At 39.7% G+C, this 144,179-nt stretch overlaps 3 protein-coding genes across 5 annotated transcripts in view; all 3 read left to right on the forward strand.

Annotated features, from left to right (window-relative positions):
- Positions 1-623: 623 nt before the first annotated feature.
- RETREG1 (reticulophagy regulator 1) lies at positions 624-66,128 on the forward strand. 2 transcript variants are annotated; one of them, XM_060774675.2, is made up of 9 exons: positions 624-873; positions 14,048-14,154; positions 14,549-14,579; positions 46,677-46,803; positions 47,399-47,483; positions 58,856-58,993; positions 59,320-59,384; positions 61,406-61,532; positions 62,950-66,128. In XM_060774675.2, exons 1-9 carry the CDS (start codon positions 653-655, stop codon positions 63,447-63,449), a joined length of 1,401 nt encoding a protein of 466 aa, XP_060630658.2. In that variant the 5' UTR covers positions 624-652; the 3' UTR covers positions 63,450-66,128. The 2 variants fall into 2 exon arrangements, with proteins under 2 accessions (XP_060630658.2, XP_060630660.2); XM_060774677.2 differs by lacking the exons at positions 624-873; positions 14,048-14,154; positions 14,549-14,579 and adding an exon at positions 33,503-34,040.
- Positions 66,129-74,360: 8,232 nt separating this feature from the next.
- Positions 74,361-89,423, forward strand: ZNF622 (zinc finger protein 622). The gene is made up of 7 exons (XM_060774674.2): positions 74,361-74,480; positions 77,676-78,293; positions 80,816-81,073; positions 82,510-82,672; positions 85,371-85,483; positions 87,420-87,563; positions 89,071-89,423. Exons 2-7 carry the CDS (start codon positions 77,678-77,680, stop codon positions 89,196-89,198), a joined length of 1,422 nt encoding a protein of 473 aa, XP_060630657.1. The 5' UTR covers positions 74,361-74,480; positions 77,676-77,677; the 3' UTR covers positions 89,199-89,423.
- Positions 89,424-129,704: 40,281 nt separating this feature from the next.
- Positions 129,705-144,179, forward strand: part of MARCHF11 (membrane associated ring-CH-type finger 11) — a 20,229-nt gene continuing 5,754 nt past the window's right edge. For both annotated transcript variants that reach the window (XM_060774671.2, XM_060774673.2), the window contains exons 1-2: positions 129,705-130,326; positions 137,994-138,149. In XM_060774671.2, the coding sequence (XP_060630654.2) occupies positions 130,117-130,326; positions 137,994-138,149 (366 nt within the window). In that variant the 5' untranslated portion in view covers positions 129,705-130,116. The remainder of the gene's footprint in view (positions 130,327-137,993; positions 138,150-144,179) is intronic.

The raw sequence follows: 144,179 nt of genomic DNA on the forward strand, positions 1-144,179 counted from the left end.
TGCTTTGTTCTGTTAGAAATGTAATATAATTGACTGGCTGCCCTGACACGAGAAATAAAATGTCTCCTCTCATCCTTGACTTCTGCAGGCTAAACATTCCAGCTCTTTAAGCCGCTCCTCATAGGGCTTGTTCTGCAGACACTTGATAATTTTAGTCGCCTTCCTCTGGACACATTCCAGCTTGTCAATATCTCCCTTCAGTTATGAAACTCTCTGTCCCTTCTGTCAGTGTACATGTTAAACATGGATGGAGCAAGCACCAGAAGCGACTTGCCATCCCAATTGATTGCCACACAGGGCGAGCTTTCCCGCCCTTTCTACATTGTTGACGTCAGCGCGTTCTAAACCCACTCTTCTTCATGCCATCCCTTTAAATACGTTTCCTCCCCTCACAGGTTGATTCTATCCCGCCGACACAAAATCCGGGCGAAAGCGATTCGCGCGCACATTCCCCCGCCCCGCCCAGTTTCCCCTCTATTAACCCTTCCTGCGCTCAGCCCCGCGCGCTCGTGTAGCCTGGGATCTCCGAGTTGACCAATCAGAGGCGCCGCGCAGACCCACACGGGGCTGTGATTGGTTCTTGCCCGAAGAGAAGGCGGCGCGCGCACAAGTAGCGGGGGGGGGGGAGTGAGAGACAGATGCGCGTCCCCGGATGTTGACAAGCCTGTCAGACGACGGAGCGGAGATGGATGGCGAGGAGGCGGCTGCAGCAGCGCGGAGGGGCTCTCCCTCAGGGCGCCTGGGGAGCCAAACGGAGGCCGAGGGGAAGGAGCTGGAACCCACCGGGACTTGGCGCTGGTTGGTGGCGGCGCTGACTGGGAAGAGGCCCCTCAGCGTCCTGGCCGCCTTCCTCTGCGCCAACCTGCTCTTCTGGTGAGAGGCGCCGCTGAGGGAGAGCCTCGCAGATTGCACTGCAGCCTCCCTCTCCTTCTCTCTCTCTCTATCTCTCTCCCTCCGCCCTTTCCCTGTATTTGCCCCCTTCTTCCTAGTTTATCTCTGGCTTCAAAGGCATGCAGGAGGAGTGTGGAGAAAGGGCACCTCTGAGCATGCACAGAGTACATCTGCAGCAGAGAGGCAGCCTCAGGGCCCTTCCACATAGCCATGTAACCCAGCATATCGAGGCAGGTAGTAATATATATATAAATAAAAATTTGTGGGATTAACAGAACTCAAAAACCACTGGACGAACTGACATCAAATTGGGACAGCATACACCTAACAACCCAATGTATGTCCTTCACTCAAAAAATTGATTTTGTCATTTGGGAGTTGTAGTTGCTGGGATTTATAGTTCACCTACAATCAAAGAGCATTCTGAACGCCACGAATGATGAATTTGGGCCAAACTTAGCACAAAGGACTCCAATCACCAACAGAAAACACCAGAAGGTTTGGGTAGTATTGACCTTGAGTTTGGGAGTTGTAGTTCACCTACATCCAGAGGGCACTGGGGACTCAAACAATGATGGATTTGGACCAAACTCTACACGAATACTCAATGCCGAAATATGAACACTGGTGGAGTTTGGGGAAAATAGAATCTTGACATTTGGAAGTTGTAGTTGCTGGGATTTTTAGTTCAACTACAATCACAGAGCATTCTGAACCCCACCAACGATAGAATTGGGCCAAACCTCCCACACAGACCCCCCATGACCACCAGAGTGAGCTACAGCAAGTCGTGGCAGGGGACGACTAGTAATAATAATAATTCAGACAGACAGTTTTTGAGCACAATACTAGAGTTTTGGAGCACAATACTCCTGACTGCACAATCGTGGAAAAAAACAAAGTATGGGTTGTCGATGTTGCAATCCCAGGTGACAGCAGGATTGAAGAGAATCAACTGGAAAAGCTGACACGATATGAGGATTTAAAGATCGAACTGCAAAGACTCCGGCACAAGCTAGTAAAGGTGATCCCAGTGGTGATTGGCACACTGGGTGCAGTGCCTAAAGACCTTGGCCTGCACTTAAACACAATTGGCATTGACAAGATTATCATCTGCCAGCTGCAGAAGACCACCTTACTGGGATCTGCATGCATTATTCACCGATACATCACACAGTCCTAGACACTTGGGAAGTGTCCAATGTGTGATCCAATACAACAGCCAGCAGAGTGATCTTATCTGCTGTGGACCCATCTTGTTGTGTTTCAAATAGTAATAATAATAATAATGATAATAATAATAATAAATGTTATTTATACCTCACCATCATCTCCCTGAGGGGGACTCGCGGCCAAGCCCAAAGATACAATACAGCAAAATAAAATAGAAAATATAGACAACAAAAATTACATCAGAATAAAATACATAAAGTAGTAAAATAAAATAAACCAAGCAAATTGACAAAACGTAAAATCAAACACAATAATTGTCAAAGGCGTTCATGGCCGGAATTCTACAACAACCCAAACACAATTAGCAGGCCAAATGGACAAGGTAAAATAATAAAACCCTGGATGAGGTAGGAATAAAAAAGTGTAACTATTATTAAGAGGAGAACAATTATTAGATAACTTTGTGAATGAATGGCAACCAATTATTCAACATCCTAATGTAAAATTCAACTAAAAATGTATATAGAGGATCCTATAAGATTGTAGACAAGGAGGAAGCGGATGTAAAGTAAGAATATATGATAGTTTTATATGTATTATTTAGATAGTAGATTGTGACCCCTTAAAGGAAATATATTATCAGATAAATGATTATGGAACATTAATAGATAGAAAGTATAGCACTGTATGCAACAAACACTTGCAAATTTATGTCTACTTAAATACAATTTTTTTTAAAAAAAAAGTAATTGAGAGGAGCCCAAAAAGGATGAACAGTGGGGTTATGCTTTCAATTTAGAACAGGGGAAAGTGCATCATAGGGGCAACACTGTAGATGGAACAGACAAAAAATGGGACATGGTCACTCCCAAAGGCACATCGAGAGAGCCAAGTTTTCAGATTTTTCTTAAAGGCTGCTGAGGTGGGGGCCTGCCTAATCTCACCACAATATCTGTTTTGAACTGAGTTATCTGAGTCCACACTGCCATAGCATTCAATTCAATGTGGATTTTATACAGCTGTGTGAAAGAGGCCTCAGAATATCAAGGCAGATACAGTAGAGTCGTGTTTAACCGACCTTCGATAATCTGACGTTCTGTGTTATCCGACTCGGAAGGGTTTGCTGCGTCTTGCTATGCAGTGTTTATGCTTTGTGCGAGTATGGAGGCAAAAAAAAAGAACGTGGTTGTATCAATTGAACAGAAACTTGAGGCAATCAAGAGACTGGACAAAGGAGAGATTGTGCAGAAGGTAGCCGAGGACCATGGCATTGGAAGGGTAATAGCAGGGGACTGGAAAAGGAACCGATTGGAGATAGAAAAATTGTGTTCCTCCAGAGTTGAGCAGTAAAAAAGAGGAAAAGATTAGAAAGTGTAACTATGAAAAAGTTAGCAAAGCTTTGTACAGTTCAGAGACAAAGGTGTGCCTTTTTAGGGCCTATTTTACAGCAAAAGGCATTGCATTTGCGAAAGGAATTTAATGAAGGACACCCAGATTTTACAGCAAGCATTAGCTGGCTTGACAGGTGGAAGGAATATTATGAAATCTGTCTGATAAATGTTTGTGGTGAGAAACTGTCATCTAATTTTCAAAAAATGGAGGAATTCAAGAAAAAAAATCAAGACTTTGTTGAAACTGAAAGCCCAACGGGCGATCAGATATTTAATTGTGATGAGTCTGGCCTCAATTATAAAATGTTAACCAGTAAGAGTCTTGCAGCCAGATCTGAAGCATCAGCCCCTGAATATAATCGTAGTAAAGAAAGGCTGACAATTTTAGCATGCAGCAATGCAACAGCAAACCACAAAATAGGCCTCAGAATGATTGGGAAGTCCAAAAATCCAAGAGCTTTTAAAACAATTTCAAAAAATGCTCTTCCTGTAGAACACCCCACACAGTGGGTTAAACCCCTGTGCCGGCAGGACTGAAGACCGACAGGTTGCAGGTTCGAATCCTGAGAGAGCATGGGTGAGCTCCTTGTAACATGTCCAGCTCCCCACGCAGGGACATGAGAGAAGCCTCCCACAAGGATGATAAAACATCCAGGCATCTCCTGTGTAACGTCCTTGCCAATTCTCTCATACCAGAAGTGACTTGCAGTTTCTCAAGTCGTTTCTGACACAACAAAAAAAAAATAATCAAAAAAGTGCGTTGATGACCAGTGAAATTTCAAAGACTGTTTTTTAAAGGAATTTCTTCCCTCCATGGAGAAATTTTTGAAAGAAAATTACCTCCCCAGATAAGCAGTTTTGTTGCTAGACAACTCACAGATGCACCCTGATGCAGAGGAGCTTCAAGATGGGGACATTAAGGGTGTGTTTCTGCCATCTAATGTAACCGCCATATGCCAACCGATATATCAGACCATGTTGGAAACATTAAAAAGGAACTATCGCAGGAAGCCACTGTCGACAATGATAGAAGAAATTGAAGAAGGGCACGACATGATTGAAAAATTGAAACGCATCAATGTAAATGAAGTCGCTTATTGGGTTGCAAGGGTCTGAGCTGACGTTAAGGCTCAAGCCATTTCCAGATCATGGAAGAAGTTGTTAGGCAAAGATGAAGATGACATTATGGAAAGGGAAAACATAGATGAAACTGAAGAAAGCATTCTACCCTTAGTATAGGGTATCCCTGGGTGTGAGGATGCATCTTTGCAAGAAGTTAAAAGTTGGATGAACAAAGACAATCAGTATGAATTAACTGAAGAACAAATTGCCACTCTTATCAATAGCAATGGCGACGAAATTGATGATCAAGCATCAACTGTTGAGCCTCTCAGAATCTCACACAACAATGGGGTTAGGGCTCTGGAAACAGGACTGTAAGATCATTTTATGCAATTCTATATTTATTTGTAGTCAATTTTAACATTAACTTCAATACAACTTTAATACGTTTTCGATACATTGCAATGTTTTGGTACTAAATTTGTGTATTTACATATTTACATATATTGAACTGCATTTTCTGTCAGTTTGTTTTAAAACATGTTTAGGTGCTTAATTTGTAAAATTATAACGTAATTTGACGTTTAATTGGCTTTACTTAATCCCTCCGTATTATCCGACATTTCCGTTTGTCCGATGGTCTGCTTGCTCATTTATGTTGGATAAGCAAGACTCTACTGTAATGCACAATATCTGATTTGAACTAGGTTAGCTGAGTCCACACTGCCATATATTCTAGTTCAAAGCAGATAATGTGGAATTTTATACAGCTGTGTGGAAGGATCCTCAGACTGCATCACAGGCTGTGCAAGCAATTATTCCTCTGTTGTTGTTGTTGTTATTATTGTATTTATACCCCACTTTATCTCTTCCGCAGGAGACAACATCAAAACAGCAGCATACAATTTCAAAGATACAAATACCATTAAACATTAGTATTCAAAACAGTTCAGATCCAAACCATAAAAACATAGGACTACTAATGTTCTCTAGTACTATTTTAAAATTAATGTTTCACATATAGATATACAGTAGACTCTCCTTTAACTGGCACCCATGGGGGTTGCTTAGACACCGGATGAACACTTTAAGGTTGCATGAGAGTTACTATTAAACATAGGCCTAACTAGTAGTCTACCCCATATTATGCCAAGCTATAATCTCTGTATTGACTTGATATAAATATTGAAAAACAACAATTAAAAGTTAATTAAGACACTGGTTGTGTCTTGCAGTATTATAAAACAGTTTTGTATTTAAAGTATATTGTTTCTTCGGGTTTCTTTTAGCTGCTTGCTGGAGAGTTCTGGTTGCTAGAGTTGCAATTACCTTCCACACAGCCATATAACCCAGAATATCAAGGCAGAAAATCCCACAATTCCTGCTTTGAACTAGGTTGTCCACACTACCATATATTCCAGCTCAAAGCAGAAAATGTGGGGTTTTATTCAGCTGAGGATCTGCTGTACATAGATTTATGCTCACTATAATAATATATTTAATAATAATAAAAAAATATTTCTTCCCTGCCTCACCTCATGGCTCGAGGCAGGTTCCGACATTGCTAAAACACATAATCAAGATACACAATAATTTAAAAATATTTGGTGGAATACACATTAATATTAAAACATATTTCCACAGAATGCACATAAAAATAAACAAAAATTAGACATAAAGTGGAAGTTTAATATTCATCATTAAAACTGTCTGGGTATATGTGTGTATATATTTGTGTCCTGTCAATTTAGAGCAACTCTAAGGTTTTAGTAGGATTTTCTTGAAAGAATACTCCAAGGTGTTTTTGCCGATCCCTTCCTCAGAACTACAACTTACAGGGTACCTGGCATCCATTGGTGGTCTCCCAAGTACTAACCAGAGCTGACCCTGCTTGGCTTCCAAGATCAGACAGGATCTGACATCTTTAGAGTATTTAGAGAGGTTACTCTATATATAGTCTGCTGTATGTTTAGCACGATCCCTGTATCCACAGTGGATAAGTTCTTGGACTTCAAGTGGATATATAGAACCATGGATAGTAGCAAACCTTGGCTTCTGACCCAGGAATGCCATAGGGTCATTCTGGAGAAAATATAAATACTCTAGAGAAGATGTATTTGGTTGAGTGTGGATAAATGAAACTACAGATATGGGGTTTTCACCGTATATAATCTCTCTCTCTCTCTCTCTCTCTCTCTCTCTATATATATATATATATATATACACACACACACACATTTATCTAGTGTGCCTGTTTTCTATGAATTAGTATAATCCTTAAAAGCTGGTGATCTTAACCTTATGTGATGCCAATAAAATTCATAATTATACAATTATAATTATAGAATTGTCAAAGATTCCCCCCCCCCCCCCACTTGCTTTCCTTGTTTCTAGCAACAACAATCTATAGGATAGGAAATTTTCTGGCCAGGTAGACTCCAGTCCTTTGTACCTAAACATTAAGCTCTTCCCACCTTGTTATTTTTGCTTAACAGCTGCTGAGTGTGTTCACAATGCATTTTTACAATGCGTCCCATGTTAGATCTTCCCTCCCTTCTTGTGCCTTCTTTTTTTAACATGGTAGTGTTGCAATATTTTTTTCCAATATATATTCTGAAAGGAAATAAATAGAAGCCTGGTTATAAATGGATGATAAGGCGACTGACTGCTGAACGCCACAGCAGAGTAAAAAACAGCATCCATGAAATGGGCTTTGCAAGCTTCATATTACAGAACTGTGATTGGAGGATGGGCTTATAGGGAAGGAACTGGCAAAAAGGATGCAGAAAGATGATACAATATTGAGATAATAATTACAGGCAGTGCAGATAATATGGAACATGGTTGCTTTGGGTATATTAGGCAGATAGCAGAGTGGCAGTATCTTGAGTTATATGATCCACTTTTAGTGGCCTGGTACTTTAATCCTATTAATTAATCTGCTTTTATTTTAAAATTACAAAGCATCCAGCAGTCTGCAGTACATGGCTGCTGAGTTGCTTTGTTTTTTTGAGTTACAGATATTGTAGGTGTGCTATAAAGTCTGTAAAATCTATATCTTGTATGTTGAACTGGGCCTGTGCTACACTGTCCATATTTTTCTAGATTAGAATGAGCTTTTTGTTTCATAGTTTCTATCCTGAATTCTTTGGTGTCTCAGCTTAAGGAAGTCTACTACTTTTCATTGTGAATTGGATTTGTTTGAGTCCACTTGTGTGAATTGTTTTGCTGTGACATTTCTTTATCTGCTATATAGTGAGTGGGAGTGGGATTGTAAACACCACATCCTTTACAATAAGGGATCATCTGCTTTTAGTAAGGCACCAAAGCTGTAAATGACATCATCACCAACAATGTAATGTTTTTGCTATACTGATTGTGAGAAACATATGTCCTCATTTTCATTGAAAAATATTAAAGTAATCAAGATTTATCAAATACAGGAATCTTTTGTTTTTTTGCAGCAGTCACAAATTTCAAATTTGATTTGCAACTTTCTTTAAACATTTTACTTTCAACTCAGCTGAAAATATTTTCTAAAACAGTTGGAAAACTTGTGCTTTTGCATAGTACTGGAATGGAGCTCCCATGGTTTCTCATCAGTAACTTTGGAGTCTGTGACATCTGGGAGCTGCTGTTCAGCTACATTTGGAAGGTATAATTTACCAAATAACATGTTGATTTTTCAAGTAAAAATTCCAAGCTCAGAGTCACTATATTGTGTAAAACATTAATAGAATTTTACCTTGAGTTTGAAATTCCCTGGTATTTTAATGGCAGTTGGAGTAAATATAATTTAGGCTTTGTTTAATCTCTTGCATTTTGTAATAGGACTAGACTTTGGAGTTGTAGAAAATCAGTACTTCGGGTGTTTACAAGGATACCCTTTTTTATCTATGTACGGCAACAAGGTATGCAGATAAATCCACACAGTTTTGTAACAATAACAGCAACAACTTTATTTATTAGTAGCCTGTTCATGCATATAAGTTGTACACACATTGGGATCCTTCCAGGATGCTGTTGCTGATGAAATTAAGGTGTAACTGAACAGGGAGAGCCATTTGTCCTAATCTCCCATATATGGAATGTTCTTCCATGGCAAGTCAAAAATATTTCTTAGTTTTTAAAATTCTCTCTAGATTTTATTATTTGATGTTTTAGAAACAATTTTGTGTTCTTTTGAATATGAATGTTTCTTGCATTCTTAATGATGATGGAGTCTTACATTTATTATAAAATGATGGATGATGGATTTCATTATCAGGAAAATATATAAAATTATGAAACAAAAATAGAAACATTAAGACATATTCATCATCCTTTGTGATACACTGCCTAGGTTTGGACTGTCATATCATGACTTATTAGATTGCAGTATGTATGAGTCCTTTGCTTCCTTTTTGGGGGCAGCTGTAATCCAGCATTTCACCTTTTGTTCAAACTAAAAAAACTGTGGTTACTAGCTTCAGAAAACATTCATTTCTTGAATCAGTTTTGGATTATGAGTTAAAACCCTGATTTCTTCCATATCTGCTAGCTGCAGTTTGCCAGTTCAAATGAAATACAAAGTATAATTAAGAGAAATCCTGGTTCAGTCATGAATCATACATGGATGCTGTGCGTGTATCATATTTCTACACATCTTAGCTTAATAAATGGGGGTATCTTACTCTGAACCAGTCTGCTGAGGGCCTTAGTTGGATGGAAAAGAACAATTATTAACTTACAAAAACTTCCCTGTCTGGTTGCATGAAGATAATTACTATTTGCCATGGGTGTTCCAAGCCTTTTTTCAACTACTACATAGCAATTTTCACCCCTTTAATACCTGCGTGCCTCCTCAGTGACACATACTTAGATGGTTTTCAGTAAATGTTTGTGATTTGCCTAGTGTTGTAAAACTTCCAGAAAGTTTGAAGTCATGGAAAAAAACAATTTTCTTGCATTTTTCTCAGTTCTTCTAGTTTGAGGAGTATGGAAACAATCAAAATAAAAACATAACCGCACATAAATATTACTAAAATAGAGGGGAAAATGCACTCATTTATAGAAGGAGAAAAAAGGAAACAAGACCAAAAAATACAGTTTTTTGGCACTGCACATAGTCTTACATAAAAACCTTCCTCTTGCATGGTTTTTAGAAATAATTTTGGAGTAGTAGATACATGATAAAACATTTTTTCAGCATTATAGAGAAGACTCAGCTATAGTAAGTTTTGTCATTTTTTAAAAAAAACAACCTGTTGTTATTTATCATTTTGTCATTTGTTTTAATCTGTCCCGTATATATACATTTAGGCCCCTTCAACACAGCTGTATAAAATCCACATTGAACTGGATTAATAGGCAGTTTGGACACAGATAATCCAGTTCAAAACAGATATTGTCGATTATCTCCCTTGATATTCTGGGTGATATGGCTGTGTGGAAGGGCCCTAAAACCACAAAAATCTACATTTTAAAAAGCATTTTTTCATTGGTGATACTTATCAGAGTTTGCCCAGTTTCTTATCTCCTCTTTTTTGTAGGGGAGGGGAAGAAGTGTGTGGAGTTAATTTTGAGTTGTCTGGCCTTGATACTGAGTATCAGAAAGCAAATTTTGACCCATTTAATACTTTCTAAATGCCTTTTCTGTAACTACTGTACTAGTTACAAGCCTACAAAAATGTTGACTGCCTTGCTTGTCTAAAATTACCCATGTTAGTCATTTGTGGAATTGTAAGGGAAGGGCGAAACCCACACTTTTTGCTGAATTGTCAAGAAACAACTTTTAATTGTCTGAAGCAAGGAGCCATTTGCAAACATGTTCTTGTGAGCTTCTACACGAAGAGTAGTAATTATGTGGTCTTCCAGATGTGGTTGACTAGCTGCTCCCAACATTCCTCATTACTTACTGTGCTTACTGGGATTTGTAGTTCAACATCATTTGGACATCAAAATCATCCAGGCGTCCCCTGGGCAACGTCCTTACAGACGGCCAATTCTCTCACCAGGAGTCACTCCTGACATGACAAAAAAAATGGAGGCTGACATGATTTTCATCTGTGTTCAGAGAAGAATTTCTGCATGGACGAGAGCAAGGAGGCAAGAATGAGATCCATATGTTCTCCTTTTATATGAAACCAAAAGTTAACTATAAAAGAGTGTCACAGTCAATATTTGTGTGAGACATAGACCTGCAATCTTTCTGTGTGTAAGGATTTTGTGAGTCATGGGCCTACAGGAGGTTTGATTGTCTGCATGTTTCTGATAGCTTATGTACACTCACGTTTTTATTTTTGACTGGGAAAAAATACATAGCTACTTTTCACAGCTGAATGAATTAACCACACATTAAATTTAAAGGCATGTGACTATGCCCCTTTGCCATTTCCCATAATATCAATCAGCTTTGAAAACCGATGGGAGCTCAGAATCAGGAAACTAAAAAAATGTGGAACTGTTTATTAGGTATCATTTTGCTATCCCATTATTTGAACTCTTGCTTTAGGGGTTTTAGAACTGTGCCTTCGAGAATATTGGAGAAACAAATCACCTTTCAAAGCTGTTTTCCTCTGATGAGGATAGGATTGGTTTCATTGATTGTAATTTATGAATACTAAAAAGGAGTATTTTAGCATCCATGGGAAACTACTTTGTTAGAATCTAAATGTCCCTTTTTCATTTTGTTATCTGTTTTCTTCAGTTCATAGGTCCCTAGAAAGAAATGAGTTTTGGTTACTTTGATACAGGAGATACTATGTTTTATATCAGCTGAGCAACTGCTTATGTGACACTGTTGTATCATTCTGGTCTCCAGCAATAAGTATATTAGATTAGGCACAAAGCTATTGTAGCTTAAGATGCTAACTTTAGAACATGAGCCAAAGGATTTGCATGTACCTTTAATTCAATAAACATTTCAGATTGCATTTCTTTAAAATCTGACTATAAGATATATATACTGGCTTTGTTTATTTGTGTTTAGTGGCACACATCTTTATGCATTCTGTTATAATTTGTTCTGAATATTTGACAAGCTTTGACAAAGACTGTACACAGACTGTATAAATCTAATTCACAACAAATGGGATTTAAGCAGCCTAACTCTGAGCATGATTGCAACCGTCTATCTTCAGTGGCAAAACACACACGATTACACTGTAAATCAAGGCTGAACAAGTTATTGCTCTCCAGATGATGTTGGGCAAACTCCCATGGGCAATAGCCAGTGTGGAGCAATATGGGATTTGCAATACAACTACATCTGAACAGCTACAAGTTATTCAGTCTAAAACCCATTCTCGGCCTGGTAAACAGTCATTAGAAAAGATGTACTAGATGAGTCTGGTCCATGTAAAGGAGCATCCTGCCTCCCAGTAGTAGCCAGCTAGATACTTAATAGTCTACCTGGAAGAAAGACTCTATTCTGGTTGGCTATTTTTCCCTATTAGCTGGTATTGCATGAAATTATACCTCTAAAACTGGATAATAGCCACAAATTTGCCCAATCTAAAAAAGGTTTCTAAATTTCTGAATTAATTGCAAATAATATGAAAATGTTCATTCTTTTTGTTGCTCTTTTGTTGTCAGTGATCTTGAATTGTAACCTTATGACAGAGGTAGACAAACCTATTCTGTTCCGCTTTCCATTATTTTATATATTACTATTATGTCCACCCCTGTTCTCTTATCACTTATTAAGAGTGCAGAACCCAGGGCATGTTGGTTGACTTTTTGTACTCACTTTATTGTAGAAAATTTAATTGTGTATACTTTTAGGTCTGCAATCCTCTTGCTTACCTGAGAGCAAGCTCCATTAAACAGAATGGTTCTTTTTGGACTGAACATATATTTGGGACAGTTTTTTCTAAGATGCCTTGAAAGATCTTCAGAATTGCATTGTAGATGAATATTTTATTGAATTGCTCTACATATCTCATAAATATGTCAGATAATGTATTTTATTTATTTGTTGTTCTTAAGCGTAGGTCTGATTAAAAAGCATTGCATGTACAGTGTGTGTTTGTGTGTGTGTGTGTGTGTGTGTGTGTATGCTTTCCACTCCTCTGCTGCTTGTTCCCACAGCTTCAAAGGTTTCTGGAAAAATTTACATTTCTAGATTCTTTAGCCTCAAAGTTACCTTTGTCCTGCCTTAACTAATAGCTAATCTTCTGCTTGTTGGTTAAGATGAGCTGTATAAAAATAACAATGGAAAAAACCATCCAAAGATGTTGTCTTCTTCCATCTTGGAAAGAGCTGCTCTTTCCACTGTTTATTGTACTGTTTCTCCTGGAAACAGGGGAAAGAGGAGGAGGCTACTTCTGTTGACTCCCCCCTCCCCCCAGGTATAACCTCTGTCAGAAGTTAAGAAAATGTCCTTACTTTTCAAGAAGTAGGCACTTTCCCTCACTTTTGCATTCAATCAGCACATTTTGTTGGGCTATAGCTACCAGAACATACCAGCTGGCAGAAGGAAGCATCAGGTTGGGGAAATCTGGTAGAGCATGTCACATTTCTGTCTTAGGGCCCATCAGGCCAAATGAGGCAGAGTGTGTGAAAATGGATTTTGTGGCATCCACATGACACACAAGGTTGATTCACCCTACATACTCAATGAGGTATGGGCATGCATAAACAGCTGGGCAATTTAATTTAGAAATATCTCTACTGTTTTTATGGCCATCGTATTTTGCCCAGGCTCAAGAGCCCTGGAATCGAGGATGACATTATCATCATTATGTCCTTGATACAGTGGAAAAGGGAGGAGCTTTTCTTCCCTTCTCCAATTGTTCTGGAGTTTTGGCCAAAGTCAGCACTTGCAACACGTGACAGTCACCAGCTGCTCCCCTCTCTCGTGTTTGCCACTCTGCAAAAGACACCATGGTGATACTAGGTGACTATCTAACAACCCAAAACAGTGTTGAGCATCACTGGGCCGTGTGGACTCCTTCTATCCATAGAACCAGATTGGAGGCTGGTTGTGCAGATTCCCATGGGCTCATTGGAGTACCCAGCTCTGGATCCACTTTGGCATATGTGGCATGTGCAGATGCGCCCTTTGTAGCAAGCTTATTAATGTTGAAGGTAGTGTTGCTATTTTGGCATGAATAATATGTTTTATGGCTGACAGAATGTGACTTTGCTTAAGGTTACCCAGTGGGTTTCATGAACAAGTAGAGATTTGAACTTGCGTCTCCAGAATCACAGTCCAACAGTCAAATCTCTGGCTCTCACAGGATAGAGTACTGAGTCTTAAAAACACACACAGCAGAAACAGCAGTTGCTCAAATTGAGCAGAACAGACTGAATCATAGTTGAAAGCATATCCCATGACAAAATCACTAGACAGGTTTTAAAAATCTTTACCTGGCACTAGAAGTACTAGAAATACCAGGTAAAGTTCCCTAGAAAGTGCATTTCATATACCAGATTCCACAGAACAAATTACACCTTGGGTTATTCACATTACGCTTCTTCTTTCATATTGCAAAGCAAGTTTTTATATATTTGCATACTGAAAAGCTTATTCTCCCTCTTTCTCTTAGGTTCCTTGCACTCACTCCTTGGAGATTATATCATCTGGTTTCACTGATGTTCCTTGGAGTTATCATGATGCAGATGATGCAGGAGTTGGTTTTGTCTCGACCAAGAGGTAAGCTTCAGTATTGTGCAAAACTTTTTTTATCAGTAACATCTGGAAACCTATGAGTATCTCTTTAGCTTCTTAATTACAGCAGTAAAAGTTCTAAAATAAGTTCCTTTGAGTAGGAAGTGTGATTACCTAATAGACAATGTATTGCTTGCTAAGGAAAGTGTCTCATATTGAGTTAATTTGGGTGAAACATTATCTTCCTTAATAAATTATATGTGCTTGAGGGGCTTATACACTAGCACTGTGTTCAGATTTCTCTCCCATAAATAGCAAAAGCCTACTTTGAACATTATAGCTTACCTTTCACAAGAAGATGTATTACTGCACTGTAAATATTGGATCAGATGGGGGAAAATGTCTTCTGTTTTGAATGATATTCATATCTTGTTTTCAGGTGCACAATTATGGAGGAGCCTCACTGACCGGTAAGTGTTAAAAACTGTTACATGAAAATAATTTATTGTACTAGTGATTTGGGAATATTAGAACCTGCTCGTTATATCAAAAAGAAAAAAGAAAAAGAAAAAAGGAGGGGCATAGATGCTTGCTGTATGTGTTAGAATTTTTCTACTAATTAATTTGTTGAGGAACATGCGCATGTCTTACCATTAGAAATACAAAACTCTGCCAATCTGCCCACAAAAGTTCTTATTCCTGAACTAAGAATATGGCATTCTTAGTTCCACAAACTAAGTGCACATTTGATTCACTTAGTAGTAGTTCCACAAACTTAGTGCACATTTGATGCATCTTTGGATTTGAAGTAGAGAAAGGGGATGGTGCACAAGCCAGTTTATAGAGTTATCTTGTTATCTTGTATAATTCCTAGTCTCCTTTTCTGACAAATTCCCAATATGGTAAGAAAAGATCTAGATCAAAATTTTCATTTCTTAATTATATAAACCATCTTATCTAATTGGGATTGTGGTGCAGCTGGCTGAGTGTCAGCTGCATTAAGATCACTCTGACCAAAAGGTCATGAGTTCGAAGCCAGCCCGGGTTGGAGTTGATTTCCAACCAATTGTGTAGCCCGTTGTCAACCTTTGCAACCCGAAAGACAGTTGCATCTGTCAAGTAGGAAAATAAGGTACCACCTTAAATTGTGTGGAGGCTAAATTAACTAATTTATGAGGCCATAAAGACTTCAGCAAAATCATGCGGGAATGCGGAAGTACTTCATCAGTGTGGCAGATGGACAATGAAAGCGACAGCTCCCCCTCGGCCAGAAAAAGTTAAATAGCCTCTGTCTATGTCTGTATATGTTGTATGTCAAAATTGGCATTGAATGTTTGCCATATATGTGTACACTGTAATCCGCCCTGAGTCCTCTGTGGGGTGAGAAGGGCGGAATATAAAAGCTGTAAGTAAGTAAGTAAGTAAGTAAGTAAATAAATAAATAAATAATCTATTTTTGGGGGAAAAATATATGTTTGGTTAGCCTACATTTCAGTTGTATGCCATAGTTGTTTATTTTCTTTTATAACTAAAGCATCAAATGAGAACATTTGTATCTCATCCTGAGTTTTTATCATTTTACCTTGTACATGTGGCCTGCTCACTTTGATTGTGATTTATCTATTACTGTATTTTGCATTATTTTATTGTATTTTTATGCTTTATTTATTTTACTGCAATGTTTATTTTGTGTTTTGGTTTTATTTTGTTGTAATGCATTTCTGGGCTTGGCCTCATGTAAGCTGCCCTAGTCCCCTTTGGGGACATGGTGGCGGGGTATAAATGAAGTTTATTATTATTTATTATTATTATAATATATAGAGGTTGTTACTGGCCAAAGGTTGCCCAGTGAACTGCATTGTAGAATAGAGTGTACCATTCTTAGTCAGATGCTCAACAGCTACTACACTGAATCCTTAATAAATTACATGAAATGATGGGTGCATGATAGCCTCTTACCTGGGTAGCAGTAGTACTATGTTTTGGTTCTGCATGCTGCTAGCATACAGTCAAAATCAGTAAGAGCAAAATTGCAATATATGAATCAATCACAGGAGCTATAACGTGTGTAACTCCAAATGTACATTTGAAATAGAATAAGTGTCAAACAGAAACTGTCCTCAAATGGGTTTCATACAATATATGATGCAAACTATATGCAGAATATGAAATTTGAGATCGTAAACATGTAAGAATAACAAAATTCGAGTAAACGGTGCTTCCCATACATATTTCAGATTTCACAAATTGTTGTTGATGCAAACAAAACAAATAGAAAAACAATGTGTAAAAAAATCATCCCTGAAAGTTAGGGTGAACAAAGGCATATAGGCAGTATTACCAACCACAGGTAGATGTGATCTTCAAGGTTATAGAACAACAGAGAATATTCACTTGCCCCCATTATGAAAACACTGACTTCATAATATTCTAAAAGCCAAATAGCAAGTTCTTATCTTCACATTATAAAAGAGCTCAAATCAGGAATACAAACAGTTACAGAACTGGGTAAACCTGCTCTTATCTTATTCCTGGGGCAAAATAGATGGGAGTAACCACTCCTCTGTCGTTATAAATATGTAATAACTAGCCTAAATATAAACAGCTGGATACTTTTTTATACTATTGAACCCAGTATTTAATAGTGCTATTAAAGAGAGAGACTTCAAGTCCAAACTTGGATTAGTCCAATGAGCCCTAACAAAATTCAGTTTGAATTCAGCTTTCTTTTGCAGTACACTATTATGATAATGTAACTAGTTATGTTTGTGAGGATGAATCCAATTATCTGGATCCATTTCAATCTGGTTTCAGGCCTGGCTATGGGACAGAGATGGCATTGGTCACCTGAAGAGAGCTAGACAAGGGGAGTGTCCCTGCTAGTTCTCCTGGAACTCTCAGAAGCTATTGATACCACTGACCATGGCATCCTTTTGGGCCATCTGTCCAGGATGGGATTGGGAGACACTGTTCCCGGAGGATCGTACCCAGATGGTGGTGCTGGGGGATACCTGTTCGACTCCCTGGCTGGTTGCCTATGATGTCCCTCAGGGTTCAATTCTATCCCACATGCTGTTTAACATTTACATGAAACCTCTGGGAGAGATCATCTGGAGTTTTGCAGTTTGGTGTTAAATTTATGCCAACGGCACTCTATTACTCCTTTAAACTGAAAGCCAAGGATGCCGTCCTGCCCCTAAACCAGTGCCTGTCATCAGTAATGGACTGAATGAGGGCTTACAAGTTCAAGGTAAATCCAGACAAAGCAGAGATACTCCTGGTTAGTCAAAAGGTTGATCAGGATGTGGGGTTATAGCCTATGTTGGATGCGGTCACACTCCCCCTGAAGACACAGTTTTGCAGTCTGGAGGTGATCCTGGATTCATCGCTGAGCCTGGAACCCCAGGTGTCAGTGCTGACCAGGAGCACCTTTACACAATTAAAATTTGTGCACCTGCTCTGCCCATTCCTTGAGATGTCAGACCTGGCCATAGTTGTCCATGTTTATTTATATCCCCTCTGGACTACTGCCGTGTTCTCTACATAGGGCTGCCTTTGAAGATAGTTTGGAAGCTGCAATTGCTTCAGAGATTGGCAGCCAGGTTACTAACTGGAGCACGATACAGAGAGAGAACTACTTCCATGTTACGGCAGCTCCACTGGCTTCTGGTCTGCTTCCGGCCTAAATACAAAGTGCTGGTTATTTCCTATAAACGGTTTGGGCCCAGACTATTTGAAAAACCGCATCTCTGAATACAAACCAGCACGAGTGCTGTGGTCTGCAAAGAAGGCCCTGCTCTCATTCCCACCCCCGTCTCAAGCGCGATTGGTGGGAACGAAAGAGAGGACCTTCTCTGTGATTGCCCCCCAGCCTCTGGAATACCCTGCCTAAAGAACTAAAAATGCCCCCCCCCCTCCTTTAAAAAGCTCTTTAAAACCTACTTATGCACCTTAGCTTATGGAGAGGAGGAGGACTAGTACATCTTTATATATATATATATCCTTGCCTAGATATTGGACACCTGCCTCAACCTGTTGGATACCATAAACCATTTTTTTTTGTTTTTAATGCCTTCTTATTTTAACTTGTAAGTTTTTATCATGGGACAAATGTGTGATGTTTTATTTTATGTTTATTTAAGTTTATTTTTTTAGTTCTTGGATAGTTTTATAACTTCATATTGAGATTGTTTTATCCATTGTTTATTTGATTTGTTCTTTGTTTTGGCATTGAAAGTTTGCCACTTTGCCATTTTGTTGGAAATCGCCCTGCATCCCCTCGGGGGGAGATAGAGCAGGTTACAAATAAAGTATTATTATTATTATTATTATTATTATTATTATTATTTCAACATGCTTAAATTAATTAGACTGCACATGTTTTATTTAATTATTTAAAGTTATGAGGTAGTTACTGTAATTGTTATAGATGTTTTATTCTGGGGGTTATTCATTTATTTTGTATTGTTTTATGGCATTGAATGTTTGCCATCCTTTGCTGGAAACCACCTAGTCCCCTTAGGGAGATAAGGGCAGGTTACAAATAAAGTTTTTGTTATATTAAATCAATATATGACTGTGAACAGTTGACAGTTGTGACTTACTAAACGAGCATCAAATGTTCTATTTTCAGTTTCAGAATAATGTTAAAAATGCATATTCCACTTGAATGAAAAGTTTTAACCACCTACAGATATCAACATATTCTGTGACTTTACAAACTTGTATATTCTGTTTGTTTCCTGTGATGTATTTTATGAAACCACATAGTTTTGGTTTCTGTTTGTTTGATATTTATACTGTCCTCAATGTATGTTTTGGGTTGCATGCTTCTTTGCTCTTGTGAGTGCGTATGTAGCCTACATATGCAAACTGTAGTCATTTGTTCTTTTCATAGTTAGGTGCTTTTATTGGAGGCTGAAGGAGAATTGATGTTCTATTACACAGGCTAGCACACATTTTGGTGCCTCAAATGTTTGCTCTGTATCTGGGTATAATTGACCTGCTAATTCCAAAAATGGCACCAGTTTTCCCCTATCGGCTCTAGTTTTTGATTGGTAGTATATGCCATCCTGCTTGCTCATAGAAAATCATGATAACCATATCTGAGAAACTGAGTTATCACGAGAAACTGAGTAATTTTAAGAGTTTTTAAAATCCTGGTAACTAGATTTTGTTCATTTTCATGGTTTCCTCCTTTCTGTTGAAATTGTCCACATGCTTGTGGATTTCAATGGCTTTTCTGTGTAGTCTGACATGGTGGTTGTTAGAGTGGCCCAGCATTTTTGTGTTCTCAAATAATATGCTGTATCCAGGTTGGTTCATCAGGTGCTCTGCTATGGCTGATTTCTCTGGTTGAAGTAGTCTGCAGTGCCTTTCATGTTCCTTGATTCATGTTTGGGCCTTGCTGCGTTTGGTGGTCCCTATGTTGACTTGTCCACAGCTGCATGGTATATGGTAGACTCCTGCAGAGGTGAGAGGATCCCTCTTGTCCTTTGCTGAACGTAGCATTTGTTGGATTTTCTTGGTGGGTCTGTAGATAGTTTGTATGTTGTATTTCCTCATCAGCTTCCCTATGCGGTCAGTGGTTCCCTTGATGTATGGCAAGAACACTTTTCCTCTGGGTGGATCTTCGTCTTTATTTACAGTTTCTGTGAAAATCCTATAGAGGGCAGCAGAGTAATTTAGTGTAATTCCAGTAATGTGTACTCTATAGGGTAATATGAGGAGCTTGCCCCAGTTGTGTCCCCGCCCCCCCTCCCAAAATGGATTTACTGTATTTCTTTGATTCTAAGACACACATTTTCTTCTTTATAAACATCAAAGAATCAAAGAAATACATTATTTATCTAGAATTCACCTTTGGTCACAGACCTTCCTGGAATTGAGTATGATCCAAGACAGAATTGGTAGTTGAAAAGTCAAACATTTCTGGACTCACCATATCTTTTTAGAACCAAACATATACTGATTGCTTACATCTTGACATATGGTCACAAAATTGAGGATAACTGGCGAAGAGCTAGTTTGGAAATTTGATTTTCAAAGTATGACTTACCCAAGATCACGCACTGGGTTTCCATGACCCAATGAGGATTTGAAAACTTGTTTGTGAAGGTTCAGTCCAACACTCAAGCCACACTGGCTCTTCTGAAGGGGATAAAAGTGAATCTGTGTTTGAGAGTTGGCATTCTTATTAGGGTCTGATATCATAAAAGCTGTGGCTTCTTACTTAAACTTTTAAATCAGAAATCTTTTAAATCTTTTCTCATACATAGTGGGCAGCATTGGCCCTTCACATGTTTTTGGCTTACAACTCCCATGAACCATCATAGTCTGTGGTGTGCATTTAGGGGAACTTGCCCACTCATTCCTTACAGACATGGAAATCCTATTCTCAGCTTGATATGATGTCTGGATGATGGGATACTGGGAATTGTTATCTGAGAGTGAGTGACATATAGGAAAGAATACCAATGCCTAAATTGGATTGCATATGGGGTATATTTTTAGAGTGTTTTGATTATTGGCAAGGGTATACCCTCGCTCAACAAATTCCTCCCCCCCCCCCTTGAAAAAAAGATCCGAGATAGGTTCATCTTAGGATCATCATAAGTCAGAAATGACCCAAAGGCACACAACAACAACTGCCCCAAAACTAGAAACTCTGTTAATCTGTTTGCCGAGCAGAAAAACACACACGTATCTCCATCTCTTGCTCCTTTCTCTCTCTAATTTCCATTTTATTGTGCTTACCATATTACTTAATCCAGGACACTGGGTTTCTGCATAATTCATCAAAGGCCCAAAACTGTAGTCTGGGCTACCCTTTAGTGAAAGTAACTCTCTTTTCTACCATTCTTGGTTGTACCACTTGAGAATCCAGTAGCATTTTTTTTTACCGTGGGTTACAATTCCTGTTTTTCATTTCTCGGTGTTTTGAAAAAGAGAAAATAAAAAATCTTGAACTGTGCATAAGAAAAATAAATCTGAAAGGCTTCTTGCTTTTTGTTTGCCATGTTGTTTTGTACTGTTGAGAAATGTGGTGTCTACAGATAACAAAGAGCTAGCCTTTTGACCTTTACTTGCATCCTGGTTTGCTAAACACACGCATTGGATTACAAAACACTCTCTAGGAATTATTGACAGAAGACCCAAGAACCCGGAGTAGCAGCCACTGTGCGTTGTGTGCAAACATCCGGGTTATGACGACACTGGAGGGTGTGTTTGTCATCGACACATCTGATTAGTCAGTCACTAACTTGGGTAGGAATGTCCTGGCATAAGCTTGTCGTAGCATGTGAACACATCAGCAGAATAACATGTTTATTTCCTTTCAAAAATTTCACCAGACACTCTGGCAATATGCAGCTTTGTGTTGCAGGGAAATAAAATATTGCAACATAGTTTCTCTGAAATTATCTCCTCAGTAGAGACTTAGTGTGCTCTTATACTGAAAATCAGTTGGAACTTTAGACGATAAGGTTCCCCCTCCCCTTCCCTGGCACGTTCTGTACTAAAATCCTCTGTGACACAGAAGCTTCTGTCCTTGTTTAAGCTCTTAGCAGCATTCTGTTGAGGTACTTCTACCTAATCTCATGGTCAGCTGAGTTTCCTGAAAGTATTTGGGGCTGGACAAAATGAATACAGTGCAAGAACGACTGTTTAGAAAATAGCTTGCATGGTTTGTGCTGTAGACCACTGCATGATATGATGTTTGTATTGCTCAGAGATTTATAATAGCTGTAAGGATTATATGTATTTCAGTTTTTTCTTTAAATGACTATTTCTTCTTCACTGAATTGTGATATATAGACTACACATAATAATCTTGAATGATGCGAAGAGAGACTATTTGAATATCAATTAGTGGTTCATATTTATATTCTTCTGGAGTGTTTTGAAATATATATAAACCAATCTGTGAACTGACATTTCTAAAAAGTTACGTATTTGGGGAAAAAACATTGCTCTAGCAAAGCAAGCTTCATTAATTTACTAAGGCATTTTGGGGAGGGGGAAACTTGTTCTTTTCATATAAATCTTATAAAAAATATAAACAATAAACAATCACACCTCAATTTGTCACTATAAAATGGAACAAGTCTGCCATATAGTCTGATAAATACAAAAAAAGTTCTGTTTTCCATTAAATCTTTGACAAAACTAAGACAATTCTAACAAGATGGTTTTCAATAGTGCATATAAGTGTTTTCCAGACTTGCCTGCTTATGAATGAGGAAGCCTTACCTTCAATAGAGTGTCACTTTCAACTGATGCATGAGACTACTGCAGAAAAAAAAGTGAATTAAATCAAATCTCCTCTCTATCTCTGTCAGTCGGAGCAGTGCTTAGGAGGAATTCCATTTGTGGCATCTGACATTGGTATTTTTTACTGATTAAACTATTGAATAAAAGATTGTTAAGAGAAGATCTCAGTAATCACCAGTTTAGTTAGACAGGTTTATTTTGACAGTGTTGAGGAGAGAGATGACATTCAGATAAACTCACATTATGTTGACACTCTTATTTTAGAATGCTTGATTCCATTTAAAGAACAAAAAAACATATACACACAGCAACTACACCCAAGAAGATGAAAGTCCTGACCTCCTCAGACACAAGCATTTTGCAGAAGTTTTCTTGGAATTCAGGAATCCAGCATGCCATACATCAGGAGTGAATCCTGTGAGTACATTGGAGAAACAGTTTATTCACTGTATCCATAGACTCCATGAATTCACTATTCAAGGTTTGAAGACAATTGAAGATTTAATTTTTTTAAATGACTATCCCAGTTCTTCTTTGATGGTTTTAAATATAAGTCCTAATTAGGTCCGTCCTTCTGTAGCTTCCAAAATGTCTCATGTCCGCATTAAATATGTCTCTGAGGACAGTGGAATAGACAAAGGAACACTTTCTGAATACATTAAGACTCAACTAGACTAGCATGGATCTTCAGATAACATGTATCTAAGTTGTCTTGAAACAAATTGATAACCAGTGAAGTTGTTGCAGCAAAGGAGATACATAGTCCTTTTTACTGCCTTTGGCTGATATAGTCTGACTGCAGCATTCTTGGCCAGCTTTTAATGTAATTATGCTAGAAGATTACATGACTTCAAATTTATACAGACTTGTATTTTGGAGTGTGAATCAATAGATTCATAGGTTTTCAGGTTGTTTGAAAATGCCAGGTCAGTGGTGTTCTAGGCTATGCTGCTCAAAGGTGGTAGGAATACCTACAGCCTTGTATGTCAAGTTTACCAAGCACAAGACATTCTACCCATCATTGTATTGTTGTGACTATTAAGAAAAGTCAATTTGTTCAATGAAAGACATTTATTCAGTCAATCTTTCTCATGTTAATTGCAAGAAAAAGCATACATTCCTCTTTTGTGATTTTCAGTCCATATTATTTATCTTCTAGCATGGCTACCCAGAAGGGATTCAAATATAAATTTCATATCTCTTGAGTATGAATATTAACCCCCCCCCCAAAAAAAAACCAGCAGCCCAGTGTGACCCTTAAAAAGATTCAGCTTTAGACGATTACATTTTCCAAGCGTTTCAGAGGTCATGACTAATAATATCTGGATTAATGGTTAAATCCAACTGTGTAACAAATAGATGATTCTTTTCTTTCCTTCTTGGACATAAATAGAGTCTAGTTTTGGAAGATGGTGTTTTGATAGCATATCAACTGTGATACTAGTATAAGAATATTTGTATTTTAATACTTCCATATGGGATATGATGATCATTTTGTGGTTGCTACGATTGTTCTGAATTGTTATCAGCATTTGGTATTTAGTTGTGACACACTATTTTCTGACTAGTTTGTAAAGCATAAGCTCTTTATCTTTGTACTGAGACAATATAGTCACTTTTAAAAAACATGGCACAGATTCCATTAAGGATCTATTAAGCAAAGAACAAAATATAATGGCCCCTGATAAGCTTCTTCAGATTCGTTGCAAGCAAGATGAGTGTGCTTCATTCTGAAGGCAGTCAGCTTGGGATGTTCACACGCCAAACCAAACCAAAATTCTAAAGTGTAGATCTTTTACAGATAGAAGTGACTTGCAAATTTTGATCTCTTTGTTTAAGGAAATGCTTCTTTCAGCAGCTTGTGGTAAGTAGATCAGAGCATACAGTAACACATTTTAGAATATTTAGATACTTAGATGTAACTTATTTGCTAATACAATGCTCATAAAATGATTGACTGATTTTTAAGTTAGCATAGTTGAAAGGATCTACAATGATTCCAGTTGGTAGTGTTTGTAGAATGTTCCTTTGACAGATTCAGTTTGATCATGCATCTAAAAACTACAGCAATCTTCTATCTTATAGTTGTTCAACAGGTCCCTGTAGTCAAAAGTCACAAAGAACTTGTGGTGATCATCTTTCAGTGGTAAGGAGCTTGGACTATGTCTAGTACTTCTCGTGTTGGAAAAGAAATAAGGCATGATTTGTGCATGAAACCTTTAACTTAGTTTCAGGGTTTGCGATAGTGGCATATGAACATCTCAAGCTGCCTTGTGTAGCACAGTGTAGCCCAGTATTTTCTGTGCTGGGTAGTAGCAACTGCTTAGAAGCTCCATAACAAAAAGTATTTCCTAAAACCGATCATTGCTATCCTTTTAACTGGATATGTTGCTGAATGAACCTAAAACCTGCATGAAAAGCATGTTCTGTGTCACTGGTCTACTGTATTTTTACAGGCTTATCATCACCACTTTCATGTGAAAATGTCATTGATAACAATGGGTTGCATTCACTTCAATATTACATCATGAATGTATGAATATATGTCATTGGATTACACTGAAAACATTAACTGTACACAGGAATACAACACCAGCATTCTTGGTTTACCAATCTCTAGTGTTTCCTTCCTTCCTCTTCAGAATTTGGCACAAATCATTTTATTAGTCCTGACAATTTTTAGTGGGAGAATTAAGAATCTGTCCTATTCTCAGCATTGTGCCTAGTGTGTTCATTTTCCATGTTTTGCTCTGAAGTTTTAATAGTAACACACATAACATGTTGGAATTTTGCTTTCTAAAATCAATCAGTAACATAATATATAAAGAAACAGTGTCATTTAAATTCCTTCCTTGTGGAAGAAACAGGCAAATTAATCCAGAACAGAGTGGATTGGAACATGAGCCGGCTCATTCACTGCATGGTTGGGTGAATGAGTTGTATGCAGCTCCATCATGCATATGAACTCTCAACTTTGTAGTGAAGAAGCAAGCATATGGCCAAGTGTTTAGTATGTACATTAGCCCACTGAGGAACCATGAGAGGGAGAACAGGGAGCCACTGTGTCCTTTATTTGCAGAGGAGATGCTTGCTAAAATAGTTGTAGAATAATGATGAACAAGAACCATACAATATTGAAAATGAAGAACAATTTTAACCAACATAAACTTAACTGTATTTCAGTGGAAGACCCCAGGGGCCATCCAGATCAACCACCTTCTGCCATGCAGAGAAAGCACAGTCAGAATACCCCCAATAAATGGCCATCCAGCCATAATAATAATAATAATAATAATAATAATAATAATAATAATAGCAAGCCAAGGTCCACCCAGTCCAACCTGTTTCTGCCATTCAGTAAAAGCACAAATTAAATCACCCCTAACAGATGACTACACAGTCTTTGAAATAATAATAATAATAATAATAATAATAATAATAATAGCAAGCCAGGGGCCACCCAGTCCAACCTGCTTCTGTCTTTCAGTAAAATATCATTTGAAGCAGCAGTGCGGAGGCCTTGCAAGCTGCACCGGCCATGTGCTTTCTAGGTGAGGACCGCGGGGGAGGGGCGCAGAGCCTCCACAGGGCCCCCAACTGTCCTTCAAGGATCCCTAGGGGCTCTGAAAAGCATCATTTGAGTAATACTGACATAGCAAATTCATTGAATAAAGTGGCAGTCTTTCAATTGAAGCAATATGAATAATTTTGCCTGTGAAGTAGGGGACGGTTAGATGAAGATGATCCAGGTCATGGCAGTTTCTTTCGATGGCAATTTTTTTCCTACTACAATTTTCATAAAATTTATTATACTCCCTCTGCTCAGGTTGCACTTAATAGCCATTAATCTCTTTAAGCCAGTAGTACAGAGCTTTTCATATTGGTGATACATCTTTTCAGACATGTATCATTTTGTGACTTAGTAATCCAGTTTTATTGACAAACTTACAAGGCTGAAAAAAAACCCTTGAAAGAGATATGGACCAATACATAAATTGTAATAACAAAATATATGGGGACACAACATAAAAACTTTGCATTCATTTTTAAAAATATATATATCATTTATTGCTTATTTCACTTAGACTCAGAGATTTCTCATTACATTCATGCATCACACTTTCACACTGCAGCCGATACACTAATATGTCATGATACACACCTTGTAAAGCTCTGCAGTAAGAACCTAATAATGAGGGAATAAAAAAATGAAATATACTTACTCATATGATTTAAAAGAAAATTAGTTCAAAATGATGTACCAATGGTACATCACCCCAAGTAAATTGGCTAAATGTAATAAAAACTTAAGCGCTAAATGCTGGAAATGTGAAAAAGAAATTGGCACATTCTTCCACATGTAGTGGAGCTATAAATTGGCAAAGAAGTTTTGGAGAGAAATACATAAAACCATCCAGAAGATCCTACAAATAAAAATGCAAATGAAACCTGAATATTTCTTAAGAAGGATCATTAATATAGCCCTAGAGAGAAATAAAGATATCCTATTCAATTACCTAACAACGGCGGCCAGAATTGTTTATGCAAGACATTGAAGAACAAAAGAAACCCCAACATAGAAGGAATGGCTAATTAAATGATTGAATTAATGAGTATGGATAGATTGACTCAACAACTAGTAAAGATCAAAACAAAACTAGGAAGCTGACAGACTGGATGTTACTGATGGAATATATAGTATGAAACAAGAAGAATTGAAGATAATAATTTAAAATAGAAGGAATAACAAAACAACACACCCTGAGGATTATAAACAGTTTGAGGAGTAGAAGAACAAGAAATAAAGGAAAACTATAATAAACAAAACACAATTAAGAGGATTGGAAGTCAACACAACCTTTTCCCTCCCCTTTTCCCCCTATTAATCCTTCCCTTTCCATTTCCTCCATTCCTCAAAACCCTTAGCGCCTGAACCTTGCACACTGTCCCTCCCGCCTTTTTATTTTTTATTTTTATTTTTTATATGTTTCTGAAAAACTTAATAAAATTATTAAACAAAAAATAACGAGGGAATAGGATACATTATAGCTGTTGCACTGATGGTTTAAATTCATCAGAAATACTTTAGCAAGATTTGTGAAGGAAAACATCTCCAGTGATCTGTAATGTAATAGGCAGCCAACTGAAACAACCCCTACTCTATGCTCTTGGAAGGTAACAATGCAGTTACTATAAGCTACCATTCCTGGAATACTGAAAGGGCCACATGTTTCCCTCCTGTTGTTTTTATTTGCTAACATTTATTACTGACACATTTCATCTGCTTTCAATGAGATCTTACCATGTTTTGGTATGATTTTTCAACTGTGTAAGCCAGGGGTCCTCAAACTAAGGCCCGGGTGCCAGATGCGGCCCTCCAAGGTCATTTACCCGGCCCTCGCTCAGGGTCAACCTAAGTCTGAAATGACTTGAAAGTACACAACAATAACAACAATCCAATCTCATCAGCCAAAAGTAGGCCCACACTTCCCATTGATATACTAATAATTTTATATTTGTTGAAATTGTCCTTCATTTTAATTATTGTATTGCTTTTAAGTGTTTTTTTCAGTACAAATAAGATATGTGCAGTGTGCATAGAAATTCATTCATTTTTTTTCCAAATTATAATCCGGCCCTCCAACAGTTCGAGGGACTGTGACCTGGCCCTTTGTTTAAAAAGTTTGTGGATCCCTGGTGTAAGTAATTCCTTTTTAAAAATTTAAAGGAAGCATATTAAAGTTCCCAAATAAATAACATCGTCTTTGTGGTTTATCTTGATGCCGTATCACAATGAACTGATTTCAGGGCAGTGCAAAATGTTATACCCACTATACGTACACAATTGTTGCTCAGGGCAAAAACTACAGCTTTCAAGGAGGCAGGCTTTGAAAACACAGCAATAACCGACAGTACACAAACACTTCGTTGGTCTGACATTCTCATTGACATCTGACACAGAACTGCTTCAGTGATTTCAACATAGTTGAGAGCATGTATGGAAATATACAACAATATAGAAAGGCTTCAGTTTTACCACCAATGTTTGGAACTGTCTTTGACTAATATTTTTTATAATGACATTCATTTCAAGAAAGGCAGAAGCTACGAAGGAGAAAATATGGTGACTTGTGACTCCCTCCTTCAGGGCCAAGGGTTCTAACTCCCCCCAAAGGGTTCCAACCCCCCCCCCCCACACACACACACACATTCTTATTTGAAAACAAGTTGCATGTATCATGTATTTTCCCCCTTGTGAAAAAAACTTGCAACTTGATAGAAGGCATGGCTGGGCAAATAGATCTCAGAACAATTTCCTATAGCTTGGGAAGGGATTTTAACTTACAGCAGTTTGTATAGCAGTGAAAACGACTCTCTTCCACACTTCACCTAGGTTGCTGATAAAATATCTCTCAAAGGACACATGAAAGTACTTGAAAGCTGGCTCTATTAGAACAAAACTCCTCTGCTGAGCCCGTATATCCACTGGTCTCTAAAATGAATTATTTCAATATCTGGCTTCCAAGGAAAACAAAGTAGATGCCACAAATCTAAGTTCGACTGCTTTTGCTGTAAGAAATGTACATTTTCCCTTTTCCACAAAACTATGAAAAAAGTCATGTTTTCTCTATTTTTAATGATTCCTTAATTATTTCTCTTGCTGTATCTAAGTCTTGTTTAGGGACACTAAGCCCCTATTCATCAGGAAGCAAGACAAAATGGGAGCAGTTAAGGAAGTAGAGTCAGTTAAGAAAATTCAGTTATGATTCAGTGCCAATACAATCTTAGGGAGAATCATAGTAGCGCAAGAGAAACTAGAACAGATGATCAGGGTCAATATTGTTATAGGATAAAATAACCCTTGACTAGCTTGGTAGATAGACAAGCCTGTGCCTTCTTTTCTACCTGCTGGAGGGCACAGACCAAAGAGCAGGAAATTAAATAGTCTCAGATGAGTTTTTGATTTGAGGCAGAACAAGATTGAGAATGAAACAATTTCCGACAATGTTATTGTTTCATGAAATGATCTTTATCGTGCAGCGTACTTTGAAACTAGGCCACTTGCATGACCAATCAGCCTTAGTATATACAAATGTGGAAGTGAGGCTGCTATGCAAACACTATACTTGTTTCTGTCCTGCTTGGAGAGCACAGCTGTTTGTGAAGACATGTGCAGAGATAGAGGAGAACATGTGCCCCACTCACTGGCCATTCAACATATAGGCACAGGAAGAGAGCTTCTCTCATGTCCCCACATGGGGAGCTGGAGCTGACAGAGGGAGCTCAACCTGCTCTCCCTGTATTTGAACCACTGACCTGTCAGTCAGCAGTCCTGCCAGCACAAGGGTTTAACCCATTGCACCACCAGGGGCTCTCAGGAAGAGAGATGTAGGAAATAGACATATGACCAAAGGTCTACATGATTAAACTGCCGATACTTGGAGGTGAAATTCTTTTCAGATAAGATGCATAATAAAAGATTTTTCATTCTGATGCCATCAAAGTGGGTTTGTAAAGCCAAAATGTATTAAAGCAATAGATTATGATTTAACTGAATATACTCAAAGCAACTATAAGCATGCATGTCCCAATCCATTGTGGAGGACATGTATGAGTTGTTTCTGTTCTGTAATTGCTTTTGCTAGGTATGCAAAGAGCTCCTATTGTCATAACAGGACTGGCAAACCTAATGGTGTTTAATAAGCATATAATGATCTATAATCCTGATCTATTACTGTAGAAGAACCTTTAACAGATGGTTTAGTTTAGATTTAAAAGGAAACTACCGGTCCTTGGATTGTGAAATGGAATTTGTATAGTGTTAGAGTCATGTGCTCCTATCCTGCTTCCTTTTCATGGGAAGAGATTAACATTAATGCTTTCACTTTTTTAAAAACTGTAGTTTTCCATAACATCTGAACTTGGAGAACTGTGATTTACTTAAATTATGGTTCAGGAACGAACTAGAATTTTCCCCTGATTTGTTTAATTCTCCATCTACAGAAACTATGACTAAAATCCATTTGGGTTTGTGGTTAAGATTTTTTTCCCAAGAAAGTAATAAAAATAAAATACCTGTGAGAATGGTATTATACTTAATGATATTTTTTAGTACAAAACACTTCCATCAAGTATTGTATGTTTATCATTTAAGTACTATATATTTTTGCCATGTTGTTGATCACTGAAGTGAGTATCCAACTGTAGAAAGCACAGATTGCAATAATAGTTTGTGGGATGCAATTGTCCACACCATTTTTTAAAACATAAGAACGGTGTTATGTCATTCTACAAGTTCTATAGTTAGATAATGATAGTAGTATAACAATTTTGTGTTGCCAGTTCCTTCTAATAATATTGGTTTTTATAGAACTTGTACCATAGACTTGGCCAATATTTTTATTTAATTTGTTTATGCTCAGTTGTAGCATTTCAGAAGTGCATGACTAGGAGAGACAACTACATAAAGCGTATTGCATGACATTTCAAATATTTTCATGGTTTTAGAGTTTCTATAACATGGATTTGTTTGTGAATTATTTTTTAATAAAAGTTTCTCCCCCAAAGTATTGAAGTAAATATTATTTTGTTGTTGACATAGGATTAAAAAGGTTTGCTTGTTTCACACAATATAAATGCTACATATTTATAGTGTAGTATAAATATGAGATGAGCTCAAGAGAGATGTGAGTTCCGTATTTCCTACACTGTAAACATATTTCACAAGAGCCACTCAGACGTGAGGAGCTACAGAGTCAACTGTGTTGCAAAATACATTTTTAAGAATGAGTGTTTGCTATTATTCTTCCTAGCTTCGGTAAAAAAATTAATCAAATCTCAAAAGTAATAGCTATAATGCAGTCTTTTGAATCGTCAGAAGATTTACTAAAGTGTATTGAAAGTAGTTAGGTGTCAGAATGGAAGGAGTATAGTTCTTAGGAGTAGCTAAAGGAGTTCTAATCCTTTAGATACAGAGTAAAAGACAGAATTTAAAGTCTAAATTGATATGAGGAAGTGCAGATGTGTTAGGAAATGGCAAGAACAAAGGAATCAGCTTTTAAGAAACTTGAAAATTTCCTTAAACCATTTTATAGACCACATTTTCTTACCTGGAAACTTCATTTGGTTTAGCTAGACTAATCCATTCAGTAAAACCAAAGGTTTGCATCCCAGGTGTGTCAGATCTGGTTTTGAAATGTGGGTCCTCAACACCTAGAGCAGTGTTTCTCAAACTCTTTTCCTCCAGGTATTTTGAACTTCAGCTCCCAGAAATCCCAGGCAGTTTACCAGCTGTTAGGAATTGTTAGGAACCACTGATCTGAAGCATGTCCTAATCTCTTGTCAGTACCATACAACATATATGTTTCCTCCCATCTAATACGAGTAAATATGCTTAGCTCCTTCTTTAATCTGAATTTGTTGGGGCTGACAACATCTGCAGCTATGGGGGATTAGTTAAGATGACCTGTCCCAGGAGGTTGATAGATCTGGATGGTTTCCTGGAGACTCTTTGGAAATTTCCTGTCAAAGCTCTGGTTTGCTTCTGGAATGAAGTAATGGTGGACACAATAAAACCTGTGTTGCATTTCTGTCACTGTTACTTCTGCAACCCTTTCCCAGTGGAGCTGGTTCAAGTAGTAAGTTGTCTTGTATGAACTGGTCCACAGAAGAACAAAACCGATTATTCAGCAGCCTACTGTGAACAATTCACCTGGTTCATTGCATATACAATTATTCAAATCTACTTTTACTTGGCCGCTATAAATAATATAGATCTAATGAATGTACCTTTTGCCCTAGCTTGTTCAGTGGCAATTAATATGTTAGTACAGCCAGGGGATGTGGACCAGATTCTTAGAGAGAAGGTCTCCATGTGTAGGAGACCTTTGTCCTTTCTGGTTTATTAAGAAAACATGTGTGATCAGTGGGCTGCTAAAACAAGGCAGAATTTCATCATGCTTAAAAGGGATAGGTCTTAAGACAGTTGCTTAAAAAGCCCTTTCTGGGTCCCACTGAACAGTTTGCAACATGCTTTATCTAAGCTAGGTACTGGAGTGTCTGGTGTTGTCCCAGCTGAGGGGAGAGGATATCTCAAACCCTGGGCTTTGATGTCATTTCATTCCATCTTAATCCAAGAAAGCTGTTTCACTTTTAGACCAGTACTTGTCATCAGTAAAGCACTAGATGAGGGCATTTTTTTTTAAAGACTAAGGTGTTTCTGATAAACTTAGGTTCCTTCTACACTGCCATATAAAATCCAAATTTTGAACTGGATTATATGGAAGTGTGGACTTATATAATTAACTTCAAAGCAGATAATGTAGGTTATCTGGATTATATGACAGTCTAAAAGGGGTCTTAGAAGTATATGGCTATGGAGACACATGCTTTAGCCTTAGCTAAGTTATCAGGATGTACAACTGAAAATACCCACCCCTGTAGCCCCACCCTTTATGAAAATGCAAATGAAATAAATAAAGGCATAAAAGACAGTAAAAGCACAATTGACTTTTTGTCCCTCAAGCGAAGGCATCTATCAAAATGTTATAGGATGCTTCTGCTAAATATAAGCAAATGCAGTTAAAATTAATGACCACCCACAGGTGACATTAATACAAACAATTTTAACATTTTACGAAAATTCAGTTCTTATAATTTCATCATTTAAGTCCCATCTCATTGCTCCCCCCCCCCATTTCCCCTTCTAACCTAGAGTAATCTCACTGTATTTCAATAATTTTCCCTAAAATAATATCTTAATATATTTTCCCCTTCATATTAAATGTTCTTATTTCTTCCATCTACCCAATTGAATGAGTATTTCAAACTTGCCAAGTAGCCAGTTGTTTCTGAAGTTTCCTTACAACTGTTGCATCTGTTTTCTGTGGAGAGAGGTATTTGTCTTGCTACAATGGGATCATTTGTCAGATACTTGCTGAAAAAACCACCATGTTAGGGAAATTCAGTAGAAACACTCACGTGTTACTGTTGCAAGAAGGAAACTGTTTTTACTTGGAAAAAAATTAGAACCTCCCATTCATTTTTCCTAGTGTACTACGCCTCTCTTGCGACCACACCGGATTATAAGAGACCAGCTGAAAGAGAAAACAGCTGTTAGCCAATAGTGTGACTTAGAGAGACAGCCAGCAAAATCTAAGTTAACTATAAACATATTTGGAGTTGCATCATGCGCTGCACAAAAAAGATGATAAATATAAATTGCTACTTGTTCCCTTATAGGGATAATGAGCTGGAAGGCAAAGCTGACAGAAGAGAAGGCTCCAAGCTAGTCAAGCAAATAAAGGTTAATAGCTGGGTGGTGTTTCCTTCTCATGTGACCATAGAAATGTTGGCTTCTGGACTGTGTCTGCTGCCTAACAGCCCGTCACAGTGTTTGGAATAAGGTGTGACCTGTTTATTTGTAGAATTAGCCAATCAAAACAGTACTCTGTGAGCTTCATTCAAGGCAAGCAGGCACTTGGTATGTATGTAAATATACCCTGTACCAGAAAGGCTTAGCAGGATCCTACAAAGGAGAGTCATAGACTGGATTTCTTTAAACTCAAGAAGATTGACAAAGCTCTCTTGGGCACTGGATTAATGATTTCAAAAAACTCTTTAGGAATGTCAGAAGGTGAAGACCTTGGACGGATTGAAAGGTACCATAACTTTCTGGATTCTTTTTTGGGCTTCTTTTCATTTTTATTACGAGAATATTAATTAAGCTTTAGATGTGATTCTCTGATAGATAAACTGTTTACTTGGTTCCATACCTGTGGGAATCAACCTGAAGTTCTTTGGTGACAATTGCAGTGCAAAGATTCATGTTTTTTTTTGTTTTTAATAAAGATGACCTTGGAAACTAGGAACACTTATGATAATGACATTACATTCTGTGACTTCTAAAAAGCCAATGCCTATCCTTGTCCTGCATTGAAGATGTCAACATAAGAGACGTGAAATGTCAGAGACACAAATAACTCCAGTGTACTCTGTTATTGGCAGGTGCATAAATTATTACTAGTAGAAAGGGTACAATGTTCCTGTGAAATATGCTTATGGAATGCTTTTTTCCAAGTTTTTCCAAGTTTCAGATTATGAAGTGAAGTTTTCAAGGATGATCCAAAATATGGGAAAACAGCTTTTAATTAATTTTCAGGAATATTCAGAAGTAAAAAGTCTTTTATGATACTGTATTTGTTTAGAACTGTTAGCTATTTACACATAGCAGAAATCTGAAAAATGCTCCTACCATGACCACATTCATAAGCATGGTTACAGAAAAAAATGACAAATTACTGGTGATATTAGAAAGGGTAGAACTTTTTATTTATTTATTTATTTTTGGAAGGTGAGACCAACTAAAGAAAATACGGGTGATAAAAAGGCCTGCATTTCATTGTATATAGTTCAGGAACATAACAATTAATCTGACTTACATCAAACAGATTTCAACTAGTTCAACAAATTTCAACTATTGCCCATTTGAACAGAAAAGGGAGATAAATGTTTTGGAGGATTTTTTAAATCACATTTTTTTTTCGTGGAATCAGTAAATACTGTCAGAACAAATACTTTCCCAGAATTGTATTTTAATGAAGAGTCTATCAAGAATAAGCAGAGAAAAGAAGATTCATTATATTTCCCTTTTAACTTGAAACTGGAGCCCTGCTTTATATATAAATATGACAAGTGAGGACTAGACTAGGGATGGCAGTCATCTAGCTGTTGGGCTGCATGTGTTCTCCAAGGTTGGTTTCCTGGCCTCTGGAGTCTTTTTAAACCCTATTTACTTTTGCTTAAAACAAGAATAGCTGTTCCTGGAAATCTCCAGGAGTAATATTTCTCCTCCAGTGCAAGGTATGGGAACTTGTGGCACTTTTTTCTAGCATCCAGTGTTTTAAAACCATCCATCCCCAGTTGGAAGTACCATATATACTCGAGTATAAGCCAAGTTTTTCAGCCCCCTTTTAGCCTGAGAAAGCCCCCCCCCCCCACTATTATTTTACTTTAATATTATTATTACATTTATTATTTTACTCTATTGTTATTACATTTATTATTTTATTCTATTTAATATTATGGTCATTATTACATTTATTATTTTACTGTATTTATTATTTTTACTAGCTTTCCCCTGCCATGTGTTGCTGGGACCCGGTGTGTGTATATGTGTTTTGTGTGTGTCTGTGTATATATATATATATTTGTGCATATGTGTATATATGTGGTTTTGCACATGCATTGTAATGTATTTTTTATTTTTTTGGCTTTTAAGTCACTTCTGTTTTGTTTTTCAGTGTTTTTATGAGTGATGGTCACGTGTTGGCCTGATAGGTATATTGTGTCCCAATTTGGTGTCAATTCATCCAGTGGTTTTTGAGTTATGTTAATCCCACAAATGAACATTACATTTTTATTTATATAGATTATTACATTTATTATTTTATTCTATTATTACTGTTATTACATTTCCATCATTTTACTCTCTTTATTATTATTAGATGGATATGTAAGCACATATTGAAGAAGGTTAGAATAATAGTTTAATCAGAGTTAGACAGTCTTATCTTAAATTACAGTTTTATGTAAATATTCAAAAACATTTAACCTACTGATGCTTCAATTTTTAATTTTACTGGTATCTATTTTTATTTTGAAATTTATCAGTAACTGCTGCATTTCTCACCCTTGACTTATACTCGAGTCAATACATTTTCCCAGTTTTGGTAGTAAAATTGGGTGCCTCGGCTTATATTTGGGTTGGCTTATACTCGAGTATATATGGTATTTTTCTGTTCACTTCCTGGTTCATATGGAAAGACTGTAAACCAGAACTGGGCTTTTCATTGCAAAGATTCAAGGTATCAGGTTTCTGAGATCAATGGATCAATAGTTTCATTTCATATAAGGCAATTTCCATGTTCCTGACATAAACCTTCTAACATAATGAAACTGAAATCCTATAATAGACAAGCTACTCTTTCAAGGCATCTGTGGTTTCTCTGAGACTCAGTATTCAGTTGTTCAGATCCTAATGGAGTGATCCCCATGAATAATGAATTTGGTCATTCCTGATGTTGTAAATGGGAGAATAATAGTAACAGAACAGCCCTGTCATCCATCCCCCATTTAATGCAGCTTTATCTGGCATTTTCAAGCTTTCATCCAACTTTGTTTTATTCTGTTTCATTGGTTTTATTTTATTTTATCACTTGTTTGGAGAGATTATGTATAAAAATTGTAAATGACTGTAAAATTGTAAATGATTGTAAATGACATTATGGGCCACATCCAGACCTAATCATATTTAAGGCCTTTAAACTAATGGTGCTTAAATACTAATTCAACTTTAAATGATTATTTTGCTATTTTTAAGATATTGCATAGTAGTGCTATGTGAGGGCAAACATAATACATGTATGTGTTAAATTCATGTTTAATTAAAGTCCTGTGAGCATTTATATAGGTCAATGTGAAAGTTGTACAATATTTAGAGATTAATTGCTGCTCTTTAGATTAACATCACAAAATGCCAGTGCCCATCTACAAAATAATGTTGTGACACACTTTTAAATTGTTTGTCTGTGGGTAGAGGTAAGAGGACCTATTATTGTCATTAGTCATATATAAATGGCAAAATACCAAGTAAAAATGGAATAGTTAACCCAGCTGACTCTTTTTAGTGAATGTACTACCTGTCATCTCAATTTATCTGTATGGAAATGAAATTAAATGGCACAGCCACAGATTAAGCATCTTGGCCAGTAGGTAGCAATTACAATTTTTGATGACTCATTTCTAGGCCTAGGGATATGCTAACACCCCTCACTCTTGTTGTGTCTGTTTCATCACTCCCAGCTGAATGGAAATTATTATTATCTAGAATTTAAAATGTTTCTGCACTCTCTACTTGAGGAATCTTGATTATTTGGATTAATACCTTGGGAAGTCTGACTTGGCCACTGTAGTCCATGCTCTGGTTACATCCTGTATAGACTACTGCAATGCACTCTATGTGGGGCTGCCTTTGAAAACTGTCTGGAAGCTTCAAATGGTCCAACGGACAGCAGCCAGATTGTTAACAGGAGCTCAGGGAGCATACAACTCCTCTGCTGCGCCAGCTCCAATGGCTGCCAATCTGCTACTGGGCACAATTCAAAGTCCTGGCTTTACCCTACAAAGTCCTAATTGGTTCTGGCACAATCTATCTGTCCGAACGTATCTCCCCTTATGAACCATCTAGGACCTTAAGATCGTCTGGGGAGGCCTTGCTCTCGATCCCACCTCCATCACAAGTATGGTTGGTGGAGACGAGAGATAGGACTTTCTCAGTGGTGGCCCCTCGGCTATGGAACGCCCTCCCTAGGGAGATCAGATCGGCTCCCTCCCTCTTAATATTTTGAAGAAAAGTTAAAACATGGTTGTTTGAGCAAGCGTTTACAAATGCAGAATAACTGGCTTAGGAAATTGAATGACTAGACGATGGAATTGGACGATGTTTTTATAATAAGGAGACGCTTAAGATGTTTTTATTGCTTCTGTTGTATTTTATATTGCTTTAATGTTTTTAACCTGTATTATGATACTGATTTATTGTAAACTGCCTTGAGTCGCCGAGAGGCTGAGAAAGGCGGTATACAAATACAGTAAATAAATAAATCTATATCAGGGTGTCACTCATTTTCATCGAGGGCTACATCAGCCTTATGGTTGCCTACAAAGAGCCGTTGAATCCATGGGTGGAGAATCCATGGATACAGAGGGCTAACTGTAACTCTTAAACACAATGGTCAGTGCTCTTTAGTTTTTATCTGATTTGAGTCTTCAGATGTTACTGAACAACTACTTCCATCACTTTGAATTATCCACCATGCAAATTGGTGCGGCCCAACAGCACTTGTGGTTCTGAGGTTGGGAAAATGTTAAAGGACATTTAAAGTCAGACATCATATGCACAAACCTTGTGTTTAAATTCAAGCCCCACTCTACTAACTATACAGAAAAGACTCCATTCCTCCAGATGTTTCTGTATCACAACATCCATCAGAGCCAATCATGATGTTTAAGGAATACAGGAGTTATTGTCCAGCATCTGTGGGGCCATATAAAATGACATGGTGAGCCGGATTCAGCTTGTAAGCCTTGAGTTTGACACATATAATCTATATTGGATGGTTCCTGATCTTGGTATATATGATCTTCTGTCCCTCCCCTGTCTCTTCAGTGTCTAGTAAAGTTCATTCATAGATTTGCGAGGGATTTAAACATCTTTCTAGTCACAAGCAGTGGGATGGGGATAATTGTGGTGATGGTGACGATTTCTTATTTTCCTCTCCCCGTGTATTGAGGACGGGATGCTGGTAACATGCCAGCCAAAGTCCACTGTTTAATTCTCAGATAATCCAACTACAGGTTGAGCATTCCTTACCTGGAATTCCGAAATCCAAAATACTCCAAGATCTGCAATTGTCCACAAAGGCAACTGAGATATATTTGCTTTGTGATAGTTCAGAGCACACAAACTTTGTGTTATGCACAAATTATTTAAAATATTGTGTATAATTCCATTCAGATTATATGTATCAAGTGCATGGGAAACATGAATGAATTTTACAAATAGACTTGGGCCTGTTTCCAGGGTATCTCATTATGCATTGGCAGCAACAAGTGTTCCAAAATCCAGGGGAAAAATCCAAAATCCAGGACACTTCTGGTCCCAAGCTTTTCAGATAAGGAATATTCAACCTGTATTATTATTCTAATTATGAAAAACCAAAAAATGTCAAAAAAGTAAGCAAAGGACAAACAGTACATGACTAGCAGGAAAGTGGTTGATTTGTTTTTTAAATAGAGTACCGATTGACAATAGTAATGCATAGGCAGTAATGCAAAGGAATGTCTTGATTGTAATTGATTGTGAACAATGAACATGGTTTGCATTCTAGTTCATGAAAGGGTAGTGTGATATGTAGGCTACCATTTACCATTTTAGAATAGTACTGGTAATTAACCGAGCCCATATCTACCATTATTCAAATTTTGGTAACTTACATGTGCAGATACCGAGTTCATTTTTTCAAGCAACTAGTTTCAGGTCCTTCAAAAATATGAGCATGTTGGAAGTTGTTACTAGCATGGTCTCAAAAGCATGAAAGGAGAAACACATAATTTAACATAATGTAGGGGCTTTGGTCTGTCCTATTCCTGCGGGAACTTTGAGATTTAAAGATTCTGGAAAGAAAGGAAGGTAGATTCCAGAGTTGTCAGAAAGTATGGCACTGACTGAGAAATGACTGATAATCCGTGGATTTAATTTAACATAAGCTAAATATTCAAAGAATAGCATAACAAACAAACAAGTATTAATGTATCGAGAAGCCAGTCAAATTGAATGAAGATTCTATTTCTTTGGTTATGTGGCACATGGAAGTAAATGAAGAAATATTAGTTGAATGTACAGGTAAATGTTCAGCTACCATAAAAGAGATTTGAAGAGGGACAGAGCCATGCAAGCAAACTACATGGCTTTGCCATAATTTCTTATTTTTTGTCATTATATAAAATAATCCTTTAAAAGTATTTGACCCATAGTTCATCAGTCAGTCAATCAGACTACCATTGCATGAAACAGGGCACTTTGAACTCAGAAAGTGTTTAGTGAAAGTGCTCAGTTAACGTCCTATGACTGTATTTATTTCCTGTATGGAAAGTTGTGTGTTGTTAATGTCATTAATATAATTACCTGCCTCTCCTTACACCTCAATTTTGTACATGAAACAAAATTTGAATTCATTAAATGATGAGAAAGCAATAATATGTCTATATCAGCGACTCATGTGGGAAATTTTGTAGTGTTTTAGATTTCAGAATCCTGAATAAGAGAAGCTCAGCATGTAATACCAGAGCCCTTTACATTCCCCATTGGCTTCATCTGTGCTTCCCTTGAGCTATCGAGTAAGCTTAAATCTTTTTAGTTTCCCTTTCCATAGAATTACTATTTGATATTTATTTATTTATCTGCCATATTTATACCCTGCCCTTCTCACCCTGAAGGGGACTCTAAGCGGTCTTACAGTAGGCAACAATTTGATGTTGCACAAATACATACAAATAAAATAAACAAATACATTAAAATCCAAAAAGTTAAAAACCTCAAACATGATATATCTTTGTTTTCTCATCCATCAGGATTGCTAGCTTAATTAGTCAGGGATATTAAAAACTCTACCTTCAGTCTCCTTTTTTCAGTGCATGGCACTAAGCACAGTTGATATTTTTTAAAATGAAATTATTAGGCTCTGTTTTTGCTTGTTTAAATACATTTTATAGTTTCTAATTTTTAACAGTAAATTCTAGGTAATGGTTTTTCTGACAACTATGCGTTATTTGCACCACATAACTTTATCACTGTGAAACTGTTTACATGTGCTGTTGTTTTGTACCTTTGTTTCCTATTTATGGCAACCCGATGGTGAACTTATCATAGGGTTTTCCTGGTAGGATTTGTGCAGAGCGGGTTTGCTAGCTTTTTCTTAGCACCACCTATTAATATGACGTTGCAACTCCTGCGGAGGACTGTCAGGGGATACCTGATTATGTGAATGAGAAGTCTGGAGCAGAGGGAAAAGTCAGTTGGCGGATGACTCTAGGGTCACTAGTACAAGGAAAGCCTATCACTACTTCTGTCACATGAATTTCTGTGTTAGTTTTCTGGCGTCGCGTGAAGCAGACATTGCTTAGGGGCTATTACATTTATTCCTTAGAACTAGTAGAAATAGTCCGCTTTTATTATGCTGCAGATTCAGGTTTTGATTCTATAATCACCTTGGGTTTGTTTGCTTGTTTTAATCCAGTTGTCAGTTCATGGAAGGAAATGGCTTTTTCTTAATGTTTAAAGACTGTTCTCCAGCAAATAAAGGCTTTGGAAATAGAACATTTGGAGCTTGTAAGTGCAACAATTCATCACTTTTAGAACAAGCATCATTAAAAGGTCCAGTAAGTCGTGATTGCTCATCATCCAGTCCCAAAGCTATTACATTGAGGTGCTGGGAATCCCAGATGCTGTGTAATTACTTGCATTGTATGTATGCTGTTATAATCCCTTATTTGCCACCTCATGCCATTGCTTCATTCTCGTAATTGGGACCAAAGCTAATATGTCAGTGTACACCCAAACCTGTTCACATGACTAGAAGATTCCAGCAAGACTTAGGAAGGCGTTCTGGATTTTTTTTTTAAGTTGGTAATATGAGATGTTACTGACCTTTCTAAGAAAATCCCAGTGGCGTATTTTCCCCATAACACATGCCTGGTTACAAACCAACAACATGAAGCCATTCGTCATTTTCAGAGAACCTGATGGAACTGAATCTCCTGGCTAGCGTTTGGGGACTGTGATGGGCTGCGACATCTGTTTGTCCTAACTGCTAGGAGACAGCTTGAGCGAGTGCTTGCTCATCTCTATCTTAGGCAGCTCTTTCACCAGAGAATAAAGCCCAAAGCTTCAAATCAAGCATTCTTGTTGGCTCCACTTGCTAAATAGTTCTGTGACTATGGGCAAGAATATCATGTGAAACTGGGACAAGATTATCTCAAAGGAAGCATGTTAAGAATGTGAAGGGCAAAATGGATATAGATAATATGATATAGGGCAGCAGGACTGTGTAACAGACATAGAGCCTGGGAGAGATATTTTTTAAAGATAACTCCTAGAACACCCCCCCCCCCCCCCCGCTAACATGGCTAATGGCTGTTCTGGTTAGGGTGCTCTTGGAACTAGAGTCCAAAAAAGTAAGTATCCAGAGCTGGTACCTGTGCCTTTAGACTGGGATCCAATGGGCCGCTCATGATGTACTGAGTCCTTTTCACCTTCATTTCACTGTCTTCTGCCTCCCACAAAGAGAAATCCGCACTTTTTTGTGTGAGTTTTGGCCTTCCTGATCTCAGAAGTGAAAACATGTCAGTACAGTGGTGTACAGTTTCGCCTTCTTCAATACTAAAGATTAAAGCTCCAGAATCCTCAGGCATCCATACCTAAGTTTTGTAGCATGGGTGCAAAAGGACCTGGGTTCAGTGGATCCAAAGTGATCTTGTATTTGTTCACTGTGTGGATTACCCTGTTAGGTATTGAATGCAAGGAGATGATGGATCATCTTTACATTCCATTTGAATGGTGTAATGTGGAGGGTGGGCAAAGTGCTCCCCTCAGGGAGTCAACAAAAAGTATTTACCCCCCCCCCCCCAAATGTATGCAAGGGACACGAGTAATTTTCACTATTGTTGTTGTTTTGGGGTGTGGGGGCAGGGGGAGTAGGAGTTTTTAAAATCTTGGTCAATTGAGTTCTTGTTGTTAAAATAGGCTTCTCCTTGTCTTTAAATGGTCTAGATGCCCCCCAAAATATAGTGAAAACATCCCTCACATCATTCCCACAGGGTGTTTAAGGGCATTTATTTTCAAGATGTGGCGGTGAGGGTATGGTCCCTCCTGTAGAGCTAATGTGGTTCCTAGATTCCAAAATTGCATATCCTGAAGCAGTGCTTGCAGGGTTTCAGAGCACAATGTTTTATTTTGTTGGGATGGTGGTGTTATCCTTTATGGCCTTTATTCCCTTGTTCCCTCTCGTTATAGGGTGGTGAGTTTTCTTAGTAGCTAATAGAGGAATCCACAGTTTTGTGAAATAGTTTGAGATAGCATTGTTTTCAATGAGCAAGTAACCGTTTGTTTTGCTGAAGGTCTTTTAGTGGTAACAAAACTACAAAAGTTGTTGTAGGTTTTTTTGGGCTATATGGCCATGGTCTGGAGGCATTATCTCCTGACATTTCGCAAGCATCTGTAGCATACATCCAAAAGACCTCACAACTTCTGAGGATGCCTGCCATAGATGCAGGTGAAATGTCAGGAGAGAATGCCTCCAGAACATGGCCATATAGCCCGAAAAAACCTACAACAACCCAATGATTCCGGCTATGAAAGCCTTTAACAATGCATTAAAACTACAAAAACTGGATTGTTGACAGGGAACAATTCACTTTCCTATGTCCTTGGTTTGTCTTTGAAAGTGCGGCTGTTCCGATGTGTCCTTCAACATTTAGGCCTACTCCATTACATCTAGCAATCTTTACATATTTTATTCCTGTGTTGGAGGGTGGGTTGCTGTGGCCTTTTTTTGCATTTGATTACCACTGAAAATTTTATTACAAGTTATGCAGGTGTTTGCTAGTGCCTTTGTCTTGCTCAAGAAAGCTGCTGTGAGGATCCACCTGTCTTTTTAAAAAGACTAGAAATCTTTGCCTACCAAAAATGTGAATCAGAGAAGCAGAGGGAAAATCTATTTGTTGTCTTGGTAGACCCAGCAGTAGTGAAAGTATTCACTTTTTGTCAGTCTGTTTTGTTCACTGAGTGCTTCACAGACTTTTCTGCATCACACATAAGAGAAGCTTATAAATCTGGGTGACTAAATGCTTGGGGTACTGAAAATTTGCTTTGAATTTGAGAGGAAGAAAAAGTCTTGAGCAGAAATGCTATGCATACTTTAAAAAATGCAATGTGTGTAAAGAGACTGGAGACTGGGGTGCTGGCAAAGAGTGGCAGATGTGTATTTATTTCATTTTGGCTAGAATACTGTTAGTGACATATGCTGGCATACACCCACATTATCCCTGTGTGTATATTTTGTTGAGATGGCATTCCCTCTCGCCTTTCAAAACAATCAAAGTCCTGTTCCATCCCCTGGTTGCTCTCAACTTATAATTGCAAGGATGTGGTCCCTCTCCTATGGCCATTTTTTGGCAGGTAAAGAGTGGAAATAAAGTATCTGACTATGGTGTTAAAGCCAGATGCAAAACAATGATAATACCCTCTGAGACTGGTGGAAGACTCCAGTGGATCTGGGTGGAAGATGTTCTCATTCTGCCTTAAACCCACCTCACTCTTGACCAGCAACAGAATGATTTCAGGAGAGCTATGCAGCAGCACAGTGCTCAATCCAGAGCGTGAAATTAGAGGACTCGTAACTCTTACGCTATGCTTGATAATGTAAGATTTCAGCCACCATGTCTATGCAAGGTAGCGATTAGCAAAAGGAAAGGCAATGACAAACCAAGTGGTGAATTAAATGATAGAAGACAACAGACAAGACTCCCTTCAAACTCCCACTGCTTTATTCTGTTTTTTATTTGGAGACAGGATTAGCTGATGGATGTTGATACTTGAGGGAGAGACTCTGCCGGTATGTGTCTGCATGAACATTTAGATTAGGAGAGTGTCTCCTTTGTGTCCCACCAGTGAAGTGAACACATTTTATGAAGGTGTTGGAGAGAGCATTCTCAGCTGTGTCACTCCAATTTTGTAATGGTCTTCCCTTAGAATTTCTTGGACTAGCACTGGCTTTGTTTAAGCACCAAGTAAAACCATGACTATGTACTAACCCTTTTAAGACACAGTGATGTACCGCCATTGTTATATACTGGGTTTTTTTACCCATTTTGATATTTTAAACCTGTTTTTACTTGATAATAACTTTAATATGTTTTAGCATATTTAAATCATTTACATTATTTTAACTAGTAGATTTTACCTGCACACCGCCCTAAGATCTTTTACTATTAAATGACATTTTCTCAGCTTAATTAAGAACTGTAATTGAAACTAGGTACAATGAGTAGGCATAGCACAGTGTTTTCCAGACTAAACAGTGCTCTACAGGCCAGCCTAGAGTTATAAATACCTGTAAAATCTCATACCATTTCTGCAGCTGTTTGTTTTCTATTTTAGCATGCTAGTCCCTGGAACTAAAACAACAACAACAATGTGTTGAAAAAACAATCTGGTATTTCCCACTCTCACCTATAATTTTCCTTCTGATTAGTCTATGACTTCTCAGCAGTGATAGACAACAGTTTGCTGCATGTGATAAGAGAAAAGTACAGACAGTCCCCGAGCTACAAACAGCAACTAGTTAAGAATGGGGGTGAAACAACAGGAAGGGAGAGAAATCTATCCCTCGGAAGAGAAATTCACTCATGAAAGAGTTATCATGAGGAAAAGGTGACAGAAAGTAAAGTGAAATCTTCTGAATAGGGGCACAGAGAGCAAAACAAACTCCACAGGGGTGTTAATTCTTCCCAATGCTATCCAAACTTGTGTACATAGATCAGGTATGGGCAAACCCAGGCTCAGGAGCCAGATGTGGCCCTTGGGCTCTTTACTCAGGCCTTCCTCTCTCACACCATCCTATCCTTCCTCCTTCAATCCCTCCCTTCCCTCCCTTTCTCCCTTCTTTCCCTCTCTCGCTCTTTTTCCCTCCCTCCATTCCCTTCTACCCTTCCTTCCATCATTATCTTCCTCCCTTTCTTCCTTCTCATTTTCCTTCCTCCTTTCCTCCTGGGGGATGTTTAGCTGGAAGAAGAGAAGTTAGAGAGGGAACGTGAGAACCATGCTTCAAGATTTACAAGGTGTCCCATTGAGAAGGATGGGGGAAACTGATTTTCAGCTGCTCTAGAGCAATGGGTTCAAATGGCAGGGAAAGGGATTTGACTGAAAAGATTAAAAAAAACTTCCTAGAGAGTGGCATAGGATGCCTCGGAGTGTAGTCGAATCTCCTTCTCTGGGGGCTTTTCCACAGAGGCTGTCTGTCAGGAGTGCCTTGATTGTGTTTTCCTGCATGGCAGGGGATTGGACTGGATGGCCCTTGGGGGTCTCTTCCAGCTCTAGGATTGTAGATCAGAAGTAGGCAATACAGGGTCTAATGAATACGCCTTTTCTCTCCCTTCCAACATATACTAACCAAGGCCAACTCTTTTGGGATCCAAACATTTCCCATCTTTCCTTCACTTTCTGCCTTCAAAAGAGAACAGGAAGGAGATGAAAGGGTAAGGAGGGGCCTTGGGAGGAACCCCCTCCCTCCTGGCCCATCCACCCCGCTCCGGCCCACCATGCGACCCCCAAGTTAGAAAGTTTGCCCATGCCTGGCATAGATAGATAAATAGATAGATAGATAGATAGATAGATAGAGATAGATAGAGAGTTGCACTTTAAAATGTATCTGTTCCAACTTACATACAAGTTGAACTTAAGAACAAACTTCCAGAACCTATCTTTTTTGTAATTTGGGGACTTCCTGTATAGGATTAATCCTATACTATTAACTTTGAGATATGAGGATGTCTGGTACTTTTTAGTGGCAACAGTTAAGAACTCCTGTTGAGCAAAAATTAACTGGACATAGAGAAGACAGGTAGACACAAGAATAATTTGGGTAAATCTGTATTTCAAATTCATGTCTCCTTTACAGCTGGGAAGTCATTGATTCCAAATCTGAATACAGGCTCTGGCTGAATCAGTGTTTAGAAGAAGCAATGATGAGTTTTGCCATCTTTCTCCAAGAAATGTCTCACTTCAAAGAGCAGAACCCTGGCAAGGTAAAAGAAAGGCCTATGATATATCTCATTTGAAAGAAGTCACATGTTAGTGAAGATATAACAATATCCAACCAATAAAGCCATTAACAATACAATCCAGTACATGTTTACTCATTGATTTCAACAGGCCTTATCTCCCGGTACATGTGCATAGATTTGCAATCTAAGGAAATGACTGGACAATTTAGGGTAGGAGTAAGATTAGCAAATGTGTCCAGTGTGAATGATAGGCGAATTTCCAAAGAATCTGGGAATGCGACCATTACTGTATTATGAAAAGCTGACTCAATACCATAAAATCATCCAAATTGTTGCTTGGATCAGAGGTGTTCTCCAAGCATCCCTTCCTAATGCGCACAAATTTAATTTTTGTAGGGCAAAGGAAAAGAATTTACAAAGAGAACTATTGTCTATGGTATTGATAGTACCGCTTACTATAACAAGCATTACTACTGTTCTTTTAATGTCTATAAATAATAGTGTGGATCTTTGGTGATCTCTGCTGATCTCAAAGCAACATGCTTAGCATAGGTACTGGATGTGGCAGGCATGATCCTATTGTACTACTTTTCATTGTTTTGTTTTTCTTGAACAGTTTTGCCTCCTGGTCTGCAGCGTATGCACATTCTTCACAGTCCTGGGAAGTTATGTTCCTGGAATTGTCCTCTCCTATCTTATAGGTAAGTTCTTCCCAGTTCTTATGGGATGCAGCAGGGAATCATTTTGAAGTCCCAAGATTTCTATAGTACCATGCACAATTGCATTCCACACTACTTTTATAACTGCAATTGACATCCTCAACAAGGAGACATATTTTAACCTTCTATTGGCAACAAACTGTGACTTAGCTGCTGGATTCATAGGTTTCTGAGCAAAATGAGAAATTTTCCTCAAGGACAGACATTTGATACTCCAGCCCAAAATAAACAATAACCCATTATTTATTTTATCAAAAACAGTGCAACCATACTTTTTAGAGATCCATGCTGCAATTTCATGGACGCAATTCCATGGTCACTAGTCATAGAATTGAATCCCACTCACTGTGGTGTATTTAATTTTACAGAATGGAGACATCCAGTTTTACTGTCAGAATATAATAATAATTGTGAAAGGACCTCCGCCAATGGTAATGAAGCTGCCACCAAATTGTAAAGAGACGCTACCAATTAGTGAGGAAGCGCCTAGGTTTAGGAGAGAGGAGCCACTGATTTGTAAAAGGCTCTGGTATTAAAGGCTCTGTTTGTGTTGTGAGGTAATTTTGGTAGAGTGGGTGCACCGAACGTAGAATTAATGGAGATGAGGCAGTTTTAAAAACCAAAGAGAACAAGTTTATTTTTAAACAAAGCGTATGGTTGCAGTATGAAGATGTTAAGCTTGGCAAATACTTGATGGTTACATGTAACTTGGTTGCGATACAATTCAGACTTTCGATGTTACAACTTATGAACTCTTGCTGTGGTGAAGCACTTTATTAACCAGTGTTCCCTGCAGTGAATAGTCTCTCTGTTTGATCTATTCTAGATCAAACAACAGATCCCTAGTCTTTTTCCGACTAACGATCTTATCAAGCCTCTGTTAGTTCTTTCTAACTAAAGCAACTAACCAGGTTTTCCCCTTCAGCTTCCTAGCTGAAGAAATCTCTACTATTCACGAACACTAAACCCTGACTCTTCACTTCTTTACTCCTCAGAGTCTAAAACCTGACTCTGCTGCTCTCTCAGAGTCTCCCGCCTGACTCTGCTGCTCTCTCAGAGTCTCCCGCCTGACTGACTCTAACTGTCACTTTTCAAAACCTTCACTCTCTAAGCTCCTCCCACCTCCTCTTCTGCCTCGTTTCCATGGTAACGCATCTCTCACATCTAGGCCGCTCCAGCCTTAGGGCAACCGATGCAAACATAAATACAGTTATAAGCATATTATTATAAACACTTCTGTACACCTTCCCCCCCAGAAAAATTATTTTTGGACCATTCTCAATCCCGGAATGGCAAAAATAATTCTACATATTATCCAACAATATATAAATACACAACATTTCTGAAAGGCAAACATATTATGGTTAAATACATTCAATTTATACCTCATACAAACCTTTAACCTTACAAAATTCTACATAAGGCGTCTGCAACTATGTTCCGTTTACCTGAAACATGTTTAATTTCAAATGTAAAATCCTGTAAACATAAACTCCATCTCAACAATTTGTTATTTGTACCTTTCACATTATCTAGCCATCTTAATGGAGCATGGTCCGTTTGTAAGGTAAACTTTCTCCCCCACAAATATGGTTTTAGTTTTTTAACTGACCAGATGATGGCATAGCATTCTTTTTCAATAGTTGACATACTATATTCATTAGAATGCCATTTTTTACTCAAAAACAAAATAGGTCTGTCCTCACCCTCTACATCTAACTGGCTTAGGACAGCTCCTAGCCCAGTATCTGATGCATCACATGTTAGAATAAAAGGTTTATCAAAATCTGGCGCCATCAGGACAGAATCCGATGTAATGGATTTCTTCAATTGATCCATGGCAGTTTGACAATTTGGAGTCCAAATTACCTGGTTCGGGTTCTTCTTTTTGGTAAGATCCGAAAGAGGGGCTGCCAAATTACTAAAAGATGGAATAAATTTGCGATAGTATCCAGCCAATCCAAGGAATGCCCTAACCTGTTTGTTTTTTTTTTGGGCACTGGCCACTGGTGAATAACTGCCACTTTAGTAGGGTCAGGTCGAATATGACCTCTTCCCACTAAATGTCCTAAATACTTGGTAATATTGTATCCTATCTTACATTTAGAAGCTTTAATAGTTAACCCTGCTTCTCTCAACCTGCTTAACACCAGATCCAAATGTTCAAGGTGAGCTTCCCATGAATTGCTGAAAATCCCTATATCATCGATATAAGCCACGCAGAAAGACCCCAGCCCACTTAAAACTCTGTCTACTAATCTCTGAAATGTGGCTGGACTATTTTTTAGTCCAAAGGGAAGGACGGAAAATTCAAATAACCGACTTTGGGTCCGGAAGGCGGTTTTGTGTTGATCCTGTGATGCCATAGGCACTTGCCAAAATCCTTTAGTCAGATCTATACTACTAATAAAGTTGGCCTTCCCCATCCTTTCTAGCAGATCATCTAAACGTGGCATAGGATAAGTATCTGTCTGGGTTACTTTATTTAACCGCCTATAATCCACGCAAAATCTAATTGTCTTGTCTGGCTTCTGTACTAACACTATGGGTGAAGCCCAAGAGCTAATTGATGGAACAATGATACCTAGGTCCAACATTTCTTTAATCTCCTTTTCAATACACTCATTAATTCTCCCCGTGACCCTGTAGGGTGGAGATACTATAGGACTTGCATCACCGGTGTTTATTTGATGCTGGACTCCCTGGACCTTTCCTGGCAAATCTGAAAATATGTCTTTATATTTACTCAAAACTTCCACAACCTCTCTTCGCTGTGGTTGGGACAATTCTATGTTTATTTCTACTCGATCCAAATTTTTGTATTGTTCACGATCACCCTCCCAAAAAGAAAAGGGACCGGATTCTTCTTCCGAAACAACAAAATATACATTAGCAGACCTTCCAACATAAGGCTTTAACATGTTTACATGGACTCTTCTTTCTACATTTAAATGTTCATCATATATATCATAGTTTATTTGGTTGTGCTTCCTGGTGATCTTCCAGGGTCCCGACCAATCCAATTGAAGTTTGTTGGTTTTGTTGGGAGATAAAAATAAAACTTCATCTCCGATGTTGAAGATCTTTGGCTTAGCAGTAGAATCATAATAGTCTTTTTGTCTCTGCTGAGCCGCAAGCAAATGTTCTTGTGCAATGTCTCTAGCCAGTTGCATTGTTGATTGAAGATCCTTTAAATACTCCGCCACTGGAACTGGATCTGTTGCCGGATTTTCCTCCCAATATTCCTTTATCAGGTCTAATGGACCACGAGCTTTCCTTCCGTATAGCAATTCAAATGGACTGTAGCCAGTACTGTCATGAGGGACGGTCCTGTAGGCGATAACAGTTGTTGCAATTTGACGTCCCAGTCGTATGGCTTCTTTTGACTGTAAGACTTTATCATTTTGACTAAAGTCTTGTTCAGATTTTCAACTAGTCCATTTGTCTGTGGGTGATAAGCTGTTGAAGTCAGGTGTCTGACTCCACATAACTCAAGCAATTTCGACATAAGTCTGGAAGTAAATTGAGTTCCCAAATCCGAAACCAATTCTCTAGGATAACCAGTTCTTCCCCAAATGGATAACAGTGCATTTGCAATCGTTGTTGTCTCGATGTTAGTTAGAGCTACAGCCTCTGGATATCTTGTGGCGTAGTCAATCATGGTTAAAATGTATCTGTAACCACGTCTGCTTGGCTTACAAAGAGGACCCACTATGTCAATGCCCACTCTGTAAAATGGTTCTCCAATTATCGGCATAGGGATCATAGGAGCTTTAATTTTATCCCTTCCAGTACTCAATCTTTGGCAGATATCACAAGACTGGCAAAACTCTTTGATCTTCTGGAACATGCCAGGCCAATAAAAGTTCTTAGTGATTCTCTTTGTGGTTTTCCTCACACCCAAATGTCCACCTTGAGGGTTCTCGTGTGCCACCCTCATCAGCTGTTCTCTAAAACTTTGAGGCACTACAATTTGATTACATGTCACTGATCCTTCTGCTGACTTCACATTTCTGGTTTCTCTATATAAGACACCATTCTTTAACACAAACTCGGAGGGCCGTCCTTTTGCCGATACTGTGGGGGTTTGAGCCAAAGCGAACAGAGGTTTTAGAGATTCATCGGCTCCTTGTTCCTGCCGAATTTCTCCAACTCCTCCCGTCTTCTTAACAAGCTCAGCAACCGTAGCGCTGGATTCCGGACTCTCATCCCCATCTTGTTGCAAGGCAAAACACATGGCTTTTTGATCAGGGCCCCTGTTGCCATATTCTTCCTCCTCACACGTCATCCTCCAGTTTTCAATCTTCTTAGCCAGATCATTTCCAATTAAACATCTGTATGGTATGTCAGGACTAACTGCAAAATCCCACATACCCTTCCATCCTCCATATTCTATTGGCAAAGTCACCACTGCTGTTGGTATCGCAGGTCCCAAACCTTTTAATCTTATTTCAGAGGTAGGCCGCTGAAATTTCTGAGGTATTATTTCTGGATGTACTATACATACTTCGGAGCCTGTATCTCGAAGTCCTTTCACGTCCTTGTTGTCAATGGAAATGGATTCTAAGTAATCTTTAGATGGGGTGTTTGACAAGATGAACAAACACTGTTTCTCTTGAGGCTCTGATTCTGAACTTCCCTTTGACAAAGTATCTGGTTCTGCTTTTTGTGTTTCTTTTACTTTATTCACAAAGAGGGTTGTTTTCTCTTTTCTTAAAAGGGGACATTGATACTTTATATGGTCCCACTTTCCACACTGAAAGCACCTTCTTTTTCCCTCAGGAGCAGTTTGACTTGTTACACCCTGCCTCCTCCAGGTGGTGTTTTCTATGTCAGAACCTTTTTCTTGCTGTGGGCGCGTTTGTTGTTGGTAAAATGGCTGCCTGTTTGTTCTTTTATCACTTGGCAGATCTTCCCTTTTGAATCCTTCTTTTAGGGTTATTATTTGATCTACCATAACCGCTGCCTCTACTATAGTGGATGGTTTGCGATCCTGAATCACCCAGCGAATATCATAAGGCACTAATTGAAAAAATTGTTCCAACTTTAAAAGTTCTCTCAGCTGTTGGTAATCTTCCACCTCAGACGTCCTTAGCCAACTATCGAACAGTTGAGACAATTTAGAGGCCACCTGAGCAAAACTTTGGGTTTTATCTCTCTTTAGGGTCCTGAACTTAAATCTGTAGAATTCAGGAGTTAATCGAAACTCTTGTAGAATTTGTTTCTTAAATAAATCATAATCTCCATAAGACCCCTCAGGCAAATCTCCATAAATCTGTAAAAGTCTTCCAGTTATCTGTGGCCTTAGATATATCATCCATTTTTCCTTAGCAACCCCAAAATCTTTACAACATCTCTCGAAAGAGATCAAAAATTTCTCTACATCGTCATCTTTGGTAAATTTAGGGAATCTCTTTATCAAATCTGGGGTATCTACTCCAGAACTCCCTTCCATCTTAATGGAGCATGGTCCGTTTGTAAGGTAAACTTTCTCCCCCACAAATATGGTTTTAGTTTTTTAACTGACCAGATGATGGCATAGCATTCTTTTTCAATAGTTGACATACTATATTCATTAGAATGCCATTTTTTACTCAAAAACAAAATAGGTCTGTCCTCACCCTCTACATCTAACTGGCTTAGGACAGCTCCTAGCCCAGTATCTGATGCATCACATGTTAGAATAAAAGGTTTATCAAAATCTGGCGCCATCAGGACAGAATCCGATGTAATGGATTTCTTCAATTGATCCATGGCAGTTTGACAATTTGGAGTCCAAATTACCTGGTTCGGGTTCTTCTTTTTGGTAAGATCCGAAAGAGGGGCTGCCAAATTACTAAAAGATGGAATAAATTTGCGATAGTATCCAGCCAATCCAAGGAATGCCCTAACCTGTTTGTTTTTTTTTTGGGCACTGGCCACTGGTGAATAACTGCCACTTTAGTAGGGTCAGGTCGAATATGACCTCTTCCCACTAAATGTCCTAAATACTTGGTAATATTGTATCCTATCTTACATTTAGAAGCTTTAATAGTTAACCCTGCTTCTCTCAACCTGCTTAACACCAGATCCAAATGTTCAAGGTGAGCTTCCCATGAATTGCTGAAAATCCCTATATCATCGATATAAGCCACGCAGAAAGACCCCAGCCCACTTAAAACTCTGTCTACTAATCTCTGAAATGTGGCTGGACTATTTTTTAGTCCAAAGGGAAGGACGGAAAATTCAAATAACCGACTTTGGGTCCGGAAGGCGGTTTTGTGTTGATCCTGTGATGCCATAGGCACTTGCCAAAATCCTTTAGTCAGATCTATACTACTAATAAAGTTGGCCTTCCCCATCCTTTCTAGCAGATCATCTAAACGTGGCATAGGATAAGTATCTGTCTGGGTTACTTTATTTAACCGCCTATAATCCACGCAAAATCTAATTGTCTTGTCTGGCTTCTGTACTAACACTATGGGTGAAGCCCAAGAGCTAATTGATGGAACAATGATACCTAGGTCCAACATTTCTTTAATCTCCTTTTCAATACACTCATTAATTCTCCCCGTGACCCTGTAGGGTGGAGATACTATAGGACTTGCATCACCGGTGTTTATTTGATGCTGGACTCCCTGGACCTTTCCTGGCAAATCTGAAAATATGTCTTTATATTTACTCAAAACTTCCACAACCTCTCTTCGCTGTGGTTGGGACAATTCTATGTTTATTTCTACTCGATCCAAATTTTTGTATTGTTCACGATCACCCTCCCAAAAAGAAAAGGGACCGGATTCTTCTTCCGAAACAACAAAATATACATTAGCAGACCTTCCAACATAAGGCTTTAACATGTTTACATGGACTCTTCTTTCTACATTTAAATGTTCATCATATATATCATAGTTTATTTGGTTGTGCTTCCTGGTGATCTTCCAGGGTCCCGACCAATCCAATTGAAGTTTGTTGGTTTTGTTGGGAGATAAAAATAAAACTTCATCTCCGATGTTGAAGATCTTTGGCTTAGCAGTAGAATCATAATAGTCTTTTTGTCTCTGCTGAGCCGCAAGCAAATGTTCTTGTGCAATGTCTCTAGCCAGTTGCATTGTTGATTGAAGATCCTTTAAATACTCCGCCACTGGAACTGGATCTGTTGCCGGATTTTCCTCCCAATATTCCTTTATCAGGTCTAATGGACCACGAGCTTTCCTTCCGTATAGCAATTCAAATGGACTGTAGCCAGTACTGTCATGAGGGACGGTCCTGTAGGCGATAACAGTTGTTGCAATTTGACGTCCCAGTCGTATGGCTTCTTTTGACTGTAAGACTTTATCATTTTGACTAAAGTCTTGTTCAGATTTTCAACTAGTCCATTTGTCTGTGGGTGATAAGCTGTTGAAGTCAGGTGTCTGACTCCACATAACTCAAGCAATTTCGACATAAGTCTGGAAGTAAATTGAGTTCCCAAATCCGAAACCAATTCTCTAGGATAACCAGTTCTTCCCCAAATGGATAACAGTGCATTTGCAATCGTTGTTGTCTCGATGTTAGTTAGAGCTACAGCCTCTGGATATCTTGTGGCGTAGTCAATCATGGTTAAAATGTATCTGTAACCACGTCTGCTTGGCTTACAAAGAGGACCCACTATGTCAATGCCCACTCTGTAAAATGGTTCTCCAATTATCGGCATAGGGATCATAGGAGCTTTAATTTTATCCCTTCCAGTACTCAATCTTTGGCAGATATCACAAGACTGGCAAAACTCTTTGATCTTCTGGAACATGCCAGGCCAATAAAAGTTCTTAGTGATTCTCTTTGTGGTTTTCCTCACACCCAAATGTCCACCTTGAGGGTTCTCGTGTGCCACCCTCATCAGCTGTTCTCTAAAACTTTGAGGCACTACAATTTGATTACATGTCACTGATCCTTCTGCTGACTTCACATTTCTGGTTTCTCTATATAAGACACCATTCTTTAACACAAACTCGGAGGGCCGTCCTTTTGCCGATACTGTGGGGGTTTGAGCCAAAGCGAACAGAGGTTTTAGAGATTCATCGGCTCCTTGTTCCTGCCGAATTTCTCCAACTCCTCCCGTCTTCTTAACAAGCTCAGCAACCGTAGCGCTGGATTCCGGACTCTCATCCCCATCTTGTTGCAAGGCAAAACACATGGCTTTTTGATCAGGGCCCCTGTTGCCATATTCTTCCTCCTCACACGTCATCCTCCAGTTTTCAATCTTCTTAGCCAGATCATTTCCAATTAAACATCTGTATGGTATGTCAGGACTAACTGCAAAATCCCACATACCCTTCCATCCTCCATATTCTATTGGCAAAGTCACCACTGCTGTTGGTATCGCAGGTCCCAAACCTTTTAATCTTATTTCAGAGGTAGGCCGCTGAAATTTCTGAGGTATTATTTCTGGATGTACTATACATACTTCGGAGCCTGTATCTCGAAGTCCTTTCACGTCCTTGTTGTCAATGGAAATGGATTCTAAGTAATCTTTAGATGGGGTGTTTGACAAGATGAACAAACACTGTTTCTCTTGAGGCTCTGATTCTGAACTTCCCTTTGACAAAGTATCTGGTTCTGCTTTTTGTGTTTCTTTTACTTTATTCACAAAGAGGGTTGTTTTCTCTTTTCTTAAAAGGGGACATTGATACTTTATATGGTCCCACTTTCCACACTGAAAGCACCTTCTTTTTCCCTCAGGAGCAGTTTGACTTGTTACACCCTGCCTCCTCCAGGTGGTGTTTTCTATGTCAGAACCTTTTTCTTGCTGTGGGCGCGTTTGTTGTTGGTAAAATGGCTGCCTGTTTGTTCTTTTATCACTTGGCAGATCTTCCCTTTTGAATCCTTCTTTTAGGGTTATTATTTGATCTACCATAACCGCTGCCTCTACTATAGTGGATGGTTTGCGATCCTGAATCACCCAGCGAATATCATAAGGCACTAATTGAAAAAATTGTTCCAACTTTAAAAGTTCTCTCAGCTGTTGGTAATCTTCCACCTCAGACGTCCTTAGCCAACTATCGAACAGTTGAGACAATTTAGAGGCCACCTGAGCAAAACTTTGGGTTTTATCTCTCTTTAGGGTCCTGAACTTAAATCTGTAGAATTCAGGAGTTAATCGAAACTCTTGTAGAATTTGTTTCTTAAATAAATCATAATCTCCATAAGACCCCTCAGGCAAATCTCCATAAATCTGTAAAAGTCTTCCAGTTATCTGTGGCCTTAGATATATCATCCATTTTTCCTTAGCAACCCCAAAATCTTTACAACATCTCTCGAAAGAGATCAAAAATTTCTCTACATCGTCATCTTTGGTAAATTTAGGGAATCTCTTTATCAAATCTGGGGTATCTACTCCAGAACTCCCTTCCTGGATGTCACTGGATGTTTGAGACAAAGCCAATCTTTGCTTCTGCAGCTCAAATTCCATTCTCTTCAATTCTATCTCCTGTTCTCTCTCTTTCTGTCTTTCTTCAAACTCTCTTTCCCTTTGTTTTGCCTCCATCTCCAGTTCTCTCTCTCTTTGTCTTTCTTTTGCCTCTATTTCTAATCGTTTTATCTCTAGTTTGTACTTATAAGCCATTTCTGACACAGGCACTGGCTCTGTTTCTGCTTCAGAGCCCGAACTTTCTTCTTGGTCTCCCTCTGTTTCCTCAACAACCTTTTTTTGTCGCCTGGTAGCCATATTCCAATAACTTTTACCTCACAACTTATTCTTAAAATAATCTTAAGGCACTTGATCAGTTGTTAAACATATCCCGTCGTCTGCCACCAATTTGTGAAAGGACCTCCGCCAATGGTAATGAAGCTGCCACCAAATTGTAAAGAGACGCTACCAATTAGTGAGGAAGCGCCTAGGTTTAGGAGAGAGGAGCCACTGATTTGTAAAAGGCTCTGGTATTAAAGGCTCTGTTTGTGTTGTGAGGTAATTTTGGTAGAGTGGGTGCACCGAACGTAGAATTAATGGAGATGAGGCAGTTTTAAAAACCAAAGAGAACAAGTTTATTTTTAAACAAAGCGTATGGTTGCAGTATGAAGATGTTAAGCTTGGCAAATACTTGATGGTTACATGTAACTTGGTTGCGATACAATTCAGACTTTCGATGTTACAACTTATGAACTCTTGCTGTGGTGAAGCACTTTATTAACCAGTGTTCCCTGCAGTGAATAGTCTCTCTGTTTGATCTATTCTAGATCAAACAACAGATCCCGAGTCTTTTTCCGACTAACGATCTTATCAAGCCTCTGTTAGTTCTTTCTAACTAAAGCAACTAACCAGGTTTTCCCCTTCAGCTTCCTAGCTGAAGAAATCTCTACTATTCACGAACACTAAACCCTGACTCTTCACTTCTTCACTCCTCAGAGTCTAAAACCTGACTCTGCTGCTCTCTCAGAGTCTCCCGCCTGACTCTGCTGCTCTCTCAGAGTCTCCCGCCTGACTCTAACTGTCACTTTTCAAAACCTTCACTCTCTAAGCTCCTCCCACCTCCTCTTCTGCCTCGTTTCCATGGTAACGCATCTCTCACATCTAGGCCGCTCCAGCCTTAGGGCAACCGATGCAAACATAAATACAGTTATAAGCATATTATTATAAACACTTCTGTACAATAATAATAATAATAATAATAATAATAACAACAACAACAACAACAACAACAAACTTTATTTATATTCCGCCCTTCTCCTCTAGGGGACTCAGAGCGGATTATGGCATTTACATACATGGGCAAACATTCAATGCCTTTACAATCATATACAATGAGGCACATAAACAAAGGCAGAAGCTACTCCTTACATTTTTGGCTTCTGGAGGCGGTGCTCATCTTTAGCTCTGGGAAGGTGCTTTTCTCCATTTTCAAGCTGAGGAGCCTGCATTGTCACCTCCTGATTGTCTGGCTGGCAAAGCCATACCTATTTATCTACTCACATTTGCATGTTTTCAAACTGCCAGGTTGGTAGGAACTGGAACTGACAGACAGGATTCAAACTGCTGACCTTCAAGTCAGCAGTTCAGCAGCACAAGAATTTAACCCGTTGCGCCACCACGGCCCAGATGCTTTCTGTAATGATGCCAGTGAGTTTTGCAAAATTCAGTAATACCAGTAGTAATATTCTCATCTTGCAAGTAGAAGATTGCAACAAAAAATCTCTATTTCACAATATATTTTTTTTCCTGGGCGAATCCTAGGTCAGCTTCTGTGGGAAGTTGTGGAGAGCTGATTTATACATCTTTTTTATATGGAAATAGTTTTACGTATTTTAAGGAGGATCTGAAATGCTTGTTACCAGATGATGTGGTTCAAACATATACCTGTTGTAAAATGTTGTGTAACTTCCTGCCTCAATTTTTTTTGCAGTACTGTGTGCCTTTTTATGTCCATTCTTTGCACGCAATGAATTTGGACAGAAGGTATATAGCAGTATTAAGCCACTACTGCTGAAACTGGACTTTGGTGTTGGGGACTACATCCAGCAAAAACTGAAAGAGAAAGCCGGTAAGCAGGGAATTGGAAGATTTTCCCTCTGCCTATTCTTTGTAGTTTTCATGACCATAATTTTCAATATCAGAAAAAAGTAAAGATGTACTAATTCTGAAGTTGTTAATTTTGGCCATTTACATTAAACAAAAAATGCACAACCATCTTAGGATTTCTATGTGGGGAGGAATAACATTTAAGTAACTATGTAATGTCAGGCATTGAAATAGGTACCATTTTAATTAAGTTATTACTGAGAGGCATCCAGTGAATTTTAATAAAAAGTATTTATTTTGTAGCAAAATATTTTGACAAAACTAATTTAACATGACCTTGTTTTCCAGAATTGATAAAAATAAAGCTGACAGAAGATGACACTGAACTGGACATATCAGCCCTATGTCCCAAGGTTAGTTGAATCTTTAGAAAATAAAGAAGCATCTTGTCTTGTCTCTTGTCTCCCCCCCCCCCCAAAAAAAAAGCACTTCTCTGGAATTCTTAGACATTCTTGCAGCCTCTGCCTTTTCATCATAAATTTGAAGTAAATCTAAGATCAGAGTTTAAGTTTCTCAGTTGGTTTGCATCCTGGAATATCTGGTGCTGAAAATGGAGATCAAGGTTTCATTGTCACCAAGCATTAGAATCAGGGCTCTCATTTATTCTGTTATCTTGCATGCATCTAAAGTATGATCATCTTATTCCCCCAGGAAAGGTACTGTAATACTAACATGCATACCCTTTTCTATGTTTTGGGTGACCAGATATGATAGAGGCACGCAACATGTGGCCCTCTAGATCAATTAGTGTGCCCCACAAGCCTTTGGTAGCATCTCAGAACCCAAGGTGTGACAGTATTGTCTGTTGCAACTTAGTGAATGTAAAACACAATTTGCTACAGCCACAGAAAGACTCCTGCCTTTTCTATCTCCCTCTGTCTTGTGTTCTCTACCTGAAATGGAGCCTCCAGTTCTTTCAAAGTTTTGCAGCCTTCTGGGTTTTATAGTATCTTTTAAATTATTAGGGGTTTTATTTCTGTTTTTAGTAAATTGGGCTAATCTTATTGTTGTTAATTTGTATTTTTTGAATATTGTTGTATTTATATATTGTTGCATTATTGAGTGCTTTCTATGAGCCGCCCCGAGTCTCTTTGTGGAGATGGTGGCAGGATACAAATAAAGCTTTATTATTACTATTATTTTTATTATTGACACAAAAGCACAGTATGTCACAGCAAATGAGATCTATATGCTGGATTTCGTATCACAAAATCACAAGTCGAACACTTCCCAAGCGTCTAGGACTGTGTGATATATTTTCGAATGATGTGCACAGATCCAAGTAAGGTGGTCTTTTGCAGTTGACAGATCATGATTTTGTCGATGTTTATTGTTTCCAAATGCCAGCTGAGATCTTTTGGCATGGCACCCAGTGTGCCGATGACCACTGGGACCACCTGTACTGGTTTATGCCAGAGCCTTTGCAGTTCGATTTTGAGGTCTTGATAGCAGCTGAGTTTTTCCTGTTGTTTTTCCTCAATGGTATGGTGACATCAATAATCCAGACTATTATTATTATTATTATTATTATTATTATTATTATTATTCCAGAACCTAGAATGTAGTTCCCACTTGCCCCACACAGCTCTCTATCCAGGATATAGTAATAAAAAATCCTGCTTTTGTGAAGCACACGAAGGCAAGGAATGAGGATCACAGCAGACTATTTCCATTCCCTCCATGGCTTGCTGCTATCACCCTCTTTATGCATCCTCCTTTACTTTTGGATAGCAGTCAGAGCAGATAATCTTTGTGAAAACTGCAGTTTTGTGTAGTACAAATGACACAAATCAGACATATTGCATAGGTCTGCAATTGCGATTCTTCCTTCAAAGCAACTCTGACTTAATGGCAAACATTAAACTTAACATCACTGCTTAATTTAGTATTGCTTGGATATAAGTGTAGTAAATACACTTATTCATCTTTCATTATTAGAGTAAGAAAGTGAATTGAAGACACAGCAAAGTTGGTGAGGTGTAGGTCCACCACCACATTTTGTTTCTCTAGTTTTTCCATTACAGTGTAGGGCAAAGTACAACTGTGGAATGGTTTCTTTTGTCATTCTACATTTTCTAGGAAATGATTAGAATTCAACTACATCTTCATCTTCTACAAAATAAGGAAAAACTGTTTTTTTATACTCTTGCAAGTAAGATACTAATATATTGCTAGGAAATGATACATTTAACGTATGTTGAAATGACATTCAAAAGTTATTTTTGTAATGTTCAGAGAATGTGTCTTGATTTTGCTTATCTAGGTAGTCAGAGGATTACTGAGTATATGCAGAGATATTTTTACAACATAGATAATTAATCTAGCTGAGAATCTAAGAGTGCTGAGTTTTGCCATTTTGGTTTTTCAAATACAGGTTAGTCCGACCGTTGCAGCCAAAGAACTGTCTGTATCCGATACAGATGTTTCAGAGGCTTCTTGGACTGACAATGGAACTTTCAATTTATCAGAAGGAAACACTCCACAGACAGACATATCTGATGGTAGGTACTATGACTTTGTCACCTTCTGTTTTTTAACAAAGGAAAGATGCTTGACAAATAAACACAGAAGTTTACGTTCTGTCATTTAGTGCTATGTGTATGGTACGTCTTGGCACCAGTGTTTCAACTTTTAAATTTAGAAGAAAAAAGTTTCCTTTTTTGTGAGACGTTTCAGTGTTGATGCTATAATTTCAGAATGAACAACCTGACCTCCCCCTTCCAATCCTATAAGTGTAGAGTGTAATTAAAAAAACTCATTTGACATTTTTCTAGTAATCCCAAATCATTCAGGAGTGTTTGCTTTACAAGTTTTCAAACATCATGAGCAGGTACTTTTGATTCTTCATGTCACTAGAGATTGCACCCAGATCTGTATGTGAATACAGCCAGTCCCCAAGTTATGAACAAGACAGGTTATTAAGTTAAATTTTATGTAAGTTAGAACAGGTACATTTTAAAGTGTAACTCTATCTATCAATGGAAAGCATAGAGAAGGGTCAACACCTCTGTGCTGTTTGTTTTGCTGTCTCTGTCTCTGTTCAGAAGATTTCACCTCACTTTCCCTGTGAGAATTGGATTTTGAAAAAACTGGATTGTTGTGAAAACAAGGATTGGTGAGAAAGCTTCAGTGGAGACACCTTTTTCCCTATGATTACTCTTCCAGGAGTGAATTTCCCTTTGTAGGGGTAGATTTCTCTCACTTCCTGTTGTATTACTCCCATTCTTAACTAAGAGTTGTTTATAAGTTGGATGTTTGTAACTCAAGGACTGCCAGAATACTGGATATTTAAGAGGCACCTGATGCCTAGACAAATGCCAGACTATTAGTAGTAGTAGTCATAGTAGTAGCAGTATTGCTACTACTACCTCTACTACTACCAACATTTCCCAGAAAATAAGACCTAACTGGAAAATAAGCCCTACCATGATATTTCAGGATGGTTGTAAGATAAGCCCTATCCCAAAAATAAGCCACAGTTAAGATCATCTGCTAGACACATTTACCAGTAGTACATCTATTGCAACACACAAGAGACATGTTGAATTATAAAATAATATTAATATATAACTAAATGTAAATAAATAATATTATTGACATTAGTACTTTAAAAAAATGATAATATAAATTGTAATTAAGTATTTCTAAATATCCAAGCAGGTGCCTTTGGATAAATAAACACCGATGTAAACACTAGATAAACTCAAGACTTATTGCCAAATGACCAGAGTACAGACAAAATGCACAAATAAGATGTGCACTTGATACATGAAAAAATGAGACATCTCCTGAAAATAAACCATAATGCATCTTTGGAGCAAAACTTAACCCGGTTTTATTTTCAGGGAAATACATTGGATCACAGATACCAAAGAGACAGTGGATTTCTCCTCTCTTAACACTTTTTCTGTTTAATAGATTTTGATCGTCCCAGTGACCATGAGGAGGTCTTCACCAGAGATCTTGCAGAATTTCCATCTGTGGAAAATGGCACGGCTACAAACGATGAGGATGATTCCAGCATTGGCCTGCCTGCCCACCAAGGGAAGAAGAAGGATCGTCTCTCCGCAGCCCCCTTGGACCGGGGCACCCAGCCGAGGCGGGAAGGGCACTCTGCAGCAGGCCTCTCCCTGCCTTTGATCGACAACCAGGCCGCCAATATGGCAAGAGCCATTGCTAGTGAGGTTGTCACGTCCGTGGTGTCGGCAGCTGTCAGAGACCAGTTGCAGTTCCTGCAAGCAGAACCCAATTTAAGTGAAGAGACAGACACAGAGGAAGGCGATGATTTTGAACTACTTGACCAGTCGGAGCTTGAGCAGATGGAGAGTGAACTGGAACTTACCAAAGGCCAGAAGGCAGAGCTAGAGGGAAACAAGAAGTCCTCAGGCTTCCTCTCAAACTTGCTTGGGGGTCATTAATATGCAGATTGGAGCTGCTTCATAGTATATAGCCAAAACAAAATACAGACGTAAAAGGCAAAAAAAAAAAAAAAGATAAAAAAGAAAATGATGAGCTGCAAGCTCCATCTATTTTAGATGTGCTGTAACGTCCTTCATACAGAGTGAACTTGTTATAGAGCAGTTGACGCTGGTAGTTTTGTTTCCAATAGCGATGCCATAGAAATGGGGAGAAACACATATCCCATTATTTTGTCTCAAAGGAATATAAGAGGCAAGTATATATATGGGGCAAGTATACTTGCTAAATGTAGCTCCCTTTTGGCTGTAACCAAATCCTCTTCACCTCCAGCCTGTTTACTCTTATTTTTCGAACATATTGGCAGCAGTGCTTCAGGGAGAGAAAATACCAACAGGGAACAAGAAGCCATCATGTCCTAGTTGCCTCCTGTGTAGCAGAATATCAATACCTCCAGAATGGAGAAGGGTCGGAATACACTTGCAAATATCATCTAATTTATGAAATCAGGGTGCCATCATCAAAATTGATTGCCATTTTATGTATTATTTGCTTAAATTCCCCAATATCCTTATTGTCCAAGACAGGATGATGCATTTTCTAATTATGGCAAAACATTGAGGCTTTAGAGCCTTATAAAATACATTAACATTATGCTTCCTCCACGTCCCATCTGAAACCTTGCATTAGGCCCTAGAAAATGAAGCAAAAATGCTGTGTTTAAGACTATATGTCAATTCTGTGTGGGATGTGTACCCAGCGTGAAGCTGACTCTGGGATGCAAGGACGGGGAAATGGAGAAGATCATTGCTGAAGTTGGATTGGCAGTCTCTTTATCTCCAGCTCCATCCACTGAGTGGTCTTTTTCTTCCAAAACATCACTGTAGGATTGTATTTAAAACTATAGAGACCTTTGATACTGAGTTCTCCCACAAAAGAAATACAGAATATATCTGGCCTATAAGATTTTGCCATAAAACACTCCTAATATTAACACTTATCTTATTCTGTGGCAGATTTTGGGTCATCTTAAAAACAGAACATACTCTTCTATACTTTTTGGTTTACCTTTTGAAATTGATGGAAACAGGCAGTGCCTTATTAAGGTAAACCAAAGTTGAACGGAAGAAATGCACCTAGTTGTAGTAGCATGGTGTAAAAAGCCAGCAGATTGAGGGACCATATCATCTCTTTTGACTTTATGTCAGACTCTTACAGAGTTTTGCTGACATTCTAACATGAAAATTGTTACCTTGTGACCCTTCACCCCTCAGCTGAGTGGGTGATTTTCTGTCATAGCAATAATAATGAAGTTAATATTGCTGAAGAATATACCGGTGTATTAAAAAATATGCTGGAAGCTATTTTTTTTCTTTTCACTCCTGTCCTATCCAAAATGTTTAATAAGACCCCAGGCAAACAAGATCAAACAACCCTGGTATCAATTCTCACTCTGAAGTAGCTTGATCAAGGTATCTCAGTACCCTTTAGTACTACTTGATACTACTAACCATTCATGATGTGCAGAAGTATGTGGAAGTGGTTGCCTGTGATCACCCAGATTTGCGCATTTGGATGATAGTACAGACCCAGAGGGGCAAGTGCTTCTTATGGATTATACTTGTGTCTGTGGAATGGGTACCACCTCTTCTTTCTGTTGGTCAAGCTGGTGCCTTCATTCTTTAGCCCGGCACTATACAGGAAGCAGGATTTATTCCCTGCCAAAGATGAGAGGCATCAGCATTATCCTAAGCATATTTACTCTATAGCAAGTCCCATTCTCTTAAGTAGGAGCTATCCATAGTAAGTGTGTTTAGGATTGCAGTCGGCATTAGTAAAATCACTCCTTAATGCAATATTTTGGTTGTTGCTACCAATCATATACCCCTCAAGTAATATACACACGTTCTCGGGTTTTTATGTAGTTTTAGCTTTGATTTTATTGGGATCATCTCTCAAGTTTTTAGCAAACACGTGAAGGAGCTTCTTACAGATACTACAAATCATATTTCTGAAAAAGATGTATGCTAAAGCAAAACTGATAGTAATCTCTACCTCCTTTTCAACATGTGCTTCCTGTTCATGATGGAGATAGAGATTATTATTTATTTGATTTATATGCCATTGTTCCCCCTAAATTGGGACTGAAAGTGGCTCACAATGCGACCAACACATAAAATGTTGAATTAAACACATTTTAGAAACACATTAATGAAGGAAGTAGAACTCCCACCCATTTAAGAAACAATAGGAGAGAATGAAACCTTACCCGTTGTATGGATAAGGCTGCAATTTTAATCGCTCTTACTTTGGAGTAAATAACTTAAGTCAGTGGGATTTACTTCTAAGTAAACATGCACTAGGCTGCACTGTGGAAGAAATAGAGTCTATTTGACAAGGCAGTAGGAAAAGGTTTGATGAAGACTTATACGTGAACTGGTAGAGCATCATCCCAGTTGTGTTGTATATTGTAACTGTGTGCACTTTATTGTTTTGTTTCAAGAAATGTTTCAGGGATTTCCAAATATCAGATATAATGGTACTTTTCTAAGAAATAAAGTTCCATCTATCGGTTAAAGCAGGAGGGCCTGCTTGAGACTTGTAAATAATTATCTTTCTGGTATCAGGACTAAAAAATACAGTCCTTATGCGACAAAATAAAGACCCAGTCATGAAAACAATTGTGTAGCTGCACTAATTCACCATCTCCCATACTTTACCCAGAAGAATCTTGTTTACAGTCTGAGAAAATGAATTTACAGCACACCCAACAGTGTAGCATAATGACTGGGATGGATGGATGTGTGGACACAATTTTAGCCATTTACTGAACTGTTTTCATTTCAGAAGAGGATTACAAGGATGCCATTAGAGAAATACAAAAATCCTACTAGCTGAATGGTTTGTGTGGCTCTTTGCAGACTGCCAGCATTTACTGACCTGGAGTATGAAATAAAAGCACTGATTCCTCCTGGTTTAGTATAATTATCTCCACCGCATTCAGTAACCATACCAATGGCTATACTTCAGTCTTTTAGCTTTCATCCATTCCCTAGCACTGTGTCTCTGTGGGTGCCTTCAAGTCATTTGTTGACTTACGACGACTCAAAGATTTCATGAGTTTTCTTAGGAAAGGAATGCACAGAGGTGGTTGCCACTGCCTATCTATGAAACAGTCCATTCCAGCAAGACATTGAACACACCAACTTTCCATGGGGCCATAACCACTCAGTTGATAAGTTACACAGAGCTATATATATGGAATGTGACAAGAAATCACAAAACCGATATGGAATCCAACTCCTTTCACTTGTTATACACACATGTCTCTGGAAAGCTGGCATTCCTAGTAATGTTTAAGAGGGCAGTTTGGGCCAACTGAGTATAAGAAGGTGGTTGTTATGAAATTTTTGTGGCTTACGGCATCTCGACCTGTTGCACCTGGTGAACTTTGTGGGCATGGCTGATTAAAAAGTTGGTTAATTTAGATTCTATTTTCTGGGATCTATATTTCTGCTAGGATGGGTTCCTGTGGAATTGTATTTTTCATCTAGTCTCATGCAACTGGTAAATTGGGTGGGCATCGCCTATCTAGACGTTGGTTTTCCACACCATTTTATTCTGTTCTACTTGTTTTGGGGACATTAAGTAGCATAATATATGAATATTTCAGTACTAAAACATTCTCAAGGAGACTCAACATATCCAAATGCTTTTGGTAATAATCTCTCAAAAATAAACCTGTTCTAGTGTGTTCACTTCAGCTTTTAATCAGAGAACACAAAGTGCCCTCTACAAATTCAAACCTGAAATGTATTTCTGAACATCTAATAGAAGTACCTAATATTGTTACGTCATGTCATCACAAACCTTGGAAGCCATAAAACCCTAAATACTACCGTAGTTTTCACCTTTCTTCATTTCATTCCTCTCTTTTCACCCAATGCTATCTTTGCTTTCTGTGAAATCTTTGGAAAGAATTCTGTATAATAGTTCAACTGGATTTTTCTGAAGATTTGTAAAATTTACCCAGGAAATTACAACTAATGTTATCTTTATTGTAACTGCTATGTTAGGTATGAACTTTCATGCATTGGTTAAATACACTCAAAGGCAGAGCAGGCTTGTTTCTTGCAAAGTAATAGATGGTACACTTTATCCCATTAATCCAATCCTAAAAGAGCTACAGCCTTGATTCTTAAGAAATGATCACTGGGAAGCCCAGCCACATTGATGGTCCAAACAGATTTAAATCAGATTAAGTCCCAGCAAACTGGAGGTTTCACAAACAAGATCATTTGCATCATTGTTACTGTTTAGTTTTTCTCTTAAAACTCAAGTTTGAAAAGTTTCCATTGGGCACAACAGGATCATGCAGTTCAAAACACTACCACTCACAGAAAAATTGACAATGTTCAAAGGTGCTTCCAGACACCTTTATCCTAGTGGATATTTCTGAACAAAAGAATAGTGAGTTATTTCATTCTGGCACTTGAATTCCCTGGTTCATGTGTCTAATTTTATGTGCTTCTCTTTGGCTCTAGGCTTCTACTTACTAGTCTTCAGCACTGAGTCCTGAAACATTAAATCAGGGGTCCTCAAACTTTTTAAACAGAGGGCCAAGTCACAGTCCCTGAAACTGTTGGAGGGCTGGATTATAATTTGAAAAAAAAAATGAATGAATTCCTATGCACACTGCACATATCTTATTTGTAGTGCAAAAACACTTTAAAACAATGCAATAATTAAAATGAAGAACAATTTCAACAAATATAAACTTATCAGTATTTCATTGGGAAGTGTGGGCCTGCTTTTGGCTGATGAGATAGGATTGTTGTGTGCTTTCAAGTCGTTTCAGACTTAGGTTGATGCCGAGTGAGGGCCGGATAAATGACCTTGGAGGGCCGTATCTGGCCCACGGGCCGTAGTTTGAGGACCCCTGCATTAAATCATCCCTTACCTGCAATTCAGAAGTCTGGAATATTGCAAAATTGTCAACATGGGTGGCTGAGATAATGACACCCTTGTTTTCTGATGATTTAATGTTTTGGTACTTAATTTGTAAAATCATAAGGTAATTTGATGTTTAATAGGCTTTTCTTTAATCCCTCATTATCCAACATTTTCACTTATCCAACGTTCTGCTGACCCATTTATGTTGGATAAGTAACATAAATGGGTCGGCAGTAGGCCTGGGTAACAATGGAAAAATTTGTTTCTAAACTCGCTTCATTTTTAGTGGTCCATCACGTTTCTTTTTTTTAAGAATTCCGAAATTTTGCTTTTAAAATTTTTGAAATTTACGAAATTTCGTAAAATTACGAATCAATTTGTTAATGGTGGACACGATTGCACAATATGCTAAAAAAAACCTCCAAATGGGACAGGAGGAACTTCTGAAGCTTCCCTCTCCCTCTGTTGTTGACTGTTGGTGTGATAAAACAAACAACAACTATAAAACTTGCACCAGACATGCGAAAATAATTACGAAATAATTACGAAATAAATTGAAAAAATTGTTTCGAATCTAATTTACTCCTCACACTATTCCTGCATGGCTCAATATTGGATCGTAAACTAATTTAAATACGAATTAATAACGAATTACGAAATTAACGAACGAAACCGCCCAAGCCTAGTAGGCAAAACATTGGATAAGTGAGATTCTACTGTATATACAAATACAAGTATTCCAAAAAAATTTAAAACAATAACAACAACACCTAAATACTTCCTGTTCCAAGCATGTCAGGTAAGGATGCCTGCAATCAAAATTTTGTGGTCGGTTACAGATTAGCAGGCAGCCATCTAGTGGCAATTTATGAGAATGTTTGTTCTGTTTAAAATATAAAAATCAGTGGTAAGAAACTATGGTATCAGATGATAAACTTGTGCCACTTTAATTTTTTAATTTATTTTTAATTGAATACATATGTTCCTTCATATGTACACACTATAAAATAAAATATACAAATGGAGCTTTACAACTTGGCATGATTCTAAAAAAAGGATAATGGAATAGTTGCTTAGAAAATTAATACCATAGCAACTTAGCAACTACATCTTTCTTGGGCACTCTTGTAGCAATCCTTGGGTTTTGAGTAAGATCTCCAGAAAAATTCCAGTACGCTTTTGACAGGACATGTTTACAAAGACAGCCCTAAAACTTAACCTTGGATCCAGTCACTGCAAGAGTTTGCAGGTTTCATTTCCTCCATGGTACACTCAATTTAGATTTGAAGGAAAGTGAAACAATATATGAAAATATTTTTTGGAGATACAGAATAAATTATGCAATTTATATGTACAATCTTATTTTTCAGATTTTATATAAGGATAAAAGAGTGTAGTGGTTTGAGAGTTGGGCAGGAGATCAGAGTTCCACCACATGCCTCAGACCTTCCCTCCCTCCCTTCAGAAGACAACAAGGGCTACCTCTATGCCTGGGCATAGATGCCTTTGGTTGAACATAGATGTCTATGGGTCAAATAGATGCCTATGCCTGAGCATATATGCCTGTGGATTAAATAGATGCCTCAGGGCCAAATAAATAAACCTACAGCTGGGCATAGATACCCATGTGAAGAATAATATCCATAGGAGCCTATGGGTGGAATATGGCTGGGCATAGGTGCCTATAGGTCGAATAGATGCTTATGGATTGAATAAATGCCTACAGCTGAGCACAGATAACTATGGAGATATAGGGCCTGTCTGGATATGCCCCGAGTCCCCACTGCCACATAATCCAGTTCAATGTGGATTTTATACAACTGTGTGGAGGAGGCCTGGAAGACTTCATGAACTAAGGCATGCCTCTACTTAATAATAATAATAATAATAATAATAATAATAATAATAATAATAATAATAGGCTCTTCCTGACAGGCCCTATATCCCAGGATCTGATCTCAGGTTTTTGTGCTTTAAACTGAATTATATGAGTCCACGCTGCCAGATAATCTGGGATAAACTGAAAATCTGGTACCAGATCCTGGGAGATAGGGCCTGTCTGGAAGGGTCAAATAATAATAATGATGATAATAATTATGATGGAACTTGTCCCACAAATACCACCTGCCTGGGACAAAAAACTGGTGGGATCACAAGCCTGATAAAGTTACACAAAATGAATACATCAAACTACTCTAGGACTTCTGAATTCAGACTGACAAGAGTTTTGGAGCACAATACTCCTGACCTCTCGATTGTGTTAAAAAGCAAAGTATGGATTATCAATGTTGCAATCCCAGGCAACGGCAGAATTGATGAGAAGCAACTGGAAAAGCTTACACGATAAGAGGATTTAAAGATCGAACTGCAAAAACTCTGGCAAAAGCCAGTCAAGGTGGTTGCAGTGGTGAATCGGCATACTGGGTGCAGTACCTAAAGACCTTGGCCTGCACTTAAACACAATCGGCCCTGACAAGATTACCATCTGCCAGCTGCAGAAGGCCACCTTACTGGGATCTGCACACATTATTCGCCAATACATCACACAGTCCCAGACACTTGGGAAGTGCCCGATGTGTGATCCAATAAAACAGCCACCAGAGTGATCTTGTCTGCTGTGGACTCATCTTGTTGTGTCTCAAATAATAATAAATAATGTAATAATATTATATATATGTATATAAATAATATTATAGATATATGTATATAAATAATATTATCTTGTTGTATATATATAATTATTATTATTTGAAACACAACAAAATGAGTCCACAGCAGACAAGATCACTCTGCTGGCTGTTGAATTGGATCACATGTTGGACACTTTCCAAGTGTCTAAGACTCCGTGATGTATTGGTGAATAATGCGTGCAGATTCCAGTAAGGTGGCCTTCTGCAACTGGCAGATGGTAAATTTGCACCGCCGATTGTGTTTAAGTCCAGACCGTACCTTGGGAAGTCTGATTTGGCCACAGTGGTCCACGTTCTTGTTACATGCCGAATAGACTACTGCAATGCACTCTACTCTACTGTTCGGAAACTGCAACTGGTCCAGCGAGTGGCAGCCAGATCATACAGGGAGCACACCACCCCCCTGCTGTGTCAGCTCCACTGGCTTCCGGTTCAGTTCCGAGCACAATTCAAGGTGCTGGTTTTGACCTACAAAACCCTGTACGGTTCCAGTCCAGTATATCTGTCCGAATGTATCTCCCTTTACGTCCCACCCTGGAGTCTAAGATCATCTGGGGAGGCCCTGCTCTCGACCCCACCGCTATCACAAGTGAGGTTGGTGGGGACGAGGAGCAGGGCCTTCTCGGTGGTGGCCCCTCACCTGTGGAACTCACTCCCGGGATAAATTAGGGCATCAACATCCCTCCTCTCCTTCAGGAGGAAAGCAAAGACGTGGTTGTGGGACCAGGCCTTTGGGCAATCTGAGAACTAGATAAGGACAATCAAACGACTAGGACTGACAGGACTGACAAATGTGGAATTGGAATTTGGACTATGAGATAGCGAATGCTGACCGTCAATGAAGAGAAATTAGGTTTGTATTGTTTTATTGGTTTTACTGGTTTTAGGGTTGTAATGCAGGAATTGTTGTTTAACTGTTCAACCGTTTAACTGATGTTATTTTGTTTAACTACTGTTATGCGATGCTGGCATTGAATTGTGCCTTTGTAAGCCGCCCTGAGTCCCCTTCGGGGTGAGAAGGGCGGGGTAGAACAAACCGAAATAAATAAATAAAAAGGTCTTTAGGCACTGCACCCAGTGTGCCGATCACCACTGGGACCACTTTGACTGGCTTGTGCAGGTCGATCTTTAAATCCTCATATCGTGTCAGCTTTCCCAGTTGTTTTTCTTCAATCCTGCTGTCACCTGGGATTGCAACATTGACAATCCATACTTTGTTTTTTAACATGATTGTGAGGTCAGGAGTATTGTGCTCCAAAACTCTGTCTGAATCCAAAAGTCCTAGAGTAATGTGCAACTTTTTCAGGCTTGTGATCCTAGCAGTTCTGCATTGCAGGCAGATGGTATTTGTGGCACAAGTTCCAATGAATCATCTGAGCAACGGTGTTGTGCCTCTGCTTGTAGTCTGTCTGGGTGATCTTCTTGCAGCAGCTGAGGATGTGATCTATTGTTATTATTATTATTATTATTATTATTATTATTTGAAACACAAGAAGATAAGTCCACAGCAGACAAGATCACTCTGCTGACTATTTATTATTATTATTATTATTATTATTATTTGAAACACAACAAGATGAATCCACATTATTATTATTATTATTATTATTATTATTTGAAACACAACAAGATAAGTCCACAGCAGACAAGATCACTCTGCTGACTATTTTATTATTATTATTATTATTATTATTATTATTATTATTTGAAACACAACAAGATGAATCCACATTATTATTATTATTATTATTATTATTATTATTATTATTTGAAACACAACAAGATAAGTCCACAGCAGACAAGATCACTCTGCTGACTATTTATTATTATTATTATTATTATTTGAAACACAACAAGATGAATCCACATTATTATTATTATTATTATTATTATTATTATTATTATTGAAACACAACAAGATAAGTCCACAGCAGACAAGATCACTCTGCTGACTATTTATTATTATTATTATTATTATTATTATTATTATTATTATTGAAACACAACAAGATGAATCCACATTATTATTATTATTATTATTATTATTATTTGAAACACAACAAGATAAGTCCACAGCAGACAAGATCACTCTGCTGACTATTTATTATTATTATTATTATTATTATTATTTGAAACACAACAAGATGAATCCACATTATTATTATTATTATTATTATTATTATTATTTGAAACACAACAAGATAAGTCCACAGCAGACAAGATCACTCTGCTGACTATTTATTATTATTATTATTATTATTTGAAACACAACAAGATGAATCCACATTATTATTATTATTATTATTATTATTATTATTTGAAACACAAGAAGATAAGTCCACAGCAGACAAGATCACTCTGCTGACTATTTATTATTATTATTATTATTATTATTATTATTATTATTTGAAACACAAGAAGATAAGTCCACAGCAGACAAGATCACTCTGCTGACTTATTATTATTATTATTATTATTATTATTTGAAACACAAGAAGATAAGTCCACAGCAGACAAGATCACTCTGCTGACTTATTATTATTATTATTATTATTATTATTATTATTTGAAACACAACAAGATAAGTCCACAGCAGACAAGATCACTCTGCTGACTATTTATTATTATTATTATTATTATTATTATTATTTGAAACACAACAAGATAAGTCCACAGCAGACAAGATCACTCTGCTGACTATTTATTATTATTATTATTATTATTATTATTATTTGAAACACAAGAAGATGAATCCACATTATTATTATTATTATTATTATTATTATTATTATTATTATTATTTGAAACACAACAAGATAAGTCCACAGCAGACAAGATCACTCTGCTGACTATTTATTATTATTATTATTATTATTATTATTATTATATTTGAAACACAAGAAGATAAGTCCACAGCAGACAAGATCACTCTGCTGACTATTTATTATTATTATTATTATTATTATTATTATTATTTGAAACACAACAAGATGAATCCACATTATTATTATTATTATTATTATTATTATTATTATTATTCCCAATAAGGATGCTTGCTCTGCTTGCTCTCCATGGTGTCCCCTTCAATCAGGAGTTGCCTATGAAGAGCTTTGACAGATGAGACCAGCTGAGGTTAAGCATCTCTAAACCTCGCGAGATGAGGCTCCGCGGGATTTGGGAACTCCCCAAGCGTCCAAAGCTCTTGCTTGAGCCGCTCATCTCGCGAGATCTCTGGAACTCCTGAGACGCCGCCGAAGCTTAGTGAAGGTCTCGCGAGACGAGGAGCTTCCTGGAGGAAGAGCGGAAGCCACGTTGGTTTCAGTTGTCGCAGAACGCCTCTCTCTCCGGATTGGGAAGCCGTGCTTAAGGAAGAGGAGATTGATTTTACTGGTGAGTAAGAGTTGAGGCCTGCGAGCGCCTTGGCTAGCATTTCACCCTGTTATTTACTATTCCTTTAGCTCTTTTTTGGGCAGCATTTGTACTCTCCCTCCATTTGAGAAAAGAAGAAATCCATAGAAGCAGAGAGTTGGAAGAGACCGCATGGGCCATCCAGTCCAACCCACTGCCATGCAGGAAAAGCACAGTCAAAGCACCCCCGACAGATGGCCATCCAGCCTCTGTTTAAAAGCCTCCAAGGAAGGAGCTTCTACAACTCTCCAAGGCAGAGAGTCCCACTGCTGAACAGATCTTACAACCAGGAAGTTCTTCCTCATCTCCTTTTTTGTCATTTGGACCCATTGCAATCTGGATTCTTGTCTTTTGGAATAACATTGTGATATAATTGGAATAGCTGGTGATAATTGCTTTTAATGTGGTTGACTTTGAAGCAATCTCAGCATCTGACCCCAGGTTTTCTGTTTATCCCGGATTATCTGGCAGTGTGGACTCATATAATTCAGTTTAAAGAAGAAAACCTGGGATCAGATCTCGGGATATATTTATTTACTTATTTATTTACAGCTTTTATATTCTGCCCTTCTCACCCCGCAGGGGACTCAAGGCTGATTACAGTGCACACATATATGGCAAACATTCAATGCAAATTTTTGACATACAAACATATACAGACATACACAGAGGCTATTTAACTTTTTCTGGCCGCCAGGGGAGCTGTTGCTTTCATCGTCCATCCGCGACGCTGATGAAGCACTTCCTCATTCCCCGCATGCTTCCCTGCTGGAATGCTTTGCTGGAGTCTTCTTTATGGCCTCATAAATCAGTTAATTTAGCCTCCCCACACTTTAAGGTGGTACCTAATTTTCCTACTTGACAGATGCAACTGTTTTTTGGGTTGCAAAGGTCGACAACAGGCTACACACAATTGGTTGGAAACCCACTCCAACCCGGGCTGGCTTCAAACTCATGACCTTTTGGTCAGAGTGATCTTAATGCAGCTGACACTCAGCCAGCTGCGCCACAATCCCGGTGCAAAATATATCTGGAAGGGCCCAGAGTCCACACTGCCACATAATAATAATAATAATAATAATAATAATAATAATACTTTATTTGTACCCCGCTACCATCTCCCCAATGGGGACTTGGTGCGGCTTACATGAGGCCATACATCCAGTTCAATGTGGATTTTATACAACTGCTTTAAAGTGGTTTATACAGGGTGAGGCATCATATCTTCCTTTTTTCAAAACTTAATAAACCCATTGTATGAATCAGAATTTTAAAATATTTTTTTATAATGTAGGCGCATACTTAAAGTTTTGTTTTACGTAGTTTTGAAGATCAAATTAGGTAGGTGACGTCCCCCATTCTCCTTACACTAAACCAATTTCTGGCGTTTGTCATGACTCTTGCCAGCATAGCAGGCGTTATGTTGGCAATTTCTTCCTGGATGTTGGTCTTCAAATCTTGTAGAGTCCTTGGACAGTTCACATAAACACGGGATTAAAAAAAATCCTATAGAAAAAAAGCACAAGGGGCCAAATCTGGAGAGCGGGCCGGCCACTCCAAATCCACTCAACAAGTAGGCCTCAACGGCAAAAACACTCTCCTCACTGTTCCAACGCATAATGGCGACTGAACTGTGTCAGGACAAAACTGTATACTCCCGCCACTCGAATGAGACCACTAGTGCTCCGCTACATCTTCAACCGACTGAATGGTGCGCATTTTAAAAAAGGAAGTTATGCTGCCTCACCCTGTATAATCCAGTTTAAAGAAGAAAACCTGGGATCAGATCCCGGGATATAAGGCCTATCTGGAGGGGCTCTGAGTCCACACTGCCACATAATCCAGTTCAATGTGAATTTTTTTACAACTGCTTTAAAGTGGATTATAGGAGTCTGTGCTGCCAGGTAATCTGGGATAAATAGAAAACTGGGATCAAATCGTGGGATATAGGGCCTGTCTGGAAAGTCCCATAGCGAACAGTTCATTTTACAATAACTCCTTCAGGGACACTGATGCAGGTGGACTATTCCTCGTCCAAAAATGCATAGGACCAGAAGTGTTTTTGATTTCAGATACCTGTGTTTGCATATAAGCACAAAGTGAGAGATCCAACACAACTTGCAATATTTTTAATACTTACGTTAATGAAACAAGTACATTGAACCATCCAAAAGCAAAGGTGTCACTCTCTCAGCCACCCATGTGGGCACTTTAGGATTTCAGACCTTTTATTTTTTATTTTTAAAAAATACACTTTTAAATTTCATTTTCGGCTATTTTACCATAAGAGTGGAGGGAAAGGCCAAGGGAAGTATAATAAGTTGATTGTGGAGTTTTATTAGTAAGTTAAGTCAATCCATAAGTCTAATGTACATCCAAAAATGAGGAAGGGGATGGCATTGTTATACATATTTCTAATATTTTTAAGCAGTTCCATGTCTTTTGCTTAGGAAAAGCAACAATAATTGTTTTTTTTTCTTTTTTAATTCCATTTGTTTGTCTCACTGATCTTCTTATATTGTCCAATCTTTTTTTTATCTTCCCCTCTGTGCCTGTACTATTAGTATTTCTTCTAATTATTTTGTCACTTTACATATACATTCGATTTTCTGTTTTCCCCTACTTTTAATAATAACCTTTTATTTCTATTTCTTCGAGACGATTTCATTTCAGACTTTTTAATGTACACATTTGGTGTTTCTGTATCTTAAAAGTTCCTAGATGGCTCCTGCAGTATCCTGTTCTCTTTTCAACTTATTTTTTTACAACTAAGGGAAATATAGGTACCCTTAGAATAGAAATATATTTGATGAAAAATTAAGCAACATATGAAATGATGTATAACGTTTACATCACTGGTTCTCAACCTTTGGTCTTCCAGGTGTTTTGAACTTCAGCTCCTACATTTCATTACAGCCGGTAAACTGGCTGGGATTTCTGGGAGTTGAAGTCCAAAACACCTGGAGGGCCGAAGTTTGTGTATGGCCTGCTCTAAAGAGTGGATTGACTGTTACAGAGTTTCGGTTTCATCATGTTAGGAAATTTATGTCATAAACATTAAGTGAAACCATTGGTCCATTAATCTCAAAACCCGATGTCTTGAACCTTAACACTGTAGATCCAGTCAGAGTTATCCCTTTTTGATTATTTCTGTTTTCCTGCATCTTCATTTCCCAGTCATGGCATCCTATACCTGTATCACTTGCCGCGTGGCTTTCAAGGATGCCTCGGCCCAGCGTACGCATTACCAGACCGACTGGCACAGGTACAACCTGAAGCGGAGAATGGCTGAGATGCCTCCTGTCACGGCTGAGAACTTCCAGGAGCGGGTTCTGGCCCAGCGAGCATCTTTGGAGGAGCAGAACAAGGCCACAGCGACTTACTGCACGGCTTGCAGCAAGAGATTTTCCAACTTCAACGCTTACGAGAACCACCTAAAATCCAAGAAGCATTTGGATCTGGAAAAGAAAGCCGTCCAAGCTGTCAGCAAGAAGGTGGAACTCATGAATGAGAAGAACTTGGAAAAAGGCCTGGCCCAAGAGAGTGTTGACAAAGATGCCTTGAACACAGCTATTCAGCAAGCCATCAGACCTCAGCCGTCCTCGTCGCCAAAGAAGGTCTCTTTGTTGCCCAGTGCCATCCCCGAGACTTCCATTGCTGTGGAAAGTAGCAGTTCAGTCCGAAGAAGAGAACGCATGGAAAGATCTCCCCGGCTTCAGTGGTTTGAAGAACAGGCTAAGAAATTGGCGGAAGAACTGTCTTCTGATGAAGAGGATGATGACGATCTGGAGGAAGGTAATGGAGTGAGGGCTGTTTAAACTAGTAGCATGGGTCTGAGGTACGCGGATAACTTCTAACCGGCAATGGGGAGAGCAGGCCATGTGCAACAACAGCCAAGTTGGTGTCATTGAAAGCTGTTTTGGTTGCCATAGGATATTGGCTTAGAGCCCTTCCACACAGCCATATAACCCAGAATATCAAGGCAGAATAACCCAAAATATCTGCCTTGAACTGGGTTATCTGAGCGCCCTTCCACACAACCCTATATCCCAGAAAATCAAGGTAGAAAATCGCACACTAATTGAACGTGGACTCAGATAACCCAGTTCAAAGCAGATATTGTGGGATTTTCTGCCTTGATATTCTGGGATATAGTGCTTTGTGGGAGGGCCCTTGGTCCATGTTGCCATATATCCCAGTTCAAAGCGGAAAATGTGGGATTTTATTCAGCTGTGTGGAAGGGGCCTTAGCTGACCTCCTAAACCAGTGGTTCTCAACCTATGGGTCCCCAGGTGTTTTGGCCTACAACTCCCAGAAATCCCAGCCAGTTAAGCTGTTAGGGTTTATGGGAGTTGAAGGCCAAAAACATCTGGGGAACCACTGTCCTAAACAGATGGATTGAAGAATAACCTCCTAGGTCAATATATATTTGTAAGGTCATACTATACAGGAATTACTGGTTTGTGTAAAACATTTATGCTCCTTATGTCTGTTGTAAACACTCTCACAAATCTGCATGTCAATCAAAGATAGTGCCTGTCTGTAGGCTTGCAAGTCTAAGAAGACATAATATTTCAGGTAAATGGAGAAGGCAAGGTAAAAAAGTTCTTAATTGTGGCACAGTGGGTTAAACCCCTGTGCCGGCAGGACTGAAGACTGACAGGTCGCAGTTTCGAATCCAGGGAGAGTGCAGATGAGCTCCCTCTATCAGCTCCAGCTCCCCATGCAGGGACATGAGAGAAGCCACCCACAAGGATGGTAAAACATCCAGGCATCCCCTGGGCAACTTCCTTGCAGACGGCCAATTCTCTCACACCAGAAGCAACTTGCAGTTTCTCAAGTCACTCCTGACACAAAAAATGGTATAAAAAGTCATGCAATGGCCTCATAAGCATGTTATGACAAGTTTAAGGCTGTTAACAAAAGATTACTTATCCTGATATTTTGAATTTACTAAAAGATGCCACCACTTAATGAATAAAAGTATTAGAGTAAATTGCTTATGGCTGCCACAATATTAAAGAGATCTTGTTTTATTTGTGTGCTTATTGCCCATTTTAAAAAGAGTACCACTTCTCATGTGCTGTCTTGTATACCAAAGAGGATATTCTAAATGTACCATGTATTGTCGAGTATAAGCAACCTGAATAGAAGCTGAGGAACCTAATTTTACCACAAAAAAACTGGGAAAACGTATTGACTCGAGTATAAGCCGAGGGTGGGAAAAGCAGCGGCTAGTGGTAACTTTCAAAATAAAAATAGATACCAATACAGTTGTATTAATTGAGGCATCAGGAGGTTAAATGTTTTTGAATATTTACATAAAACTGTAATTTAAGAGAAGACTGTCCAACTGATTAAACCATTATTCTAACCTTCTTCAATGTAAATGTGCTTACGTATCCTTCAAATAATAATAGAGTAAAATAATACATGTAATAAAAATAGTAAAGTGAAGTAATAGAAAAGTAATAACAGTAATAATATAGTAAAATAATAAATATAGTAATAATAATAAATAGAGTAAAATAATAAATATAGTAATAATAATAGAGTAAAATAATGGAAATATAGTAATAACAATAATAATAGAGTAAAATAATAAATGTAATAATAATAAATAGAGTAAAATAATAAATATAGTAATAATTATAGAGTAAAATAATGGAACAGTAATAATAATAATTATAGAGTAAAATAATGGAACAGTAATAATAATAATTATAGAGTAAAATAATAAATGTAATAAACAATAATGACAACAGAGTAAAATAATAAAACTTTGACTCAAGTATAAGTAAAGCGGGACTTTTTCAGCCTAAAAAAGGGCTGAACATTTTGACTTATATTTTAATATATATGGTATATTTGTTGCTACATAACATTTATGTGTTGCTTTCATTCATAGATTAATTCACCAAGTGGCTTAAATATTTCTAGTTATGTGAGAGCTCCCACTGAGTGCAGGTTTGGTCATTCTCACATTGTAAACATCTCAGGTGATGAAATGAGAACAATGCACATACTGGACAGTTCTGTGTGGTTACAGGCATACTCTAAAACAGTCCCAGGTGTCAGCTGCTGTTTATCCATTGGTTCCAGTCAATTCTATATAGAGCAGGAGTTCTCAAACCCTGAGTTTTTGGGGAGTTGAAGACTACAGACCACAGTCTTAGAGAACCATAATTCTTCTCCACTTGAGGATTTTGGGAGGCAAGGGTGACGAATGGCAGGACAAGTGAAGGAAGTAAAAAGAAGTTTTTTAGTGTCCATATCAGTTACTGATTTTTGATGTTTGTTTTCATTTTGTTGGAAAGGCTGGGAAGATGTAGATTCAGATGAAGAATTAGAGTGTGAAGAAGAGGAGACAGAAAGAATCCCAGATGAAGCAGGAGCAGGAGCATCTGGGTCGAACCACCTCACTGCCGATGCAATCCCAGTAACTGATTGTTTATTCTGTTCCCACCACTCAAGCACCCTCATGAAGAATGTCAGCCACATGACAAAAGCCCATAGTTTTTTTATCCCAGATATAGAATACCTCGTGGACCTCAGAGGGCTCATAAAGTATTTAGGTAAGTTTGAACTCTTCCTCACTCTTGACTAGATAAAACTATGTTGTTGATTTTTAGAAACCATAACTTCGATATTATGTTCTGTTATATATTAAACGTTGAGGTGAGCAACTTGACCCCACATGTTGTAGTGCAGCTGCCATCATCTCTAGTCATTAATGAGAGGTGATGGAAGTTGCACTCATGATAACATCTAGCTTAGGTATCCAGCGATGCTTGATTTAGGTCTTTTATAAGGATAAGTGTTAGACGGAATCATTGTTTGATTTTGGATTTTATGAATGGATCCATCATAAAACGCATAATTATGTGGGTAAACGACAATGTCATCATCGTGTGCCATTGCCCTCAAACTGCACCAGTAGTTAAAGCTGGTCTTGATGGATGTGTGTGTCAAGTTTGGTCCAGATCCATCATTGGTTGGGTTCAGGGTGCTTTTTTATTGTGGGTGAGTTACAGCTCCCATCATCCTGGGTCAGTATTGCCAATATTTTCTGTTGACCATGGTGTGCATAGGGAGCCCCCTGTGGTGCAGTGGGTTAAACTGCTGAGTTGATGAACTTGCTGACTGAAAGGCTGGCGGTTTGAATCCGGGGAGCAGGGTGAGCTCCTGCTCTTAGCCCCAGCATCTGCCAACTTAGTATGAAAACATGCAGATATGAGTAGATCAATAGGTACTGCTCCAGTGGGAAGGTAATGGCACTCCAGGCAGTCATGCTGGCCACATGAACTTGAAGGAGTCTACTAACAATGTCAGATCTTCGGTAATGGTGTATATCTGCCAAACCCGATCTGCCATTGGTGAAAGCACACAACAACAACAACAATCTTATCAGCCAAAAGCAGGCCCACACTTCCCATTGAAATATTAATAAGTTTATATTTGTTAAAATTGTTCTTTATTTTAATTGTTATATTGTTTTTAAGTGTGTTTTTTTTTTGCACTACAAATAAGACATGTGCAGGGTGCATAGGAATTCATTAATATTTTTTTTTAATTATAATCCGGCCCTCCAACAGTTTGAGGGACTGTGACCTGGCCCTCTGTTTAAAAAGTTTGAGGACCCCTGGTTTAACCCATTGTACCAAGCCCCCAGTGGTGCAGTGAGTTAAACCCTTACGCTGGCAGGACTGCTGATCAAAAACTTTGGCGGTTCGAATCTAGGGAGCAGGGTGAACTCCTGTCTGTGTATTCCAGGTTTCTCATGCGGGGACATGAGAGAAGCCTCCCATCAGATGGTAAAACATCCAGGCGTCCCCCTGGGCAGCATCCTTATAGATGACCAATTCTCTCACACCAGAAGCGACTTGCCGTTTCTCAAGTTGCTCCTGACACAAAAAAAATACATTTAGAATAAAATGTATTTTATAAAGTGGCATGAAAAAACTTATAATATTTAATGCAGTGCAACTTTCTTTCCCTTTTCAATGTATAGGGGAGAAGGTTGGAGTTGGGAAGGTCTGCCTATGGTGCAACGAGAAGGGGAAGTCCTTTTACACAACAGAGGCTGTGCAAGCGCATATGAATGATAAAAGTCACTGCAAGCTCTTCACAGACGGAGATGCTGCCCTGGAATTTGCAGACTTCTACGATTTCAGGTGGGAAATCACAGTTGCCGACCAGTCAGTTTCAGTGTTATCCAGTCGTATTTTGTAAACATGGGAGTCAGTACTGGAAGCAGGGGGTGAGAGAAGAGAGGAAGGGAACAATTTTAAAATCTTTTGAGGTCCTTGTTTCTGTGGTGCATAAACACATTTATGATCACTGTGGAATGCTTAGGGGAGGGAAGAAGGCTGTTGTAAAAATAGACTTCAGATAACTGTGACCTTTGAGAATAGTGATAGCATACTTACGGTGTCGCAGTGGGTTAAACCGCTGAGCTGCTGAGCTTGTTGACCGAAAGGCCCAGGTTTGAATCCGGGGAGCGGCATGAGCTTCCGCTGTCAGCCCCAGCTTCTGGCAACCTAGCAGTTCGAAAACATGCAAATGCTCCAGCGGGAAGGTAACAGCGCTCCATGCAGTCATGCTGGCCACATGACCTTGGAGGTGTTTACGGACAATGCCGGCTCTTTGGCTTAGAAATGGAGATGAACACCAACCCCCAGAGTCGGACACAACTGGACTTAATGTCAGGGGAAAACCTTTACCTTTACCTACCTACTTTTGTTACCAGTTAACCAGAGTTACTCCCACTCTTTAATAATAATAATAATAATAATAATTTTATTTATACCCTGCCACCATCTCCCCGCGGCTAATATGAGGCCAAGCCCAAATAATTACAATAAAGCAAGATAAAATACATACAGAACAGACAACAACATCAAATAAAAACACTTAACAGTAACATAGTAATGGAATAAAATAATGACAATAACATAATAAAACAAATAATAAAATGCTAAAAGAAATTTAACAAAGGCGAGCTGGGCCAAATACAAAGGGTAAACATTGTAAAACTCGTGGGCGAGATAGATAGATAGATAGATAGATAGATAGATAGATAGATAGATAGAGTGCTGTGTCTGGTGGGAGGTTCAGATGGGATAAACAATGAGGTAGTCTGCTAAGGCATGAGATGAAGCGAATCAAAAAGAAAATTAGTATAACCCACTGTTTAAAGCTTGGGAAGTAGTGTGGTATGTTGTTTTGAGAATTGGACTAGGAGTCTGACAGATCAGAGTTCAGATTTCCACTCAGTCATGAAAAACCGCAAGATGACATTGGGCAAAGCAGGTTCTCTAACTCTGAGAGGATGGCAGTAGAAAACCACCTCTGAACAAGTTTTACCAAGAAAACCCTAGATTAGGGTCACCTAGATTGTATCCCCTGGTGGCACAGCGGGTTAAACCGCTGAGCTGATGAACTTGCTGACTGAAAGGTTGGCAGTTCAAACCTCGGAAGTGGGGTGGTCTCCTGCTGTTCGTCCCAGCTTCTTCCAACCTAGCAGTTTGAAAATATACACTTGTGAGTAGATCAATAAGTACTGCTTCTATGTGAAAGGTAACAGCGCTCAATGCAGTCATGCTGGCCACATGTCCTTGGAGGTGTCTTTGGCTTGGAAATGGAGATGAGCACCACCCCCCAGAATCAGACATGACTAGACTTAATGTCAGAGGAAATTACCTCAAATTAGATCAGAGTTGCCTTGAAGGCATAAGGGAATAGTAACAGATCTCTACCTTTCCACTAATACTTGTGGTTGTTTTCATCTGTTTTGGAACACTGCATATAAATCACATGATGCAGCCCTTCTGGGTTTGTGCCATTCTAGATTTTGTTTGTTTGTTTGTTTACTATATTTGTATACAGCCCTTCTCAACCCTCAGGCGACTCAGGGCGGTTTACAGAGGCAACAATTCAATGCCCATAAAACATTTTAAAACATTACTATATAATATAAAACCATCACAAAAGCAATAAAAACATAAATCATTTGTGTCTCCTAATTAAAACATTGTCCAATCTCATCATCCAGTCGTTCCATATTCCTATGTCTATTATATTGTATTTTCAAATGCTTGCTCGAGCAGCCAAGCCTTGACTCTTTTCCGGAATGTTAAGAGGGAGAGGGCCGATCCAATGTCCCCAGGAAGGGCATTCCATAGCCTAGGGGCCACCACTAAGAAGGCCCTGTCTCTTGTCCCCACCAAGCGTATTTGTGATGCAGGCAGGATCAAGAGCAGGGACTCCCTGGACTATCTTAAAGAGGAACTTCACATTGGACTGGGGAGGCAATTGTTAAGTCCTATCATGTAGGTAATTATAGCAGTGGGATGAGATCTAAACTGGAACATTTTGCTGCAGTATAAATACAGTGTTCAGACATGCAAGGCCTTTAGCTGGGGTGTTATGCTCATACAAGGCTGGACAGCAGAGGTAGGATTCAGTTTTACACCTGCAGTAGGCCATAGCATCCTATATTATGTTAAAGGGTACAACGAGAAGTCACTTTTGGTAATGATTTTTGTGTGTTTGGAGTTTTCTGCAGGTGGGTGGGTTGAGGGAACCCATTGCCCTCGTGAGATTGCAGGATTGTAATTGAGTTTTTTGGGGTATTGTATTTTTACTCCCCCACTTCCTGGGCATACAAAAGCTTTGGAGATTTGGTTCTGCAAATAAAAGAGTTTGAGGCTGCGTGTGGTCCACAGGTTGCACTCAACCCACCACTGTCCTAATTGTAGCAGATTGTGAAAATCACAAAGATCAAGTTGTAAAAAGTGTGGGACCATTCTTAAGGAAAAACATAACGTATCCATTTATGTAGCATAAAATCTTTCTCCTGCTGGTTTGTAGAAGCTCATACCCTGACTATCAGGAAGATGACGATGTGGAGATGTCTGATGAAGTACCGTCAGGCAAGAACTTGGAGTATAATGAGGAAACTATGCAATTGATTTTACCTTCTGGTAAGTATACAGTTTTAAAAAAAATATGGGCAACATCCTTCAAGACTTGCAGGGTTAGGAAGGCTATTCACTTTGGTGTAGTAGAAATATGGCTGGGGAGGGGATGGCACTTCCTGGCGGCACAGAACCAGTGGGGGAAGCCCTTGCTCTTTGCTAGGCAGTGGGCCCCAGGATCAGAGGAGGAGGAAGCGAAGGTGGCAGCCCAAGCCTTCTCTTTACCATATTATGTGATGTGGTGCATACCCCAATTTTAGCATGGCCATTTAGCCAAAAGGAAAAAGGTGTTCCCAGAAGAGGAAGACTGGATGATGAAAATCCAAGACCTAAGAAATGTGGATGAACTCACATCCCTGATCTCCAAAAATAAGGGCAATTCCAGGAAAGAAACCAATTGAAACCAAGTTATGGAATACTTAAAACGAAACAAAAAGAAAATACTTATATGAGGAAGAAAAGGTAAGGTAAGATCGGCTCCGCCCCTCCTGTAATTTAGGAAGAAATTGAAGTCATGGTTCTGAGACCAGGCTTTTGGACAACAGATATAGATAGCATTTTGGACATGGAATTGGATATGGAATTAACTGGGATGGTGTTACGGCTGTTAATACTGTTTTAATGAATGCTTTACTTAATGTTTTAATAGTTATTATATTGCTTTGTTATATGTAGTGGCACTGAACTGCTGCCAAATGTAAGCCATCCTGAGTCCCCCTTCGGGGGTTGAGAAGGAACAGGATAGAAATACCAGAAATAAATAAATAGAATAGAATAGAACAGAATAGGAATGAGATAGAAATACGAGAAATAAATAAATAAATAGAATATATGCCAGGACAAAAAAAAGAAAGAAAAGAAGGGAGGGAGGGAGGGAGGGAGTGAGAAGGAATAAAGAATAAGAGGGGATGAAACCTCAAAGAAGATACCTGGGAGTCAAGAAATATATGTTTATTTTTTTCTATTCTTTCCTTCTTCTTTCTTTCCTCTATTTTCTCTCTCTTCCCTCTTCTTTTTTCATTTTATCTCTCTTCTATTTCTATCATATATATATATACACACTTAGTTTTGTTTTTGGCTTTGAATGATTTTAATGAAAACTTTCAATAAAGATTATTTTTTAAAAGTGTGCCCTTGGAGTCGTGTAAATACAGTAGATAGGCAGTTGGGTGAATTAGCAGGGAAAAGCCCCTTTTACTTCCATTGGTATCTTTGTCTTTACCTGTCTCTCTGTTCTTTCCTTCTGTCTGCCTATTTGTTAGATTGATACTTGTCAGGGACGTGCCTCTTTTTTATTCAAAGTTCCTTGCCTGATGGCAAGCCTCTTGAATTCTCAGTTTTCTCCTCCTCCTGTGAGCATGGAGAGAAACATCTCCAGAAAGAGAGACAGATAGCTAGGCTCTTACTTTCCTATATAGCAGTGGTTCCCAGCCACTGGTGGACTGCGATACTTAAATTAAGGTCCGGTTATTAAATATGGTTTTCTGTGGGTGAACAGATGGCAAATACTGGGTGTCATATGTTCTGTATCAGAAACTAGAGCTGATGTGGTCTATCCAATGCAGTTTTCTGAATCAGCACCCCAAATAACCAAACCAAATCTAAAGTTGCCCAAGAACGGATTCATAACCCTTTTGGTACTAATGTTGGAGAGTGGTTCCTAGTCAAATGGTCCCTGATCAAAGCAGTTCCTGGTCAAAAAAAGCTTGGAAACCACTGCTATGTAGAAATGTAGTTCTTTCAGTAAAGTCTTGTGTAGCCTTTAAAGTTTGACTCTGCTCCTGTAATTGCTGACACTCATTCTCTTTTCTGCTGTGCTCAAGAAGCTTCCCATTTGCGAAACTGCTCTTGTTGTTATTGAGGCTTCACCTTTTAAAATGCTTTTTGAAATTACCCTGTAATATGCACTTTGTTTTTCTTTCTTTCTTTCTCTCAAACAAAGGTGTTAGCATTGGTCACCGTTCCCTGATGAGATACTACAAGCAGCGGTTTGGTTCCTCGAGAGCTGTTGCAGTCTCAAAAAATAAACATGCCATAGGAAGAGTATTGAAGCAGTATCGAGCCCTTGGCTGGACAAGCAGCATTGGTAAACAAACCAAATTAATATGTGGTACAAAGCTTCTTCTCGACAGCATGTCTAGAGAGGGGACTTGTATGAACTGTTTTCATCAGTTTACACAAAATTGGTAAATTCAACCCAAACTGGGCTTGGCAGTATTGCCTTTAAAATACACACACAAACAAATCAAACTTGTCTCTTGATTTTTTTATTATTTTTTTTTGTGTCCAGTGCTGCCAGATCCGAAAGGGCATCAACCAAGCATCTCCTTTTACCACCTTTATTTTATTTATTTTGTGTCAAAAGCATTACATTTTGGAGAGTAGCCATATTATCATACACAGTTGCTCCCCCTCAACGGTTTTTGTCCCCAGAGTATATTTCCCCTCCTGTATGAAGGTCTGTATTTTTGACCCCGTTCCTTTACGAATTTCTCCCCCACAAACAATCTGCTCCATCCCTATCTCATCCTGATTTTAGTATTTTTAGTATCTTAGTTTTTATCTTGAACATGCGGCCCGCTCATTGTCATGTTATTTTATTTTACTGTGTATGGTTTTGCTTTATCGTCCTTGTACTCATATGTTGTATGTATTTTACTGTGTTGTTATTGGGTTTTGGTTTTAGTTTATTGTAATACGCTGTTGGGCTTGGCCTCATGTAAGCCGCCCCGAGTCCCCATTGGGGAGATGGTGGCGGGGTATTAAATAAATTATTATTATTATTATTATTGCATACACGTATAAAACTGATAAAAATAGAGGGAGGACAAGCAGCTAAATAATTTTAGACCAAAAATGGGTAACAGCAACCACATTCTTCCTCTGTACATGAGGCAGGGCATTGTGGGCAAGCATACAGATGTGGAGTAATTTGTTCTGCTCTACAGTTGCACAAGGTGAAGGATTCTTCCAGGCTATCTTTTGACCTGCCCACTCCACTTCTGAGTCTCTTCAGGAACTTCCAAGGTGCCCATTCTTGGTTTGCCCCTGAAGTAAGACTTGTGTGGGGGCATCCAATTGGGATTTCCTGGTTTAGCTGCCCAGAGGGATGTTCTTGGTATTGCTTGGAGAACATTAAGCAGAGTGTTGGTTCTCATGAAGCTTTTCCTTGATTTGAGTCTACTGGGAGGTGGCTGATAGCCATGCAGTGGGTGGCTTTCACAGTGTTCAACCTTATTTGTCTCACAATTAGCAGCAACTTCATGTCATACATTGAGGGGGAGAGGGCAATGCCAACTAGCTTGTAGAGACTTTCAACTGGTGTAGGTTTGAGACATCCTCTGATTATTTTGCATGTTTCGTTCAGTGCTATGTTCACCTGCTTCACATGATTAGTACACAGCAAACCTACTCGGCAGTTGAGTAAGACAAGACCAGGGCTGATGTTCTTTTTCATTTTGGGTCTGCTCCCCAAAATGAAAATCTAATTTTAGGGGGATCATCCGCATGCACTGCCAGTAAGTTTCCGCAGGTTGTTATGTTTGACCACCTGAATAAATATTGAATGTTGGCTCTTTTCTCTGTTTCTGTAGGATCAGTAATGGCCTGTGAGCGTGACATGCAATATGTCCAGAGGATGAAAGCAAAGTGGATGCTGAAGACCGGCATGCAGAATAATGCCACCAAGCAAATGCACTTCCGCAACCAAGTCCGGTTCTGAGAGAACCAATGGGAATGCTTCAAAGTTTGAGTTTGGCTTTTTCTGTTGACAAGAGAATGGAGAATCCAGTAATTGAGAACTGTGGTAATGAAGGGGGCAGTCATGCCTTACTAGTGACTGCGCATATGCTGCTATCACAAAATCTTCTTCAGGGGAATCATCTAGCTCATTCAAACACTGCTTGTCACACTTCAAATTAATAAAAAGTATTGACATCAAAAACTATATATTGCTTGGACTGTTGTAGTACAGACTCCCAAATATGCACCTGAGTTCAGCTGAGTAGCATATAATTTATTGCATAAGGCAGGGATAGTAATTGTGTTTTCCAGATATTTTTGGGCTGCAGCTCTAAAGAGTCTTGGCTAGTATAGTCAAAGGTGAGGAATGTTGAAGTTGCAGTCAAGCCACATCTGAAGGGCTGCCCTAGTTTCACTCCTACATGTTTAGCAATTGCGCAGAGTTGCAAACACTTTCAGTTCCTTCAAATATACTAAATCTTTCAACAACATTATTGGGTTCGTAGGTTAGGGGAAGCTGCTGCAGATGTAGGAATTTGCCTAGAAATTTACCAGGCAGGTCTTGAATCTGCAAGACTATTCAGTGCTAATCAAGGTGATCAGTTGCAACATTCATATCTGCCTCAAGCAGACTCTTTCTCCCACACTGGAGATCATTCCACAGATATAGAAACCTCACTTGCCTAGTTTCCAACAGACCTCTCAACCTCGGAGGATGCCTGCCATAGATGTGGGTGAAACGTCAGGAGAGAATGCTTCTGGAACATGGCCATATAGCCTGGAAAACTCACAGCAACCTAATTTACCTAGATTTTTGAACCATGGAGATTTCTAACATGGCCACAAGAATACAATACTAAATTTCTTGTTATTAGTGAACAGCATGCTAAATGGCGCTCTTTAACCGATTAATTGACAAATGAGCTATGCTATATATTCCTTTGGGGAATTAGGCTGGATAGTGTTTGCAGATGTCTCAAACTCCCAAGACCAGTTGCTCAGACAGAGTGCCTAGGGCTAGGCACACTGGAACAAACCGTAATGAGCAAGAAAGCCTTGACTTATCAGATAAATGTCACCTTATGCTTTCTCTCCCACCATACTTACACAAATCACTGCTGTTGGTCTCATCTGTTTGCCTCAGTCCTGTGGACTGAACTCTGGGTGCTGAGGCTGAGAAGTGTAACTCACCGAAGGTCACCCAATAGGTCCCCATGGCCAAGTAGGTACTCAAACCCTGGTATCCAAATTCACAGTCCAACATTCAGGCCACCACACTACACTGGATTATGTAAGGTAAAGGTTTTCCCCTGACATTAAGTCCAGTCATGTCCGACTCTGGGGGTGGTGCTCCTCTCCATTTCTAAGCCGAAGAGCAGGCATTGTCCGTAGACACCTCCAAGGTCATGTGGTCAGCATGACTTCATGGAGTGCCATTACCTACCTATTGATCCACTCACATTTGCATGTTTTTGAACTGCTAGGTTAGCAGAAGCTGGGGCTAACAGCGGGAGCTCACGCCACTCCCCGGTGGCGTAGTGGGTTAAAGTGCTGGATTATGTACACTATGATAAAAAGATAACCAGAAAAGGTAATATCTTCAGAATGATATAATTAAGTATAATTAAGATGTACATAATACTATGTAACAAAATTTGAAACAATTTCTGTTTCTGATTTGAAAGTGCAATTTCCTGTTTAATTGTGCGCTCCTGTGCTCGCTTCGACGGCACATATACTAAAATTGAAACAATACAGAGAAGATTAATTGTGCGGTCCTTACTTGGAAAGTAGTTGTTTTGCTCCAGAAACTTTGTTTTTGTGGCTGCCACAAACTGACATATAAAATTGGTTGAGATATTCATTGGAAAATTGCAAGCATCATGAGGCCCAGTTCTGCACTGCTCCAGGGTCTCCACATTTTTAAAGATTCAGACATGAAATACATCACTAACAAAAGCAATAACCAGGTACTTTAATGTCCAAAAGTTTTTCAAAATCTGTTTTCTAGCTTTGTTAGTGCAGTTTTATAAAGAAAGCTTTATAATGTCGGAACTCTGGAAAAGGAGTTAATACGAGGCATGTTTTAAAAACAAGCCACTAGATGGCATGGCAATGCTTCTGAATTCTACCACCCCTCTAAGCTGATGCATGGCTTGCTTCCACGTGGAGATACTAGAGACTGTTTCCATGATAAATATTGATTCAGGTTGCTCTGGAGTCATCAGCACATTCGCAAGGGCATGGGGTTCCGTAGTCTTGCTTACTATTCTGTATCAGACTTGGGTTATAATACGCCGCTAGTGAGTCATCAGGACCATACTATTGTAAAACTACTTAGCCATTTAGGAAGCAAAGGCACCTTGTGAGTCATTGTTCAAAAGCTCACATCGCAGTTTTCACCAGTCTTGGGTCTAGTTATTTGGGGCTTTCCCCCACAAAGTGACATCCCTGATAATCTTGGGCTGTTTCTGGTGATATGGCAGTGGAGATAACCATCTAAACCAGGGGTCCTCAAACTTTTTAAACAGAGGGCCAGTCACAGTCCCTCAAACTGTTGGAGGGCCGGATTATAATTTGAAAAAAAAAAACATGAATTAATTCCTATGCACACTGCACATATCTTATTTGTAGTTCAAAAAACACTGAAAAGCAATACAATAATTAAAATGAAGAACAATTTTAACAAATATAAACTTATTAGTATTTCAATGGGAAGAGTGGGTCTGCTTTTGGCTGATGAGATAGGATTGTTGTTGTGTGCTTTCAAGTAGTTTCAGACTTAGGTTGACCCTGAGCGAGGGCCAGGTAAATGACCTTGGAGGGCCGTGTCCAGCTCCTGGGCCATAGTTTGAGGACCCCTGATCTAAACCAGTGTTTCTCAACCTTCCTAATGCCATGACCCCTTAATACAGTTCCTCATGTTGTGGTGACCCCCAACCATAAATTTTTTGTTGTTACTTCATAACTGTAATTTTGCTACTATTATGAATTGCAATGTAAATATCTGAAATGAAGGATATATTTTCATTCACTGGACACAAATAGCCAATATGCCCAAATTTGAAAACTGGTGAGGTTGGGGGAAGAAATTGATTTTGTCATTTGGGGGTTGTAGTTGCTGGGATTTTTAGTTCACCTACAATCAAAGAACATTCTGAATTCCACCAATGATGGAATTGAACTAAATGTGGCACACAGGACTCCCATGACCAACAGAAACACTAGAAGGGTTTGATGGGCATTGACATTGAGTTTGGGAGTTGTAGTTCACCTACATCCAGAGAGCGCTGTGAACACAAACAATGATGGATCTGTACCAAACTTGGCACGAATATTCCATATGACCAAATATGAACACAGATGGAGCTTGTGGGAACTAGACATTGACATTTGGGAGTTTGAGGGAAATAGACCTTGACATTTGGGAGTTGTAGTTACTGGGATTTATAGTTCACCTACAATCAAAGAGAATTCTGAACCCCACCAACGACAGAATAGGGCCAAACTTCGCACACAGAACCCCTATGACCAACAGAAAATTCTTAAGGCCATCCGGTCCAACTTCCTTCATCAGGGCAAGAAAACAGAATCAAAGCCCTCCTGACAAAGAGCCTTCCAGCTATAGATATAGATAGATATATATGATTCACAGAGAGAGAGATATAAAGAAGGACAATAACATGTTGCATGTTCTAGAATAGGCAAACCAGACAATCTCCACATCAACACTGACAAAGAAACAGCAAGAAATACTGTTTACCCACAAGCATAAAGAAATCACATATATTAAAAACCAACACTTTCTCATTACTTTATATTCCAGATCACCAGACTGGGCCGCAGCAACACGTGACAGGGGATGGCTAGTCAGAAATATATGTTTCCTGATGGTCTTTGGAGACTCCTCTGAAGCCCCTTCATGATTTCACCCTGAAATTATTCCTCTAATCCAGGAATAATTTCTAGGCTGTGTCAAGTGGAAGTTTTACTATACTGTGAATGGCACTCATTTCAGTATTTTGTTGATTTATGTTGATTCGACAAAATATTGGGGAATTGTTCTTAATATGTCATAACAAGTAAGCATATTAAATGCTCTCTGTTGGAAACACTTGGGGAAGAAATAATAAGCTTTCTACTTGCCTTAAAATGGGAATGGCGACTTCCTTAAAGATTCTCCATCTCTTCTGCAAGCTGCATCTTCTTTTATCCTCAGTCCTCAAGACATTTCCTAATTTGAATTCATCCCTATCCCACCCTTGTAAGCCCAACACACATGTCAGCAAAGGTTCTTAAACTTCGATTTAACCATGTTTTATCTGAGGTGAGCTAGAAATCTTAATCATTCAGAACTTTGAAGTGCAAATGGGGGAAAGACATTCACAATGACAGCAATTTAGGTAGACCTTTCTTCTTCTGTCACTGGCTTGTAACAGGACTTGCAGGGGAATTGGATACTACTCTGCACACAGTGTGGATTAAAAATTGTCTCTCTATGACTATTAACGTAGATCACCTACATCTCTGGATGTAGGTGAACTACAACTCCAAACTCAAGGTCAGTGCCCACCAATCCGTTGGTCATGGGAGTTTTGTGTGCCGAGTTTGGTTCAATTCCATCGTTGGTGAAGTTCAGAATTCTCTTTGATTGTAGGTGAAGTATCAGTCCCAGCAACTACAATTCCCAAATGACAACATCAATCTCCCCTCAACCCCACCTGTCGGAACCCTGATGCCTTAAACAGCCAGACACAGGAGTATGTCCGAAACAATAGTTTATTAGACCAAAGTAAACAGAACTCAGAGACACTTTCTTCAGTGCCTCTGGTCAATGATTGTAGCAATTTCTAGCTTGTAAAACTAGCTAGGCCATGTCAATAATCCGCCAATAATCCGGATTAAACTGGCAAAAACCTGGATTGAACAAGAGTTCTTCCAAAGCACACCAAAATCACACAATTCAATGAAAACAAACAAACAAAGAGTCGTGAAGAGAAACCATCGTCCAAATGCAGTCCAAAGTCGAAGAAATCCCAGTTGAAGGTTCCAAAGTCCACTTAGGCAGCGTTGTCGTCAAAAACAGTCCAAAGTCAAGGAGAGGGGAAATCCGCACTTACGAGAATCCAAGCTGGTCGGTACACGAAGCAAAACAGCAACCTGCAGATCCAGGACACAAGCCCAACAGGAAAGCGGCAGCGACAAGACCCAAGGCACGAAACCAACACTTTGCCTACTGCAAAGTTCTATCGTTCCAGTGCCTACATTTATCTTACAGCTCATCATCCGATGATGAGCTTCCCTCCACCCCATCATCATCACTCTCAGCTGGCTTAGCTTCCACAGCTGAACGCCAACGCCCATCCCTCCAGCTCTTCCACCTCTTGTCAAGACTTAAGTCTCCCCATGATTCCACAGTATCACCTGATTGCCAATCCCTGCCACCAGAAAACCCCGCAAATGTGTCACTAGACGTTGGTTGAGTGCACACATTCTGAACCTCCTGTACCTTGGTCCAATCTAGTGGCCCCTCTTCATCCCCATCACTCCCAGATCCATAATTCCCAGAAAAACCCATGAAATCCTCTTCCTCCATGGGAGCATTAAGTATGTCTTGGATCTTCTTTCTCTGATGCTCCTTGTCTGATTTCTTCTCTTGAGCAATCCTCTTAATCCCTCTATTCCCATCTGTATCTCCTTCCTCCTCCTCACTCATTTCACTCTCAGAGAAACCCTCGAAGGACTCATCAGTGGGTGACGTAAGTATCTCCCGGACCCTCTTCCTTTGCTGTTCCTCGTCTAACACCTGGGTGCCTCTTTTCCCTCCTCCACCACTCCTACTATCAGTTGCAGCATTGCCAACAGACTCTACTACTACAACACCACCAGTATTCAAATTTAGGCATATCAGGTATTTGTGCCAAATTTGGTCCAGTTAATGAAAACACGTCCTTCATTTCAAATATTTACATTACAATTCATTACAGTAGCAAAATTACAGTTATGAAGTAACAACTAAAATAATGTTATGGTTGGGGGTCACCACAACATGAGGACACTGTATTAAGGGGTTGCGGCATTTGAAAAGTTGATAAACACTGTTTTAGATGATTAGTTGATGTATGGAAACCTACCTGACTCACATTTTGAAATACGACAGATACACTGGTTCGCTCACTAGAAGCTCCCGAACAATGCTCCTTCATAATGCTGTTGAAAAGAAGCAGGCATCTTAGTTGGGGAACATTTTTCAAGTGATAACGAATCTTTATAACAAGTGACCTTTCTCACTGTCATATCGCTGTGCATACAATTAACATTTATCACATTCAAAATGGTGCCTCTCAAGAGGATGAAAACAAGGAGAATGCAAAAGAATAACAGATGAAGCTGTCTGACCTCTGAACACCACACCTGGCTCATCATCTTACCATGTGTGTCTTAATGTTTGGATTCACTTGCATTAAAAATGCCTTCTGATCTCTCTGCTCTGCTTAGGTCCATGTTTTAAGGTGTTGTGGATTGGATTTTTTAGTTTTGTTTTTGCTTGTTTACAATGTAAATTCTTTTTTTTAAAAAAAACTATAATACTAACAGATTGTTAACTCAGGGCTGCCCATTCTAACTTGTCTCCAGATTTAGGATAATGGATGTGAAAAGGACTTGAGAAGACCCATTGGGATCATGGGTGGATGAGACTGCCCCCATATTAATACTTAACTATCCCATTCTGAAGATATAACATTTTACCAGTTATCATTTTATCATAATGTACATAAACCATTGTGGTATAGTGGTTTGAATCTGGAGTATGAATTTGGATGACAGAGTTTGAGTAGCCACTTGGTCATGGGAACCCATTGGGTTACCTTATTTATTATTTATTATTTACTAGCTGTCCCCTGCCACGCGTTGCTGTGACCCAGTCTGTATATGTGTGTGTATTTGTGTATGTATGTGTGTTTGTGTATATGGGTCTCCTGGGTTCATGGCTGTTAGGCCTGGTCCAGTGGGATTGTTCCCCTTTTTAACCAACTTGCTACTAATTCATTATCTAAAATCATTATTTAAAGTTTAACATCAACTTGGAGCTGGCTAACCCTGAGACTTCACAACCTCTGAGGATGCTTGTCATAGATGCAGGTGAAACGTCAGGAGAGAATGCTTCTAGAGCATGGCCATATAGCCCAAAAACCTACAACAACCTACATTCCAGTTTGTCAATATCTCTCTTCAATTGTGGTGCTCAGAATGTGATCACAGCCCCAGTCCCTTTGCAACAGCAACACACAACTCAATATTTAATATTTCAAATATGCATAAAATGGTGAATTTAACCACAAAGCCATTTGGGTATTTCATAACAAAGAATTACGTCCTGTCAGAAATGCCAGTTCAAGTAGTACATCACTCATATTGCCTTAGTAACCTATTTCACATGGAATTATTTTCTGCAGAACTAGTGCCTCTGCCTACTACTACTTCAGTATTCATAATGGAAGGAATATTGTATCCCCCACTTCACCCTGTTAATGGATGGAATAACATTTAAGTGCCATTCATTTCATGATCATAAAATCTGACTTCTTGTCTACAGGGAAATTAGTTGCGTATTTTCCTTTGTTTGTAGCTTTTCATCCCCCATAAATGACAGCACACAACCAGCGGCCTTTACAATATTATCAGTGAGTCAGCAGCTCATATATCTACTTGCTAATATCCACTTGCCCTTATCCTCCTCTAACAGCACTTAAATTTTTAGGAACTCATGGGTCATTCGTTACTGAGAACCCCAAAACCTCCATAGAAGTACCTCTGAAAAAAGTGTCAGTGTCCTCCCAACCCTGCTATACGTCTGCAAGACATGGACTATCTACAGACATCACATGCAACTCTTAGAATGATTCCATCAGCGCTGCCTCTGAAAAATCCTGCAAATCTCTTGGGAAGACAAGCGGACAAATGTCAGAGTGTTGGAAGAAGCAAAGACCACCAGCATTGAAGCAATGGTCCACCGCCATCAACTCTGTTGTTCGGATGCCTCCCAAAGCAGTTGCTCTACTCCGAACTCAAGAATGGAAAATGGAATGTTGGTGGGCAGGAAAAGAGATTTAAAGACGGGTTCAAAGCCAACCTTAAAAACTCTGGCATAGACACTGAGAACTGGGAAGCCCTGGCCCTTGAGCGCTCCAGCTGTAGAATTTGAAGAGGCACAAATGGAGGGTGATAGAGAGAAACATGCCAAGAGGAAGGTGTGTCAAGCCAACCCCGACCAGGACCACCTTCCACCTGGAAACCGATGCTTTCACTGTGGGAGAACATGCAGGTCAAGAATAGGGCTCCACAATCACCTACGGACCCACCGCCAGTACACCGATCTTGGAAGACAATCTTACTCGGACAATGAGGGATCGCTTAAGTAAGTAATACTTGTGTATAAGTAAAACAAAAATTGGTTTAAAAATGGACTTCCAAGCTCTGAGCTGACTTGTACATGGATCTTTTCAAATGCCTGTCAAAAATGGGGCAGTAGCAGAGCTGTGTTGAAGTTTGCCATTGGACAGTGAAATCTTGGAAGAAGCAACTCTGCCCTTGCTCCTGCCCTCATCTTGTTTACTACCAAGTATATCCATCTATGAAAGTAGATCACACAAACTGCTAAGAGATATTTTCAATGTTAATGAAGTACAATAAAAGCATCAAATTAAAGGTAGCGTTTCCTACAACATGAAAGAGAGTGAGATCAATCTCCACAAGACTACAGCTCCCTCCTCTATCCCCATATCTGACTGACCGGGGGGGGGGGGGGGGAAATCACATTTCAAGATGGGAAAGAACATTTTAATCCTTCCATTGCTATTCACAACCTCTCCCAAGTTCCGCTTTTCCATCTATCCACCAATATATTAATTTATAGAAAATATGGAAGATGTTCATTTGGTATTTGAAAGATCTCAGCTATAGTCTTCCCAGGAAATTCACTGAGCAACCTTGGGCCAACTACAGCTTTTCTCAACTCGATTTTGGGATTGTGATTTTATTGCCTTTGGGACAAACGATCAAATGGCCAAAGGGCTGTCTCCCAACTTTGAAAAAAAGAGAGGTCCATCATTGGAGAAGAAAGCCAACCACAAATACCATTTTCTGGGTAGCTTAGAAAGAAGACAAAGAAAGTATGGCAATGAAAGTTGTTCAGATCTGGAACTCTTTATCCTTGATATGTAATTGCAATGCTAGAGAGTTGGGGAGCGATGAAAAGTTCATTTGGGAGAAGAATTCTTATTGGTGGGCAATGCCCTCATTTTGCCCTGTGGGTCAACGTCCCTGATCATCCTCCATGTCACCACAGAAACATTTTGGCTTTGTTTTCCTTCAACGTCAGAACAGAGGAAGAAGCCTCTCTTTGAAGGAGATGGAGAAAGCATTGGATAGCAAGGATTTCCACCTGCCCTGGCACTTCTACATATGTACTTTCCAAAGATCTACAGAAGCCGTGGAACTAATGAGAAGTCATTTCATCCTATTACTTTCAATGACAGGAAATTGGTTAATGGGGGGAAAGGAAAAGGAAGGAACAGACACAAACTGCTGAGTCTCCCTCACTTTTGCCCAGGGGTCATGAGCTTCTGGATAACTCAGCAGCTCCATCATCAAATGTGGCAGAGATCAAGGTTAGAATTGCCCTGTTTGTCTATCAGCCAAAAACTGAACTCTGAGAAAAAGATGCAAACTGCATATTGACAAAATATTGACAAAAAAGATGCAAACTGCATATTGAACATGTCTTCCCCTATGAACCATCGTGGAGATTAAGATCCTCCAGGGAGGCCAAGCTCTCTGTCCTGCCATTGTCACAGGCGCGATTGGTGGGGACAAGAGACCCTTCTCAGTAATCGCCCCCTGGCCTTTGATGCAATTCTCGAGGATTGTTGTCAGTCCAGTAGCGCATATTTTGTTTGTTGATGGATCCACACAAATGAAAATGGGCTTCATCACTAAACAAAACAATAGCATCCTCAGGAATGACTTCGAGAAGAACCTCAAACGCGTTCCTCTGAGAATTGAAGTCATGTTCAGAAAGTTCCTGCACAATCGCCATCTTGTAAGGATGGAAATGAAGATCATCATGAAGAATTCTCCTCACAGAACAATCAGAAAGTCCAAGGGCAGACGCATGTTTGCGCGCAGAACACCGTGTTGATCGCAACGTTGAAGCTCTCACTGCCTCAATGTTCTCAGGTGATCTAATGGGCCGAGGGACTCCAGTTCTTCGTCTTGTTGCACTTGCAGTTTGTCTGAATGTAGTGACCCATGTCACAATTGATTTCCGGTCTGGGACAGGGGCCAATGGGGCTAAATAAAAGTGATTCTGAAAGGCGTGCTGGGTTGCGATAACAGAACATCCGCTCAAAAAGTAGGCCTCAACAGCAAGAACATGCTCCTCACTGTTCCAATGCATCATGGCGACTGAACTGTGTCAGGACAAAACTTTATACTCCCGCCTCTCGAACGAGACCACTAGTGCTCCGCTACATCTTCAACCGACTGAATGGTGTGCATTTTAAAAAGTTATGCTGCCGTACCCTGTATAAGGAAAGTGGATTTGCATATCCTGTTTGTATATTTATATATATATTGCAATGGTGAAGATTAAAGTCTCTTGATATTTTGGATGAAATCTGAATTCGTGTGCTTACTAAACAGTGTGTAGATAAGGTCAGATGCTGGCACTTGGATTCTGCTGATAGATGGGTTGAAACATGCTTTTGCTGTGAAAGGACTCTGCTGTGCATTTTTGCTTGCTTCTGAGACATTTCCTACCCAGCTTGCAGAGGTTCAGGGAGGTTGTGATTTGGAAACTATAAATCACCTCACATAGCAGCTAATCCCGAGACATATTATAATCAGAATCCTCCTTCTCTTTCTCCTCCTCCTTGTTGTTAAGAATATCCTTAAAGGGGATTCTGAGGTGTCAGGGCTTTGGATTTGGCAGTAGATCTGTCACAGTCTCCACTCCAGTCAGCCCTCATTAATACTGCTCTGTGCCTCTTTTAAATAAGATAAAGTCATGGCTGCAGTCTGGAAATGACTGTGTGACATTAATCGCTAGACTAGAAATGAAGATTATTATTAAGGAGGATAAAGGAAAGAAAAGCAGTGGGTTTTTAACTGCTCTTAAATGCTGAGGCAGATGGAGATAAATGGTATTTTAGAAGGCAAAGCAAACAGGCTAGAGAATGCCACTTGGTGAAGAAAGGAGGTAGACCTGGAAGAACACAGAGCAAAGGGCAAAGCAATTTAGGTGTTTTATGGGAACGCACCAATAAATAAATGTGATAGGAGAAAGAATTAGGATAGTACAAGCAAATAGTTATTCAAATTATTTTTTTTCAGTTTTGAACTCTTTTTTAAATAATTAATTTGAAATATATTTACTTTTGTTATCCATAGCTGTTTCTACTGAATGTTTCTAAATTCCTTTTTTTAGGTGTCTACTGTCAGGATCCATGGAACAAAAGACTGGTTCAAGATTGGGAAAGGTGTATGGCAGGGTTGTATACTCTCACCCAACCTATTCATCATGCAATGTGCGGGGCTTGAGGAATGCAAGGCTGGGGTGAAAATTGCTGGAAGAAACATTAACAACCTCAGATATGCAGATGACACCACTCTGATGGCCGAAAGTGAGGATGAGCTGAGGAGCCTTCTAATCAAGGTGAAAGAAGAAAGTGCAAAAGCTGGATTGCAGTTAAACATAAAAAAACCAAGATTATGGCAACAAGAATGATTGACAAATGGGAAATAGAGGGGAAAAACATGGAGGCAGTGACAGATTTTGTATTTCTAGGTGCAAAGATTACTGCAGACCAGACTTCAGCCAGGAAATCAGGAGACGTTTACTTCTTCGGAGGAGAGCAATGTCCAATCTTGATAAAATAGTGAAGAGTAGAGACATCTCACTGGCAACAAAGATCCGCATAGTTAAAGAAATAGTATTCCCCATAGTGACCTACAGATGTGAGAGCTGAACCATAGGGAAGGCTGAGCGAAGGAAGATAGATGCTTTTGAACTGTGATGTTGGAGGAAAGTGCTGAGAGTGCCTTGGATTGCCAGAAGATCCAACCAGTACATACTTCAGGAAATAAAGCATGACTGCTCATTGGAGGGAAGAATAGTAGAGGCCAAGATGAAGTACTTTGGCCACATCATGAGAAGAAAGGAAAGCTTAGAGAAGACAAGGATGCTGGGGAAAAAGGAAGGAAAAAGAAAGAGGGGCCGACCAAGGACAAGATAGACGGATGGGATCCTTGAAGTGATTGGATTGACCTTGAAGGAGCTGGGGGTGGTGACGACCGACAGGGAGCTGTGGTGTGGGCTGGTCCATGAAGTCACGAAGAGTCGAAAACCACTGAACGAATGAACAACAAAAAACTGTCAGGATCACTGTTTCAGCCTGGGGCTGGCTGCTTCGGTTCTCTGCCATAAAGAAAGAAAGTGGGTGAGGGAGGCTGGGTACAGTTGGGGAAGGTAGTGTAGATAAGACATCTGTTTTGTGAGGGAAATTTAAATTGCAGTTAACACACTGTGGGCACAGTGTTTGGCCACTAGAGGGTGAATGGGAGTTGGGGCTGATATATACAGGAAGTTTTAATGGGAAAGTTTAGAACTGTCTTTTTTGGACTGTGGAAAAAAGGAATAAACCACTTGTCTCCAGCATTTTATTGTTGCGAACTTGATTTTTATTCCAATATCTTCCAGAGTCGAACATCTACGGTAACATAGATAATTGGGGAAGTTGCCTTTGTTTCGATAGACTCCCTACCACCACTAGACCTTGGCTGTATGATCTGGAGGCACGCTGAATAACACAATGAAAGACATGGCATTCAGTGACTCCCAGAAGATGACTGTCAAAATCAGTGACTCCTTCCCTTGGAAAGAAAGGTCTCTTCTACATCTGTATAAAATCCACCTTGAACTGGATTATCTGACAGTGTAGACTCAAATAATCCAGTTCAAAGCAGATAATGTGGATTATCTGCCTTGACATTCTGGGCTATATGGCTGTGTGGAAAGGCCCCAAATCTCCTTTCCTTCTCCAGGTGAGTGGCAAAATGATATAAAAGATGTAACAAAGATGAATACATTAATCATGACAAATGAAAATCAATTTTCTATTTGTTAAGAAATGAATGCATACCCCCATATGTATAAGGATGAATAGTCATTGGTTGAAGAAACCCTCTTCATGTCATAAACTACCATACCACCTTTCCAATCCATTGCCTGATATCTACAAAGTGAGATTTTACTTAAAATCAGACCTCAGCTGAGATGGATGAAATCCCTGAAAACCTCACTCCTATTCAGACTGTCAATAAAAACATAATTGTTAATTAGCTGATCTGCAGAAAGCCTATGAACATTACAATATTTTTATTATTCAGATCTGGTTTGTCCTTGGCTCCAACTTGCAGCAGCAATTTCAGGCACTGGTTCTCATGCCCAACACATTGATAAGCTTGGGCTTTGGAAGGAAGCATCACATTTAGTGGCGAAAGTTATCTTACTGGCATTGATCCACAGTACTTTGCGATATAATGATTAGAGCAGAAAAAGATTAATCTTTAAAATGTTCTTTTGCTGTTCTTAATGCTGTTCTTTTGCTGTTCTTAATGCCACGAGGCTCTGGAGAGTTTGCTTCTCTCGGAAAGGGGAAAGGAACAGTATCGTAATAAGCTATATTAGAAGGCAAGTTCAGTGATGCAGAACCATTTTTTAAAAAAGTGCTCCAGGGGTAATAGATTGAATCAATCTTCTTTGTCATTGGCTGTTCACCTCAGCTGGATTAAGGTGTTTGTGAATACTAGTCTGGAAAACAGCCAAGAGTTCCTGAAAATGCAGTCTCATCTTGGCTTGAATCAATAAAGAAAGCCTATTCAACAAATAATGCACCGTAAGGGCAGAGCATTGCATTTATTACCTGGAAAGAATGATTGGATTAATATGTGTATATGTCTGCAGGCATTTACATTTCCTACCTGAGGGTGCATTTACACTGTAGAATTAATGCAGTTTAATTGCTGTGGAATCATAGAAGTTCCTGTTTTCTTAGGTCTTTAACCTTCTCTGCCAAGGAGTGCCAGTGCCTCACCAAACTACATCTCCAAGAAGTCCACAGCATTAAAGCATGGCAGTTAAAGTGGTGTCAAACTGCTTTAATTCTATAGTGTAGATGCACACTTAGAATCATAGAGTTGGAAGAGAACCCTTGTGCCGGCAGGACTGATGACCGACAGGTCAGAGGTTTGAATCCAGGGAGAGCAGGTTGAGGTCCCTCTGTCAGGTCCAGCTTCCCAAGCAGGGACATGAGAGAAGTCTACCACAAGGATGGTGTAAACATTAAACATCCAGGCGTTCCCTGGGCAACATCCTTGCAGACGGCCAATTTTCTCACACCAGGAGCAACTTGCAATTTCTCAAGTTGCTCCTGACATGAAAAAAAAAAATCTAATCTCTGTTTAAAAACCTGCAGAGGAGACTTCATCATTCACCAATTTGATGGCATCAGCAAAATTGATAATTATGCCCTCTATTCCGTCATCCAAGTCATTGATAAAGATGTTGAACAGCACTTGCCCAGGACAGAACCCCGTGGCATCCCATTGATCACTTCTCTCCAGGATGAGGAGAAACCATTGATAAGCACCCTTTGTTTTGGTTGGTCAAACAATTGCCAATCAATCTCTCAGTAATAGCCAATAATAATAATAATAATAATAATAATAATAATAATATAATAATAATAATAAGCAGATGAAACAATAGATTACATCCTCAGTTGCTGCAAAAAGGTCGCTCAGACAGACTACAAACAGAGGCATAACACCGTTGCTCAGATGATTCATTGGAACTTGTGCCACAAATACCATCTGCCTGCTGGGATCACAAACTGCTGGGATCACAACCCAGAAAAAGTTACAGAAAATGAACACGTCAAGCTACTCTGGGACTTCCGAATTCAGACAGACAGATTTTTGGAGCACAATACTCCTGACCTCACGATCGTGTTAAAAAACAAAGTATGGATTGTCGATGTTGCAATCCCGGGTGACAGCAGGATTGAAGAGAAACAACTGGAAAAGATGACACGATATGAGGATTGAAAGATTGAACTGCAAAGACTCTGGCACAAGCCAGTCAAGGTGGTCCCAGTGGTAATCAGCACACTGGTGCAGTGCCTAAAGGCCTTGGCCTGCACTTAAACACAATCGGTGCTGACAAGATTACCATCTGCCAGCTGCAGAAGACCACCTTATTGGGATCTGCACGCATTATTTGCCGATAAATCACACAGTCCTAGACACTTGGGAAGTGTCCAACATGTGACCCAATACAACAGCCAGCAGAGTGTCTGCTGTGGACTCATCTTGTGGTGTTTCAAATAATAATAATAATAACTTTATTTTTATACCCCACCTCCATCTCCCCGAAGGGACTGGGGGCGGCTTACATGGGGCCAAGCCCAACATAACAGTTAAAACATAATACATTAAAATGCATATCAACAAAATAACATAAACAATATAATGAAATAAACAAACAACATTAAACAGTATATAAAACAAACATCAGAACCAAACAACCAAAAGCAAAGTGCATTGTCTCGTCATGGGTGGGCGGACTGGTGTCACAACATTAAAGGATAGCGCTAATGGGTAAAGTGCAAATATATAGGAACGATGAGGATAAGAGCAATTTACCATTAAGGATTTGGGCATAACAATCGTAAAGTGCTTGAGGACAAGATTTTTAGGTCCTGACTGGGACCTGCTGTCCAGGGAATTGCCTAGTCAAAAGTACAGCTGAACATTCATGGTGATATCAATGAAAAGAGTAAATGAGTGAGAGTCTTCTGAACTATGAAGGCTGGGATGTAGTTCATTGATGTGGTTTAGGACACCAGACCCTCCCTCAACCTTGGGAAATTTAAGGTTGTTTACTCCAATGTTGAAAAGTCTAACATCTGAAAGTTCAATTTTTTTCCTATGGTTTGTGGGCAATAAATGGAGGAGGGAAAATGTTGCCTAAAGGCCTCATCACATTGATAGAGGAATGCATAGGTGACTGTCTCTTTAAAAGTAGAGAAACAACAACAATATCCAAAAACCAAGGGATTCCTTGCCCTGCCCAAATTCCCTTTCATTAAAGGAGACTGACACTAGTTTAAAACCATTTCTTTTCATGGGATCCTATTGTTCCGCATTGAACCCCATAGGATGCAAGAGACAGTGATCCAAGTTAAATCCATTGTTTTTCATGGGATCCTATGGTTCTGCATCAAACCCCATAGGATACAAGAGACTGTTGGTGGTCAGGCAGTGAAACAAGAAAGGACACTTTGATGGTTCCCATCCCATCTCTTTTTCAATTGTAACCATGGGAGTAAAGCGGGGTAGGAAGTAGGAGCTCTGAACACGATTCCTGGCCCATGTTCAGTGTTCCCTCCTTTCGTGACATTTCAGCCTCTTTTCAACCCTGGAACATGAGATGAGCTCCATGCCTCTCTATGCAAGAAAAGAGGCTGAAATGTCCTGAAAGGTGAGATTACCGGAGTTCCCGCCTTTCAGGATACTTCTGCCTCTTTTCAACCACAGAGGCTTATGCATGACAGCCTGAAATAGTTTAACTCATGTGATGAGCTCAGTGCCTCTCCATGCTTGAAACGAAGTAGAAGTGTCCTATGACTGGGAAATTTCTTAATGTAATAAGGGGGTAAATTAAGATGAGTAGATTACCATGTGAACTATGTGAATAGTTATTGAAGTGTAGCATGATGCTGACCAGGAACCTGAAAAGAGATATCATAAATTCGCCAAGACAGCGCTCAAAACTGAACTTGTCACCTCACCACCACACTCATTACATTTCTATTGCCAGCCATACATCCACCCTCCTCATTCATAGCTATATAGGTCCGATCCTAGGCACTTCATTCCATATATCTGATAAAGTAGACCTAAGTCTGAACTACCAACTTATTTCTCTCAGTTCATTTCAAAGCTGTTACAAGATCCTTTTGCATAGCCAGGTTTTAGAACTAGCCTAACAGTAATAAAAATAATGTTATGTGTTTTGGCTTGAAATCAATATTTCCATCAATTTTATTTTGAAGATTTCATAATTGCGTGCCTCAATGACTCTTCACATGAATGTAGGATAAAAACAAGAAAATAAGCATCAGTTCAGGATATACCAAAAGGTTACCATATGCAAAAGCTGGGTTGTAGTTAAACATAAAAAACCCCAAGATTATGGCAACCAGCCTGATTGATAACTGAAAAATAGAGGGAGAAAACATGGAGGCAATGACAGACTTTCTTTTTCTAGGCGCAAAGATTACTGCAGATGCACACTGCAGCCAGGAAATCATGAGACGCTTACTTCTTGGGAGGAGAGCAATGACCAATCTCAATAAAATAGTGAAGAGTAGAGACGGCACACTGGCAACGAAGATCCACATAGTTAAAGCAATGGTATTCCCCATAGTAACCTAAGCATGCGAGAACTGGACCATAGGGAAGGCTGAGCAAAAGAAGATAGATAATTTTGAACTGTGATGTTGGACAAAAATTCTGAAAATGCCATGGACCTCGAGAAGATCCAACCAGTCCATACTTCAGGAAATAAAGCCCGACTGCTCACTGGAGGGGAGGATATTAGAGGCCAAGATGAAATACTTTGGCCACATCATGAGAAGACAGGAAAGCTTGGAGAAGACAGTTATGTTGGGGGAAATGGAAGGAAAAAGGAGGAGGGGCTGGCTAAGGGTAAAATGGATGGATGTTATAGTTGAAGTGACTGGCTTGACCCTGAAGGAGCTGGGGGAGGTGACGGTGGACAGGGAGCTCAGTGAGTTCACGAGGAGTTGGAAACGACTGAATGAATAAACAACAAATTCCATATGCAACACTAACTTCAAAAGAACAGTGTCCCAGAATGGAGAGTCACAAATATTCTTTTAGTAAATCAACGTCATAAATGCTAAGCTGCTAAGTGCCACATTTTGTTCTTTGCTTTAAAATAATATTTTATCTCAAAATGCTTTCAATGCTCCATTTGTTTAACTGAATTAACAATGAAATGTGGATCTGTCTTGGAAGAGTTTACATTTTCACTAAGTGTCAAAGATGATATAGATATTTTTGAATCTGTTGGCATGGGACAAATGCAGAATGACCACATATAAATCAGAGGTGTTGGTCCAGTGTCAGAAGATTATGAATTAAGTGTACAAGCTTAGCCTCTGGTCTCATTTTGAGCAACTATTCTATGTTGTGCAAACAACAAGAAAAAGCATTAGTTGTGGGAGAGTGGAACAAATTTCAGGAAGCACTTACATTTTGATGGACAAAGCTGTTTGAAGTCATTTAGGAAACAATTAGATGGCTATCTAAGAAAAGAGAGAAAAGAATAGAGAAATAAGCAGAGCCACAGATTAGTGTTGATGGCGACATGCAAATATTCCTCGCTATCCTAACAAATGTGATTGCTCGGGGCAAATGTCCATATATTATGGTTATTAAAACTTCAACACAAAGCCCTTTTAGGAGGTTTTAATGATCAATGGCTGTCTAAATGAATGTGGAGCTGCAGGCTATTAACCCAAAGTATAACCTCTATTAGCTGTGAGAGAAGGCTGCAGTAGCAAGATTGTGTGAAACTAAGATCTAAGCATAAATATGGCATACACATTCTGATGCAGCTGTTGTTGTTGTCGTGTGCCTTCAAGCCTTTGCTGAATTATAGTGTCCTCAAGACATGCCTTTTGCAGTGTTTTCTTGAGAAGATTGTTCAAAGGGGAGGTTGGCTTGCCTTTTTCTGAGGCTGAGAGAGTGTGATTAGCCCAAGGTCTCGCAGTGGGTTTCCATGACTGAATAGGGATTTGAACCCTGGTCTCACTTAGTCCAACATCTTAAGCCATTACATCACTCTGTCTCCCTTTTTGTTGACCATATGATTCTGAAATCCATATTATGGTAATATCTTTATAAACCCAATAAAAAAGACATACGAATATTTGTGCAGGCTTTTGAAACCAGACTTTTTAAAATCAGGCAAATATGGTTTCAAAAAAAAACATACAAAAAATAAAATAAAAGGAACTCAGCACTGCAGAACTGTATTTTTGCAACACTGCAATTTTATTTACCATGTAAATAATGGAATAATTATTTCCTGTAATCTTTTCTTGATTCACTTTAATCCAAGATTACACATGCCCAGTGTGGAATACATCTCACAACATTAAGGCAGTGGATGTGGTTCTTAATGAGACATGCCAAATTATCATAGGATGTCTACACCCTACGCCACTGGAGAAATTTTACTCTTTAGCCGGTATTGCATTACCTGATATCCGCCAGGAAGTAGCAGCCAGCAATGAAAGGACCAAGGCAGTGACGTCTCCAGCCCATCTTCTGTTCAAATATCAGCGAATGTCTTAAATCAATAAATAGCTTCCCAAGATTTACAGAGATACTCACAGGAACACCTCAGCAAGAGAGAGTCCAAAAGTGGCAGGCTAAAACCTTGGTCAGTGGCAGATACCAGATGAGAAACTTTCCCGTGCGCAAACAGAAGACTGGGCGACTTGGAAGGCATTGAACAGACTGTGCTCTGGTACCATGAGATGCAGAGCCAATGTTAAGAAATGGGGCCACCAAGTGGAGTCCATGACATGAGAGTGTGGAGAAGAGCAAACTACAATGCAGTCTGAGCCCTGCCACATGCACAATGGAGGACCTTCTTACAGCGACACCAGAGGCACTCAAAGTGGCCAACTTCTGCTCAAAGCACATTTCGTATAACTTTTTAATTTTGTTTGTGGTTTTTTTATTCTCAGCTTGCTTCTGACATGGTAAATAAATCCAAGATGGAAAAAAGTTAAGACAACTATTGTAATAAAAAATAGACATTATCAGAAATAACAAGGGTAGCTTCCTTTGTGTGGATACTTTACACAAGTTTAATGTGAAAATGTCTATGGCCAGAGTTTTTCTCATGATCAGTCCCACATAGCTTTGGGTTCAGTTCTTATTTCTCTGTTTTGTAATCTATTGGGATTCAAATTATAATAATTCTATAGTAAATTTTAAACATACTCCAGAAATATGTGGCAAAGTGAAAGTGCAAATAGTGAGAAATTATAATCACGATATCTCACAGCAGTACCAGAGTTCATCTGAGATGGTGTAGTGTGGGTGCAATTCCATACCAAGATAATGAGATACTAGTGGGAGAAGCAAAAAGCCAAAAATAATGACTTTCCCCTCCCAGCAAACTCAAACTTCAGGAAAATATTCCATACCCGTGTATTTCTTTGATGGTGAGTTGAAAGATTTATGCAGAGTTTTTGTTATTTTACAATATGACTACTTTCATTACAGAATTATCATAATCAAAACAGTATGATGATGATAATTCTGCAGTGAAAGTAGTCGTATTTGATGTCAACACCACAAAATGAACATGATGTATGTAGAGGAGATTAAGGACCTCATCAGACAGGTGTAGGTCTCTATTTCCATGTGTTGTGGAAATTGAGTCCCACAGATGCCATCACATGACATAAGGGCACTTCTGTGGGGCTTTGTTTCCACAGTGCATGGAAACAGAGCCCTATAACCATCTTCAGGCAGTCAGGTAACAGTCCTAAGATAGGAGAAGGTAGAGGATGGACGGGTAAGAACATTGGATGACTGGCCATCCCTCAAAATGGGGAAAGATGGGAGGGACTGGGATAAGATGTTTCCTCTGCTTTCCTCTGCTCCATCTGATGAAGTCCAAATAAAACTTTGTGGTACAAACAGAGAAAGGGATTGACACATAAACTTTGATGTTTACATATATAGATAAAATATCTTTTAAAAAACTTTATATGACAGGAGTATACTTCTAAAACATTCTGCTGGGTTTTGTCCTAAGTGCTTCTACTTTGAAGTCATGTTATATAATTGTTGAAATAAATAGAGCATACAATTCTGCAAACATTTGCTAGGACTAAGTGTCACTAAATTTAATGACTCTCCCTTCTGAGTAAACAATTATAAGATTGCATTGCTAGAGTTATCAATACTGAAAATCTCTTTAAAGTCTTGCAGAAGGAACACGGAGAACAGAAAATTATCATTATTCACAGCCCACAAATTTAATTAGTGCCCTGAGAATATTTTCAATCACTTTGGTAAGATCAGGAGATGAAACAAAGAGAAATAGATGTCACACTCAAGATTTCAAGGATTATTTGATTGTAGTTTCCCTACTTCTCCTAAAAATAAAACTGCATTTTAGTCGTTCTTGTCCATTATCGTTTCTCAAAAGTAACAACCACTTCAGCAATCACTAGGGATTCTCAAACAATGGACAGTAATACTTATTTATTTTGAAATAAAAATTTTGAAAACACATTAAAATTCATTTTAGAACCATTAAAAAAAAAGAGGTCATATATGATAATGTAGTTTTGGCCACCCACTAGCAGCTTAACTGTAACAGAGACATCTATGAAGTCTCACAGTCAAGGTGCATCTACAAAGAAAAGCTTGTTGAGATGCTGGGGATGTGCTTCTGATTGGTATTTGCTCCTACAGGAGAGAATGAATCGAATCATTTTTCTACCTGACATTAGAATTGCTTTGAGAACTGCAGAAATTCTCATAGGAAGCACATTTGCCACTGTCACCATTTACCTGCCACCCTGAAATGGCCACATAAAAGCCGAAGGTTAGTGAAAAGCTGAGACTCACCATGTGGCTATATTCCAGTAATTCACATGTAGTAGTGACAACATCATCCTCTGGCAATTATAGAGGATCCTGAGGTTGTCTTGGAAAATATGGTGGCCATCAAATCATTTCTAGATGCAAGATTGATCTTGTCAGGGATTTCAAGACTCACCACATCAGGCATTCCACAATGGATCAGGCCCTTTTTGCCTCTGTTCGTGGTATTTGAACAGCCTTTCCATTCATATGGGACATACAACAGGGTCTTTACTTAATATCTCAAATGCTACTCAGTCTGAGATCAGAAGGGGAAATCCTCCATAAATCCTAGTCCCTAGACACTCAAGGCATGATATTCAGGGGCATGGCCTTAATGCCCCTACAGTCTACACTGGTGTCTGAGAAAGTCCAGATTGTGATTCCAACATTAAGGTTCCCAATTTTTGGTTTAGGGCTTTGTAGCTTAATTGCAATCATGCAAACTATGTCTAGAAACAAATTGGCAGCTAGTGCAATCAATTCAGAACCAATGGCATTTGGTTTCTAAAGCACATTTTGCACCAGTTATTACCTGGCCTTCCAGGAACAGCACAATACTTCCAGGAATAAGAAATAAGATCCTTCAAAAAAAAATCAACTCTATCCAGAACAGGCTGTAATCTCAAATCCAGATTTGCATTTTTGCATAACTTCATGTCTAGATTGTATTTCAGTATGTTTGCACAAATCAAAACACCCATTGCATTCATAAAGAAATTTAGGACTTGTGCAACGTCCTTAGTGAAACTTAATACCAGCATTTCAGTTGATCTTCCAAAAATGCTTTACACAAGTATATATGACAATATTGAGAGCTGAGCAACCACAAAATCTAGGAGTAGTGAGAAGAACAGCAGTGCCTCTGCACCTCCTTTTGGAATGTTCAACCAAACTGCACCAGACCTTCTGCAGAATGGTCATCCCAGACAAAAAGGCAAAGAGTCAGCACATGTGGGCTGAGGTTTTGGGTCTAATATGAATTCACATAAGGCAGAAAAAAATGAAATGCAAAGATACAGAATGGGTAACACCTGGCTTGATAGCAGTCCGTGTGAGAAAGATTCTGGAATCTTTGTGGAGAACAAGTTGAACATGAGCCAACAGAGTGATGCAGCAGCTAAAAAAGTCAAAGGGATTTTGAGCTGCATCAAAAGGAGTATTATGTCTAGATCAAGGGAAGTCATAGTCTCTGTTATGCTTTGGTTAGACCTCACCTGGAATACTGTGCCCAATTCTGGGCACCACAATTCAAAAGAGATATTGACAAGCTGGAAGATGTCCAGTTCTGGAAACCATGAATCTCTTCAAGAAGTTTCTTGAAGAACTGGGTATGTTTAGCCTGCAGAAGAGAAGGTTGAGTGGAGACATGATAGCCATATATAAATATGTAAAAAGATGCATAAGGAAGAGGAAGTAGGCTTGTTTTCTGCTGCCCTTGAAATTAGAACTTGGAGCAATGGTTTTAAATGACAGGAAAGGTGATTTCGCCTGAACATTAGGAAGACCTTCCTGACTGTAAGATCTCTTCAGCGGTGGAACTATCTGCCTCAGAGTGTGGTGGAAGCTCCTTCCTTGAAAGCTTTTAAACAGAGGCTAGATGGCCATCTGTCAGGCTGCTTTGATTGTGCTTTTCCTGCATGGCAGAGGGTTGGACTAGATGGCCCATGTGGTTTCTTCCAGCTCTATGCATCTATGATTCTATAATTCTTCAAGTAATAAATGAATGCAATATAAATATGGCGAGGTTTCAAAACAACAACATTGTTACATATTCCATCCAAGAAAATTACCATACATAGGATTTTTTACTAACTGTAATTATGTTGAGCTTTCTTGCAATGATCAATATAAGCCTGTATAACTAGCCTAATTTTTTTAATGGGATTTCTACTATACTCTCAAAGCATTCATCTTTTCCTCTCCACAAGATATCACTGCAGGTAGTCCATAAGATGGGTCAATATTTTCCAAGCATGCAGCATTTCTTAAACCATCCTTTAACATGCATCTGTTTGGTAATAAAGATTATAGGTAGCTGTTACATGCTGTTAGATGACAGCAGAAAAATTACAAAGTGTATTATTTGTTCATTTTAGAGACTGCAGATAACAATAATGGAAGCACCTCGATGTTTTTTTCTTTAATCTGGACTACCTGTGTGGTACACCACCACTCTCTTTCATTCCATACAATTATACTGTGAAGTGGAGTCTGGCCTTCATATTTAGCCTATCTATTTGAAAGCTAGTTTGGACACCATGACTGCTTTCAAATACTATGTAATTCTATCACTCGGGAAGCTTAATGTCTTGATATGCCCTGATGTGATCACATAATGCGTAACCCATTCAGAGTTGCTTGGAAATGTGTTCCACTATACTGTGGGTTGTTTCCAAATGCGTGTGTAGGATTACAGCCTTGGATTGATAAATATACTTCCAATATACACATTGTTCCTATGAGGCTGTTACTTGACCTCTAAACGTACTAGCTTCCATGTGCTGTTCTAATTGAAATATTATATACATGAATTGGCAGTGCAGTTCGGCCCCTTCCACACAGCTGTATAAAATCCACTTTGAACTGGATTATATGGCAGTGTGGACTCAGATAATCCAGTTCAAAGCAGATATTGTGGATTATCTGCCTTGATATTCTGGGTTACATGGCTGTGTGGAAGAGCCCTTTGTGGACCGGAGGTACTAGCTTTAACAATAAATCCACACCTTAAAGCTAGATTAGATAATTATTTCTGATTCATTCTATAGCTAGCTATTGGCATAAAATAAAAAGGTTGCTAGGCACAATTACATTAAAAAAACACTCAAAAATCAGCTTATATCTGTTATGGTAAATGATGGCACTGTATTGTTAAAGAAATACTTTTTGAAAACTAGAGGGTATGGATTGCTCATTGAACAGAAAACCAGCTAACATCTGCCCTTTTAGCTCATCCTCTTCACTGAGAAAATAATGGTGGTGGTTATATTCACATATGATAAAAAAATGGAGCCCTATGACTGCTTGACCTGATTTGTGCTATAGTACCTACAGCATGATCCTGCTGATGGTTCATTTATCATTTTGCGGTTTCATATACTTTTTTGGCAACATTTTTTGAGGATTTTGTCTCTAAATTAAGACACACATTCCGTTTTCCTAAATCCATAAACAATGGTCGTATTTGTTCTGTCCCAATTGCTTAGAAACCTATTTGATTATTTCTATATTTTGCTGTGATGTAGCATGCCAGTATCTACAGATAGATGCATTATGCATCATTCTGTAATTTCCAGTAACATAAAGGGCACACCAGTAAGTAACTACTTTGTTTACTCCTAATGAAAAAGGGGGATATTCCAAATGGCTCAAACTGGTACATCAATACTTATCTATAATCAATTTTGCCTTTATCTCATGTGTTGCAATCCCATTGGTTTCATTAGAGGACTGTCTAAGAGTGTTCATGAGTCATTACCAGGGAGTGACAAGCAGAAGACATGTTCACACCTGTCTTTTCTCTGTACTCATCACATGGAGCCTTTTATTTTAACCTCCCCAGAGGATAACACTGAGGCCATGTTTTGCCAGCTGAGAGCCCCCAAGTTAGGAAAAGATTTCCTCCAGTGCAGGGGGAAACCACACAGCAATGCTTCCCCACGTGTGATGATGATGATGATGATGATGATGATGATGATAATAATACACTTTATTTATAACCTGCTACCATCTCCCCAAAGGAGACTTGGGGCAGCTAACATGAGGCCAAGCCCAAAATAATACAACATAATAAACACACAATAGCAAAATACATCATAACAAAACAAAATATGTGATGGGCAAGTGTTGCTGCTGGTGAGGTGCCCCACTGCCCACCACAGAAGGTGGCGAATCACCCATCCATACGATGAGGTCCTGAGTCTGAGGCTCCTTTAAGTTTAGCTGTAACATTCACAGACTCCTTATATTGGTCAGGAGTAGGGTTCTTAGCACCTGTCTTTTTTCCTTTGAGAACCAGCTAGTATTAAACACAATCTGTTCTGTCGGGTTTCTACTGTCTTCTTAATAAAATAATAATACAGATTGCCCCTGTGCTACAAACACCCAACTTACAAATGCCCCATAGTGAAAAATAGGGGTGAGACAACAAGGGAGAGAAATCTACTCCTCGGAAGGGAAATTCATTCCTGGAAAAGTTATCATAGGGAAAAGGTATCTCCACTGGAGCTTTCTCACCAATCCTTGTTTCCACAACAAACCAATTTTTTCAAAATCCAATGATCACAGGGACAGAAAGTGAGGTGAACTCTTCTGAACAGAGGCTCAGAGAGCATAACAATCACCACAGTGGGGTTAACCCTCCCACTATGCTATCCAAACTATCTATCTAATCTATCTATCTATCTATCTATCTATCTATCTATCTATCTATCTATCTATCGGTTCTGTAGGTTTCTTCTTATGTATGTTGGAACAGGCATATATATATGTGTGTGTGTGTGTGTGTGTGTGATGTTCATTTGTGGGATTAACATAACTCAAAAACCACTGGGCGAATTGACACCAAATTTGGACACAATACACCTATCAGGCCAACAAGTGACCATCACTCATAAAAACACAACAGAAGAAACTTAAAAGCAAAAAAAAATACATTAGAACACATGCACAAAACCACATATATACACATATGCACAAATATATACACACACATATAGACATATATACACACACATATACACAGACTCTGGGCCACAGCAACGCATGGCAGGGGACAGCTAGTATATATAAATATAAATATAAATATAAATATAAATATATATAGTTACATATATACCTGTTCCAACATACAAACAAATCCAACTTAAAAAGAAACCTACAAAATCTATCTTGTTCATAACTTGGGGACTGCCTACAACTGTTATTGTTTTAAGATCAGCTTGTCCTCCATCTAACTTCTTTTCATTTTAGGAGTCACTCAAGTTTATTGTTCATATGTAAATCATTTAACCTGCAAGATCCTGTGAAGAGGGCCTGGGAGAGCTCCCCCCCCCCCCAAACCAATATACTCAGAGCATTGTTCAGACCAATGCTATGTAGAAAACAGAGCCAGTTTGTTTTGTTCTGTTCCAGACACTAGACATGAGATGAAGGGTTCAACTTACAGAAAGAGATATCACCTTAACATGAGAAAGAACTTATTGACTGTAAGAACTGTTTGAAAGTGGAATATGTTGTATCTAAATATGGTAGACCCTCCATCTTCAGAGCTCTTTATACAAAGAGTATCTTTCTGGAGTGCTGAAGTTGTGTATTCCTGCATGGACTGGACTGGATAGCCTTTGTAATACTTTCCAGTCCCAGATTCAATGTTTCTGTGCCCCTTCTCAACTGTTTGACTTGTTTGCCCATCAATGTCCCTTTTTATCTCAAAGTAAATTACAATGTATGTTTACCCTGAAGCTAATACTGATTGCACCTACTCTTAAGTAAGTGTGTTTAGGAGCATAATCCTAATATTTTCCAAAAATGAAGAGAACAATTGATATTCTATATCCCAGCACAAGCAATCACTGTAGTTTAATAGGAATCTTCTTTGTTTGACCTCTAATAAGCATAATGAACATTTATTATACTATATATAATATGGAGTAGTTAATTTTAATGGAAATGAATACCTAGCTGTATTATAGGAACAAGATATGGTTGTGTTATTGCAAGAAATCATTAACAGGCAATATCATCCACAGATTTCCTCTGAGAACAGTTTTTATTACAGCACTCCAGTCTTTGCAAGTTTTATATTATTTTGTATTTTTCCACTAGATATCTATTTTATTAAACTTCCCCTCTCTCCACCAGTTATAAATGTAGTACTAGTAACTTCATTGCAGCCTTGCACACAAATTGGAAACAAGAAGTAATAGAAAATTATATGGATTTTTCGTGTGCCTTATATATGGCCCTGGTGGTGCAGTGAGTTATATCACTGAGTTTCTGAACTTGCTGATTGAAAGGTTGCAGGTGTGAATCTGGGGAGCAGGGTGAACTCCTGCTGTTAGCCCCAGCTTCTGCCAACCTAGCAGTTCAAAAACATGTAAATGTGAGATCAATAGGTATTGCTCTGGCGGGAAGGTAACGGGACTCCATGGAGCCATGCTGGCCACATGACCTTGGATGCAACGCTGGCTCTTTGGCTTAGAAATGGAGATGAGCACCACCCCCCAGAGTCAGACATGACTGGACTTAATGTCAGGGGAAAACCTTTACCTCTACCTCATCTATGCAAAGACCAGGAAGTGTGTGCTGCTGTATTCTCATACACTAAGGAAGCAAATACTCACGGAGTCCCCCTATCCTAACCAACACAGCATGAATAAAGAACCAATACTATATAAATAGCACCTATTCTGTAATTGGGTATAGAATCACAAACACGTAGACTTTGAAACACATCCAGTTCTTAAATTACAATGTATCAGCAGTAGACAGATAGGGATCTCCACAGCTCCTGTCAGCCTCGGCCAGTAATAGTGGAAACTGCAGTCCCAAAATATCTGGAGGGCATAGTTACCCATACCTGAAATACGCAGAATCAATACTGTCAACTACACAATAATCATCAACTATCAAGTACTGGAAACAATGTCTTTCAAAAGAAGATCATTTTGAAATTGAACCACAAATGCTGTAGCTATTTTTCAGGAGGAAAAATAAATAAATCTCTTCATCATTTCTCAGCCTCAGTTGCTAATAAGTCCAACTCCTTCTATACAATAGGGTTGCAATGAGTTGGCCAGCACGGTTCTTTCATGATCTTGTGAAGTAGGAGTGGATGAATTCATAAATGTATTGCACTTCCTGGAGCCAAATACATTTCAATTAAGAGTGTAGTCAGGTGAATTATCTGCATGGCAGGAGTGGGGATGGAATCTTTTCCCAGTTAGGATGGAACAACAGGAGTCGATTGTTTATTGTCTACTTATATGTTTTGTTTTACACTTGTATTTTGCATGTCACACCTTGAGTGTTTTATAAGATGCCTCGAGTCCCTCTGGGAGATGGTGGCAGGATATAAAATACAATGATTATTATTTGAAGCACAACAAGATTAGTACACAGCAAACAAGATCACTCTGCTGGTTGTTGTATTAGATCACACGCCAGACACTTCCCAAGTGTCTACGACTATGCGAAGTATCGGTAAATAATGCGTGCAGATCCCAGTAGGGTGGCCTTCTACAGCTGACAGATGGTAATTTTGTCAGCACTGATTATGTTCAAGTGCAGGCCAAGGTCTTTAGGCACTGCACCCAGTGTGCCAGTCACCACTGGGACCACCTTTACTGGCTTGTGCCAGAGTCTTTTCAGTTTGAACTTCAAATCCTCGTATGGTGTCAGCTTTTCCAGTTGTTTCTCTTCAACCGTGCTTTCACCTGGGATGGAAACATTGATGATCCATATTTGGTTTTTTAACACGATCATGAGGTCAGGAGTATTGTGCTCCAAAACTCTGTCTGAATTTGGAAGTTCCAAAGTAGCTTGACATTTACTGTAATCTTTTCAGGCTTGTGATCCCACCAGTTCTTTGCTGTTGCTGTTGCTCTTGTTGTTGCTGTTGCTGTTGCTGTTGTTGTTGTTATTGCTATTATTATTATTATTATGCCGTCGCGCCTGGGGCTATAGAGAAAGAGGCATGGACGTGACTGCTTTCCCCAGGGGATTGCTTTCTTGCCCTCCTTTAGGGAAACTGGAACTCCCAAGGACCAGAACACAACAGTTAACTCAAAGGAATGTTTATTGTTAACAGTTCTCTTTCTTTGACACAAACTTAATGTTTCAACTGGGAAAAGATACTTTATAAACTCTAAGTCCAGGGTCCTAGGAGTAATAAGCTGAGAAGCTTTTCCTTTCTCTCTCTCTCAATGGCTATGGATGCCTGAGCATACCATAACCCCAGTTCAGTGGCCTAAATTGAAGGACAAGACCTTCCTATGATGCCAAAGAACTGGTGTGAGGGCGCCTGAGTCTTCACATGTTCGTTCAGGGGGTTTGAACATAAAGAATAAGACTCAGGGGAAATAAACCTAAGAACTGGTAGTAAAAAATGCCTTGACCAGGGGCTTTTGGGCCAAGCTTTTGGACACGTCCATCCAATGAGTCTTTTACTGAGGTAAAAAGGGTGAGGGAGAAACCTTCCCTTTCTCCCTTGGAAGGGGCGGAGCCTAAACAACAGAACTAGGGAAACAAGCCAATTGGTGCACAACAACAATAAATTGACAGCTATAATAACCAATGACATTTAACTATACATGTACAAGGTAAACAGAAATAAAATGGCAGTTTAAAATCCTGCAACTAACAGTTCTAAGTATATGAGGCGCCACACGCGCCGTCACACTCCCGGCCTAGATTTCCGGACTTTCGGAAATCTAAACGAAATAAAGTTAAACACCTTTAACTATTATAACTTTAAGACTGTATGGGCCTTGCACACTCTATTGTCCAAGCTAGGATATAACTTAGAAACAAAACCCTTAGTCCATTGGTGTCTGGGATTGTCCTTTTCTTTAAGTTATTTCTTCTCTGACAGTTTGCCTTAACTGAGTAGCTAAGACAGCGGCACAGAGTTCTCTTCTGGGCACTGAAAAGTCCATGGGTGCTACTTTAGTCTTTGACATCACAAATCCTGGAGAGCAGGTACTGATGCCTCTCTGTCTGTCGTATGCAACAGCAGCGATAGCCTTGGTGGATGTGTCGCAGACTATCATCTCTTCCCCGTGGTGAGGCTGGGCGCATATGATGCATGTCTTGTACTCCATGCATTGCCAGGGATAGGTCTCAGTGATCGCCACAAGCTCTGCAAACATGTCCAGACAGGAAGGGTGGCCATTGTTTTCACACTGGGAGCAGTGTATAAGGGCTTCCGCCTTCCCTTTCTTGTTGGACTCTTTACTCTTCAGACAAATCCCACATATAGCATTTGAAAAGGTCTTTGGTTTGTACCCAGGAACTGATTTGGATACAGATCGTTTGGATCTCTCTTTTCTTGGGGTGGAATTTCTCTCTCTTGCTTTCAGTCTTGCCGACAGAGGTTCCTCCTGGTTTTCAAGACCGCATTCGCCTTCAGAGACATTTAGTTCTCCGAGGTAGAGTTTCTCTTTGTGAGATAGATCTCTGCTTTCTAAATCTGGATACTTTCGCTTAAAGGAGATCACACCCAAGTATTCACTGACTTGCTCTTGAAGCATGTAGTATACTCCCATTTCATCAGGTGGCCATTTGTACTCTATCAGGTTTTCCGCTGCAAAGTAACTAAAGCTGAGATCTTGACTTGAAGTTTCATAACTTTGTGAATTGTTCTCTGAGCTCATTCGTCGTCTCTTAGATGGTTGGCTGCCATCGTTTGACTTTTCTTCAGTAACATCCTTGAGGGACTGGGCTGCAGGAGTGACTGGGTCGCTGTCACACGCCCGTGGGGACAGAACGGCCATCATCACTGCCGACGGCTGTGGCGAGAAAGGTCCACCATCGGTCTCTTCCTCCTCCTCCGCACACGCAGTGGCTGGATCCTTCAGCATCCTTCTTCTTAAGGACAGGAGACGATGAAGGGCAACATCTCTGTTGTTGGGTAGAGATGGTCTTTCCGGCGTGAAAGGTAAAGGTGCTATCCAATTACCTTGGAGGTCTTGAGTGACTTGGTGGTTCATCATCTCAAGGAACTTCTGTTCATCTTTAGAGAAGGCTGTTTGCTCATCTCTCTCTGTGACTTTGAAGATGGAAGAGTAATCGGGTATTACTCCCTGGCAACAAATTGAGATGTGGCTGGCACATCCTTGCATTAGTGAAGGTCTTTTAGTGACAGGCTGGAACATCTTGTTCAGACAGACTGGGCCTAACACCGTCCATCCTAAAGGCAACTTCTGGGCGATGGGTGATCCCTTGGGACCTTCAATCTGGTTGCTAACACGGAACAATATGGGACAATCTGCGCCGATAAGCATAACGATGTCTGTTTCCAAGTCTAGAGCTGGAATTAGATCTTGGATGCCTTTGAGATGAGGATGGGCTTGAACCACCTCCTTTGTGGCTATTTGTTCTTTGTTCCTGGGGATCAGGCTGCATTCTATAAGGTCAGGAAGTTCGTAACTGGCCTTTTGTCCAAAGGGTGAAATTTTGAACCTAGTTGCAACTCTGCCACACATCTTGTTCCTTCCAGAGCAAGTGGATATGGTGTATTCCACTGTCTTGGTGTGAAGGTCGAACATGTCGAAGAACTCTGGGGTTGCAAGCGATGCATCACTTTGGGCATCCAGGGCGACGTAGACCTTTTTCCGATTCCACGGCTGCTTGTCTGGATACACCTCCGCCAGGCAGATTGGGTGACAAATCCTGGGCTTGATGTTATTTTGACAAAGCTTCGTGCAGGCAACGGCAGGAGCCTTGAGGGCTACCTGAGGTTCTGTAGGCTTTTGGTCCTTCACTTCTTTGGTCACTTCTTTGACAGGGGACTTTGACTTTGCTTTGAGTTGAGGGGAATCAAAATTATGCATTGCGGAGCAATGCTTGAGGCTGTTGCAATGTTGACATTTCACCTTTTCTTTACAGTCTTTGGAGAAGTGAATAGTGGAGCCGCAACATCTGAAGCACACCTTGGCCTTTTGAACTATTTGAAGCCGCTCTTTATAGGGCTTCTTCGCGAACTCTCTGCATTCAGCTAGGCTGTGTGGCCTCTGATGAATGGGACAGGTGATGCTGCTGTTGCCAACTGGTTGAACTGAAGATGGAGGAGTAGTGTCTGTCATCTTGACACTCAAGTTCCTTTTAAGTTCTTTGCCCTGCACTTTGTCTTCTTTGGAGGTCCTTTCAGGCTTTAGGCCTTGGTACAAAGCGGGAAGACCCGTTTGAGGGTCATTCCTCTCACGGGCTGCTCTGGTGACAAAATCCACCAAAAAGTTGAAGGGCGGGTATACATTTGCATTTGCCTCCTTGTACTTGAACACCTCTTTCCCCCAAGCTTCTCGAAGGGGAAAGGGAAGTTTGCCGAAAATGGCACTCTGCGACGAGTGCTGGTCCAGACATACCAATCCTGGCAGCTCTGGATTTCCTTTGGCTGAAGCTAGCTCTAACAAAAGATCACTGAAGTCCCAAAGCTGTTTGTAATCTTTCATCTTCAGTGATGGGAACCTGTTGAGTCGATCCATGAGGGATGCTTCTATCTCAGTGCTCGAACCGTAGCGCTGGTCCAAGCGAGACCACGCTGTGGACAATGCTTTTTGAGGGTCTGACACGTGAGCAGCATAGAGCCTCTTTACTTGCTCGGCTGAGCTGGATCCAAGCCACGCCATAAGAAGAGACAATTCTTCATCTGCTTCTAATTTGAAATCTCGGATGGCCCTCTTGAAGGTAATTTTCCACAGAAGGTAGTTGTCTGGCCGGTCGGTAAATTTCTGGACGCCTTTGTCTCTGATATCTCTTCTGGGATTTCGCAGGAGGAAGCCCAATTGTGAATCTGGTGTGTAGGGATACATCTGAGGAGTCTGCTGTGGTGTGGCAAAGTCAATGTTCTTCGGTTGAACACGTCTCGTTATGATGGTAGGAGATGTTGAGTTCAGCAGATTGCTGGCAGGCAGCGCCTCTGAAGCTTTAATCTTCAGCGATGAAACAATTGGCTTAGTATGCAGGGATGGATGTGGTGGACCACTCCCGGCCATGCCTTGCCCATCTGAGAGAACATCTGGATCCTGCTGAAAGACGTCATCCTTTTGTTCCCACATAGACAGGTGGTATCTCTGAGGCTTAATTACAGGGATGGACACTGACAGAGATGATGGCACCCTCCCGGCCGTGCTTTGTTGAACTTTGGGGAAACTGACTGGCTTTGAAGAAGCAAACACTGGAACAGGTGAGCGATCTTCAGGATGGTCAAAGGAGACATGACTCTGCACTACAGGTGGTTCCAGTTGCAGGTGTGCTGAAACCTTTGCAATAGACTCTTGTGTTGGCAGGAGGCTAAGGTTTTCTTGAGTTAGCTCCTGTGATAGAGCTTTGGCTAAAACGTTGGCCCTGGCTATCTTTTGAGCTGTGTCTCTTTTTGCTTGGAGTAGATCTAGGTCCCGCTGTAGCGTATCCTGCTTGGCCTTTGCCACTGCAAACTCAATTTCTCTCTGGGCCTTAGCCTGTGCTAAGTCAGCTTCCTTTTGGGCTTTAGCCTGTGCTAACTCAGCTTCCTGTTGGGCTTTAGCCTGTGCTAACTCAGCTTCCTGTTGGGCTTTAGCCTGTGCTAACTCAGCTTCCTGTTGGGCTTTAGCCTGTGCTAACTCAGCTTCCTGTTGGGCTCTCGTCTGTGCCAAAAGCAGTTCCTGCTGGGCCTTAGCCTGTTGAAGGAGGAGCTCCTCCTCTTCGAAGGCGAGGCCTTGCTTAGCCATCTCCGCAGACGCCTCTGCTTCTAAAACCTCCTTCCTAATTTCTAAACGAATAGCTTCTCTGCTATAATAGGCTGCTTTGGAAGATGTACTAATAAATGTATGTGCAGATTGGGAGGCACTACTATGCCTAGATGAATGTTTGGATCTAAGGCTAGCGGCCTTAGGTAGAAGTTTGAGCAGACTGGATCTAAGGCTTACACATGGGGAGCCTTGAACCTTTTCCTCTGCACCTTTGAAGGAGGAACTAGGCTCTAATTCATATAAAACTGCTCTGTAGTGCCTCCTCTCTTCTTGCATACTAAAAGAAATTTCTTTAGCCCTCTCTAAAGCCTCTGGGGTATTCATCTTGTTCAAAACATCAATTATTTGTTCTGCAATAACACCACCATCATTGAAGGCTTTTAGAAATTCTTGTCTAAGAACCTCCCTTTCTTTTGGGCAAGTGGATGACTTCATTGAATTTGCTAAAATAGGTAGGGTCTGACAAATTTTCTTGAATTTCTGTGAAAGTTGGTTTTCCTGATGCACAAGACAGGACATCGCCTTCTGTGTGGGATGCCTTTCTCTGACAGGGTGGGGGGATTTTGCCCTCACTTGTGGGACCTCCAAGTTATGGCTAGCCATAATGCCAAATACAAAAGAAACTTATTCCACACTTTAAACAGTATAAGTGCAATGCAATTTAAGCATACAATTGCAAAGCACACAAAAAATGCAATGCAATCCTTTGAAAAGAACAATTACAAACAGCTGCCTCCTCTTTAAAAGGTAAAACTTGTTTTGTTTTGCTGGTTGAAGCCACTTAGCAATGGTTGCTAAGCAGATTTTGAGCTCTAGCAGCTGCAGTCTTGCTTCTAGGGAAAGATGGGCCTAGCCTGCTTGAGAGGGGAAGACAGGCTTTACTCGAGTCCCCGGCTTGACTTGAGGCCTTGGCTCACTTTTAGGCCGCAGGGCCTGACTTGCTTGTGAGGGGAAGACAGGCTTTACTCGAGACCCCGGCTTGACTTGAGGCCTTGGCTCACTTTTAGGCCGCAGGGCCTGACTTGCTTGTGAGGGGAAGACAGGCTTTACTCGAGACCCCGGCTTGATTTGAGGCCTTGGCTCACTTCTAGGCCGCAGGGCCTGACTTGCTTGTGAGGGGAAGACAGGCTTTACTTGGTTTCTAGGCCACAGGGCCTAACTTGCTTCTAGGGCCTGGCTGATGCTGAGGGAAAGACAGGCTTGTGGCTTGCTTGAGTCCCCAGCTTGATTTGAGGCTTGGAGGCCCTTCTTTTTGGCTTTATTTTTCTTTAGGCTTGGCAAAATAAACCCTTTGGCGAGATTTGCTTGCTAGTTCTTCTTTTGCCACTTTAATTGGTCATTTTTACTACTTCTTTAAGTAGGCTTTTTTTTTATTACTGATCAAGGGAAGTCATATTTTTACTACTTCCTTAAGTAGGCTTTTTTACTACTATGCCGTCGCGCCTGGGGCTATAGAGAAAGAGGCATGGACGTGACTGCTTTCCCCAGGGGATTGCTTTCTTGCCCTCCTTTAGGGAAACTGGAACTCCCAAGGACCAGAACACAACAGTTAACTCAAAGGAATGTTTATTGTTAACAGTTCTCTTTCTTTGACACAAACTTAATGTTTCAACTGGGAAAAGATACTTTATAAACTCTAAGTCCAGGGTCCTAGGAGTAATAAGCTGAGAAGCTTTTCCTTTCTCTCTCTCTCAATGGCTATGGATGCCTGAGCATACCATAACCCCAGTTCAGTGGCCTAAATTGAAGGACAAGACCTTCCTATGATGCCAAAGAACTGGTGTGAGGGCGCCTGAGTCTTCACATGTTCGTTCAGGGGGTTTGAACATAAAGAATAAGACTCAGGGGAAATAAACCTAAGAACTGGTAGTAAAAAATGCCTTGACCAGGGGCTTTTGGGCCAAGCTTTTGGACACGTCCATCCAATGAGTCTTTTACTGAGGTAAAAAGGGTGAGGGAGAAACCTTCCCTTTCTCCCTTGGAAGGGGCGGAGCCTAAACAACAGAACTAGGGAAACAAGCCAATTGGTGCACAACAACAATAAATTGACAGCTATAATAACCAATGACATTTAACTATACATGTACAAGGTAAACAGAAATAAAATGGCAGTTTAAAATCCTGCAACTAACAGTTCTAAGTATATGAGGCGCCACACGCGCCGTCACAATTATTATTATTATTGTATTTGCTGTAAGTGTTCAAAAGAGATTGTTGAACTAATATACATCTCATAGACACACTCTCTTTCTCTATATGCCTGCCGGAAGACTGACATCTGCATGATGGGCCTTTCTCTGTGTTTCAGCAATAGGAAAAACATACTGCATGATGATACATGAAATACTCTTTCACTATGTCATGATCTCCCTACAAAAACCTAACTGCGGCCAATGCTAGCATCATTACAGTGACTTGTGAGACCTGGTCTGCCATCATGTTGGTCAGTTACACTATTGTAAGTCTTCCTTATATCACTTTTTTCATAGCACTTCTCCTGCATCGTTTGAAATTCTCCTACAGCTGCAGAACAAAACCAGCCCACCCAAACCCCAGTTTGTAAGCTGTGTCCATTTCTGGGTTGTCAGAATGAGAGGATCAGTAATGACATATCCGGCTATAGTCCTTTAGCTGAAAGTGCTTCAAGGACCCCCCAGAAATTCCCCCTGTGGTTAATCAGCTAAGAAAATAGTGGGAAAAATAGCTACTGATTCCATCACTCTCTGACAACCTGGAAATGATCATGTTTGCCGGAGAAGCAACTTACAAACTGGGGTGGAGGGGGGCTTGCCTTGGCAGATGTCGCAATGGAGATGTAACTATGTCTCTTGATGCAAGATCGGAGTTGTGGCTTTTCACTACACCTTTTGGGTCTAATGATTGTGTCCAAATCTGCACGGTGTACAGATTTTGAACTGTGTCATTGTTATTCTTGTTGCGTACGTTTGCATCAGCTCAAATGTATGCCACTGGATTTTCTCGGCAAAATTTATTCAGAGGAAGCTGGCCATTACCTTCCTCCCTCTGAGGCCAAAACCGTGCCTGCTGTTTCCCCAAGGTCATCCAGTGGATTTCTAAGGCTAAGCAGGGATTCAAAACTCGATCTCCTGCAGTTCTGGTCTAATGCTCAAGCCATAATGTCATGCTGGCTTTCATGTTTTAGCTTATTTTAAACTGTTTCATATACTTATGGAATGTTTAACTTATTCCTTATTATTTTAAAATGTTCATTTACGGGCATTGTTGTGACTTGAGATTGCTTCCACATATTATGATATAGGTCAGGACATAAATATGTCAATATATAAGCAAAATATCACTCGCTGTAATGGCTATTGAAACAGTGTGCGGTGCCAAAGACTACCAGAGTTTAGTTTGGTTGAAGTGAAGGCTATTTCCTTTCACTCAGTGAATGCTGAGACTGTTTTCCTGGCTGATAAATATAGCAGAGGAGGAGTTAATATTTCACCCTGTTAACTAGAGTGGATGGCAGCTGATATCTCAAGAGAAGTCTTCTTCTACTGGAGGAGGACATTTTTGTTTCTTTGCTATGTTACTTTGTAGACTTAGTGACTCTACTTCAAAATTCAAGTAGGATGCAGTGCTGTGGCTCTCCGTCATCACATTTTCCCCTTTATAATGACTTTTACCATCCAGCATCGAATGGTATTTTTGGCATTGAATGACAATTTTGGAGAACAAGGTTTAAATCCCTACTCAATCATTGAGTGCAGATTCCTGCTCAGTGATTTGGTGACCCTGAGCAAGCCACAAAATCTCAGCTTCAGATGCAAACCCCTTGGGTACAAATGTTGCCAAGGAAAAACCTTGTCATTAGTTCAATGGGTTGGGAACAACTTGAAAGCATGCAGCAATGCGTGATAAAGTTGGTTTTATTGTTTCTATTGTGGTTTTATATTGTTTTTAATGTTTAATTTGTATTTTGATATTATGTAAACTGACTTATTGTAAACTGACTTGAGTTGTCGATAGGCTGAAAAGGCAGTATACAAGTATAGTAAATAAATAAATAAATAAATAAGCCTGTCAACTTTGAAAGCTTTGCACAATGTATTTTCTATCTTTGGATTGGTTTGGGGGTGCACCGACAGCGTGGAATCAGTGCAGTTTGACCCTGATTGAACTGCCATGGCTCAATGCTATGGAATTGTGGGAGTTGTAGTTTAGTGAGGCACCAGAATCTTTGACAAAGAAGGCTTTGTAAAACAACAACTCCCAGAATTGCATAGCATTGAGCCATGGCAATTTGTATATTTTTAGATTCAAAATGGTATTGTATTGGTTTTAGTTTGAGCTGCTTTGAGTCTCCTTTGTAGCGAGAGAAAGTGGGGTATAAACAACAACAACAACGTAATTATAATAATACTATGTAATAAAATTGGAAAAAATATGTTCCTGGTTTGAAAGTGTTGTTTCTTGTTTAATTGGGCGTACTTACTTTGAAAGTAGTTATTATACCCCAGAAATTTTGTTTTTGTGGCTGCCACAAATGATATTGAATTGGTAGAGACTCAATGAGCTATTCATTTAGAAACAATAGCAAAATGTGCTGGAGGATGTCCCACAAAAACAAAGTTTTTACAGTTTAATAAACTTTTCATCATATTTTAATGCTAGAAACAGTTAGGAAATGACATTTATAATCCAGGAACAAAAATTGTATTACATAGTGCAATAATATTAACAAAGGCAAAGTAAAAGGTGTTGGTTTTGACCTTTAAAGCCCTACATGGTTTGCGTCCAGGTTACCTAAAGAATCACCTACTCCTGTTCCATCTGCCTCACACACTTTGGTCTTCTGGGGGGCGTCTGCTCTACCCAGCCAGACCCTGGCTGGCAATTATGTCCCAGAGATATTTTCATCAGCCGCCCCACAACTGTGGAATAACCTGGCGGAAGAACTCAGGCAGTTAAATGAGCTACCAAGTAAAGATCTATCTCTTTGGGCAGGCCTACTCAGGCAGTCTTCAAACATGAATTTTAAGCATCCCTCATTTGATCTCTATTTTGTTTTAGTATGTATTTCGTAGAGATATGTTTTGGTGTGTAACTTTTATAGAGATGTGTGTATTTGTAGTTCTTTTGCTGTGCTTATGTATCGTAATTGTTTTGTAACCCACCTTGAGCCATGAGGAGAGGCGAGTAAGAAATAAAATTATTATTATATCAAAATTGTTATAAATAAAAAATTATTCATTCTGCAGTGTCAATGCACTCAAAGAATTGAACCAAATATGGCACACAGAACTCCCACGACAAACAGAAAATATATATCAGTGATTGGTTGGGGGGGGGGGGGCGCCAAAAAATACTGTTTGCTTACCGTTGCAAATTACCTAGGGCCGCCTTTGCTTGGGCACACAGAAAACTGGGCGACTTGGAAGGCGCTGAACAGACTGCGCTCTGGCACCACGAGATGCAGAGCCAACCTTAAGAAATGGGGCTACAAAGTGGAATCCACGACATGCAAGTGTGGAGAAGAGCAAACTACTATTCAAAGTGCTGGCTTTGGCCTATAAAGCCCTAAACGGCCCTGACCCAGTTTACCTGTCTGAACGCATCACACTTTACAAAACTACTGTGAAAACTAAGATCTTCTGGGGAGGCCCTGCTCTCAGTCCCACCACCATCACAGGTGTGTTTGGAGAGGATGAGAGACAGGACCTTCTCAGTGATTGCACCCCCGGTTATGGAACTTCCTTCCTGGCAATATTAGATCAGCCCCCTCCCTCCTGTCCTTCAGAAGGATAGTGAAGACCTGGCAGTGGGACCAAGCCTTTGGGGCAGTGCAGTGAGGCAAAATGGTGTCCTGAGATGGTTTTAAAGCAACTTATACGTGATTTTAATGTTTGTATATATTTATGGTTTCAAGTCCCAGCGTTAAATGTTTGCCCTATCTATGTTGTGCTCAGCCCTGACTCCCTTAGGGTTGAGAAGGACAGAATAGAAATGTTTTAAATAAATAAATAAATAAATTCCACACTGGCCTCGAGTATTGAGCAGCAGGGAGTCAGTGCTGACCAAAGGTGGACGCCATGGGATTCCTTCCTGAGGGAGACCTCAGTCCAGGCTGCCAGGTGGACGGAAAGCGCGCGCGCGGGGGCGGGAAGAGGAGAGGGGCTTCCCCTCATTGGCGAGAAGAGTGCGAGTGGGAGGCGGGCCCGTCGAAACAGCGCGCGCGACCTTGGCTGGGTTGGGGAAGCAGAAGCCGAGGCACAGGGGCGTAACGCTGCGTGTGTGAGGAGAGAGCGAGAGAGAGAGAGAGCGGGCGCGCGAGGGGTCGCGTGCCGTCCCCATCCGGCGCGAGCTGCCTTCCTTGAAGTTGCGCCTGGCCTCCCCCCTCCCCTCGCTCTCTCTCTCTTTTTTTTTCTTCTCCCCCTTCGCCTCACGCGCCCGGTAACGGTCTCCAACGGCGCATTGTGAGGCGCCCGCTGGCGTCAGAAGCAGGGGCTCGCGCGCCGGCCGCCAAGGGAGGGAGGAAAGACAGGAGAAGGCGGGCATGCGGTGACCGCTCCGCCCGCCTGCCCTCCCCAGGGCGGCCCCCTTCTTCTTCTTCTTCCCTCCACTCGAAGGGGAAAGGAGAGCGCTGGGCTTCCCCTCATGAGCGGCGGGGAAGGGAGACATGGGGGCGGCGGGGAGCCGCAGCCGCGAGACCCCGCCCCGCCCTCCTCCTCCTCCGCAGGGCCGGGCCCCAGCCACGGCACTGAGAAGCAGCCCGAGACCCGCTCGGTGTGCAGCAACAGCAGCAGCGGCGGAGGCGGCGGCGGAGGGGGCCCCATCTGCAAGATCTGCTTCCAAGGCGCCGAGCAGGTGAGGCCAAGGGAAGAGGGAAAGGCAACGGTGCCCTCTCACCAAGCCAAGGGAACAGAGCGGCCATCAGCACCACGGACAGCTCCCACCGCCGCAGAGAAGCCGCTTTGCCTTTCCCGGCTTGGTTGCACGCTTTTAGCGGAGGGGGGTGTGTGTTGGTGGGGGGAGGGGGGAGACCAGACTTTGAGAGGCTTACTACTACCCTTCAGAGCTTCTGGGCACCACAATTGAAGAGAGATATTGACAAGCTGGAATGTGTCCAGAGGAGGGCGACTAACATGATCAAGGGTCTGGAGAACAAGCCCTATGAGGAGCGGCTTAAAGAGCTGGACATCTTTAGCCCGGAGAAGAGAAGGATGAGAGGAGATAATAGTAATAATAATAATACATAATAATACACTTTATTTATAACCCACTACCATCTCCCCCAGGGCCCCTGGTGGCGCAGTGGATTAAAGCACTGAGCTGCTGAGCTTGTTGATCGAAAGGTCGCAAGTTCGATTCCGGGGAGCGGCGTGAGCTTCCGCTGTCAGCCCTAGCTTCTGCCAACCTAGCAGTTCGAAAACATGCAAATGTGAGTAGATCAATAGGTACCGCTCCGGCAGGAAGGTAACGGCACTCCATGCAGTCATGCCGGCCACATGACCTTGGAGATGTCTACGGATAACGCCGGCTCTTCGGCTTAGAAATGGAGATGAGCACCACACCCCAGAGTCAGACATGACTGGACTTAATGTCAGGGGACTACCTTTACCTTTACCTTTTTACCATCTCCCCAATGGGACTCAGTGCGGCTAACATGAGGCCAAGCCCAAAATAATACAACATAATAAACACACAGTAACAAAATACATCATAAGCAGAGGCGGCCCTAGGTAATTTTCAACAGTAAGCAAACAGCATTTTGGCACCCCCCCCCCCCCCCAACCAATCATTGATATATATAGTTCCTGTTTGTCGTGGTTCAATTCCATCATTGGTGGAGTTCAGAATGCTCTTTGATTGTAGGTGAACTATACATCCCAGTAACTACACTTGCCACATTTGCTCCCTTGCCTGGCCCACTTTGGGTCCGGAGGCGTGCCTGAAGACCCCGGCGTGTGCACCAAAAGTCACCTCTTCTCCTGACTCTCCTCAGCCATTGGGACCGAGAGAGAGAGAGAGATACAGAGGTGGAGATGCCCACCTTTCCTGAAGGTAGTTGTAAAAACAAAGGAGGGAGCGGAGGTGGGAGATACCTCCAGCCGGAGGGGCTCCCTCTCTCTCTCTCTTGGCCCCAATGGCTGAAGAGAAAGGCGACTTTTGGTGCACACGCTGGGGTCTTCAGACATGCCTCCAGACCCAAAGCAGGCCAGGCGCGGTGGTTCCACCCCTTGACCCACCCGCAGATTGGGGAGAGGAGAGGAGGCAGGTGGAGCACTGGGAGATCGGGAAAGGGAGCCGGTCATGGGGAAGGGATTGAACGCGGAGAATGATTGGGTGCCGGCTGTGCTCATGCACCCGGTGGCCGGGTAGAGCAGGAACGAGAGGGGCTAGGTGAGGCTCAAGGGTCCGGCCCCTTTGGGAAGAGGATCGCTCGGCAGTGAGGCAAGAAAGCCCAGGCTCCCCCCGAACTGCTAGGGCTGTTGTGAGCTGAGGGGGCACTCCTCAAGTGGCAGTCTAGGGGCATTTACAGAGGTGTCCCTGTGCCCCTGGCAAAAAAAGTGTTCTGCGACCGCTTACTTCGCGTAATGGATGAGCCGCCCCTGATCATAACAAAATATGAAATAACAAAATCAACAATATAAAACAACATATTGAAACCAGACACAGAGGGCGGGCCAAATGTGTGAGGTAAAATGTTTAAAAAGTTAAAACCCTGGGTGAGATAGGGATAAAAGTGCATTTGTAGGAAAGGAACCCAACAGGGGGGAACCATGGGGTTTAGCCATTTTAGGGCGGGGGAGATGCTTTATTCTGAGGGCAGCTGTAGACTAAGACAACCAGATGGGTTGAGTGGTCATTCTCCAAAAGCACAACGGAAGAGCCAGGTTTTTAGGTCTTTCTTAAAAACCAGCTAGTGTGGGGACTTGCCTGATCTCCTTAGGTAGCGAATTTCAAAAGCGGTGGAAAAGATATGATTTGTTGTTGTTGTTCATTCATTCATTTGTTCAGTGGACCTCATGGACCAGCCCACGCCAGAGCTCCCTGTCAGCCGTCATCACCCCCAGCTCCTTCAAGGTCAGTCCAGTCATTTCAAGGATGCCATCCATCTTGCCCTTGGTCGGCCCCTCTTCCTTTTACCTTCCACTTTCCCCAGCATAATTGTCCTCTCTAGGCTTTGCCGTCTCCTCATGATGTGGCCAAAGTATTTCAACTTTGTCTCTAGTATCCTTCCCTCCAATGAGCAGTCGGACTTTATTTCCTGGAGGATGGACTGGTTGGATCTTCTCGCAGTCCAAGGCACTCTCAGCACTTTCCTCCAACACCACAGTTCAAAAGAATCTATCTTCCTTCGCTCAGCCTTCCCTAAGGTCCAGCTCTCACATCCGTAGGTTACTACAGGGAATACCATGGCTTTGACTATGCTGATCTTTGTTGCCAGTGTTTTGTCTCTACTCTTTAGTATTTTATCAAGATTGGATATTGCTCTCCTCCCAAGAAGTAAGCGTCTTCTGATTTCCTGGCCACAGTCTGCATCTGCAGTAATCTTTGCACCTAGAAATACAAAGTCTGTCACGGCCTCCACATTTTCTCCCTGTATTTTCCAGTTGTCAATCATTCTTGTTGCCATAATCTTGTTTTTTTTTATGTTTAGCTGCAACCCAGCTTTTGCGCTTTCTTCTTTCACCTTGATTAGAAGGCTCCTCAGCTCCTCCTCGCTTTCGGCCATCAGAGTGGTGTCATCTGCATATCTGAGGTTGTTAATGTTTCTTCCAGCAATTTTCACCCCAGCTTTGCATTCCTCAAGCCCTGCACATCACATGATGTGTTCTCCATACAAGTTAAAAAGGTTGGGTGAGAGTATGCAGCCTTGCCGTACGCCTTTATTGGAAGAGACCTCATGGGCCATCCAGTCCAACCCCCAACTATTCCCATTTGTTATCATTGTAGCTTCCTTAAATATGAAGACTTTCCCAAGCACAGTGTGTGCCTAGATAGGCTCTCCTTGTGTTCTGCAAAGGTTGCTCTCAAGTAACAGTCATCCTTTCTTCTTCTTCTTCTTCTTCTTGGAGGGCTCAACGGGGGACTTTAAGATCATCTGGGGAGGCCCTCCTCTCGGTCCCGCCGTTGTCACAAGCCTGTTTGGATGGAACAGGAGACATGGCCTTCTCAGTGGTGGCCCCTCAGCTATGGAACGCCCTCCCTCTACTCCCTCCCTCTTGACGTTTCGGAGGCAAGTTAAAACGTGGCTATTTGAGCAAGGGGTTGAACCTGCTGCACCGCTGGGGGATCCTACCTACACACTGCAACTCATGCATGAATGCACAGTTTGGACAGCTCAGCTCTATGGCTTTCTCTATTCCTCTACAACTGTGGTTCTTAACCTGTGGGTCCCCAGATGATTTAGCTGTCAACTCCCAGAAATCCTAACAGCTGGCAAACTGGCTGTTGAATTATTTTTCTAAAACCAATGGCATTAGTATTTTACAACATGCCATCTTTGACACATGTAATCCTGAGTAACCTGAAATCACAGGGATTTCTTGATAGTATTTATTCTGAATAAGTTTGCCTTATTCCTTTCAGACTGAGGACATGTGACTTATCCAAGTTGATGTTTTTTTTGGGGGGGGGGGGTGGGGGGGGTTTGGTTTTGCTAAGCAGGTATTCTGACCCAGTTCTCCAGGGTCATAGTCTAACACTCAAACTACTGCACTACGCTAGCTCCTCATTGTTAGAAATCTTAAATATCCTGCCAATCATACTCCAGACATGTCCATTTCATACTTCATGCCTTGATGCAATGCATTATTTGTTATTTATCTCCCTTTGTTGTTTTATCACTTCCCTTATTTTTTGACACTGGTTGAAGTTTTTAACTATCCCATTAAAATGTTACCAATCTATTAGTTGTGGGTCATATTCAGTTTAGTATCTGTTGTCCATGTTTCTTCAAATAAACAATAAGAATCTGATTCCTTCTGATCTCAGTCTGCTTTAAAAGTCTTCATGTTGACTGTATAGCTTTTACAGTAAGACCTTAAAAACAACGGAACCCATATGAGGAAAAAGGGTCTCTCTAGGTCAGTGGTTCTCAACCTGTGGGTCCCCAGGTGTTTTGGCCTACAGCTCCCAGAAATCCCAGCCAGTTTACCAGCTGTCAGGATTTTTGGGAGTTGAAGGCCAAAACATCTGGGGACCCACAGGTTGAGAACCATTGCTCTAGGCACTTACAAGGTCCTCCAAGCAATTATATACCATGCTTTCTTTGGAAATTACCATAGAGTTGCACTGCGTGAACTAGCAAATTCCTAGAGAGGATAGCTGTCTAGGAATCTCTTAAGTCTTCCATTGCAACTCTGTGGTATGCTGGATTTGAAGCAAGCTAATTTAATGGTTTTCAGTTGTGTCCACAGTTTCAAGTAACCACAGCAAAGAAATACTCTTCATGTTCCACTTTCTAACTGGATGCTGACTACAGTGACTTTGAAAGCACACTGCTTGTTTACCTTCATCAGGGCTTGTGAGAATGCCATCAAGACTTCCTGAATTGAACTCATTTAGTTTGCTCAAGCATGATTATGCACCTTTGAGATTCTAAATCCATTTTCCCCTTCTTTGATATTTATCAACATGCCTGTTGTTTATAGACCTTATCTCAGGGCTAGGGAACCTTTTGATCTTGAAATATTGATCAATGACCACTTCCATCACCTCTCACAGTTGGCTAAGCAAACAGAGGCTCATGGGGACTGGAGTCCAAAACATCTGGAGAGTCACAAGCTCCACAGCTTTCTTTATCTCTGCTTTGTGCCACCATGTTCAAGCTTTTGCTAATGTGCTGAGTTGAGTACATTAATAGATGGCCTTTCCATCCAACTTTTTATATAGTTTATTTAGAGGTTTTGAGATTGCAGATCTTTCTTACGGATCAATATCTTATTTTCCTACAATGTTCCATCTTTTTCTATATGTTTCTTGTAGCTATAGCTAAATGCCTTTACAGAAATGTCCTGCACCAGAATCCAAATGGAACATTCTTTTCTTATACACAGAGTTTTGTGTGGCCTTGTATTCCTCCTTGTTCATCCTACCGAATAAGCTATAATTCAGAATGCTATCATAGCCTGAGAGATATGTCACCAGGTCACAATTTCCTGCTTGATACTTTGTCTTTCACCATGCCATCCAGGTTAATACACACAATGTTTTGGTACAAAGGAAATTGGTCGCTGATAGGAACTGTGTTTCTTCTGAAACTGCTGTAGTGAATTTCAAGTGCCTTCCCCTTCTCTAGGCCACATTGAAGAGATATTTTATCTGTTCTTATCTTGGTGATCATGATATATTTCACACAATAGTGTACCAGAGTTTGTGTGTGTTGAATATGAGTTTGACCCCATAACAAATGTTTCCTTGCAGGTTATAAATAGGTACTATCTGTCAAAAATTTTCAGGATAATGCCTTAGACCTTTAATTTGTGATGTTACATACCATGCCAGATATATGTTAAGGTTCTATAGATAATGTGTTTGCCTGTTTAGAATATATGTAAATATCCTGCCTTTCAACCAAATTACTTTAGATTGGAGTGGGCAACTTTAGTAGCTTCAGGGGCCATTTCTGATTCTCTAGGACTTACTACGGGCCACCTGTATCCTAAGTGTCTTAAATATTTTTTTCCCTCAAAACTAAAAGTGACTGAAATTTATCTTCCAGTTTTTGAACCCCTCTGCTTGAAGACAACCTTCTCCACTTTCCCAAACAGTAAAGCAAGTCCTTTAATTTGCTCTAGGTTAGGACTGTCAAACTCATTTTTATTGAGGGCCACATCAGCCTTACTGTTGCCTTCAAAGGGCTGTTGAATCCATGGACAAAGAAGTCATGGACACAGAAGACCAACTACAACCTCTTTGGTTGGTGAACTTTAGTTTTTATTCAGTTTGGATCCCCGGATATTATTGAATAACAACTCCATCAGTTTTTATTATCTGCCATGTGTACTGCAGATAATGGGAATTGCAAACAAATAGCACTCGTGGCTTTGAGGTTGGGAAAAGGTTAGAGCATGTTTTAATGTCAGGCATCATATACACAAGCCTTGTATCTAAATTCAAACCCCACTCTTCTAACTAAACAGAAGAAATGGCAGACATTGCTGTATCAAAATCTTCAACATGATGTCTAATGATGAGGAATACAGAAGTTGTAATGTAGTACCTGGAGGGCCACATAAAATGACATAGTGGGCCACATTTGGCTTGCAAGCCTTGAGTTTCACACATGTGCTCTATAGTACTGTTTCTCAAACTGTGCTCCTCTAGGTGTTTAGGACTTCAGCTCCCAGAAATCCCAGTCAGCTTTCCAGTTGTTAGGAATTGTGGGAGCTGAAGTCCAAAACATCTGGAGCAGCACAGTTTGAGAAACTCTGCTCTAGGGGATAATTCCAGCAATACTTGTTTTAGAACAAATTTTAATAGGTCACATATCAATTGTAAAATAATTTTTAATCTTTATGTACACCCATGACACAAAAACAAGAAATCTTTAGCTTCTTGGCCAAGCTGCACTTTTCATTGGCTCTTCCATCCCTAGAGCAACCTACAATTAGCATTGAGGATTCTTTCTCATGGAGTGCAGGCACACAAACTCCCTGCACTCTTGGTGTTTTTTTAATCATTCATGTGGCAGATTGATTTTCCTCTTGTCATGATATCCTTCTGGATAGGCAGAGGGTGCAACTTGCCGGTGTTTCTTGGGGTGTGATTATGTAAGTATAGAAAAGTGTTACATTTGCATGTTCCACACTATTTGGATAGTTACAAAAGGTGTTTTATTCTGCTGGGCTTAGATTTTTGGCTCTGTTTTTTTTTTTTTGAATCAGTCACACTTCTTTGTGGATATTTTGGACTCTAGGGAAACAACTGGGAAAAAGACCAATTCTGCAAGAAAGGAGGATCATGGCCCTGGGGTCAAGGACAAGGAAGTCTCTCTAACAGTGCAGTCTGCTGCATATTTAATCAGAAGTAAATCCCACATTCAATGGGACTTGCTTACTAGTGAGTCTAAGATTGCAGCCTACACACCAATGTCCTCTTATGAGAGGAGGTTAATATGGCACTTGAGGTAATGCAGCTTTACTTTGTAGCTCAAAAATGATTGAGCTGCAGTATATAAAGCTCCTTTAAATATGAAGGTCACTCAGATGCTATGCATTTGTATTAGCACAGAAGAAGAATGACTACAGAACCATATTTATTACAAGTGCAAAAGGAAGAGTATTGTCCCTTTCCCAAAGCAATAACTTTTGTATGGATGCTTTTTTCCATATTTATCAAGATTTTTGTGATTTTCGATTGGTAGAAATAAATATAAGAATTCTGAGATAAACACTTGGGTATTAGACCAGTAAAAATAAGATATTTTTACATGCTGGAATCTGATTTTAAGATGCATTATTCAAGGAACAGGGAAGATTCATACTGCACACATCCATTTCACATTTAATTGTTATTTTTTCTAGGGTGAACTATTAAATCCTTGTCGATGTGATGGGTCAGTACGATATACACATCAGCTTTGCCTTTTGAAGTGGATTAGTGAAAGAGGGTCCTGGACTTGTGAACTCTGCTGTTATAGATACCATGTGATAGCAATCAAAATGAAAAGACCTTGTCAGGTAATGTTTTAAATTTAAATTATAATTCGGTTAGAATTATGTAAACTAAATAACATTAAGGGTGTCACCACTGAAGAGGACTGGTAACCTCAACCAGGGGCATAAAACAGTTCTTAACTATGTCAAAACAAATTAAAGTGACTGAAAAGAAATTTGAGTTATGCCCAAATTCAATAGAGCATAGGAAATACTTCCAAATGTTGAATTCCGTTCCTCAGTGCTATGGTCACTGCCAAGTCCCCTTCACCTGGAATCTGCAACTACAAATGATGTCAATGAGGTTATTCTGAGATATCAAGGCCCCTTCCACACAGCTGAATAAAATTTCACATTGTCTGCTTTGAACTGAGATATATGGCAGCGTGGACTCACATAATCCAATTCAAAGCAGACATTGTGGGATTTTCTGCCTTGATATTCTGGGTTATATGGCTGTGTGGAAGGGCCCTAACAAGGACAAGTTTGGTCATGTCTATTGCCCTTTTTTGCAGCCCAACACATGAAAAGTTGGTATCAGTCACAAAGGCTTTGTGTGATGTGTGTGTAATTGGGGACATATCAGATGAGTTAAAACTTAGATCTGTTCCCGGGTTATTTGAGGCACTGGTTCAGAAAATTGCATTGGATAGACGGCATCAATTCTAGTTTCTTATATTTGTATCATAACATTTGTATCATAAATCTGCGCTTTGGTATGACATAAGTAAATTTCATGCAGTACACCTTTCTTTTAATTTTTAATATATCTCCTTCATGCTTAAAAGATATTAATTGAAACACTACATTAAAATACCCTGTTCTTTTATGAGCAATCTGAGTGAAGAGTGGTATATGCATATGTTCAGTATCTCAAAAACTAGAACTGATGGGGAAAAACTGGTGCCATTTTTGGAATCAGCAGATCAAATACACCTAGAAACAAGTCTAACATTTGAAGTACCAAAATGTGTGTTGGCCGGTATAATCCCATCATCTGCTGTTTATAGTGAAAGATAACCCAACATTGGCAGCCATTGAAGAATACCTCCTGATGTAAACAGTCTTCAGAAGAGATATTTTCTTTAGGCCACAGTATGGCCCCTTCAACACTGCCAAACGAAATCCAGATTATCTGCTTTGAACTGAATATCGGATTTGGTAATCTGGATTATATGGCAGTATAGGAGGGACCTATGAAAGGGAGGCGCTCCATGCAGTCTTGCCAGCCACATGACCTTGGAGGTGTCTACAGACAATGCCGGCTCTTCGGCTTTGAAATGGAGATGAGCACCACACCCCAGAGTCGGACACGACAGGACTTAATGTCAGGAGAAAACCTTTACCTTTACCTATGAAAGGGAAAAGCTAAATCCCACTCCACACCTCCTATGATTCTGAAAATTACGACTTCTTATATGATATTTTCATTTTTTTAAACTGCAGATTAAATGCATATTAAATGCAATAACACATTAAATGTGATCTCAAGCTTTGTTCTAAGAATTAATATCATATTAATTAAGGAGGTTTTGTAAAAGTTTGTCAGAAGTAAATTAAAATGAGTCCTCTTTTTCCTTTAAAAATTTATATTGGTTCAAATATAGTCTCTTTAAAACCTACTTTCCATGTAAAATGTTCCCTTTCCTTTGCTACAGAATCTCATGAGATAAATGTGTGTTTTAAGTCTAGAGGAGATGTATTCATTTAATTACTCCCCCAAAACATCAGAAGCTACCAGAGGGAGACTAGAAGAAATTCCCCTGTATTTTTTCTATTTCTCAATTTTGTCATTGCCCTCTCATTTGATGAATACACAAACTACCACACAAATCAAAGGTTTATGTGTACCATGAACAACTTGATGTTTTGTATTAATCTCTAAATACTTTGGCCACTGGTCTGTCTTCCAAAACCTACTGTAAATAAATTAAAAAAAAGAAGGCTTATGGAAGAAATTATAAGTCTGCTTTGTCTTCTCATCTGCCCCCTCCAATCCTCTAGATCAGTGGTTCCCAACCTGTGGTCTGTAGACTATCAGTGGTCTGCAAGAACAAAAATATGGTTTGTGGCCTCACCATCACTACACTGTTTCTTGAAACCATGTGGAAACTAGTGTGACTGGTCTTGCAAAACCCTCTTATAGTGCCGAAGCAATGGGGATGCCAGGAGGGGAGAGACTGACTACCCATGAAAGATTACTACTACCACATCAGCTCTAGATTAAGAAATATGGTTTTCTGTGGGTGAGCAGATGGTGACTACTGGATGGCATATGTTCTGTATCAGAAACTAGAGCTTATGTGGTCTATCCAATGCAAATTTCTGAATCAGCACCCCAAATAACCAAACTGAATCTAAAGTTGACCAAAACTTATTTATAACTCTTTTGGTACAAATGTTGGAGAGTGGTCCCTTGGCAACGTGATCCCTGGTCAAGTGGTCTCTGATCAAATGGTTCCTGGTCACGTGGTCCCTCATCAAAAAAAGGTTGGGAACCACTTCCCTTGATCAAATTGTGAGAAGATAAGAGCTACAGATAGTTCAAGGAAAAACGTTCCAAATTGTTTCATTAGCTGAAGTGGTGAATGTCGACTATTCATATATAAAATTGACCATTAAAAGTTAGTACGATCAGTCAGTCATAGCTACCCCAAGGGGCAATTTAAAATCAATCAATAACAAAACACACAAGTTAGTGGAAGAAATAATGGCACAACATTATTGATTACAGCTGAATAAAAGTTGCATTGCCACGGGACTGGATCTAAACACCAGCCAACTTGCATGTTTGTTGGTGATCCCAGAACCTACTGGGTAGCCCCAGGGATGACAGCAGACAGTTTCTTTCAGACCCTGGAAGATTTTTGGAATTAAGTCAAGTTCATAATGATGTTCACTGTGAATAAGTCTTTATTTTCTACATAGGTGGATGTCATTTTGTGGTTTTCCCTGTCACTAGGGATGTGGTAGAGCAGACATCCTCCCCATATGGTGTTCATCCTGCTGTCCATAACCCCCCCCCCCATTTCTATTCCCAGATCTAGACTCCATGCCCAAACTACTTAAAACAAAGTTGCAACAGAAGCACACAATCAAATGAAACACAAAGAACTTATGGAGGAAGTGAGGGAGGGAGGTTGCGTAGGGTAGGACAAAGCTCCTGAAGCCTTTATAAATACCCGAGTACCAGACCTGAGTGAAAATATATGGCAGTTGCCCTCAGGTTCCACCTTCCAGCAAATAGCTTAGGTTGTATGGACTGATGTTTCCTGCCCTTCTTAGAGCACATATAAATACATGCAGGCTTTTGGGAAGGAGAAGCCCAGCTCTGCAAAACAGCTTACGTGGGCTTCTCCAGATCACAACCTCGCAGTAAGTTGGGAAGTGGATTTCCAACATTTATATTCCACTGTTCCAACAGGGATTTTCAAGTCAGCTTATAGTGCAATATGCTTTCAAATTATGTTAAAGTGCCTTATTTTTACATTTTAAAATTTTCAAATAAGAGAAAACAACCAAATATGAAGTACTCAAAAAATAAAGAATAGTGGCATCAAATAAAATTAATCCAGGCCAAAATCTTCTTTTAAAAGCCACATTTTCCATGATTAGAAAAAACCAAGCAGCACAGTAACCATAGTGGCCTTCCTAGAAAGAACATTCCAAAGCCCAAGCACCATTTTCAGTTCCTTATTAAACTGCTGCTGGGAATTTTCTATTTCTTCATTAAACTGCCAGTGTGAAGCCTCCATTTCCTGCTGAGTTGCTCTGTTTGTAGGAGGGCTATTTATTCCATTTTGTTTCCTTTACCATCTTATGGCTTCTTCAAAAGTAAATAATGATGACATTCTCAATATCACTACAGTGTGTTGACTATTTGGTGATAAGTTTCAGAGACAACTCTGAAGGATTTAGATTTCTTTTGTTCAGAGGACTGGATGGATGTGCGGTCTCTGTAATATTTGCTTTAGTTTATTTACAAATATTATATGCAATGTGATTTTAAAGTAATATTAAAGCAATATGCAAGGATTTTTTTAGATATAAAAATGGAACACAACTTCAAGACTGCGTCTAGTAAAAAAATCCCAATTGCTACTGCTTTGGCCTTGGAAAAAGAAACAAAACAACAGTGTATATTGGACTTAAACCCCTCTGAGAGCCTTTGTGGTTGAAGAACAGGGAGTAAATTCTCTAAATAAACAAATAAATAAATACAACTAAGTGACTATTAAAATAGCAAAACAGAAAGAAAAAATTACACACACACACACACATACACACAAACAAATAAAAAGGACATACAAACTTACCACTGTATATCTGATAGTTATTACCCCTTGTTAGTCTATTCCCTTTACATTATATTATATGATCACACTTCTACTTTTCGTCTATTAACTCATGAATCCTACAGCTAAGAAATGTCTCCATTGTTGTTGTGAAAAGGTGATACAAGTTTCAAATGTTTTAAAACTTAGTGAATCAGCATAGTAAATTTGTCCATTTCGGCTAATTCACAGATCAGTCATGATCAGAGTCCATATCTATTTCACCTGGGCCTATATTTTCCTTGTCGTCTTTTGTCTTTTCTTCTCCAGAATTTTGTCTTTCTCTACTTCTCTTTTCCTCTGATGTGTGTTGAAGCAGTCACCATGTTTCTTCAAGAATTCTTTTTTCCTCTGGCTCTGTGTTAAATCTGAATCTCTTTCAATTAATTCAGAGAGAGATTCCCTCCAGTTTCTCCCATCTAAATAGGTTATCTTCTGTCTTTAATTTTTTTTGTCAAAGAAGTAGAATTATTTTTTTTCAAAATTCTAGAAAGTATAGCCTTAAACAAAATCAATTTTTAAGTTGTTCAGACAATGTTGATGTAGAACCATACTACCACCACATCTCTGAACATGTTTCTCTGTCTAGCCCCATAAGAACCCTGAAAATATATCTTGCCAATCTTCCAGCTGAAATCTTTCTGTAAAATTACCAAAAATCAGCAACTGCTTCAATTATTTTAGCACAAATATCCTCCACCTGTCATTGTGGCACACTCAAACTCTCATGTTCTTTCCTTCTCTTTGAGTTCTTGTAGTAAAACTGCATCCTTGTTGTGCTTTCATTTCTCTTTAGACTCCTCTAGCTTCTGAGTCTTACTTTCTTGTACCTCTAATTTCTAGTTCACACAAGTTATCTCCCCAACCAACTTTTCTAAATAATTATATGTATTTCATATCTACAGAAAGATCCTTCCCCATCTTCATTTCATTTATAAGTTTGGCTACTTCAGTTGATTTGGAGTGGTCCACAGATATTCTAGTTCCTTTGACAACCGTTTGTCTTGAAATCCTTTAAACTTTCAGTATTAACCACTACAAGCAGTAGTTTGATACTTCCTTTAAAATTGCCAGGGGTGTCCTTTGGCTGTAGCTGTAGATTTGCTTGTTTTTATTTAAAGTCCTAAGCAGTATCTTTACTCATGTCTCCATGAAGTAGAAGGAAGATCCAAGAGAAGTTCATTGTCCATCAGACAGGAGCTTATTACTAGGTAAATCTTCCCAATTATTTCATAAAAATTGGTATTTGGCATTGCTTGTGCTGCAAAAAGCAGCCACCAAATATGGATCTCTGTTTCATAGTTCTCTCTAGCCTTTGGTGTGCTGCCAAGATAGATGCTTCAGCTATACACCAAAGGTAGGAACTGATCTTCGTGAACCACCTCTGAGCCCCCAACATAAAAAATATTGTTTTCATATATTTCATTGTCTTTTTATATATATATATCTACAAAATTAGAATGTTACTTTTCAAAGTAGAAACAAAGACTCGAGTGGGGCAATCTGGTTATCTCAGTTTCCATCTATATTGACCACTGACTGTGTCAGCTAGACAGCAAACACCTACAAAAGTGTGTGAAAGATAACTCTTAATGTACATCAGTGTTCTATGATTAGTGTAATCACCACCAGGGCCTCACACTGGTTCCATGATTCCCTATGTAATTATCTGCACAGCGAAACCATTTTATCCAATACCAGTTTGAAATTGCATTAAATG

The sequence above is a fragment of the Anolis sagrei genome, chromosome 4 (assembly GCF_037176765.1).
Source record: "Anolis sagrei isolate rAnoSag1 chromosome 4, rAnoSag1.mat, whole genome shotgun sequence".
NCBI lineage: Eukaryota > Metazoa > Chordata > Lepidosauria > Squamata > Dactyloidae > Anolis > Anolis sagrei.

Bases quoted from the DNA above. Each gene is read 5' to 3' on its own strand.
- ZNF622 (XM_060774674.2), top strand. From the start codon at position 77,678: ATGGCATCCTATACCTGTATCACTTGCCGCGTGGCTTTCAAGGATGCC. The intron at 81,074-82,509 runs GTAAGTTTGAAC...TTCAATGTATAG, and splicing joins AGGGCTCATAAAGTATTTAG to GGGAGAAGGTTGGAGTTGGG. The intron at 87,564-89,070 runs GTAAACAAACCA...CTGTTTCTGTAG, and splicing joins TGGCTGGACAAGCAGCATTG to GATCAGTAATGGCCTGTGAG.
- RETREG1 (XM_060774675.2), top strand. From the start codon at position 653: ATGTTGACAAGCCTGTCAGACGACGGAGCGGAGATGGATGGCGAGGAG. The intron at 14,580-46,676 runs GTAAGTGTTAAA...TCTCCTTTACAG, and splicing joins TGGAGGAGCCTCACTGACCG to CTGGGAAGTCATTGATTCCA. The intron at 61,533-62,949 runs GTAGGTACTATG...TCTGTTTAATAG, and splicing joins ACAGACAGACATATCTGATG to ATTTTGATCGTCCCAGTGAC.